At 50.7% G+C, this 141460-nt stretch overlaps 2 protein-coding genes across 2 annotated transcripts; one reads left to right on the forward strand and one right to left on the reverse strand.

Annotated features, from left to right (window-relative positions):
- Positions 1–602: 602 nt before the first annotated feature.
- GTF3C1 (general transcription factor IIIC subunit 1) lies at positions 603–79607 on the forward strand. The gene is made up of 37 exons (XM_068967027.1): positions 603–823; positions 5144–5353; positions 7982–8158; positions 8888–9031; positions 13625–13721; positions 19513–19636; positions 34235–34387; positions 35971–36086; positions 37331–37646; positions 38192–38406; positions 41346–41482; positions 42474–42627; positions 45278–45381; positions 46434–46618; positions 48431–48661; positions 48905–49050; positions 50488–50585; positions 51066–51162; positions 51268–51445; positions 54768–54909; positions 55300–55435; positions 56162–56243; positions 56373–56561; positions 58291–58445; positions 60168–60310; positions 61888–61969; positions 64437–64549; positions 66360–66422; positions 68094–68187; positions 70573–70745; positions 71566–71853; positions 72474–72733; positions 74072–74352; positions 75110–75587; positions 76328–76358; positions 77750–77942; positions 78897–79607. Exons 1-37 carry the CDS (start codon positions 603–605, stop codon positions 79101–79103), a joined length of 6213 nt encoding a protein of 2070 aa, XP_068823128.1. The 3' UTR covers positions 79104–79607.
- Positions 79608–87524: 7917 nt separating this feature from the next.
- Positions 87525–101680, reverse strand: IL21R (interleukin 21 receptor). Its single transcript, XM_068969502.1, has 8 exons — positions 101632–101680; positions 98307–98409; positions 94996–95195; positions 92658–92821; positions 91431–91608; positions 90894–90987; positions 90407–90491; positions 87525–88244 (listed from the first exon to the last, which is right to left on the reverse strand). The coding sequence occupies exons 1-8, from the start codon at positions 101678–101680 to the stop codon at positions 87525–87527; spliced, it is 1593 nt and encodes a 530-aa protein (XP_068825603.1).
- Positions 101681–141460: the final 39780 nt, after the last annotated feature.

The raw sequence follows: 141460 nt of genomic DNA on the forward strand, positions 1-141460 counted from the left end.
TACAAGGCCCACCCCCTCAGACCTCTATTTGTCTTTGTTTTTTTTCCCCCACCCTAAACCCCTTCTCTGATGCCCCGGCCAGTATCGGGTCCCAACACAACCACAGGCAGCACAGTGACAAAATCACTGACCACTCCCCCCAGCCTCCTCTTCCCATCCCGGACCACTTAGGTTCCCTTTCCCTTCGACGGCGACTCCCTTGGGTCAGGCAGTGATGGTCCAGGGGTCTGTGGCCTAGGATTCTGCCCGGAGGGCCCTCAGGAGGAATGGGAGAGTAACTGCCCGACCTCCCGGAGGGGCCCACGGACACTCACCGTCCATCTCTAGAGGCGGCGGTTCCGGGAGCTCGAACCGGAAGCGGCCTCTACACTGTTTGCAGTTCCCCTGGTTACTGCGGGGTTCCGGACCAATAGCGGAGGAGCTCCACGGAATGAACCCGCCCCCAAAGGGAGTGACGTTAAGATCTCGGTCTGGAACTCCTCCTCCGGTTCCCGGGTCCGCCCCGCCTCCCTGGCTGCCAGTCGTTGTGCGCAGGCGCCCTGGACCGGGGCCCTTGGCGGCGTGGTACGCAGGCGCCCCGGGTGCAGCTAACTGAAGTAGCAATGGACGCGCTGGAGTCGTTGTTGGACGAGGTGGCCCTGGAGGGGCTTGATGGCCTGTGCCTTCCCGCGCTTTGGAGCCGTCTGGAGACGCGAGTGCCGCCCTTCCCGCTTCCTTTGGAGCCCTACACGCAGGAGTTTCTGTGGCGGGCCCTTGCCACGAACCCGGGCATCAGCTTCTACGAGGAGCCTCGGGAACGACCAGACCTCCAGCTCCAAGACCGGTCAGCGGCCTGGCCCTGCGGGCGGGAGAGGGCAGAGCTCGGGGTCTGGTGGAGCTGGGAGGCGGCCAGGTTCTTACGAGAGGGAAGAGAAAGGAGTGGAGCGGAAGGAAGACCCCGAGCCTGATGGGGGGGGGGGGGGCCGCAGAGTAAGGCTGATTGGGGGGGGGGTCTTCGGCCTGGCAGGGCCCAGGCGTCTGATGGAGTTGGGGGATCGCCTTGTGATGTTCCATTATGTTCGTGTGTGTTTGGGGTGATGGTGAGCAGAACTGGAAGGATATGCTTTGGGAGGATATGCTTTGGGTTTTAAAGAGTAATTTCTTTAAAGTGGAGCTTAGGATTGAAGCAGTAAGGCTGTTCAGATCAAGACCAGAGACCAGTTGAAATCAGCAGACCTTTATGGAGCATTCATGCAGTGCTGGATTAGAGAGCAAGTTTAGCAAGCAACAATAGTGATAGCTAACATTTATTTATTGCTGCTTATGCCTTGGTGCTGTGGGCTTCCCAGGTGGTGCAGTGGTGAAGAATCCCCTTGCCAAGCAGGCAGCGCAGGTTTGATCCCTGGGTCAGGAAGATCCTCTGGAGTAGGAAATGGCAACCTTCTCCAGTCTTCTTGCCTGGAAAATTCCATGGACAGAAGAGCTTGGCGGCCTACAGTCCATGGGGTCACAAAAGAGTCAGACACGACTGAGCGACTGAACACAAACACCTAACTTGGTACTAGGCAGTATCTTGTTCCTGTTGTTTCAGGATATTGAACCCATTTTATTCTCGCATTGACCCTATGAGGAAGGTGCTCTTTGCTTCCCCATTTTTTGTGTGTTTGTTTGTTTTTGTTTTTAATTTTTTTGGCTCCAGTGTGTGGCTTGCGGGATCTTAGTTCCCCATCCAGCACTGAGTCCTAACCACTGGACTGCTAGGGAATTCCCAGCTATCTTCCCCATTTTGCAGCGGAGGAAACCGTGATGGAGAGAAATTAAGTCAACCATCCAAAGTTATGGACATTGTAAGTGACTGGGTGTTGATTCGTTTCCCAAAGCTGTGGGTTTTGTTTTTTTTTTTTCTTTTTGTTTTGAGGGTCAGGTTTCTAGAGGGAATACTGTGTAAAACAAGACTTAAAGGTTGGATTTAGGTAGCCAGTTGGCAGAATTTTCTAAAGGAAGAGAAGTAAGTTTGGTTTAAGTGTAGAACTGGAAGTAGTGAAAGAAGAATAATAGTTGACATTTATGTATATGGTTATTGTAAGCAGGGACTGTTCTAAGATTCTTCAATATACTAAGTTATTTAATTTTAAAACAAAGTTGGATATTCTTATCCCCATCTCCCTCAAGAGAAAGAAGACTGAGACACAGAGAGAGTCATCTACTAGCAGGGGCAGAACCCAGAAGCTGAATCCAGGAAGTCTTGGTTCAGAATCCAGCCTGCCCTTACCAATTGGACTGGACTAATCCATTTAACTGGGCTTCCCTGGTGGCTCAGACGGTAAAGAGTCTGCCTACATTGCAGGAGACCCGGGTTTGATCCCTGGGTCGGGAAGATCCCCTGGAGAAGGAAATGGCAACCCACTCCAGTACTCTTGCCTGGAAAATCCCATGAACGGAGGAGCCTGGTAGGCTATAGTCCATGGGGTTGCAGAGTCGGACACGACTGAATGACTTCACTTCAATCCATTTGAAACCTGCACCACCAAAGGGAGGGTCGGACTAGGGGCAAAGAGTGAAGTTGAGAGATCTGTAGTAATCCACTCACGAACCAGCAGTCAAGGTTTGGCTTTCCATGGTGGGTGTGAGAATGAAGAGAAAAAGCTGATGGAATCAGACATGAAGCAGAAGAATCTGGAGGATTTGGTGACTGGTTGGGTGTGGGGTATAAAGAAAAGTAGGTCTGGAGGATGATGCCATCCGGTTCCTGACTTTTGGGCATCTGAGTGTGTTACTTGTTGTTCAGTTGCTCAGTCATGTCTGACTCCTTGTGACCCCACGGACTGCAGTACACCAGGCTTCCCTGTTCTTCACTATCTCCCGCAGTTTGCTCAAACTCACTTCCATTGAGTCAGTGATGCCATCCAACCATCTCATCCTCTGTCGTCCCCTTCCCCTCCTGCCTTCAATCTTTCCCAGCATCAGGGTCTTTTCCATTGAGTCAGCTCTTCACGTCACGTGGCCAAAGGATTGGAGTTTCAGCTTCAACATCAGTCCTTCCAATGAATATTCGGGACTGATTTCCTTTAGGATTGACTGGTTTGATCTCCTTCCTGTCCAAGGGACTCTCAAGAGTCTTCTCCAGCACCACAGTGTACGACAGGCCAATAATGGGGAGACAAGGTATTGAGGCAAGAAATAGCGACTTTTTTGGAAAACTGCGCATCCATGAACATGGCAGGCTAGCGCCCTTGAGTACCAGTCTCTTGAATGCCAGTTTCTGTTAAGGGTGGAAGAGGTGAGGCAAAAAAGTTAAAAGGCCATTGTTGTTGCTCTCCACTAAGTTGTGTCCAACTCTTTTGTGACTCCATGGACTGTAGCCCGCCAGGCCCCTCAGTCCATGGGATTTCCCAGGCAAGAGTGGGTTAGGGCATCTTTCCAACCCAGAGATTGAACCTGTGTTTCCTGCTTGGCTGTCGGATTCTTTACCTCCAAGCCACCTGGGAAGCCCCTGAAAGGCCATTAGTCTTGCAGAATATCTCTTGGTTGGGCCAGCATGGGAAGCAGTTGTTTAGTTGCTAAGTCGTGTCCGACTCTGACCCCATGGACTGTAACCTGCCAGGCCCCTGTATCCCTGGGATTTCCCAGGCAAGAATACTGGAATTTTGCAGAATATCTCTTGGCTGGGCCAGCAGAGGAAAAGGATGTGCTAATTCCTTCTTTTCTGCAGCGATTGACAGGTGGGCAGGGTCAGAATGCATCCCTGTGAGCTGAACAAAAGCAAATCAGTTTACCATTAGAGCAGATGGTGGGTGGGTGGGGGGTGGGTAGGGACAGGTTCCCCTGAGGCAGGCCATTATGTTTGCTTACAGCTATTGATAGCATGCTTTTAGTGATTATATTAACAAAAGCAACGAATGGCAAAGGTTAAATAAAAGAAACAGATTCAGGTTTTGCTCTTCCCTGTTAAAATGGATGACTGCTACTCTTTGCTGTGATGGGGACCACAGAAGTGCAGCAAGGAGGCTAAACCTGGGCGGCGGTGGAGGATCGGGGGGAGAGGGGAATATGCTAAACGTACCTTGAAACACACTGGGTTCGAGGTTCCTGTGGGTTATCAAATGGAGATTCTGGTTGGTCAACATCTAGCTTTGTGGGAGGGTCAGCAGGTCAGAGAGTGGGACTGAGCTGGGCACGCGGAGTCACTCCTGTGGCTGGTAATGGAAGCTCTTGGCCAGGACCCTCCCTGCGAGAGAGTGTAGTGTGGTTGGAAGCCTTAAGACATGGCCCTGGGGTGGATGAAGGCCCAGGAACCTTCAGAAGAAGCCTGGGAAGTTATAAGTGGAGAGCCAGAGGACAGCAGGCCAGAATGGCCTGAATTGACAAGGTGTGATTTGAGAATGGAGGGTTAATAGTGCAGAGGTTACAGACAGGGCAAGAAGGAAAAGCACTGACAAACGTAGATGGGGTTTGACAGGTGCAGGATGTGAGCAGGATTCCGAAGGAAAGCTTGACAAACGTAGCTGACTGGATAAAAGCACAGCTCAGGATGTCTCCATGGTGTTGATGAGAGGCCACTGGGAGAAAACGGTACCAAGGAGGGGCTTCGTTGGAGGTGGGAAGTGGCCATCATAACTTTGGTTTTGATCTCATCAACCATGACAGTTGAAAACAGGATTAGTGTTTGGGGGCAAGAAACAGGGCTGAGGATTTGATGGTGAGAATTGTTAACATGCCAAGTGATAATTGAAAACCATAAAAATGGGTGAAAGTAGAAGAGGGGTAGTTAGAGAGATGGAAAGGTGACATCTCCGAGTAGGGAAGCCTTGAGTCATTAAGTCCAAACTTGATGGTTTGGAAACCAGGCACAGGATTTGCAGGGGAAATGAAAAGCCAGGAAGGTGGTGGGGCCAGGAAGGTGGTTCCGATTTCAGCATTCATCCTTGGGGGTGAACGTGGAGGCTCCTGGGAAGATCTGTGTTATCTGGGATGGAGACTCAGAGACAGTGCTTGTCAAGACGTCCTGCGTTAGGAAGGCAGGGAGACCAGGGGCTCTTACTCCCTCTCCCCAACCTCGGCCAGAGGTTGTCAGAAGAACACACCCAGCACATGTTACTTCTGAGGCTGAGATGTTTGTGCACTCCTCCCCTACCCGCCTCCCCCCCCCGCCCCCCCGCCTTAGGTATGAAGAAATTGATTTGGAAACGGGCATCGTGGAGTCCAGGAGGGACCCAGTCCCTCTGGAGGATGTCTACCCCATTCACATGATCTTAGAGAATAAAGATGGCATCCAGGGCTCATGCCGGTACTTCAAGGAGAGGAAGAACATTACCAACGACATCAGGACCAAGATGTTACAGCCCCGCTGCACGATGGTGGAAGCCTTTGGCAGGTAACTCGTTTGCACTGTGGGAGACTGGTGGGCCTCTTCCCTTTAAGTTGGGATGTGTGGTCAGTGCGCCAGGACGGGGTGCAGCCCCGGTGTTCTCAGAGTGTGTCCACCCTGCCCTAACTAAGCCGGCCCTCTGCCTTCATCACTCCACTTCTTTTGGGGCTAATCTTGCTCGGGCTGGGGTGGGGGTGGGGTGGGGAAAGCTGCCTTTCTCTTCACATTGTGTCCAGGTTGCGTCCTTTGTTGCCTAGTGAGCAGTCCTTTTGTGAGTCTTCAGTCAGGGTCCCAGTTTCCCAAGCCCCTCGCCCCATCCCCACCTCCCTCCCGACTTGACAAACAGGGAGAAGCTTCCAGCGTGAACTCACTTTGCTGCCACGTTCCTCCTCAGCTTGCAGACCTGCCCCCCCATTTCCCTCCTCCCTCACCTCGGAGGAGACGGAAACTGGGTCCTGTCTCAGCCGGTGATGTCTCTCCCTCTCTTTCTCCCCAGAACCTCGTGCTCTTTCCCGCCTCTGTCAGCTGGCTCATCTTTCTCCTGTATTTTCAGCTTTTCCCTATCGACACTGCTTTCTCCCCAGCCTGACACTGTGGATCGTTGGTCTTAAAACAAGACCCTCTCCCCACCTCGGATCCCCTGTGACTATATGACTCTTGCTGGAGCCAAGCTTCTGAGAAACAGCCGCACTCGCTCTCTGTCCCTCTGGATCCCCCTCCCCTCCTGGAGCTTTGCAGCACCTGCTTCCTGCCCCTGCCCCACCGGGCTTCCTGCCTCCTCAGGAACCCCCCTCTTTGAGAGCTCTCCCTGGTGACGGCCCACAGGCTCTCTTCACACTCGTAGGCCTGAATTGGGGGCTCCTTGTACGTGTCATTTCATAACCCCAGTCTCAGTTATCACATCCCCTTATAAGTAATTCTTTTCTTGTCTTTCTCTTCAATAGACTGTGAGCTCCACAAAGGCAGATACCATTTTTTATTTATCTTGGCATTGCTGGTTCCTTGCATGGCATTTAATCAGTGTTGGATAATTAGATGACCACAGTCAGCAAATCAGGCCTCGGGCACGAGTCCTAGAGTCAGCTACTGGGAAAGGTTGGAGTTCCCACAGGAAGGGGGTAAACCACCCTGAATACATTTTTAAAGGCGCAAGTCAGCGTCCCTGTTTTCAAGCTTTTCTCAGCTGAGCTCTTCCAGTTTAACTTAATGAACCTGTTTCGAGGACACAGGTCGTAAGTTTGTGACGTGCAGACCCAGAAGGGAGACTGTCTTGTCCATCATGTGTATGCGCTGCCTAACACTCTTTAGAGATGGACCGTACGGAAGACTAACTGGGTCACAAGCAGTGCGACGGAAGCTGCGGTTAAATGAAAACATCGGCGACCTCAGCTTTTTACTTTCTGCCCGCTCTCTAGGAGCAGCAGAATCATCTGTTTTTTGGTGGTGGGAGGGAAGCAGGAGGAGGACCTGTCAGGCTGAGCGATGTGAGTGAAGACAGGCCTTAGGATCAGGCATCTGTGAACCACAGGCTGGGAGGAGTAGATGCTGCCTGTAGATGGCAGGGCTTGGGAGCCCGTGGGCTCTCATATACACCCTTAGTGACTTACTCTCCTGGGAGAGGGAGCTCCTCCAGCTGGTGTGTCTCGATGCCAAGGAGTGAGTAAGGATGGCTTCTCTGCCAGTACACCCTCGTGGGATCTCTGCAGCAGGGCTAGGACCCGAGACAGTCTGCCCAAGACGGCCATTTATTAATAAGTCAGCAGGCAAGGCCCCAGGGCGGAGTCTCTTTGTCTTCAGCGTCGGGGACTGTTTAGCTTCAGCAGAGAAGTCTATATCCCAAGCCAGGGCTTCTCGAAGCGCCTTGCTGGGACAGGGCCTTGACCTCTTTTGCAGACATTATTTTTCACACGCCTGGATAGTAGGAAGAGCTAATGGTTTGTCCCAGGTCTGCTCTCAAGAATGGCAGGTCCACGCATCACACACGGCACTGTTTTTGACTCTGAAGTTTTGTTTTCTCAGTCCAGTTCAGGAGGCGTGTTCGTTCACTTAATAGATGGTTACAGAGGCCCTTTTGTAACCATTGAAGACTCTGAGGATGTCCTGGGGACCCAGATGACAACCTGCCCCATTCCCACTTAGGGCGCTTATGGCAGGAACGTGTGCCCCCAAAATGTGGCCATTTCTAAGAGTGCCAGGTGTGTGATGAGTCCAGAAATGGTCAGAGGCAGGGATGGCCTTTTGGCTAGCATTTTTATGGAGAATTGAGGTGTTGGTATCTGAGCAGTGACCTAAAGGATGAGAATTAGTAGCCTAAGGATGAGGTGGGAAGAGGACCAATGGGGCCATTGTGGGTGCAGAGGCAGGCAGTGAGGGTGTGTAGAAGGTTCCAGGCTCTGGTGGGGAGTAGTCTGGGTTTGGGTCCCAGGGCAGGACTGGGAGGGGTCCGAGCAAGGAAATGGTGAGACTGGCTCTGTTCCTGCTGAAATCCTCTTGTGGTTCTAAGGGTGGAAACCTCCTTAACTGGGGATTGTGAACCTCTGAGGAGAAGCAGGAAACCATGGTTCACTAAGGTTCTGCTTAAAAAAATTAAAGTGATTTTTTTTTTTTTTTCCCTTGGTGGCTTCTGGTTTGCAGGTGGGGGAAGAAACTGATCATTGTTGCCTCCCAGGACATGCGGTACCGGGCCTTGATCGGCTTTGAGGGCGACCCCGACCTGAAGCTCCCGGACTTCTCCTACTGCATCTTGGAGCGGTTAGGCCGGTCCCGGTGGCAGGGGGAGCTCCAGCGAGACCTCCACAGCAGTGCTTTCAAGTGAGAGGATGCTTTGCTTTTCTGCTGTAAATGTTGGGGCTCCCTGACTATCAGGCCCTGCCACCTGGGCAGTCCCAGCATCTGTGGTGGTTGAAGGCATGGTACTTTCTCATTGAAGAGACCCTGGGGAAAAAAAAAAAAGGAAAAGGGGGGACTTCGATGGTGGTCCAGTGGTTAAGACCCTGTCCTTCCATTGCAAGGGCCACCGGTTCAATCCCTGGTCAGGGGACTCAGATTCAGCATGCTGCATGGCACGGCCAAAAATAGGGGAAAAAAAGAGACCCTACGGTGACCATAGAATTTACTGTTCAAACGAGATATTTTGAGAGTGAAAGGTGGAGCTGACCAGAAGGAATGCGAGGCAGTGGGCATAAACTGAGCCCACGGGGCAGACCAGAATGCGTGGTCACCCTAATTATGGGCTGCTACATGGTTAGATACCCGTGTCTTGTCCAATCAGCTGCTTGCTAACCCAGCCATGCCTTCCCACTCTGTTCCTCGGTCCTCTACACACATACACCTCCACCCTGTCTCCCCATCCACCTCTCCGGGGGTCTGGAGCGTGCCTTAGGTTGGGTCACTTTCCATGACCTTTGTCATATAGCAGCGGCTCTCTTAGGCTGACTGGACTGGGGGAGAGGGTGGGGATGTGTCTCTGGTATTCACGTCCTCTGCACTGTGGGGTGAAAGCAACCAGCAAAGCAAAATGACTGCTCTCTTCCTCTCCAGGGTTGATGCTGGGAAGCTTCACTATCACAGGAAAATTTTGAACAAAAACGGGCTGATTACGATGCAGTCCCATGTGATCCGATTGCCCACCGGGGCCCAGCAGCACTCAATCCTCCTCCTCCTGAACCGGTTTCACATGGACAGGTACAGTGTAGACTCCAGAGCGCTTCCTTACCTCTGTATTTCAGCCTGGTGTCTTGTGCCTTTAAAAATCCTAGAGGCGGGACTTCCCTGGTGGTCCAGTGGTAAAGAATCTGGCTTCCCCTGCAGGGGGTGCGGGTTCAATGCCTGGTCTGGAAGTTCTGTGCCTTGAAGTGCAGCCAGTGAAGAAAAGAAAAAAAAACCCAAAATCCTAGAGGCGAAATCAAATATGACTAGCTTTTAGGAAAAAGACATTTTCCATCTGTTTCTGATTATGCAAATAAGCCATGCTTATTTAGGAAATCTGGAAATTATATAGAAAAGAAGGGGGAAGAAATACCTCTCGCCCCACAGCCCAGCAGTAGGGACTGTTTCGGTGAAATTTAGGGGGAGGGTAGAAAGAAAAGTCGATAAGTCAAATTTGATTTGTTATGGCGACAGAATTCTGTGGGTAGAAGAGAGAACAAGGGGCTTAAGTCAAGATCTGTATTTAAATCTTTGCTCCTGACTTGGGCGCAGTCACTTGACCTCACTGAACCACTGTTTCCCTCTTCTGTAGAGAGGCCCTGGCACAGCTTGGTGCTCGTTCCTAAGCAGTGAATATCTGTGCCTCCGTGTATGCTTTCATTCCCAGAAAGGCAGCACAAATGAACAAGTCTCCCGATCCCATACATTTGCCCTTGCTGCTGCTAGACCTGTGTGGGTCGTTAAAGCCAAGTTCGCCTTCCCCAGAGGCATGACGATATCTTTCTCTCCGCCCCTCTCCCAGCACAACCCTCTCCCCCCAGACCCCTCACTTTCTCCCTGTTCCCCACAGCTGAGGAGCCCTGGGCTCCTTTAATAGCTTCCTGTGGTGGCCATTAGCTTGGGAGCATTTATTATGACCTCCACTTCACATCAGAAATGCCAAGGAAGGGAAGGTCCTTCACACCAGTGAAGTGAGAGCAGAATCAGAGATGTGTCCTAATAAATACACAGAGCACTGTATTTCAGTGAAGGAGACCCAGGTTCACATTTTGTGCCTAAATTTTAGAAAAGCTGAACTTGTTTGTGAAATCATCCCTATCCTCTCTTACCATCTGATTTATAAGAAAATGTGTGAATAGATGCTTCCTAAAACTTTACAGTCTTGTTGACTCAAAAAATACAACCTCAAAGTTGAGGATTATATTTTATTCGGTGGGAATTTTTAGGACTTTAAGCCCCAAAGGCAGCATCTCAAGCAACCCTGAGAGAACTGCTCTGAGGAGACGAGGTGGGGAGAACCAGGTAATATAGAAGTTTTGCAACAAAGGGCGTGAAAAATGGGAGTTATTTCCTGCCCTGTCAGTAAGCAAGGATGTCACAGTCATCAGCAGTTACACCCATCCTGCATGAGCCGTGGAGCCCTGAGGAAACTCAGGATGTGAGAACACAGGATTCAGGCCCAGATAGCTGAGGAGCTCATCAAAAGAATGATTTCAGTAAGCCCTGGAAGAAAAGCGTTTAATTCCTTAACTTGGCATATCTGGTTTTCCCTGGCTGAGAACTAAGACCTCAAATGCCAGCATGCCCCTACCCCCCTGAAAAGGAACAACCCACAAACAAATTTAAAAGACATGATTAGATCAACAAACTTAAACTTTAATACCAAACAGCGGCTTAATATTGAATATTTCCCAGTTCCCGTGAACCTGAAAGTCATTTTGGCCAGTTTCTTTTCTTTAATTTGTAAGCTCTTGCTTTTAAATTGAATAGAGCTCTTTATTTATTCAGTTTTTTTTTAAAAATTGAAGTGTAGTTGGTTGACAGTGTTGGGCCAGTCTCTGCTGTATAGCCAAGATACTCAGTTTTGCATATATAGACATTTTTTTTTAATATTCTCTTCCATTATGGTGTATCACAGGGTATTGAGTATAGTTCCCTGTGCTATGTGTTAGGAGCTTGTTGTTTATCTACCCTGTGTATAACAGTTTACATCTGCTTATCCCAAACTCTCAGTCCCTTTTTTCCTCCCCCCCCCCCCCTTCGGTAACCACAAGTCTGTGCTCTCTGTCTGTGAGTGTGTTTTCTGTTTTGTAGATAGGTTTGTTTGTGCCATATTTTAGATTCCATGTGTAAGTGACGTCATATGGTGTGTAAATTCAGTGTTGATAATACTTTCCCGAGGTAGAGATACCTCCTATATAATGTGTGCACAGACATATGGTATAAACAGGACAAAACTGGAGATCTCATGGCTTCACTTAAAAAAAAGCTCCTTGGTGAGTCAGGTATCGCAGCGTAAACTTATGTGTGGCGCGCAGTCACTCACTCAGATCCGACTCTCTGTGATCCCATGGACTGTGGCCCGCCAGGTTCCTCTGTCGGTGGAATTTTCCAGGCAAGAATACTAGAGCTGGTTGCCTGTTCCTACTCTAGGGGATCTTGCCGACCCAGGGGACAATGTAAACTTACTAGTTTACAAAGAACAGTTGGAATACATTAAAGTTGCTTGCTCAGATGACTAAGGCTTTACTATTTGTAAAATTTGGCTGAGGGAGCATTCCCTGTGGTTTGAATTTTAAAACTGCCACTTTCTTTTTAATTTTCTTGGATTTAAAACTGCCACTTTCTTTTTTTTTTTCTTGGTTTCAGGTCTTGCCTGATTGACCTAATTAATTAGGCTCAATCTCAGATCCTTATGACCTATACTTAATATTTTTGGTTTGTAGAGATTTGCAAGAGAAAGACAGTTAACTTTTCATCCCCCCAAAAGCAGGTCTGTCACCTAAATGATTCTGAAAGATTGATTTGTCTGACTTTATGTTATCAGTGAGACAATAAGTAAACTAAAGTTTATGAGTTCTGTGTTCTAAAACTTAGAATTTATCCTGCCTCCAAAAGTTTGTATAAGGCATTCAGCAAAGATGTTCTGAGTTTACAAGTTAAACCCAGAGCAAAATCACCATTTTAATTTTTATTAGCCCTTGAATGTTAGTTCCCATTTTTTACTTATTTGTATGGCTCAGGTAACCCTATTGGTTTCCTTAAACGGTTCAGTTAATATTTCCTGAGAGGTACATTTATTGATATACACCTGATCTTATAATACAACACGGGGAACACACTCCCCAATGAAACACGTCTGCCCCACAACATAATTAAGCAAAAGAGATGTAACCGTCTTAAATAAAGCCCAGTTAAATATACCAATTTTATACACTTTGATCTCAATTCTGTCTACTTTGATACCTTTTGACTTTGGTCTTCATTAGGACCTAATCAATAAGCTTGGTTCTTACAGGAGAAGTTTCAGAAGTTTTTCTTTCCTTCTTTTATTTCCTGTCCATTTTATCAGTTTATATAAAGGGATCCCCAGAGTAGGGTTGAGCCAAGGAACTTAGGCCCTTTGGCCCAAATAGTTGCTGGTTGGCTATCTCTGTAAGTTTTTTTGTTCCCTTTATATGTAAAAGGGAAGGTTGCTCGGTCGTGTCCAACTCTTTGCGACCCCATGGGCTGTATAGTCCGTGGAATTTTCCAGGCCAGAATACTAGAGTGGGTAGCTGTTCCTTTCTCCAGGGGATCTTCCCAACCCAGTGATCGAACCCAGATCTCCCACATTGCAGGCGGATTCTTTACCAGCTAAGCCACAAGAGAAGCCCTCCCTTTATATAATTTATATTTATTTGTTGTTGTTTAGTCACGAAGTTGTGTCCGACTCTTGCAACCCTGTGGACTGTAGCCCACCAGGCTCCTCTGTCCATGGGATTTCCCAGGCAAGAATACTGGAGTGGGTTCCCATTTCCTTCTGCAGGGGATCTTCCCAACCCAGGGATCGAACCTGCATCTCCTGCACTGGCAGGCAGATTCTTTACCACTGAGCCACCAGGGAAGCCCAAATTTATATTTATACTTATAGAGTTTTGTACATATTTAAACTGTACATAAGCGGTACATAAACTGTAAATGGTAAATAGAATGACTTATTTAACTTTTAATGTTGAGGACCAGTGGGGACATCCTTTTTTGTTGTTGCATTTAACCTTAGGAAGTGTAATATCAAAACCCTGTGTTTAAATCACATAAATATCCATTTTATTTATCCCATTTTTAATAACCATCTAAAGATTTCTTTATTCATTTGACATAAGCCCTGTTTTAAAAAATTTCTACCTTCTTGGGAAAAGTATCTTTCCTTATAAGTTTATTTCCTGTTAACCATGATTATTCTAATCTTTTTCTTAGCATCTGTAAGACCCATTGAGGGATAGCACAGACCACAAATAAAACTTCCCAAACCAGTTTTTCTCTGTTTTAAATTAAAGAAATTCTTCAGTATGATCAAAAGATGTAAGCATTTTAAACAATCATTTCCTGAAAGTTTTAGCCACAGAGTGCAGTCTGTACGCTGCTGCTAGTTAGGTGACCTTGGCCGTGTGACTGCACCACTCAGACCTCCCCCCGCCCCTGCCGCCCCCAGTCTTCCCGCTGTAAAGGACAGGAGTTGTTCTCTTGAGACTGAAGACCAAAGTTCTGTAGTTTGATATGTTGTCATGTAAACCTTGACATCTTTTAAAAAATAGGCAGTCATCACTAATAGGTCTAAAAAAATGAAATGTTTTGTGTTTCTCACAGGAGGAGCAAATACGACATCCTCATGGAGAAGCTTTCAACTCTACTGAGCGCACGGAATAACCGGACTGAGACCCTGGGAAAGCTGAGGGAGGAACTGGTGAGCTGCTGGCTGCCCTCGTGCGGGGCTGAATGCATCCGTGCCCCTGTGGGCATCTTTGTCAAATGAAGGCTCCATGCATTGCAGTCAAGAGTTCTATTACGGAGTTGACCACCCCCAGCCCCTCGTGAAACGAGCAGGGTTTTCCTTTGGTTTATACAGAGTGAAAAAGGGCTCAGTCTTTCATTTAAACCCCTCCCGCTCTTGGGTGGCCTTGGTTTTCCCCTGGGGTTTGTGCCAAGTCCAGCTATAAAAGTTCCTGTGGAGCGGTGAATCTGGGCATTAAGATTTACTTTCATAATCAGTTCATTTCATAATCAGGCTTGTAACTTTCTTCCCACTGGCATTGTAACCGTGTAACTCAGATTGGGACCTGAAGCTCAGCTTCTTGATATCTCCTTGTAGAAGGAATTCGGTGAGAGACGAAGTGAGAGGTAAGAAGTGGATTTGCTTAGAGAGGAGCACACTGCGCAGATCGAGTGTGGGCCGTCCCCAAAGGCAGAGCAGCCCAGAAATGTGGTGCAGTTGGTTTTTATGGGCTGGGTAGTTTCATAGGCTAATGAAGGGGAGGATTATTCCAACTGTTTCAGGGGAAGGGATGGGGATTTCCAGGAACTGGGTCACCACCCACTTTTTGGCCTTTGCTGTTAGCCTCAGAACTGTCATAGCGCCTGTGGGTGTGTCATTGAGCTTGCTGATGTGTGATGATGGGCACGTACTGAGGCTCAAGGTCTAGTGGAAGTCCACTCGTCCACCATCCTGGACTTAGTTTGGTTCTAATCAGTTTGTGTCATGTCCCTGGGCTGTGTCATTCTTTTAAAGTTTGTGCCCTGCCCCCTTCCCTCCTGTTTCAGGTTTTGTTTTTTTTAAAGATTTGTTTGTTTGTGTGTTTCCTCTGTTTCTTGGCTAAGCTGGATCTCAGTTTCAGCTTGAGGGACCTTTAGTTGTGGCTTGCAAATTCTTAGCTGCACCACATTGAATCTAGTTCCTGACCTGGGCCCCCTGCATCGGGAGCTCAATCTTAGTGGCTGGACCACCAGGGAAATCCCCTGTTTCCAGTTTTATACTGAAATAGCGGAGTAACTGTACTGAGAAGAGGTGAGACAACACAAGGAAAAGAGCAGTTACGGGCGGACCTGCTTCATCTCTGGACCCAGGAACCGAGGCAGTGATGAAGAGAGAGTGAGGGGAGAAAGCACCGGGGTTGGGGGGCTACTGCTTCCTGTCTGAAGTGAGGCTCTTTGGTAGAAGTTAGGAAAGAGCCGACACTGGAAATGGGAAGAAAATAAGATTGTCCTGCAGGTTAAACGGTAGGACCTAAAGTCAAGGTTTGCAGGGTCATAGTAATTGGAGAGGGAAATGGCAACCCACTCCAGTGCTCTTGCCTGGAGAATCCCAGGGACAGGGGAGCCTGGTGGGCTGCTGTCTATGGGGTCGCACAGAGTCGGACACGACTGAAGCGACTTAGCAGCAGCAGTAATTAGTCCCCAGAAGAGCCTGCAGTCGAATGACAGCCTCCAGGAAGATCCTAGCTCCTCACCTGTGCTTCCCTGGGGAGGCCCTGCTCTCTGATCTCACTGTGCAGAGAGAAGGGAGACCTGCCTCTTCTACGGCTCAATTCATCACATGCCCAAGTCGGTTTGAAACAGAAGGTATGTGGCTTCCCTGATGGTCTAGTGGTTAGGACACCGTGCTCTTCTGCCAAGGGCCTGGGTTCAATCCCTGCTTGGGGAACTAACATCCTATAAGCCACAGGATGAAGCCAAAAAATAAAAAAGCAGAGATTATGAATCAAGGCTCGTGGGTCAGATCTGGCCTGCACATTGTTAAGAAGAACTTTGGTGTAGCAGTAGGGTCTTTTAAGAAATGAGATTTTGCATCAAAATCTTAAGTTATCAGCTTCGCTTGAAATACCAGAGGCTCTGGCCAGCCTGGGCCTGTGGTCTCTCGTGACAGCAGCTGTATGGAGCTGGCTGTTCGCTGGCCAGTGACCCCCCTGCCGGCCTCTCCACTCCCACCCCAGGTCCATTACTTACCTCCTGTCAGTTCTCAGGCACGTAGGCAATGCCTTTTGTTTCTCTGTGAGCACTGTTGTTGAGGAGGAGGAAGTATTTCTCAGTATCTGAGTATCTGTCAAAAGTGGGGAATAAAAGGTAAACTGACAAGACCTCTTCCTGAGAGACCCTAGTCAAGAATAAGGAGACTCCTACACGTTCAGTGAAGAAATACCTGCCCACTGTATTCTTTCTATTGTCTGTCCAGCCTCTATGGACACTGGAGATTGATACCCTCTGCCCTGTGGAGTCACTCGAGGGTGGAGAGAGGGGGTGGGCCCAGTCTCAGGTCAGGACTGGGGAAGAGCTAAGTGACAGAATTTGGACATTGTTTATTCATTTATTTATTCATTCATTCAACAAATATTCTTAATTTTTTAAAATTTGTTTATTTTTGGCTCTGCTGGGTCTTCGTGCTTCCTTTTCTCCAGTTACGGCAAGCAGGGGCTCCTCTCTAGTTGCTTCTCTTGTTTCAGCCAGCAGGCTCTAGCGGGTGGGCTCCGTCATTATGGCCCAGGGGTTAGTCGCGCCACAGCACATGGGATCTTCACAGATCAGGGATCAAACCTGCATTGGCAGGCGGATTCTTTACCACTGACGGACGCACCAGGGAAACCCTCAACAAATACTTCAGTGAGTGTCCACTTGGAGTCAGAACTATATTCCGCAGCACAGTGACAAAAATTAACGGGGGTGACAGTCTCAGGCTGTCGTGGAGCTGTCTAATTGGAGAGGCTGACAACACACTCAGGCCGGACTGTTCCTTGGAAGGATGCATCTGAGCTCCGTGAAAGGAGAGCTGGGAGAAGCTTTGTAGAGTGAGTTCCAGCTGTGCTGGGCTTCGTAGATGAGATGAGCCCCGAGGAGACATGGGGAGACCGGCTGGAGCAAAGGCGTGGGGCAGTGGGAGGCGCTGGGGGTTTCCGAGGTTGGCAGTGACCCAAGGGCAGCCAGGCAGCAGGGTGCTCCTCAGGAGTAGTAAGAGAGGTGGCGGGAAAGGAAAATTGGGGCCAGATAAGGAAGGGCTCAAGTGCCAGGCTGAGGAGTTGGGTTTCAGCCTTAAGCCTGAGGAATTGCTGGTGGCAGTTTCTAAGTAGAGATGACGCAGAAGTACGGGTGCACTCAGTCGTGTCTGACTCTTTGGGATTCCATGGACAGGAGCGAAGCAGGCTCCTCTGTCCATGGGATTTTCCAAGCAAGAATACTAGAATGGGTTGCCATTTCCTACTCCAGGGAATCTTCCTGACCCAGGGATCGAACCCAGGTCTCCTGCGTTGCAGGTGGATTTTTCACCCCCTGAGCCACCAAGACGTCCAGAAGAAGAATGATTAGGAGATAAGCTGGTGGGCAGAGAGGGGAGGTTGGAGGCTGAGTGTGGAGGTGGATGTTGTGGCCTCAGGGTAGGGGGGTGACTTGGTGAGAGACTGAAGCCAGAGTGTGAGTGTTGGGGGAGGGGAACAAAGGAGAAGGAATCTGTTGTCTGGCTTGAATGACAGCCCCTCCCTAGGGTGGACCAGAGCTTGAGGGTGGGCTCCTGCTGGCAGGGACCCTGTGTGCCGACCACCCACCAAGAGGACGGCCCTGCACATGTGAACGCTCAGCCCATGTTTGTTGAATGAGTGTATGACTGAAGTAGACAGTTCAGAAAGAGGAGTGAGTTTGCTCAAGGATGAGGCATATAACAGTTGTTATTATTTTTTTTGCCTCACTGTGGGGCTTGTGGGATCTTAGTTCTCTGACCTGGGATCAAACCCTCACCCCCCTGCCTACATTGGAACAGGGAGTCTTAGCCACCGGATCACGGAAGAAGTCTCATGACAAATTTGATTGTAGGATTTATAGGGTATGGAGATCTTTGGGACTTTGACTTGGTACTAATGTCTAGTCAGTAGCTGGAAATAGGGGTCAGAGAAGGCTGAGCAGGATTTAGTAAATGATTAGCCTCCAGATGAGGTGGATGCTTTGAGTGTGGATGCTGTCTTTCGGGGGGAGTGGGAGGGAGGCTAACCTCTCTCCTTAGCTGGGCAGATTGTGCAAGTCCTCCATGGCAGCCCCCTGTAAGGGAAGGACCCCACCACCCTCCATCCTGCGGGCAGGTCATGGGAGTCCTCCTTGGCAGCTCCCCTGTAGGGTGGTCCAGGGCTCAGGGCCGTATGTAGAGGGCTGGGGTTTGATGGATGGGTGTCTGCAAGGCCTTTCCACGGCGCTGGGGGCACAGCTAGATTTACGATAGGTGTCACTGACGTGCCAGGGGGCTGGATGTGCTGTCTGCGAGTCGTCTGTATTTCTTTGATGCCCATCTGTTCTGCTGCCGAGCAGCCAGGCTCATCCGAGAGGCGATCTTGGGTATGCGGCCACAGCAGCCCTGGCCCATGCGCTCGCTCTCCCCCCGCAGAGTGTTAAAGGGAACCTGGGAGACGCCGCAGACCACTCTCAGCAGCACCTCCTTTGGTTCAGGTGATCGCCTGCCTCGCTGATCTAGAGGGGGCAAAATCAAATGGCCACTAGTGGCCTGGAGGGTGGTATGAATTATTTGAGGGAGTTCCCTGGTGGCCTGGAGGTTAGGAGTCAGGGCTTTCACTGCTGTGGCCCATGTTCCGTTCCTGGCCAGGGGAACCTGAATTCCTGGAAGCCTTACGGTGCAGCCAAAAACAACAAAAAATTTTTCTTGACGTCAGTATGGATTCAAGAAATCTTTCACTTTCCTCTTAGCTATCGTGAGAGAAAAGCAGCACAGAAAGGGTGATAAACAGGAACTGACCTTCAGCCTCACCGCGTAAGGGGTCTGATGGCTGGGGAAGGCTGGGGCGTCCGGGCCAGGCGTGCGTGTCTTGAAGGAGTAGTTGGTCCTCACCTCCCGCTGGCTACTGTTGTGATGAACCACAAGCTAGGACTTGTTGCCACATCCTGTTTTCTGAAAGAAGCCAGAATCTGTTGTGTGTTTTGTTTTTGTTTTTTTTTTTCATTTTTTTTTTAACATGACATCTCTCACTTTTCAATGTTGGCAAGTGAATTACTTTCTTCCAAAAAAGAAAAAAACGCATGTAGATGGAAACATATGGCCTGCACTGGTAGCAGCTGTTTGGTAACCCTGACAGCTTTAGAAATAGATATGGTTATTTTGGTTTTTCCACTGGACCACAAGGGAAGTCCCTAAAGGTTTTTTCTTCTTTTTAACCTAAAAGTTTTTTAATTTTTTTTTTTTTTCCTCTTCCACTGCCTGTGGGAGTTGTGTGTATGTCTGCATATATCTGTTAATAATTTAATAGTAGGGACTTCCCTGGTGGTTCAGGGGTTAAGACTCCACGCTTCCACTGCAGGGGCCAAGGATTTGATCCCAGGTCAGGGAACTAAGATCCTGCTACGTGGCATGGCCTCCCACCCCCAGAAATTAATAGTACACTTACCTGGTTAAGAAACCAAAACACTTATGAAAAAGTGTACGGTGGAAGTCGTAAAGTGCTGCCCCCAACTGCCTCATTCTCACCCCTTTCAGGATATTTTGAGGCAAATCTCTTTACCCCTTTCATCATCAAAAAGTAGCACAGTCTCTATGCTGCTCCAGACTCATTTTGTTCCCGGGACAAGGTGGCTGGGCCGTATTTCCTCATTAGTGCCCCAGTGTTTCTTCATTCAAGATCATCAGTTAACTTGGGTCCCCACTTGTTCATTTACATGACCCTCTGGTAGTTTCACATAGCTTGCTCGTATCTAACCACTGCATTTAAATGTTGCAGGGACTGTGCGAGAGGACGTTCAAGCGCCTGTACCAGTACATGCTGAACGCGGGGCTGGCCAAAGTGGTGCCCCTTCCCTTAAAAGAGATCCACCCTGAACGCGGACCTTGCAAGACCAAGAAAGGTAAAGGTGGTCTGAGCTGTTCACTGGGCTGCTCAGCCGGCTTTCACTTCTCGCCTCTAAGCACCAGCCTGTCTTCTTACCACATTCTGCCCTGCAGTGGGATGACATCACGTTATTTATTCAACGCTTTCATTCCTCAGTGCCTGTCTTAGGACCTTCTATATATAAAGCACTCAGGAAATGTTTGCTGAATGACACCTGTGCTCATTCTCAACAAACATGTCTATGTGGATGTCCCTCCAACATCTCCCATTCCTGGTGTCCAGAAACCAAATTCCTATTTTTCTTCTTATCTAAACCCTCTTATTCATTCTTCAGCCAGTATTTTTAAAGTACCTAATCTGTGTTGCATGGTTGCATTTTCTAGCCCTGCAAGGTAGGTGTTATTATCACAATTTTAAAGGTAAGAAAATTAAGAGATGATGAGTAACGTACATGAGGTTAAGCAGTCAGAAAGTGGCACAGGTGAGATTTGAACCTTATAAGAAAGTTAAACTAAGGACAATGGACGATGAAACTTTAAAAACCTTTAGTCCTTTGATTTTTCTCTGTTCTTGATTTTTACCCCATGCACCCTCTGGATTAACGAAAGTCATTTAAAAAGCTGAGGGTCATAACTCTCAGTCAAAGTTGACAGAAGGAATAGATGTGTTTATCTGTACTCTTCCCAGCGCCTCCCTAGCGATCACAGAAACGTAAAAGGAATAAACCCACGTACAGAGAAATTAGGACAGGACTTGACAGCAAGGAGATTGTCAGCTTTTTTTGTGCTCAGAGGCAGGTGGATAAATGATAACTGGCCAAGCAGACTAGAAAGCTGAATGCCTGTGCAGGACAGTAGCCAAGAATGGAAACCTCAAACCTGAGATAAACCAGGGCCCTCTGAAAGCCCCAGTTTGGATGAGGCTAAGTCTGTCTGAAGAGCCATTGCACCCCCCCCAGGTCCCCTCCCCTACTTGGTATAGCAGGTAGCAAGCCAGTTCCTACAAAGACAGAGGTCTGGACTTTGTGGCTTAGCAATCTTTCCTCTTTAGCACCTACAGTGAATCCTCATTCCTTGGACGTACCTCCAGAGAGGATGCACTGGGGACTTCCTGGTGGTCCAGTGGTTAAGCATCCACCTGCCAAGCCAGGTGATACATTGGGAAGATCCCACATGCTGAGGAGCAACTAAGCCCGTGCGCCACTACTATTAAGCCCCCGAACCCTAGTGCCTGCACGCCTCCACAAGAGAAGTCGCCGCAGTGAGAAGCCTGTGCACCACAACAAAGAGGAACTCCTGCTTGCCGCAACTAGAGAAAGCCCACAGGAAGCACTGAAGACCCGCTGCAGCCATAAGTAAATAAGTTTTTTAAAAGAGAGAAGATGCACTGGAGGCTTTCGAGACTCTCAGACATGAGATGCAGCCGGAGACAGGGTAGAGAGCTGATAACAGGCAATGTGTAATCCACACACTGGGAGGTAGGAGTTCTCTCTGCAATCCCCCGTGGCTCCCGGGAACACTGGCAGCTAAGCTTACACAGTCCCCGAGGCCAGCAGCTGGAGGATTCTTTTCTGTAGAAACTGACCAGTCCAAGAGAAAAAGTTTTCTAGATCCTGAAATTTAGGGGTTTCCTAGTACAGTAGCCAGCTCGTGCCTGCTCACCCTTCGTGGAAATTCACACACTGGCATTCTCTCCCCTTTCCTCCTCCCCAGCCTGCAAAGCACAGGTCTTTTAATATATTTTAATGCAGCATTTTAATGTTTCACCAAGCAGCTGAGAACTCTTAACATGAATGTAAGAGACACAAATTAACCTAGGAAATAGAAGCAAAGTGAGGAGCAGAGGAAAACAAAGGGGGAAGAGAAGATACTGCATCCAAGAAACCAAGCGAGAGGCTGTAAATAAAGGAGGGACATGCAGAAAATAGAAGAGTTCTTAGAAATGAATCTGACTACTGCAATACGGGAGACTTGGGTTCGATCCCTGGGTCAGGAAGATTCCCCTGGAGGAGGGCGTGGCAACCGACTCCAGTATTCTTGCCTGGAAAATCCCCATGAAGAAAGGAGCATGACGGGCTACAGTCAGTGGGGTTGCAAAGAGTTGGACATGACTGAGTGACTAAGCACAGCACATTGCAATGAAAGATTTAGTGGAAGGAAAGACAGTGAGAGAAAGTTGAGAAAATCTCCCCAGGAAACTCAAAAGGGATAGAAATAGGAGAGTTCAGTTGAAAATACGAAGCTGAGCCGAAAAGATCCAGCCTCCACACAGTCGGGGCTGAGTTGGGGGTGGAGGAAGGGAGTGTGTTCAGGAGAGTAGAAGGGAGGAGATGACAGCCAGGAAATGACAGACGTGGAGTTTTCCCCAGATCTGAAGGAGTCAAGTTCTAGATCAAAAGACCCAGCAGACGTCTAGCCTGGTGAACATGAAGAAACCCACACCAAGATCTGACAGACTGAGACTTCAGAAGTCTGGCCGAAGAGCCTCCAGAGAGGAGATATCCAACTTCCCCAGTAGTAACAGAAGCTGGAGACCTTGGTGCAGCATCATCAACTTTCTGAAGGGGATGGACTTTCACTTTGGACATCTTTATTCACCTTTACCATCAACAAGGTGTGAGAACATTTTCATACAAGCGGACTGGAAACAATTCCTCTCTCATCTTCCAAGTTCCCTTTTAGGAAGCTACTGGAGGATGTATGCCATCAAATGACAGACCAGACCAGGAGACAGGAAAGCATGGGGTCCAGAAAGAGTGGGGACAAGGGGAGCCCTGGGGAGATGATGAAGGGAAATCATTGTGGCAGACTCTAGGAGGGCAGGAGTCCATACAAAGCATTAGGTGCTTAGTGCCTGCGGACGTGTGTAGGGAAAGCTGTGTGCTGGCAGTGATTCTGAGTGAGGATTAGTGATCTGTACAGAGAAGACCAAGCAAATGGGATAAAAAGATGCAAACACCAGTTAAAACTAAAAGGTGTATAGTTTTAAAAACTTAGAGCATAGCAAGCAACCTAAGGAGACTGCTAACAGCTCTGGAGAATGTGTGCTGAATGGGGACAGATCAGAGCTCTGCCTGCAGGAGGGAGGTGGTGTGCCTTGTGAGTGACTGAACTGCCAGTCTGAGGGAGCTGTGTCTTCCTTTACTTCCTCTTTCAGTTACCGGAATCACTGCCCACCCTGTCTGACTTCCTTGTGTCTTAAAGTCTTGGGACGGAGATGGTAACACACAGATATGACCACACTACAGGTGTATAGAAACCAGGAGCCCCTGGAGATAGGGAAGCCCCCGTTGAGCAGACTTCATCTTTTAAGTGTCTTCAGTGCTGAGTAGATGTATGACTGGTTGAATGACTGGAATTCCTCAAGGGAAGGAGTCGGGGAGCATCAGCCTTTGGTGGACAGGAGAGCGGGAAGTCCCACTGGCTCCTGAGCAGGCAAGAAAAGGCTCCAGGAACTGAGAGGTGTGCTAGGGATTTCCACCCAGCATTTGACTTGGAAATAGGATTATCTGAATGCTGAAAATCGTGTGACCTGTGGCTCTAATAAGCTTTTTTATTTCCTGACCTATCGAAAGAAAGTCACTTTGGTAGCTCAAATGGTCAAGAATCTGCCTGCAGTGTGGGAGACCTGGGTTCAATCCCTAGGTTGGGAAGATCCCCTGGAGTGGGCATGGCAACCCACCGTAGTATTCTTACCTGGAGAACTCCATGGACAGAGGAACCTGGTGGGCTACAGACCATGGGGTCACAAAGAGTCAGACACAGCTGAGCGAGTAACACACACGTTTAAAGAAAGGCATTAAATATAAGCAGATGAATCTAGGGGAAAAATAGCTTTAAATATATATGTGAATACATACAGATATATATACATTTATTTATTTATTTTGCTGGATTTCTCCATGGTTTGAGGTCCCTGTGTTATAGGAAAGAGAATGGGGTGTGACAGGATGGTTATATCCCAGATCACATCCAAGTCCCTGGGACAGTCGCCAATATGAGTTCTTGGCTTCACTATGGGAAAGGATTCAAGAGTGAGCCATAATAAAGTGGAAAAAGGTTTATTCAGGGAGGAATCACCCCATAGACAGAGTGTGGGCCCTCTTGGAAGGCAAGAGAAGCACCAGGGTGTGGGTTGGTCAGTTTTTATAGGGGCGGGCGAGTAGTTACATAGGCTAATGAATGGGAGGAGTGTTCCTGCTATTTGGGGGATGAAGTGGGGCTTTCCAGGATTTGTGCCACAGTCCCCCTTTTGACCTTTGTGGTCATGGCTCCTCTGGGTATGTCGTTCAGCGTGCTGATATGTTACACTGAGGCAGAAGGTCTAGTGGAAGACGACCTTGCACCTAGTTGACTCTGATCATTTTATGTCATGTCTGTGGGCTATGTCATTCTCTTAGAAGTTGCACCTGCCCCCTTCATGGTCTCACCTAGAAATTCAAACTTGCCCCTTGAAACTAACAGATAGCTGAATGGACTTTGATGTAAGACAGTCTGGGTTGGAATTCTTGTCCTGTCACTTCCTACTGGAATTTCCTTTGAGTTTTGACCGCTCTCTGCCTCATTTTCCTCATCAGGATTATCTGGAATAATACTACGGCTTCTTTCCAGAGTGTTGTGGGACTTACAGGAGACAGTGTACCCAGAGCAAGGCCTTTAGGCCCCCTCTGGCAGTGTATTTTGTTGGCCTCATGGAGTTTGTTTTAACTGTAGTTGTTGGCATTTAAAAATCAGAAATTTGACCTACAAAGTCAGACTTTCCCATTCTCTCTAAAAAATAAAACCAGGCAACATTGAACTGCATTTCTTTAGTAGCAGTTAGCGAGGCAGAGAGGTGCCACCCCCTGTCGAGAGGACTCACCTTCCCCATTTAGCAAGCGCACCCTGTTTGCTGCTGTGTAACCCACAGTGGCTTCACTCTGGTATGTCATCTGCCTGAAGCTTCAAGGTGTGCTCACGTCACAAGATGAGGGACCCTCATTTCCCGAGGCCCAATGCCAGGAAGAAGGGTGAGCACGACTCACAGCGCTGACTGGGTACTAAGGATGGCAATGGTAAGGTTAAGAGGGCAAACACCTAAGCTGAGGAGATGACAGCATTTTTAGATTGTCATGCACACACTCAGTGAGCCCATTCTGACCATTCAGGAGGCTCATCTCATGCCCATATGTGATGCCGGTACCTGGGCTCTCTGTACACTGATGCTGAACAGAAATATGGGGAAACAGAGTTACGGAGGAGAAGGAAAGACTGGCTTTATTTCTTTGTCAGGCAAAGAACACAGTAGTGACTTCTCAAGAACTGTACCCCCTTCCCTGGGGAACAGGGAGGTCTTGTGTGCAAGGCTTGTGGTCGGGGGTTGGTGATATGGATCAAGGCAGTGAAGGGCTTGCATTCTGCTGATGGACTGATGGTGAGGTAAGTGGCACAATGGTAAAGAATCCGCCTGCCAATGCAGGAGACACAAGAGCTGCAGGTTCAGTCACTGGGGCAGGAAGATCCCCTGGAGAAGGAAATGGCAAACCACTCCGTTATTCCTGCCTGGAAACTTCCATGGGCAGAGGAGCCTGGCGGGTGACAGTCCATGAGGTTGCAGAGTCGGACATGGCTGAGCACACAAGTAGGAGTCTTCATCAGCACCCTTCAGGTCCAACAGGTCTGGGTCTCCATGCTTGTGGGCAGCATGCCATCCTGTTAAGCACTCCCACCTGGAGGGGGTTTGGAGACATTGTTGTGTGTATCTGTTGATGAGGAAACAGAACCTCGCCCCAAGGCTGCTCTTAACTCTGTTTCTCCCTAGTCTTTGTTCATCCCCTGCTTGGATAAATAAGCCCATTGGAACTCAAGGAATGTCTTGGAGGCTGAATGAAGGATGTTTCCTGTAATCAGAGAAATGGGGGACACAGAAAGGCTTTGTGTCCAGGAGCCCCGCAGGGCCCTGCTTGGTATCTTGTTACTTACTACCTCTCAGCCATGCGAGTTCATGGAGAGACTCCCTCCCTTCTCCGGTTGTTTTTCTGTGTGATTTTTTTCCCAGCTAAGCCATGAGCTCCTTGAGGGTGGTGGCTCCACCCCTCACATAATTTCTGTCCTTAATGCCTGTGCTGTGCTTGGTCTCTCAGTTGTGTCTTGACTCTTTGCCCGCCAGGCTCCTCTGTCCATGGGGATTCTCCAGGCAAGAATACTGGAGTAGGTTGCCATGCCCTCCTCCAGGGAATCTTCTCAACCCCGGGATCGAACCCAGGTCTCCCACGTTGCAGGCAGATTCTTTACGGTCTGGGCCACCAGAGAAGCCAGCGCCGGTGCATTGTCTGCTGGGAACAGGGTAGAAAGAGAAAGTATTAGTCCTGTAGTTCTGGCTGACTCTTTGCAACCCCATGGACCCTAACCTGCCAGACTCCTCTGTCCATAAAATTCTCCAGACAAGAATGCTGGAGTGGGTAGTCGTTTTCCTCCCCAGGGGATCTTCCCGACTTAGGGATCGAACTCAGGTCTCCTGCATTGCAGGCGGATTCTTTACCATCTGAGCCACCAGGGAAGCAGAGCAGGTACTAACTAAATGTTTAGGGAATTTAATTTCACTTAGGTGTCCCTTCAGTGACTTTCCTAATGCAAGAGATAACTGCACAGTTTTCGTCTTTTCCTGGCTTGAAGTATGTCCTCCCAGTTTGCAAAATTAACATAAAACCTTTCCTCCCAGCTGTTACGGAGTAAGCAAGACTTAAATAATAAATAAAGATGATGTATTGCTTCATGTAAATTTACAGGTGTGCCTGGTTATATATGAGTTGTTTCTAAAAGCCCATAAACAAAGAGTTCGGATTTCGGCATATTTCAAATGCATTACAGAAAGCCTCTGTGACCTGTTTTGCAAAAGCAAAAAATCCTCAGTAATGGAAACATTCACCCTGAACTGATCTGTTTTGGATTATTCTCTCCAAGTGTTTAGCAGTCATTCTGTGTTTATTAAATTGTGCTGAGAACAGAAGGGAGGAGAAATAGAAGTTAACTTTGTAATCCTTGGAAAAGGGTCACAGTCGGAAGCAGTTAACAGAAGTTGGGTTCCCTGGGGCTGAATGACTGAGGCAGGCATTTAGCAGGTTTCTAGGTTCAGTGGCAAGGTGAGTCCAACTGTGAAGAAATGTTCTAGCATCTTTACCTCCCTGTGTATGATGTGGGCTCTTCCTAAGCTGTCGCCCAACAACTCTTCAAAAATAGAAAAACAAGTTCAGCATGATTGCAGAACAAGATCAATATACAAAAATCAGCTCTATTTCTATACCCTTGTAATGAACAATCCGAAAGCAATTCTGTTTGCATTAGCATCAAAAAGAATAAGACAGGAATAATTAAACAAAACAAATGCCAAACATATACTTGACAAGTATAAAAGATGGTTGACAGAAATCTAAGATGTAAGTAAATGGGAAAATAGCCCCTATTCCTATGTCAGAAGACTTAACTTTGTTAAGATGCCCCTATTTCCCAAACTGATCTTCAGATTCCACACAATTCCTGTCCGAATCCCAGCTGACATCTTTGTAGAGACTGATGTGTGCCTGCATGCTCAGTTGCTCAGTTGTGTCCACCTCTTTGCAACCCTATGGACTGTAGCCCGCCAGGCTCCTCTGTCCCTGGGATTCTCCAGGCAAGAATACTGGAGTGGGTTGCCATGCCCTCCTCCAGGGGTTCTTTGGGACCCAGGGGTCAAACCTGCATCTCCTGCACAGGTAGGCGGGTTCTTTACCACCCTCCCCACCTGGGAAGTGTCACCTAGAAACTGGGAAGCTGATTCTAAAATTCATATGGAATTGAAGGGTACCCAGAAAGCTAAAACAATCCTGGAAAAGAAGAATCCAGTAGGAGGTCTCACACATTCTAATTTCAAAACTTACCACAGAGCAGCAGTAATCCAGACAGTATGGTACTTATTGACACAAAGATGGACCTAGAGATCTGTGGGATAGAACTGAGAGTGAGAAATAAACCCACGTGGGGAAATCCATGGCCGTCCAGTGGTTAATACTCTTGGTTCCACTGCAGGGAGCACAGGTTCGATCCCTGACGGGGCCTCTAAGATCACGCATGTCGTGCAGTACAGCCAGAAAAATGAACCCACACTTCTGTGGTCAGCTGACTTTCAGCCAGCGTGCCAAGGCCATTCAGAGGAAGAAGCCACTCACCAAAGGCCATTACTCTGATTCCTTTTAGGGGAGAATCCAGAATAGGGAATCTAGAAGTAGACAACAAGTGCCAAAGGCTGCGGTGGGGGCGCAGAGGGGTGATAGCTAAAGGACGGGATGAAAATGTTCTAGAATTGACTCGTGACGGGTGCATATACCTGCGACATACACTAAAAAAAGTTGACTTGAACCTAATTGCTGGACATAAATAGAGACACAGAGAACAGACCTTTGGACACAGCTGGGGCAGGAGAAGGTGGGACAAACTGCGAGAGTAGCATTGAAATGTATACATAACCATATGTAAGATTGGAGGAAATGGCAACCCACTCCAGTGTTCTTGCCTAGAGAATCCTGTGGACAGAGGAGCCTGGTGGGCTGCTGTCCATAGGGTCACACAGAGTCGGACACGACTGAAGCGACTTAGCATGCATGCATGCCTATGTAAAATAGATAGCTGGTGGGAAGTTGCTGTGTAACACAGGGAGCTCAACCTGGTGCTCTGTGACAACCCAGAGGGGTGGGGTGGGGTGGGAGGTGGGAGGAAGGTTCAGGAGGGAGGGCACATGTATACCAGGGACTGATTCATGTTGATGTACAGCAGAAACCAGCAGGACATTATAAAGCAATCATCCTCCAATTAAAAATAAATTTTTAAAAGCGTGCCCCCCCCCAAAAAAAAAAAACCATTGACTTGCATAGTTTGAACGGGTGTATTGTGTGGCATATGAATTATGTCTCAAGAAAGCTGTTAAAATTACAATGAAAATTAAAGCTGAATCCAGCAAACACTTGACAAGGTATAGCAAACTAAATTATGGTCATTAAAATGGCAAAAGAGGACATTTTAAAAGTTACAGTAGGATTAAAGTATACAAGCTAAGAAAAAAGAGAAATGAGCCATACCAAGAAGGATTAAAATGCAATAAAATAAATGTAAAGGTTTTAAAGAGCTTTGAAACCAGAAAACTGGAATTAAAAAGAATGGAGATCAGAAACAGAGAGGAGAGAGGATGAGATAAACAGGAAAAGAATAGAAGATTGTCAGGAAAATTTAAAGCCTAGACAATGAATTGTACTAGAGGGAAAAACAGTTTAGTTAAAAATAGTGATTTCTTTAAGTTAAAAGTGACAAGATTGATTAAAGGGCACTAGCTAAACTATGAAGAGTAATTACCATCATTAATTAAGACAAAAGAAACAGACTTTCTAATATGGCAAAAAAAAACTATTAAAGACGGGACTTAAAAGAGTAGAGAAAGGAGCAGAATCCTGTGACTTAAATTCTGGGCCTTGGGTGACTTCACCCATTTGTGGAGGCAGTTCTCCCGAGGGGTAGCCCGCGGGGGGAACCAGTCCTCTTCTCCATCTCCCCTGTGCCCCCAGGAGGGAATAGGGGCTCAAACCTGCTGGCCTCTCCACTGACCCCCATGAGCAGAAAGATGGGCCTGCCTGGGCTGTGCAGTGGAAGGAGCAGGCTGGGGGCAGGTGGGGGGGCTGGTGCAGGATCCTGGAGAATCAGACAGGGGCAGACAACAGTAGACTTGCCAAGGAGGTCATTATGGTCCTTCCAGAACTTTCTGTGGTGTAGCCCACTGATGGCTTTGAGGTTTGGGGGATGAGAATAGAAGGCTCCCCGTGCTTGGGAGAGCCCCAAGGCAAGTGCTGGGGCTTGTGAGCACGGGGGCTGGCCTGCGGGGAGCAGCCTGGCCACGGAGGGGCACAAGCGGGCTGAGAAGTGACTGGCTTCGCCGCGCGGTGAGGTTTCATTCTTGAACGGTGCCGTTTCAGAGCCCTCAGAAAAGGCCCGATGTGGCCTTCCTGCTCAGCACCGTAGTTTTTACCCAGGCCTTTCCGTCTGTCAGTCATGTTCAAAGAGCTCTGGGGACCTAAGCCATCCATCCAGAGGTTGAGGAGGTGGTCCTCGCACCAGGCACTGAGTGACGCCTGAACCTCCGGACCGAGGCCGTTTCCGCAGGTTCCCAAGCCGGGCTGAGCGCCCTGTGTGCTGTCAGGACCCCAGAGCGACCCAGAGAGACTTCGACTCTGACGACTTGCCTTAGGACGTGACAAAGGGGAGGAAAGGCCTGGGGGAGAGCCTGCACTTGGTTAGCCGTTTCGTGGTCGGTTGTGGGGTGGGGTGGGGTGAGGTGGAAGACCCATGGAGAGAATTGCCGGCCCGGAGCCAAGTGTCAGTTCTTCAGCTCTGATCCTTTTATCGCCCCATCTTGTCAGTGCTGCTCATTCTCCTCATTTCACTGATAAGAAACTGAAGCACAGATTGCCTGCCTGGGGTCATAGAGCTGGGATGTGCTGGGGCGGGGTGGGCGGGGCCACAGCAAGTGTGGCTCTTGAGCCCTTAGCCATCAGGTCCCTCTGCCCGCCTCCCCCTCCCTGAGAGGAAGTGGAAGGGGGCGAGGGAGGGGCCGAGCAGGTGAAGCCCCCAGGGCAGGAGACTGCCCTCAGGCCTTCTTCCCTCCAGGCCGCCCTCCACATCCCGGGTAACCTGGATGCCTGTGGTGTGAAAAAGTGCAAGTGTTAGGTGCTCACTCTCATCTGCCTCTTTGCTGTCCCATGGATTGTAGCCCACCAGGCTCCTCTCTGCATGGAATTCTCCAGGCAAGAATGCTGGAGAGGGTAGCCGTGCCCTCCTCCAGGGGATCTTCCCGCAGAGTGAAACGTAAATCTCTGCTTGGTTTAGCAACCTTTGGAATCTCGTCGTTCTCACCCTCATTCCCGCCTCCCCCCACCGCAGCCCCTTCCCAGACAGTCCTCTCCCACCCCCACGCCTTTGCTGGTGCCCCTCCTCCTGCCTGGAAAGCCTGCCCTGTTCTGCAAAGATCATTCTTCTGTGTCCTTTACTATCCCACCCACGTGCCCCCTCCTCTCTCTCTCCCCCTGTGTAGCCCTGGCCTGCGTCTTTTCTCGTCTGCCGACTCTGTGTGTTCTGGAAGCAGAGCCCTGAGCACTTCATAGCCAGTTCCTCTGTAGTCATCTGGCCAGATAGCGAGCCCTGAGCACTTACGCGCGTTCTCCCCCTTAGTCCTCACCCCTGGGTAGTGTAGACACGCTGTAGAATTATCCCGTCTTGTAGACGAAGAGTCTGAGGCTTGGAGAGGTTCACTGCTGGTCCGCAGCAGAGCCAGAGTACACACCCAGGCCTGCAAGAAGCCGTGACACCCTGTGCTGGGCTCCTTGGCCTCTGTGCCTCTCAGACATGCCCTCTGCAGGGGCAGGACCCCTGTCTCATCCCTCTCTCCGTGTCATGGGCCCATCACAGAATAAATGCTGTGAAATCAAATTGAAAGGCCCCAAGCAGCCTCCTAACATTTTCCACCCGAGTGACATGGTCTAACACTTGCACCCCCGAGCTGTGCTTTTCAGAGGTTGTGATGAGTATTGATAAGACAGTTGCAAGCACTACTCACTGAGCACTCTGTGAGGAAGATACTGTCCTTGTCCCCATTTCATAGCTGAGCAGCCTGAGGCCCAGGGCTCTGTGCTGGTCCAGCCTGTAAGTGCCAGAGGCAGGTTCTGACCCGACACACTGACTCCAGAGTGCATGCAGCCCTGGGTTGTGGGCTGCACCCCTTCTCTGTCCTTCTGGGTGCTGCCCCCAATTCTGTCCTTCCATCTCTGGTCAGGCTTCTCTGCTGGTCTTCCCTGGTGGCTCAGATGGTAAAGAATCTGCCTGTAATTCAGGAGACCTGAGTTCGATCCCTGGGTTGGGAAGATCCCCTGGAGAAGGGAATGGCAACCCACTCCAGTATTCTTGCCTGGAGAATTCTATGGGGTCACAGAGAGTCAGACACAAGTGAGCAACTAATACTTTCCCTCTGCAGGTACCCAGGGCACGCCCCTCTCCTCAGGATGTCCCATGAGCTTGCTGTGATTTCAGTTTCCCAGGCTATCTGAATGACTCCCTATCACTGACCAGCCCAGCTCCATTCAGGGAAGGGTGTTGGTGGGGTGACGGGGTAGCACTCTGAATTTACATAACATCCGCCCGATGTTGCTTTGTCTGTCCTGGAAGTCTGTCCTGGGCTCCTCTGTTGGCTTTTATTCCTTACCGAGTTGATCACAGTTAAGGATACCGCTCTGCTAGGGGCCAGATGAGAATGTGAGACACATAGCTACTGGTTCCAGACCACAGCCACTCTGGGTTTTCCTTTCCAAGGAACAGTGCTTTCTGATAGAAATGTGAAATTTGCACCCCACCAGGTGGCCAGGTGTGTAAGGAAGACCACTTGCTGGGTCCGAGACTGCTTAGATCCCTCAAGCCCTCTGAGCTTCAGTTTCCTTTTTTCCTTCACACGGCGACAATAACTTGCAGAAGCCAGGAGATGATTAAGTAAAATAGTTTCTGAAAGGACCTACCACAGTGCCCGGCTCAACCAGGGTGCTCAGTAAAGATTCTGTCCTTCCCTTCTTCCTTTCTGGGTCTTCAAAATGTGTAAATTAAGGCTGTTTTCCTGCTAAGTTGACGCCCATCCTGAGTCGTTGACAGGCGTGTGTACAAGTGCTGACTTTCGTACACACCACGAAAGTTTTTGTGTGTCTGAAATGCCTAGAACTTTGTGTATTTGAAAGCGTGTGCAGTGAGCTAGCTGATTCTCTTTCTCTTGCCTTTTGTTCCTGGAAAGAATGCCCTGCACCCAGGGGTCAGGGGTTATCATCAACAGGCTCATGCCTCCAGGGTGGTTGCAGGAAATCTCTGTGGCAGCTCCCATGGAATGAGAGGCCACGTTCATCCACATAGATGTGCTGACCGGTCTCACTCTGGTCCCTGCGGCTTTGCTGTTAGCTGACTTGTGCTCTAGAACAGTCTCCCTAAAAAATGGCAAGCAAGAGCTGAAGGGATTTTAATAATCAAAATCAAGATTCTCTGAGTCGTGGAAAAACTCTAGAACCTCGGGAAATGGGTTAATTTATGTAACACTCAGCACACAGTGCCTGGCCCATGGCAAGAGCTGGGCATTAGTGTTAAGTGATGGCTCCGTGCCAGCTCCATGCCAAGTTGACATCGTGCCAGCGTACAGACATTATCTCAGGTCAAGCTAACGCCAGTGTGTGAGGCAGAGAGCATGGTTACCTCATTTTACTAAGTGGGGAGCAGACAGCTACAGCAGGTCACCTGCCCAGAGTTGCAGAGCTGAGGCTGAAACCACGTGTGCCCGACCCAGGACTGTGTTCATCCCCACCCTCCCTCTGAGCATCATTTATTCCTGGCTGTCAGCAGAGGAGACAGCTGTGCTGGCGGGAGAAGGCTCTGGCGGCGGATGCCCAGGAGCCCAGTTACCGCCTTGGCGTGAGGAGCAGAAGGCTGACGGAAGCGTTGTCTTTCAGTGCCTCAGAGTCCACAAGTGTACCTGCAGCGATTGTCTTCTTCCACTTCCACTTACTTGGAGGGCTGTTCTGTGTATCTTTCCTTGGCTAATTAAGCCCTTAAGGAAGTTATAAAAGTGTGGAAGAAATAACGCTGGGCTCTTGCCTGAGAACATGTCCATCTGCCTGCCCTAGGCGCTGCATCGAGCCCCCTCTCACGTGGGCGGCTCTGGCTCCCGGTCACATGGGTATCTGAATTAGGGGCCGTGTGTGGTCAAAGGTTTACGGCCTGGGGTCCGAGGCTGAAGCGCCCAATAAGTCCCAGTTCCTCACCCCCTGAGGGTGGGGATTTGGGCCAGTCCCTTAGCTCCTCGTGTTCTCAAGTGTGAAATGGGAATGGTAGCCCATCCCCTAAGGCCATGCTGAGGACTAGCCACGGGAGGGCTTAGACCAGCCTCAGGGACTGGCAGGTGTCTGAGGAGTGGCTTGTCCTTTAGTGTCTCAGTCGTGCCCGACTCCTTGTGACCTCCTGGACTGTAGCCCGCCAGGCTCCTCTGTCCATGGGATTTCCCAGGCAAGAATACTGGAGTGGGTTCCCATTTCCTGCTGCAGGGGATCTTCCTGATCCAGGGATCAAACCCGTGTCTCCTGCATTGGCAGGGAGATTCTTTACTGCCCAGCCACCAGGGAAGCCGTGGTGATGTGGGGTATTAACTTAAAAGGGAGAAGCTGTGTTTCATCCTTGCAGTGATACCGTGCACGCCTGCCTGGTTTGTTCCGGACAGTATTCCAGAGTGGGGTGGTAGGTGGTGGTGTGGACCGATGGGAAAACAGGCCCATTTCCTCTGGTCATTGGAGCTTGTCTGAAGCAGAGCTGCTGTTTATTTAATAGGCCGTAACATGGCATCTCATTATTCCTTTCATTTGCGTTTCTTTGTTTTCTAGTTATATATATATTTTTAAAAGCAACTTTGTGGAGTCAGTTTTCAGGGCTCGTGTTCCCAGGTGTGTGGTTTTCCATGTTCGGAACTTGGTGCCACATGCGGCCTTTCCTGTGCCGAAGCTGCGCCAGTGTGTCACTGTGGAACCGCGTGTCTGTGTCCCCAGGGACCGACATCATGGTGCGCTGCCTCAGACTGCTAAAGGAGTTCAAGCGGAAGGTGGACGATGATGACGACGACGAGGACGTCATCTCCAAGGGCGTGCCTCCAGTGGACATCGTGTTCGAGCGGGACATGCTCACGCAGACCTACGAGCTCAGTAGGTCCCATTCTCACACCTGCTCTGGGTCCTGAGCTTTGGGTCAAGACGTGTTTCGGTCTCACGTCAAATGAGGGCCCTGCTGTGGAGAATGTCTTCCATCAGGGAGCAAAGTTTCCCTCGACTTTGCGGTCAGATTTGAGTCTGAACCCTTGCTCCGCCCCTTGTCTGCCGGCTGTAGACTTTAGCAAGGTCTCTGAGCCTCAGTTCCTTCATCTGTAAAATGGGGCCATTATCCCCCCCAGCACATAGGACGACTGAACGAGTAGGATTAAAACATCTGGTTTACATAGGGACCATGGAAACGATTACCTATTACCATTGTTATTCAAAGATTTGAGAGTCACCTTCCAGCTTTTAAAATTGGCCTGGGATCATTCATTGCAGGCTGGGGATTATAGTGATGAAGGTGGGGAACAACCATGTCTCCACCCCTCCCCTCCTTCCCCTGACTTTCCTAACATCTGTGTAAGGCAGCCGTGACCCAGTGCTGTAGATGCTGTGGCCGCAGGTCCCCTGTAGTGGAGCATGTCTAGAGTAGGAGGTGAGGGGCTGCAGGAGGTCTGGTTCCATCAGCAGATACGAAGCCACCGGGCAAATCAGCACAGCCTATAGGGAGGGCTTCTTTAACACCGCTCAGACACAATCTGGGGATAAAACTGTCCTAACCCTTTCATCTCTGGTTGTAGCAAGTTGCTAGTTCAACATAGGAGCACATGCTGATCACTTCTTTGCATTCTGCTGTTTCAATTTTTATGCATGGACAATAAACGTAGCAAAACTGCCTTCATTCAGATCGGCGTTGCCTAGCGGCCTCGTGTGTGACCCATCAGGAAATGAAAGGGAAATTCTTTCTGAACAGTGCAGAATTCTCCCCCCAAATCTGCCCTATAGTTGCTGTATTTTACTGGAGGGACTCCTGCCCACCCCACCCCCACCTCACAGGCACCTCCCAATCTCTGAGTGTGTTTGAAACAGCTCTTCAGAGGCAAATCCAGTAATAGCCCAGCATGTAGCAGGGCAGGGGCTGACACACCAGACAGAGCAAATAATCGCGCAGTCGTCCACTGATCATTTATTACAGGGCCAGATAGGGTTATTTTCTTCCCCAGCCCCTGCTGTCCGGCAGCTGTGGTAATACAGTAATCTGTGTCCATGGTGCCTCTGAGTCTACTGAGAAAGATAGGAAAATGAAAAAGTTCTTCATTAAAATTACTTCCATGCTTTTTTTTAAAAAGGCTCAGTTTAATCTAGCTGAGAAAGTTCATTCATGTGAAAGCACTCACTTCCCGTTGCAAGAGAAAAACAGCATCCCTGGAACTCAGTGGATCAGGCCTCGGTCACTTGACATTTACAGCTTTGACGTGGAGGAGTCAGATAGGGAGCGCTTAGAAATGAGCCATGAGTCGGAAGGTTCCGAGTCTTGGGAGCAGAGGGAGAGGGGAGGCAGGGTGTCTTACTCTGTTTGTCGGTTTCCCTGTGTTGAAATGTCCATGCCTAGGAAAGGTGGGTGGGAGCTGACCCGACCTGTGCAGAGGGGCTCCGTGGCGGAGGCTAGGGGTCAAGTGGATTGTTTCTCGCAGTCGAGCGCCGAGGCACGAAAGGCATTTCCCAGGCTGAAATCCGAGTGGCTATGAATGTGGGAAAGCTGGAAGCCAGAATGCTGTGCCGTCTCCTTCAGAGATTCAAAGTTGTCAAGGTAACAGCGTGAGTCATCCCGCGTGGTTCATTGTCTTCGGGTGCGTGTGTGTGTGTGCACCACGTGGCTCTAAAGGGCTGTCTCAGACGGTCAGGAGCCCAGGTCTCCATCAAGGGGGCACATGGCTGCCGGGGGAGGGGGGCCAAATGCAGCCCACCAGCGTGGCCCCCACTCCCTGCTGTGGATTTTGTTGGTTTTCAACTTCTGAAAACTAACCAAGTCATCAGCATTGAAAAGTCAGTGGGAGATGCTGCCGTCTGGGGAGCAGGCACCCTCCCCCGCCCCCATTCCCCTGTGGGGGGTCAGCTGAGGCTGGCGCCTCCAAGTGCCCCTTGAAATAAAGCAGGTAGCCCCAGACTTCAGTCCCCGCCCCACCCTCCTTCTTGTTTGTGTCCCTGGCCTGGGTCCTGGGGGCACTGAGTTGGCTAACTGGGTCTGGGATCCCTCTTCGGGACCAGAGCTGCTGTCTCAGCCCTTTATGCCTCACTCCCTTGCTGCCAACTTTCTGGCCATTTGCTGGATGGCAGTGTTAACAGTTGAGCTAATGACTGCAGAGTGCTTAGCCCTGTCCTCGGCGTGTGGTTGGCACATGGAAGGTGTTACCCTTTCTACCATTACGGGCAGAAAGCCCCTTTCCCCTGTTCTAGAAGACAAAAGGCAGTAGGTCAGCTTCACTCCCAATCACCACGGCAGTGGCTCAGCAGAGCCGGAGACCTCCAGGCTCTGACTCTGCATCTTGACGACAGTTAGAAAGTGTTGAATTCTGCTTACTGTTTCCCGTGGGCCTAGGGCATCCCGGGCCTGGGAGTTTATAGAAGGCCAGGTGAGGGCACTGCCCAGCGAGGGGCTCAGGGTCTCCTAGAGCAGACAGTCAGGATTGCTTCCTGTGGAGCAGGAGCTGAGGGTTGGTAGACAGGAGGGAGCATCTTGAGGAGCTGAGCTGGGGTGCAGGCAAGAGATGGAGGAGGCGCGGGGAAAGGCAGGAATGATAAGCAGACAGACACTGCAGGGCCCCCCACCCTCCCAGCCCGGGTCACCTGCGGGCCTGGGCGGCCCTGTGTTCTCTGCAGTGTCTTAAACACGTTGGGGGTGCAGGCAAGAGATGGAGGAGGCGCGGGGAAAGGCAGGAATGATAAGCAGACAGACACTGCAGGGCCCCCCACCCTCCCAGCCCGGGTCACCTGCAGGCCTGGGCGGCCCTGTGTTCTCTGCGGTGTCTTAAACACGTTGTGTCCCCCGCCCAGGGCTTCATGGAGGACGAAGGGCGGCAGCGGACCACCAAGTACATCTCCTGTGTGTTTGCGGAGGAGAGCGACCTGAGCCGGCAGTATGAGAGGGAGAAGGCGCGCAATGAGCTGCTGACCACCGTGAGCCTGGCCTCGGTGCAGGAGGAGTCCCTGCTGCCTGAGGGGGAGGACGCTTTCCTTTCCGAGCTGGACAGTGATGAGGAGGGCGGCGGCGGCAGCAGAAAGAAAAAAGGCAGGAGAGCTCCGCGGGACGCGAGGTCCTTCTCGAACGGCGGTCTCAGGACCCAGCCCCACCACTCCACCCCGAACAAGGGTAGGGGCGCTTGGGGCGGGGGCGGGAGGGTGCGTGCTCTCAGTCTGGCTCTGGGGCTGTTCAGTCCAGCGGACACCAAAGGTGGCCTGGGTGCTGTGCCAGCAGGGGCCTGTCGGTGTCACACGCGTCACTTAACCTTAGGCTCAGGAGAGCCTTGTGTGGTCTGTCTCCAGGCTGCCGCCAAGTCTCCTCCCCTTCACCCATGTTTTGTTATATTTCAACTATTAAAGGGATGGAATTTCCTAAACTTCCTCTATCCACTTCCCTCCAACAATCTGTGTAATCCCTCAGGATTTTAGTTAAATTAGGGAAGACATTTCTTAGACATTTGGATGCTGCTGCTGCTGACAGCAGAATTGCACATTGGGGGTGGGGGTTTACACTGGGAGGGGTAGCTTGCAGGCCCACCACCCTCATCTTAAACTGACCACATGGGCTTCTTTGGCCTGAGCAGCTCTGGCTTGGCAGCTGAGCAGAAGCAGCCCCTCTCACGTTCCCCCTGTTGCGGTCACGGTCATCCCCCCAACACCTGTCCTCCGCCGCAGGGGGCTGGAAGGTCATCAACCTCCACCCGTTGAAGAAGCAGTCATCCTTCTCCTCGGGAGCCGCCGAAGAGCGAGCCTCTCGGGGCGCCTTCGGTGGGGACAACCTGGACACCAGCGGCTCCTCGGAGCTCGGCATGTCCTTGGGCCCCCACTGCGTGGACAGTCACAGTGGCGACATTGCCGTGATTGAAGAGGTCAGGCTTGAAAACTCCAAGGTGAGTCCCACGGGGAGGCTGTTTCCTCCAGGAAAGAGCCGGTGGCAGGTGGGCATCAGCCTTCTCTTTTGTGTGCTTACGAATCACAACAACAAAACCAGTAATAGCAGAAGGGCCACGTGCTCAGGCCTGGGGGGTGGGCAGGGGGCAGGGCCCTGTGGGAAGGAACGCAATGCTTGTTTACCTACCGCCGTCGCGTGGCCTGCCTTGACCAGAAATCACCTGTTATGTGCGGAACTTTGGCGTTTGTCGCCACCTACTCTTTTTATTTAAATTTATTTTGGAGGGAAAATGGCTACTTTTTTTTCCCCTTTAATATTTATTTACTTGACTCCACTAGGTCTTGGTTGCGTCCTGCGGGATCTTTGGCTATGGCGCATGGGCTTCCGAGTGACCTCAGGAGTTACAGTGCTCTGGCTTAGTTGCTCCACAGCACGTGTTATCTTGATTCCCCAGCCAGGGACTGAACCTGAGTCACCTCCATGGCAAGGCAGATTCTTAACCTCTGGCCCACGGGGAAAGTCCCTGTATGGCTACTTTAAATCAATATTCCTCCTAGGGAATATTTGGCAGTGTCATAATGCAGGAGATGCAAGAGACACAGGTTCAATGCCTGGGCCAGGAAGATCCCCTGGAGAAGGAAGTGGCAACCCACTGCAGTATTCTTGTCTGGGAAATCCCGTGGACTGAGAAGCCTGATGGGCTGCAGTCTATGGGAAAGCAGAGCGTCGGAAATGACCGAGCGCGCACATAGAGACGTTGTCAGCTGTCCTGTGGGCAGAGGCCAGGGAGGCTGCGAACTGTCCTAGACTGTGCAGGACAGCCCGCAGCGGAGTTATCCGGCCCAGAGCGTCAGCAGTTCTGGGGTTGAAAAACCCCGCTTTAGGTGAAAAGCCAGTATCATTTGCCCTAAAAAGAAAGTGATCATAAAAAGGTCTGATAAAAACAAAGCTTGTTTAGTTCTTTCTGGTCAGATCCTGTTGTATCCATGGCATTAAAGAGTCAAACCAGTACTTTTTCCTGTATGTTATTAGAGGGATGGAAAGGCAGTTGACACAGGAGCAGCCCTGTCATTGAGTGATTCAGTTCCCCATTGCCATCCTCGGTCTCCTGGAAGTGCCTCGGATAACGGCCAGCGGTGCCTCAGTCGTCCAGGACAGGGCAGACTTGGGACCGGCGTGGCTCGGTGGTGTTGCTGCTGTTTGGTTCCAGCTTCACAGCAGCCCTGACAACAAAGGCCGAGTCTGGTCCTGGAGGAGGCGAGCAAAGCCCCGGGGATGGAGGGACTTGCCTGCTCAGCTGATGACAGAATGGAGATTAGAACCCGTGGGCTTGCAGCTCCCACCCTGCCCTGCTTCTCTTTCTGTCTCTGGCGTGGAAGCCTGAGTTTGGGCCCTGTCCCTACAGCAAGGAGAGGTGGGGTATAAGAGAGTGAGGGGTTTTTGTGGAATATTCTAGAACCTTCTGCTGCTGCTGCTGCTGCTAAGTCGCTTCAGTCGTGTCCGACTCTCTGCGACCCCATAGGCGGCAGAACTTTCTAGCCGTATCCTGTCATCAGATGCCGTGACTCTTTTTCAGGTCGTGCCTGGTCTCGTCTCCACCTGAAGCGCCTGGGCGCGCCGGCAGGTGGGGCCCACCAGGTTCCTGAGGGTCTTCCCTGCCTTCCTCAGCCCTGCCCCCCTCTTTGCGCCTCCTTATCGGGTCTTCGTGCCCCTAGCAACACGCTCCCTCCAGGCCCTGCAGGTCCTCGCTCAGCTCTGCGTTTTCCTCTTAGAAGTCTGTCCCCAGAGTCCTCGTCCTTCTTTTCTCTACTTGCTGAGCAGAGGGGCAGGAACCACACTGTCTGGAGGTCTCTTGGTAAAGCGTGTGTTCACTTTGCTCCCCGGCAGCCCCCATGGAAAGCAGGCAGGTTTCTTTAACATTCCTCCAGAATGTTTGCTCTGAAGTAGAGGAGAGAACCAGCCTTTCTCCCACTCTTGGGCCCCTTCTTGGATCTGTGACTGACTCTCCCTTCAGGCCCCACCTGCTTGAGGAAATCAGTGAGCCCCTCGTGGAGCATCCGTGGCAGCGGGGAGGTGATGGGACCCCTGCCCAAGCGTGTTCTCTTCGCGTTCTCCTTTCTCTGGAAGCGCTGCTCCAAGTAAGAAGCGCATCCAGCAGAATAGGCCCTGAGTTGTGCCAAGGGATCTTCCAGGAATGTGTTGGGGTTGGGATTTCCCTTCGCTGCAGGGTGCAGATTTGGGCTTTAGGGTAAGTGATCTGAAAGCAGATGGAACAAGGTCAGGATCTGAGCTCCTGAAAGGAGGCAGGAAAAGAGGTGTGGGCGTGGTGGCAGGGTGGGGAGGGCACCCGTCTGCCCCCCTCTCTGCCTCGTTCTCTCCTGCTCATCATGATTCACTCCGAGGCTGCCTCTCTGTCTACTTTATGTCCCTGGAGAGGCTGCCCGTGGCTTCCTCCACGTGGACGCAGAAGCGCATCCATGCCCTTGGACCCTGTCTGGTTGTTTCACCTCAGGAAGCCCTGGATTCCTCTTCCGTAAAATGGAACCTTAATAATAAGGCTTGAATGAAGAAAGCCCCACAGAGTGACCGTAGGGAGTCCGTGTTCAGTCTGTCCATTTCCTTCCTTCCACTGTGGAAGAAGCAAGTCAGAACTGAGTGAAGGCGGTCCCCTTCTCCAGGAAGGGCTGGAGTAGACGTGTCTGGTGTCTGTTCTGAGGCCAGCTGACCTTCATAAACCTCTGGCATGTCTGTGCTGTTTCAAAGCACTGAGATAGTGGGGTAGTGGGATCCCGTGACAGCTGTGATCCTCTTGACTTCTTTTCTTGAAACGTGGTGTAGAATTCCATAAAGTGGGAAAGCATACCAGCAGGCGTGGTGTCTGGCCCCCAAGCCTTGCTGAGTCCGTTGTTTTTAATTCTCTTTCGGTCTCTGTTCTAGGAGAGTGGTGGTTCCCAGAAGACAGGGAAGCATGGCCCAGGCCAAGACAAGCCCCACGAGACCTACCGACTGCTGAAGCGCAGGAATCTGATCATAGAGGCCGTCACCAACCTCCGCTTAATCGAGAGCTTGTTCACGTAAGGAGTAGTCTATCTGTCTGTCTTACATTAAAACTAACGCCCGTGGGAGTCATCACCATCCGCAGAAAGGACCCGGAGGCATTTGCATCTCTCTTCTGTATCGATTCTCAGAGGAGCCCTTTGTGGTAGAAAGGATTTAGAATCTGCTTGTGTGATTTGAGAAGTTAGACACTGAAGAATATCTACCCATACCCTTGACAGGGAAAGCACAGTGGGGCAGGAAACAGAGGCCACGGGAAGAGCGTTTGCCCTGCTGCTTCCTTCGCCATTTGTGCTCAGGACAGGGTGAGAGGAAACGTAGGCAGGTAATAGCATCAGCCTCCACGGAGCCTTTTGTTCAGACAAAACGTTGTTTGAAAGCAAAAGGGACACGTGGAGCTTCCATTCCCAGGTTCAGTGGAGGCTCTGCTCTCTGGTTTGGTCCTTCTAACCCACTGTTACCACCACGTCCTGCGTAGCATACTTGGGCTTCTGGGCAGTCAAGATCAAAGCCTCTTGATTGGAAGGAGCCTTACCCTTGAGGCAAGGACGGGAGTCCCTTCACTAGGGGAAGGGGGGACGGCCTGCAGCTACTGCTGGCTGTGTCTCCTCTCCTGGGCACAGAGGCATGGAGCTGGCTGTTCCTGAAGCCCCGTCTGGCCCTGCTGTTCTGTGGCTGGTGATCTAGAAACACTGCCTTAGTGGCTCTGTAAGCGCTAGAGAGATGGAGAAGAAGCAAAAGAGCTCCGGAGCTGAGGGTGTCGATGGTGAGACACTGGGCCGTTCCTTAGCTGCTGTGAATGGTGGCCTGTCCTTAGCTAACCCGTTTATCTCAGCGAGAGATCATCTTTGCCATCGTAAGAAGTCATCCTGGCAGCAGCAAAACACCCTGTAAATTCTCCCCAGCTTTAGGCTGGATCCCATCAGGCAGGCGTCAGTTGCTGGGGTTGAGACTGGCCTTCCATGTTGAAACTGTGACTATTAAACGGCTGCTTTTGTGGTGTCTCAGAATTCAAAAGATGATCATGGATCAAGAGAAGCAAGAAGGTGTGTCCACCAAATGCTGTAAGAAATCCATCATCCGCCTGGTGCAGAACCTTTCCGAGGAAGGTCTGCTGAGGCTGTATCGGACGACGGTCATTCAGGACGGCATCAAGAAGAAGGTATCGCGTGGCCACTGTGCACGCTGGGCGTTTTCTTACCAGCTTCTCACATTCTTGTTCTCACAGCCTGGGTTGTTCCTTTGTTGCTGATGACTTGGAATTTCCCATCATGCCTCCTCACTGGGGCAGCAGGGATTTACCCCAACTTCCCGTGGAAGCTAGGGACAGAAAAGAGGAATAATTTGCCTGCCGCAGCCTGTGTAAGCCCAAGGCAGGAGCCCAGCCCCACAGCCGGCCTCAAAGGGGAGGAGAAAGGGAGGCATATCCAAGTTCAGCTGAGTACAATGGGAGAAATGAGGCAACACTTCGAAGGTGGAAAATTCAGGCTGAGCAGCAAGCACATTATCCACAGAAACGTGCAAAAAACACATCCCAGAGGAAACGGTGGCAGCGAGTCAGTGAGCATGCCCCGCCGGGGCGTCCACTGAGGACAATAGATCTCTTCTGTCCCAATCTATCTATTTCTGTAAGATTTAACGTTTGGAGCCCTGCCCATAGCAGCTGTAGCTCAGTGGCTTTGCACATATTCGAAGGCATAAATTTTTCAGGGTCAGAGTCATTCGAGACACCCGGCTAGGCGTGGAGACCAGAGGGAGGGACGGGCATTTGCAATTCCCTCACCTTTTTTCTGATGACGTCTTAAATCTCTTGCCTTAAGAAAGCTCCGCTTTGATGTGTTTTTTTTTCTGACTAAGCTGGCAAGGTCATTTAGGGTCTCTTTTACTTATCTTGGAGAAGATTATTTACTTATTATTGGAGAAGGAAATGGCAACCCACTCCAGTATTCTTGCCTGGAGAATCCCATGGATGGAGGAGCTTGGTTGGCTACAGTCCATGGGTCACAAAGAGTCGAACACGACTGAGCGACTTCACTTTCACTTTACTTATCTTATTTTTTGAGACCTTCGAAATTTGAGCAACAGAGCAATCCCAAAAAGTAGCTTTGGAAACTCCGTCTCTACCATTCCGGGTTGGCAGCTCTCATCAGTCTTTGTACCTGCTCTGAGCCCTCTTGACCTTGCCCCGTGCCCATCCCCAGCCAGCCTGCCTCTCGTCCCCCTGAGCATGGCCGGAAGTCCTGGGCTGTGACCTCTCTCACTAGGGGACAGTCGCCCAGCCAGTCAGCAGCACCAGCTCTAGTTTCTATTGATCTTCCTGGAGCAGGTGTTTTGAATGTGCAGCCTTCCAAGGCAGTCGCTGGAGGCAGGAATATCTACCCTGTCTAGGAGTTGAGAGAGTCTGTGTTTATAGAGATATATAGGTATCCACCATGTCCCATGTGCCTATTTGGTGCCATGTCCACCAGGTGTTACCCAAGGGAATGGGCAAGGAGCTGGGGATGGGGAGTGCGTGTCCCAGGTAAAGGCTGATGACCTGTGCCTAATACTGGGGGCCTCATGCCGCAGGGTACCTCTGTATTAGACTGTTTGCCGGCTGGAAAGGGCCCCCAGATTTTACATCTGCCTCTGGAATAAGCTTGAGTTTCTCGCTAGCGCTTTGGCACCCAGGCCATGGGCTGCTGGCAGGCGGCCCTCCTCTCTGCTGGAGCCTCGCTGGCTGGGGTCGCTGTGCCTGGCGCCCGCCTTTTGCCATTGCTCCTGCATCTGCTCGGTCCATCGGGGACCTTTGGGAGGTTGGCTGGGCCATTTGGCTGTGAAGAGTGGGGAACCAGGAGTGCTGTGTGTTGACCCCAGGCTTTCAGATTCTCTTGAGGTGTTGCTGAACTTTTTTTAATCTCACCTGAACCTCACAAAACCACAAAAAAGAGCTGGCAGGGAAGTGCAGGGGTCCCCTTTTCCAAGTGAGGAACAGAAAAGATGGAGCCCAGTGTGGCTTTTTGGAGTCCCTGCCCAGATGTGGCCACTGGTTCCCTATGACCCACCCTCTTTCAGGCCATTTTGGGCAGGAAGCCTGCTGGCCACAGTTCCCTGTTTAGCAGACCTTTCCTTGCCATCTTCTGTCAGAGGAAGCCGCCCCTCCCGGGTCCAGGTCACCATGCCTGCCACCTCCTGTACGGCTGTCACACCCGCACTGTGCTGCTCAGCCCCACCAAGTCATGTTCTTCCATCAGCCTAGTTGGGGCTCGAGAAATGATCACCACTTTCCTGTTGAACCTCAGTACCTTGGAAACACGAGACCAACACAGGCAGCCCTAAATCCTCTGCCAGTGTGTGCAGAGGCATAGCTGGCAGGAGCCCCCCGATGGCACCCAGCGAGGGGAGACTGATGGAAGCCGCTTTCCTCTTCCAGATGGAAGCCCTTAGGACTCCCGGGCACCTGTGGGAGACGCTCCGCTCGCAGGAGCGGGGCATCAGGAGCCGCCCCCCAGGTAGCAGCAGGGACCAGTGGGCCGTGACAGCCCAGCTGGGGGACCGCAGGGCAGACTGCTGTTTCCAGGCCGGAATTCCTCAGCCATCAGAGCAGCATGCTAGCAACGGCAGAGCTTTGTGGCTGGGTGCTTGAGGGATTTGGGTGCCGGAAACTGTAATGGTAAACTGATGAGCATCTCAGTTGGTTCCATCAGTGCCACTTGGAAATGTTAATGGCAGCAGGTATGACTAGGGATCCAGCAGGGAGCCGAGGTGTGGGGCTGAGTCTACCCCGGCTCCTCCCTTCTCCTTCAGGAGCACCCCCGCACCCCTCTCTGCAGGTTGACCTTGTGGTGCACCCGTCCATGGACCAGAACGACCCTCTTGTGAGAAGTGCCATCGAGCAGGTTCGCTTCCGGATGTCCAATTCAAGCACAGCCAACAGGCAGGTGGCTGCTCCCGCGGGAATTCACAGTGAGGCTGCCCCAGTCGGCGTTCCAACAAAAGCCCTTCATTCATGCTTGTGTGCGATCAGTGAATTCACTGGTCTGGAGTTTATGATTTATGATCCCTTGGTCTCAAAAAGGATCCATTTCGAGATTCTTTTTTCATTATCGTTTATTTATTTTTGTCTGTGCTGGGTCTTCGTTGTGACACGTAGGCTTTCTCTAGTTGCAGCAGGCAGGGGCTCCTCTCTACTTGCTGTGTGTGGACTTCTTGTTGCGGAGGCTTCCCGTGTTGCAGAGCACCAGCTCTGGGGCTTTGTTGCCCTGAGGTGTGTGCGATCTTAGTTCTCAGACCGGGGATCAGACCTGTGTCCTCTGCACTGACAGACAGATTCTTAACCTCTAAACCACCAGGGAAGTCCCTGGATTATTTAAGACAAAAAAAAAAATCTTAACATCCTTCATTCTGTTTTAATAGAGTGTGGACAGAGTGCTTCATATCATAGGCCCTGTAGCATGTGAAGCTTGCCTAGTTCCATCCTAGCTCAGAAGGATTCCACTTGCTTCCCTGAGGTCTTCTGTCTTTCTGTTCGTAAGCCACCTAACGAACTGAGAGAAAGCTTGGTGGGAGAACGTTTTCGGTTGAGTTTAAAGTAGAGGTGGGGCCTGGGCAGGCACAGGGCTGGATGTGACTCGCAGACGCTGGGTTGTGTGGCCAGCCGTGCCCCAGCCATGGGTGCTGTGAATCAGTTGCTGGTTAATTTCGCATCCCATTCCTGTTTTCTGGCGTGGATGAAAGTCTCAGAGGGCCCAGCACAGTAGGCCGCCTTGCTCACAAGGTAGCAGCTGCCCCGGAGGTGGGGATATACTCTCCAGGTCACCCCCGCATGTCCAGTGCCCTGACACAATTTGTCCGTTTACGATTGTCTGTCCGGCCCCTGTGGGTGGTTGATTTGACTCTGCAGGGCCAAATTCTTGAGGACAGACCCTGTCGTTTCTCAGCCCTCGGTTTTCTCACGCACTGTCGTCGCATCTTACCTGTGACCTTCAGGATGAAAGCACCCCAGCCTCCAGTGCCTCAGGAGGAAGCCGAAGAGGAAAGCCAAGGAGAAGAGGGCCCGAGTGGATCAGGAGACGCTCAGCCAAGTGCCTCCTCGAAACCAGAAGGTGGACGGGTGAAAAAGACCCATGAGAAAATGGGCGTGACCCAGCTGAAAAACTACCACCCTGTCGTAGGTAAAAGGCCACTCCCGGTCAGGGTCCAGTTGTGTTTCATCTGATGGGGCTTTCCTAGTGGCTCAGACAGTGAATGAGGTGCAGTGCAGGAGACGTTAGGTTCAATTCCTGGGTCAGGAAGAACCCCCAGGGAAGCGAATGGCTGCCCGCTCCAGTGTTCTTGCCTAGAGAATCCCATGGACAAAGGAGCCTGCCAGGCTACCGCGCAGGGGTCATAAGAGAGTTGGACACGACTTAGTGAGTAACACACACACACACACACACACACACACACACACACACACAGCTCCTTCTGCTGAGTATCCTTGGGCTGGATCATTCAGTAAACCATTGAAAGTCTCTGCCTCTCCCGACCCCACAGCCTCTGGGAGTTACAGCCACTGATGAGTATGAGCGTTTATCCAGTTTTCCAGGATGCAGGTCTCCGACAGGGCTGCCTCCCGTCAGCAAGGATGAGAGGGTTGGATGTTGTCACCAACTCAGTGGACAGGAGTCTGAGCAAACTCCGAGAAATGGTGAAGGGCAGGGAAGCCTGGTGGGCTCCAGTCCATGGGGTCGCAAAGAGTGGGACACGACCGAGCGACTGAACAACAGCAACTCCCCTCACCCCTGTACCAAGCAGCTCTGACGTCAGCTTGTGCTGGGCCGCGCACACAGCCAGGCCTTCGTAGTCAGAGCTTCAGTTGTGGTTGCTGGTCACAGCGTGCACGTTGGTGGAGGAGGGCAGCGGCGTCAGGGCACAGACCTCAGGCGGAGACGTCCTGGCGGGGCCCCCAGTGGCTGGGGATGCCGAGCAAGAGGGACCCCACTTGCTGAGCTCTCCAGACATGTGGGCTCAGCCTTTCCTCTCGAGGCTTCACAGTTAGAAAGTGCAGGTGGGGGAGGGGAACTCACACGAGGATGTGCACCTGAGCAGCGCACACGCCTGGGGGGCCGAGAGGCAGCCAAGGGCTCCTCACAGGCTCCAGGCCTGGTGCCGGAGGAGGGGCCCTTGGGCCCCTTGTCCTCCCCGCCACATCGTCCTTGCTCTCACCTGTCTCTTCTCTCTGGGGCAAGTCAGGGAGCACTTGGTGTCAAAGAAATAAGCTCTTTAGAAGAACCTGATTTTGGAGTGTTTGCAGTCCCCGTGAGCCTTGAGCCTGTCCTGGAGGCCCCCCTTCCCCGCTCCCCGCGGTTCACCTCCTCGCTCCCCTCCTTCTTTTCTCTGCCCTGTCCCTTGGGTCTCCTGGCCCTTCCCCAGTATGCTGTGTGTGGGTGTGCGCTCAGTCGTGTCCGACTCTGAGAACCCATGGACTGTAGCTCGCCAGGCTTCTCTGTCCATGGGATTTCCCAGACAAGAATACTGGAGTGGGTTGCCATTTCCTCCTCCAGGGGATTTGACCCAGGGATCGAACCTGAGTCTCTTGAGCCTCCAGCGTTGGCGAGTGGGTTCTTTACCAGCAGAGCCACCAGGAAAGAAAGCTAGGCACATTGCATTCAGTCTGGGGTGTGTGTGCCCAGGTGTCTGCATGGCTCACTCCACCAACTCCAGGCCGCCCCCTGAGGTCTCACCCCGGGACCGTCCAGGCCTCTACGGAAGTATCGCCCTCCTCTCCCTTCCTTGCTTTATTTTCTGCATCAGCTGTTTCCATCCAGCGTGCTGTCTTAGGTAGTTTGCTGTCGTCTGTCGGCTAGAAAGTAAGTCCCATGAGGATGGAAGCATTCGCTGTCTCCCTGGCCCTTGGGATCCAGGGGCCCTCGGTCGTTTTGAATGAAGTGAACCGAAGGGAACCTGGGGTTTTCACGCACCACCCTCCTTCTTTCTCACCCCAGTTCCTGGACTGGGGCGCTCTCTAGGGTTTCTGCCCAAAATGCCTCGCCTGCGGGTGATCCACATGTTTCTGTGGTACCTGATCTACGGGCACCCTACCACGGTGGAGGAGCTGAGCTTCTCGGAAAGGAAGGCAGGAGTCCCGTCCTCCTCCAGGAGCGACCTGGAGGCCTCCTTCGATGCCGCACCCAAGGACACCTGGGAGGGCGAAGTGGAACTTGCCACAGAGACCGGTGAGATGCCCTGGGCTGGGATGTCACAGCAGGGTCCAGCGGGGAGTCATGGCAGCGCCTCATCCTTACGATCTGAACTGCCCCGGTCACTATACAGACATCACCCAGCCTTCCTGAGCCTCTGGGCCTCCTGCCCGATGGGGAGGGTTTTGCCCAAGTTTGTGGTGAGAGGGATCCAGGACCAGGGAGGAGAGAGCAGCACCGTGACCGGGAGTCTGGGGAGTGACCCCTGTCTTCTCCTAGTGTTCGTGGACGAAGCCTCGTGGAAGCGCTACGTCCCCCCCATCCCGGTCCACAAGGACTTCGGCTTCGGCTGGGCCCTGGTCAGCGACCTGCTTCTGTGCCTGCCCCTGTCCATCTTCACCCAGGTCGTGCAAGTCAGCTACAAGGTACGGCGACCCCCAGGCCGCTGCAGGGGCCGGTGCCGCAGCTCCATCCACACCTGGGATCTGCGCTCAGCTGTAGCTGGCTGGGTGACGGGTGGCTGGCCAGATAGACAGACAGATGGATTAAATAGGCAGGCAGGCAGAGTAGATTGTGGGGGTTGGATGGACGGTGGGTCAAGGGAAATATTTCAAAGACTAGTTCCTTCTAGATCAGTCAATAGACAGACAGTTGTGGTAGAGCAATAAAATGTTTTTACAAATTCGGTAAATACAGAAAAAAGGAAAGAACGGAAGTTACCATAGAAATGCCATAACTGTATCAGTCAGAGACATCGCCGCTCGTGTTATCTGTGTGTTTTCACCTAGTCTTTTTTTCCTATGCCACGTTTTTATGTACGTGAATGTGTGTATATATTTGAGAGCTTCCTTTTTAAAAAAAATAGTGAATTGAAATCATACTGTGTTTATTCTTTTATCATCTGTTCTTACCACTGAACAACATATTGTGTTTTCCACACCATTGTTTTAACTTGATATTAAGTAAATTCATAGTATTCCTTTTTAAAAAAAATAATTTATTTTAATTGAAGGCTAATTACTTTACAGTATTGTTACTGGTTTTTGCCATACATTTGCATGAATCAGCCACGGGTGTACATGTGTCCCCTGTCCCAAACCCCCCTCCCACCTCCCTCCATAGTATTCCTTTTAGGCACATACCCCGATTTATTTAACCAGTACTGTATTTTGGGGTATTTAAGTTCCAGTTTCTTGGTTTTGTAAATGACACGATGATGAATGCCTTTTAGTAGCTGTATTTGTGGGTAGCTCCTAAAATTTTTTCTCTAAGGGTAAGGATACAAGCAGAATCAATGGCTTTAAAGGCAATAAGCATCCTTTATCTTTTTTTTTTTTTTTAATTATTTATTTGGCTGCTCGGGGTCTTAGTTGTGACATGTGGGATCTAGTTCCCTGACCAGGAATCGAACCTGGGCCCCTGCTTTGGGAGCACTGAGTCTGAGCCTGGGCCCCTGCGTTGGGAGCACTGAGTCTTAGCCACTGGGCCCCTGCGTTGGGAGCACTGAGTCTTAGCTACTGGGCCACCAGGGAAGTCCCATCTTTCTTCCTTTTAAATATAAATAATACATTCCCCTGTGCTCCCCCAGGATTGTTTTAGCACTTTGTATGCCTACCAGCAGTGAGTGAGGCCACATGTTCGGTCCCCAGCAGTGTGGCAGAAGGGTGGGAGGGGCGGGGTGTCAGGGCTGAGAGAGCGATGTGGGAGGTGGGGGGATGCGGAGGAGGGTCCATGTCCCCACGGGGCAGATGACCCAGCTCAGCGAGACCTCAGCCCAGAACATAGCGTGGAGTGTTCTTTCACGACTCTTGGAACTCGCCCTGGCCTCAAGGGTGAGCTGAGCCCTGAAAATCCCCTCTTAGGTGGACCACCTCGAGGAGTTTCTGAGCGACCCCCTGAAGAAGCACACGCTGATCCGCTTTCTTCCCAGGTCCATCCGGCAGCAGCTTCTGTACAAGAGGTGAGGTCCTTGCAGTCACTCGGGGCAGCTGAGGGTCCCGACAGGCCCCTCCAAATTAGGCTTCTGAGTAACGGTTGACCCAGAAAAGGAAAGGTTTCTGCTTTTTCCAGGTTGTAGAGACCCCAGGTTATTAATTTTGCCACTCTGTCCTTCTACGTAAAGCACAGTGGCAATTGCAGTGTGGGCTGGGACATTTTAGCCCTTGATTGCAAGGTTCTTTTAAAAGTAAAATCTGCTGATAAAGACTGTAGGTGATGAAGTGGGTTTTCCTTTTGTTATTTTTGATCTTAAGCCCCCCGTATAGAAGCAGTGCCCCACTGCCCTGGGTGGTGATGGGCCGGGGGTCCTGGGTCTCAGCTCAGTGCAGGCCCGAAGCCTGCCTTCAAGGTCCCACAGGTAGAAGAGGGGAGAAGTAGCGACCCTCACTCCCATCCGACCCCCTGATAATGACTGAACGCCTGCCACCCCCTCTACCTGCAGACGTTTCATTTTCTCTGTGGTGGAGAACCTTCAGAGGCTCTGCTTCATGGGGCTGCTCCAGTTCGGCCCTACGGAGAAGTTTCAGGATAAAGATCAGGTAAACGGCCTTCACCCCCAGTGGAAGGTGGCTGGTCCTGAGCATTTCCGACACTAACCCGACTCAGAGGTGGCCCCCCCTCGCCATCTGCTGTCTCCCTTGTAGGTCTTTGTCTACTTGAAGAAGAACGTGGGCATCGTGGACACCACCACCTGTGACCCCCATTACAACGTGGCCCGCAGCAGCCGGCCCTTCGAGAGGCGTTCTTACGTCCTGAACTCAATGCAGGATGTGGAGAACTACTGGTTCGATCTGCAGTGCGTCTGCCTCAACACCCCGCTAGGTACCAGCCGTCTTTACGGGACTCCCTGGGTACCCTCCTTTCTGTGGAGTTAGAGCTGGAAAGAAACCGCCTGCTGGTTTTCAGACTGTCCCCCAGAGGCCTGGAGTGTCCAGGAAGCTCCCTTAGAGAGGAATGTGGTGGACCTTACCTGGGAGGGGCCCCAGCCCCCCCCCACCCCCCCCCCGCCATTGAGCCGACGCAGCTCCACCTCTGTCTTCATTCACTGGGCTCGTTGAGCAGGTGTTTACTGACCACCGTGTGTGTGCTTTCCCGTACACCCATCACACAGCAGCGGGACTTGTGGTCTCTTGGGGAAGACACACAGCACAGAGATCCAGAGTGCGTTAAGTGCTGGGGAGGAAACGCACCGGGTGTCGGATCGAGGGTATTTTCGTAGGCTGGTGAGGAAGCAGCCTTTCTGAGCAGGAGAGTTTGAGCTGAGTTCTAAAGGATGAGGCCGAGCCAGCATGACCAGAGCTGAGAAGCAGAATCGGCCAGTATATGTGGAGGGAGAGTGGCCACTGGGATGGAGAAGCAGAGACTCGGGGGCCTTGCAGGAGAACTTGCAAACTTCCAAACTTGCAGGAGACTTTGGCTTTATTCTCGGAGCAGCGAGAATCCATTGGTGGTTGTAAGTCAAGATCTCATGTCTTTCAAAGCTGCCCTGGCCGCTGTGTGGACCATAGGCTGAGAGGCACCAGAGCAGGGGCAGGGAGGCCCAGCTGGGGACTGTGACTTGGGTCCTCTGGTGACAGTGAAGGACAGAGGACAGGTGGGAAGGTCTGGAGGAGGAACTGACCAGACTGCCCATTGCTTGCGTGACTTGGGCTTTGTGTTAGGCGTTGACTTGCATCGTCTTCTCTGTCTGGCACATCCTGACCTATGTTCACCTTGCAGATAGCCACCCCCTACTTCAAGCATTCTCTCTCCGAGAAAGCTTTCCCAGCATCTTTGCTGTCATCTGATGTCATTCTGGGAATCCCTTGAGCACAGGAGATTTGGCATTCATCCCCAGCGTGTTTCAAAGTGCCTAATACACAGGCAACATCCTGAACATGTTTATAAGAATGAATGGAGGGTTTGTAGAAGGTGATAGAACCGCCAGTCTGGTGCTCTTTCCTCTAAGCCAGTTTTCCTCGGGTCCTGTCTTGCCACTTCTCCCAAGGAGAAGAAGGATGCTGCATTCCGTTCGCACCTGGGAGAGGACTTCTGTCTTCCTCCTGTCACAGCGCCTGAAGATCAAGGTCACACTTTGATTTTTGCAAAGCAGGAGCCACACGTGTACTGTGTTGATGTGTGCTCAGTCGTGTCAGACTCTTTGCAACCCCACAAACTGTAGCCCGCCAGGCTCCTCTGTCCACAGGATTTGACAGGCAAGAACACTGGAGTGGGTTGCCATTTCCTTCTCCAGGAGATCTTCCTGACTAAGGGATTGAACCTGCACTTCCTGCATTGGCAGGTGGATTCTTTTCTGCTGAGCCACCAGGAAAGCTTGTGATTTGCGTAGAACTGTTTAATGCTAAGAGGCTAACGAGCACTTGTATAGATCATTTAATGGGTCCAGACAAATGTTAGAAACAGTGTGTTTTGTAGACTCCTCTGGCAGCAGCAATGAGCTAGGCTTTTAGCATTGCAGATTTTAAAGTGCCCTAATTCCCCTGCATTTTATACTAGATAAAAATTTGCGAACCAGTATGTTATTTGCACCGGAGTCTTTCAGGCTTGACAGCGGGTGAATTTCCATCCCTTTTTGTGTTCTTGAGTTGAAATTTGGAGGCTTATTGAGTTTGATAATCAGACATTGACTGTCCCTTCAATCAACAAACATCTACGGGGGTCGGGGGGGTTCTGCCCCACAGACTGAGGGGAAGCATCAAATAATAAGATGTGGGCATCCTACAGGGTGGGGCTCGCAGAGCGTGAGTGCACCGGCAGCTCTGGGGAAGCGCGTTGAAATGCGGGTTATTGGGCGCCGTCCGGGGACTTGGGCTCAGCAGTCCTGGGGGTGGCCTAAGTCTGCGTCTCCAACAGGCAGCTTGGTGGTGCCAGGCAAGACATTACCTGAGGTCCTCTTAGGTTCTCAGTCCATTCAGATGCATGACCCTGGGTGAGCTCTTTGGAGCCTCCTGAGCCTCAGTTTCTTCATTTCTAATCTGGGAACGCCACCGCCACCGCCTTGTGGAGCTGAGGGGAGGCTTGAACCGGACGCTTCACATGAAGCTCTGGCTGAGAGATGCCTGGCATGTGGCGTGGGCTCTGCCTGTTGCCCCTTGCCACCAGCCAGGCTGAAGTCTCCAGCTGACCATGTTGCAGGAGGCTCTGTGATAGTCTGCAGATTATCATAACCTTCCCTGGCCTCACTCAGGCAATTCTTTTAATTAATTAATTGGTTATTTATGGCTGCGCTGGATCTTCATTGCTATGCCTGGGCTTTCTCTAGTTGCGGAGAGCGGACTTCTCATTGCAGTGGCTTCTTTTATTGCGGAGCACGGGCTGTAGAGCGCAGGCTCAGCAGTTGTGACACGCCGGCTTCATTGTCCTGTGGCACGTGGGATCTTCCTGGACCGGGGATCAAACCTAGGTCCCCTGCATTGGCAGGCGGATTCTGAACCACTAGACCACGAGGGAAGCCCCTCAAGCAAAGGTTTTAGTCATGTTTCACATTTCTTTGCAAGAAGTGCAGTTTGCTTAACTTCTCTCAGCAAATGCGTCTCTGCAGAGGGCACTCAGGAATTATGGTGAAGAGACAGCGAGTGTACCTCGGAGCTGTGTGGCCATGTTTGTTGTTGTTTAGCCGCTCAGTTGTATCCCACACTTTGCAACCCCAGGGGCTGTAGCCCGCCAGGCTCCTCTGTCCGTGGGATTCTTCAGGCAAGGATACTTTACTGGGGTGGGTTACCATTTCCTCCTCCAGGGTATCTTCCCAACCCAGGGATCAAACTTGTGTTTCCTGCATTGGCAGGCAGATTCTTTACCACTGAGCCCCTGGGTAAGCCCAGGCCTGTGGCATGTGGCTCTTGGGGCCTCCACCAGGAAGAAAGAAGGCCTGGGGTTTCTCTGCTTGCCTGCTCACCTTCCCGCCTTTATAGAATCCAGGCTGTGTGCAGTCTCTTTTCTCAGTTTCACCCACCAGCCTTAACTCTTTCTTCTGCTCCCCCGCGACATGATGACGTAAGACGTTTTGTGCAAAGAGGTCCACCGGTTTCAGCCCCTCTCCCCTGGTGAAGATCCTAGTCCCAGAAAGGGAATTCACTCCTCTTGCCACCTAGCGGCAGACCTTGGCAGAAAGGTGTCATCAGCGGGGCTCGTGTCTCTCTCCTAGGCGTGGTGCGCTGCCCACGCGCCCGGAAGAGCAGCGGCCCAGACCAGGGCAGCGATGAGGAGGGCAGAATGCAGAAGGAGCAGGAGAACGCCATGGACAAGTACACGCTGGAGCGCAAGTGTGCCATGATGGAGTATACCACGTGCGTCCCACCCGTCCCCGAGTGCAGAGCCGCGGGGGGCTCGCCCTGCAGGCTGTGGGCCCCCCCACCCCAGTCAGGCTCCCTGTCGGGCCTGGAGGCCTGAGTCCCTGCTGTGGGGCTGTGAGTGGGTGGCCGTGGCTCACTCTGGCCCCAGCCATGAGGCAGCTGCCCCCCCCCCCCACATTGTCAAAAACTAAAAAGAACCAGTTGCTGAAGTTCAAAAACTGGGATTTTTACATAAAAATCTGGATTTTTGACAAGTTCTTTACTGCTACCTGTCAGGTGTCTTTGTGGGAAGCTAGCAGTTGCCGTACATGCCCGTACCCACTCCACAGGCTCTCTTCCCAGTTCCCAAGGAGGCTCGGTGTCTGTTTATTTCCCGACTCCCAGGGGCAGCCGCGAGGTCGTGGATGAAGGCATCATCCCCGGAGACGGCCTGGGAGCCGCGGGGCTCGACTCCAGCTTCTACGCACACTTGAAGCGCAATTGGATCTGGACCAGCTACATCATGGACAAGGCCAAAAAGGTGGGCGTCCGTCCTAGGACCATCACACCCCCTCCCCGGCCATCGCTACTCACCTGCCTCTGCCTTCCCTGGCTCACAGATTTTGTTTTTACGATTTCCTTCCTCTGGTACCGTTTTCGGCGGCCCTGGGTCTTGGTTGCTGTGTGCGGGCTTCCTCCAGTTGTGGGAGAGGGGGCTGATCTCCGTTGCAGCGCTCAGGCTTCTCGTTACGGTGGCTCCTGTCCGTTGTGGGGCACAGGCTCCAGGCCACTCGGGCCTCTGTAGTTGGGGCGCACAGGCTTAGCTGACCCGCGGCATGTGGGGTCTTAACAGACCGTCGAACCCATGTCCGCTGCATTGGCCGGTGGACTGTTAGCCACTAAACCACCAGGAAAGTCCCAGCTCACAGTTTTTGAATTGGCCAAACCAAAATTGACCAGAGACACAAGTAATTGCATCCGTAAGTACTGAAGGTACAGTGGGACTTTGTAAATATCTGCCTGACTTTCTTTTTTCTTTCCCCCCATGGATGCTAATTTATTCTTCGATGAGTACAAGTATTCCTTTTAAAAAGAAAGAAAGGGAAGTCTAAGAGGTCACACAAGATGGGGGGGGGGTGTTCCATGGGAAGGTGGCGGTCCCTGCGCCGCCTCTTCATCAGGGACTCAACACTCCCCACTGGCTGCACTGGGTTCCTGGGGGCCCAGTGAAGCTCACACTTCATCCAGTGCCACCCTTGTCTTTCAGGAGACCACCACATCGGAGAACGGGCTCACGATGAGGCTGCAGACGTTTCTGTCTAAGCGCCCGATGCCTCTTGGGGCTGGAGGTACGTGGGCCAGGACCTCGGCAGAAACGGACGCGGGGCCGGCTTGGGCCGGTGGGACCCCTGCGCCGCGCCTTGTTCCAGCCTTTACGGGGGCCTTCTGCAATGCCAGGCTCCTTTGCTTGTTTCCAGGCAACGGCAGGTTGACAGTCTGGGGAGATGCTCGAGCCGGATCAGGGCTCTGTGCCGACAGAGACGAGCACGTCGAGGTGGAGCGAGAGCCCACGCTGGAGCGGAACCAGAAAGTGAAGGGTGGGAAAAGCCAGAAGCGCAAACGGCTGAAGAAGGACCCAGGGAAGAAGATCAAGAGGAAGAAGAAAGGTTTGGTGATGATCATTTGTGTTTGTGAGGCTCGCCTTTGCCCGGCATGAGTGCTGCCCTCAGACTCCGGTTCACCCTCTCCGCTTGCAGCGCTAACTGTGTGTGGTTGTGTTTTGTTTTCCAAGCCCAGCCTGTTGGCCGAGAGGGCCTTGAACTTTCTACACATCTCCCCCTGCTTTCTCCATCACGGTAGTATATAGAGCCATTTCAGTTAGTGATTGCCTCTGTTCACATTTTTAATTTCATCTCAACTGGGAAAAAAAACCTTGGCAAAAGTCCTTAGCCAAGTCCTCATCACAGCCGGTTCAAATCCTGTTATTCTCTTGGTTCATCTTTTAACATCGGCATTTGTGCTCAGGGCAAAGTTTGAAGTTGTGTTTGTAAATCAGAGGGAGCTTGGGAGTTGCTTAAGCCTGAGGGATCTCTCTGGATCTCGTGAACCCCTTGTGCACAGTGCCTGTTCGATTCCCATTTTGAATTCTTAATTCGGGCATCACTTATAGTGAAGGAGGGCAGCGAGGAGACCAGTGTCCAGGTTTTCAGCCACTTTATGTCATTTCAGTGGACTGTGCATTTTAACAACGATCTGATAGCTTTAGCTGTTTCAGCTGAGAGCAGAATGCTTTAACACGAACCCATTTTTAGTGATTTACTCGGCTGGTGCTCATAACAAATAGCCTCGCATCAGCTGAAATGGCCCCCTCCGTTCAGCCTGTCCAGATATGTGTAAGATCAAATTGGCTTGAAAAGACCTGAATTCACTGCAAAGCAAAATCCGATGGTGGTGTTGCTTTGAATGCAAATGATCTTGCCCACTTTCCTCCTGCTCTCATTTGAAATATGCTCACTAAGCAAACAGTCTTTTAGAATTGGCGGTAGCATATGGCATCTGCCTTTGGAACTCCTGCCAGTGTTTCCCAGCAGGGAGGGGAGCGGAGGGTGGAGCCTGGGGAAACCCAGTGGTTTTAGAGCTCAGGGTTCCCATCCTAACTGCTGCTTCCTAGGATTTTTGACTTCAGGCAAGGTGCTGGGTCTCTGTGCATGTCAGATTCCTCACCTGCCAAATGGGGATAATAGTTGTATCCTTCTCCTACCGTGGTTGTCAAGTATTATTTTAATTGTAAGTGAATATATGTAAAAAGCTTAAGCCAGTGTTTGGCACCCAGTAAATATTCCATAATGTTTGTGGTTGATATTACTTAGATAACCGCTCCTTTGCACCAGGCGCTGCGCTGGGTGTGTTTTAGTGGTCTGGGTCAGTCCTGAAGTTATTTAGCCCTGGACAGTGGGCCTTGTTATCCCCCTGCTGCACCAGCGTGTACACAGCATCTCTCAGGTCGCAGAGCAGGGAATGGTGGGGTCCCACTTACCTGGAGAGCACACCCCGAGCAGATTCCTTCAGAGGGCTTCTGAAGGAGGCGAGGCACCTTTAGAGGGCTCATTGCTTCCGAGGGAAAGATTGGAGATGGGGAGATAACCGGCTGCATCAGGCTGCCCAGCCTGTCACCATGAAATCTGACCAAAGAGAAATGATGAAAGGGGTTAAAAAAAAAAATCTGTCCCATTGGGTTGAGTCTTTTGTGGCTAATTGACGTGACTTCCCACTTGATGAGATCCTGATAACTGACACCTTGATCCAGGCCCATCCACTGGGTAGGGACCCTTCCGCTCTCTGGAGTAACAGCTCTCAAACAGTTGTTCAAAGCCCCCTCTGCTATCCCCACCTTAGAAGAGCTCCCGGAAGACAAGAACAAAAGGCGTTACCATGACGAGGCGGACCAGAGCGCCCTGCAGAGGATGACACGGCTACGGGTCACCTGGTCGCTGCAGGAGGACGGGCTGCTCATGCTCTGTCGGATCGCCAGCAACGTCCTCAACACCAAGGTGCGCCCCCCCATCCCACTCGCCTCTCCACCCCACCCCAGCTTCCAGCCCGCTGACTGTGAGTCCCCCTCGTCTGGGAGGCTCTTGCTCTTCTGACCCACACAGGGAGGAGCGTGGCCCTGGGACCACTCATCCCATCTACTCCACTCGGCCCGTGGGAGAAGCGTCTCCCAGAATCTTCCCAGTGAACCCCACGCTCACCTTTGCACCTCTCTTTTCAGCCTTCAGCTCACACATCTGTGTCTTTGCCTGGCTGCACACCACACAGCTCGGGCTTCCCTGGTGGCTCAGATGATACACAACCCGCCTGCCAGTGCAGGAGACGCGGGTTTGATCTCTGGGTTGGGAAGATCCCCTGGAGAAGGAAACGGCAACCCACTCCAGTATTCTCGGCTAGGAGATCCCATGGTCGGAGTAGCCTGGCGGGCTACAGTCCATGAGGTCGCAGAGTCAGACGTGACTTAGTAAACAGCAACAGCAAACAATGGCACACAGCTGAGAGCTGCGCTCGCTGTCTCTTCTCGGGATTCTGTCCCTTCCCTGCTCCCCGCCTCCCATCCTCAGCTGCCTGGAATAGTCCTGTTTATCTTTCATTTACTGCTTATCATCTCTGGAAAGGCACCATTGATCCTGCGGAAAGGAAGTGTTTACTGCGGTCTCACTCTGCCCCTTTCATGTCACGCTGCTCCTCTGGCTTCTGGCCCCTCTTGGCCCACTGGAGTGGCTGCTTCTAGAGGCAGAGGCTTCTTACTCATTTGTGTAGCTATGGCCCCAGGTTCATGCCTGGGTTCATGCCCCACCTTCCAGCCACACCAAGGCCAGTGTCCCATCAGGCTGGTCCATAGAAGCCCCCAGGAGTGTGGGCTCCACCAGCCTCCCGTCCGGGACCCCTGCAGGTAGTAACACCACCAGGCGGAGCGGGTGAGGCAGCTTCACAGCAGAGTCAGTATTTCCTGTCTTTCTGCGTACCGGCCAAAGAAACCCACCCAGAGGCCGTGTGTCCTGGTTGCTCTCTGCCTTTAATTTAAGCTCAATAAACCCCTTTGCTTGATCATTTTCCCAGGTTTTCTTACCCCTTTATGCATTCCTAAATTCCATCACGGCCCATTCTGCTGGGAGGAACCTGATGGCGTGTTGCTGTCCCTCATGCCTGGCCCTTGTCTCATCACGGTGATGATGGGAGAGGCCTGCACGGGCCCTCCTCTCACTCACTTCAGCTCACACCAGACTCCCCAGCCCCCTCATGCTCAGGCACTAAGAAAAAACCTTGTCATCACACCCTTTCTTCGCCTGGGCTCTGCCTTCCTGCGTGTGTTCCAAGAGGGGTCCTGAGCCCGGGACTCGACGTGTTCTGTTTCCATCAATGTGACTGCAGGTGCCACACACACCATTTCTGAGCACAGCCCTCCACAACCATGTCACAGACCTCCTGACTTTCCCTAACATTGCTTTCCAGTCAGTGCTGCCCAGCACCCTCCAGGCACCTCCGTTAGTCGCCAAGAGACGCTTCCCACTGGATGTTGAGGGTTTGTCTGACTCCTCTCTTCCCAGCCCCCACTCAGGGCCAGGCCCGTGGTCAGTACCCAGTAACTGTGGCCGAGTTTTGTGTGTCCGCTGAGGGAAGAGGCTGCACGGGCCGACTCCCCTCCCTCACACTAGTAGTGACCCATGCCATGGGCTCCAGGGCCACTGACCTCCCGTCTCGGCTTGTGTCTGATCCAGGTGAAGGGCCCGTTCGTCCCCTGGCAGGTCGTGCGGGACATCCTGCACTCGACCTTGGAAGAGTCTCTGGATAAAACCTCCCTGTCGGTCGGACGAAGAGCTCGCTACATAATCAAAAACCCACAAGCCTATCTGAACTACAAGTAAGCCGCTTTTGAACTTCCGGAACTCCCCGTCCAGGGTGTCCCCAGGCTTCTCGCTTGTTCTTTCCTCTGTTTTCATCCCATCTGCTTAGGAGTCGGCTGTAGAATCCAGGTGGATAGAGTCTGAGTCTTCCAGGAGCACATCAGATGTGTTTTGGAGGCTGTTAGTGAGGTGGTCCTTGATCCGGGGGGCCAGGTGTGATTCCGGGCACCCGCATGCATCAGGTGTTGTTTAGACTTCAGGATGCCTTGTGAAGCTAGAGCTGTTCTCCAGAGTTGCGGCCAGCAGGACGGTGGGGCCAGGAGGGGACCCGAGCAGGGTTGGGAGAAACCGCTTCTACCAGCTGATGCCCATGCTGTGGGTCAGTGAGAGAGCTTGGCTCCAGGTTGATCCCAAACCCTGGGCTGCGTGCAGTCAGCCGGCTTGGAGGGAAGGCACCCAGCCCTGATCATGGAGGAGATTCAGCTCTTCTGGGCTTCTGGGTCTCAGCACTGCTGACACATGGAGCCGGATCATTTGTGTGGGGCATCCTATGCTCTGTGGGATGTTTAACAGCATCCGTGTCTAGGCACCAGTAGCAACCCCCCTTCCCCAGCTGTGACAATGAAAAGCCTGACGAGAACTACAGGGTTAGGCACACCAGGGGGCCTTCCTGTGTGAAGCCACTTGCCCAGCACGTGGAATGCTCTTAAAATGTTCTGTCAGAAAGGGCTAGGATCCCCTGGTCCAAAGTCCTCTTTTTTTTTTTTTTCACAAAGTAGAAACAGGCCCATAGAGAGGATGGGCAGCTTGCTGGGTAACGGAGAGCTGCAGTGAGTGAGGTCTGGGGCTTGGGCTTTCTGCCCCTGCCTGGCGTTCTTCCTCTTGTCCTGCAGCAGCCAGGGCGGGGGGATGAGAGGGCTTGCAGGGCTTGGAGGCCTGAGTCTCCATCCTCACTGCAGTTCAGAGCCGTGGGGCCTGGGACGAGACACTTATCTCCTCAGAGGCTGTTTCCCCACCTGTGAGCAGGGCCATAGTAATAGTAACCACACCTGTTCCACCTGACCCTTGGCCTCTGTGTGACCTCGGGGGCAGGGGATCCCTGCAGCTCGCCAAGCCATGAAATGGAATGATAGCCTCTACCTTGCAAGCTCCTTATGAGGGTCAGAAGTGCCCAGCTCCCTGGTTGTCTTTCCCTCTGTTTCCTGGTGGGCAGATCAGGCTGTCCTGTCACCATGGAGATACGAAGATGGGTGTGGTGGACAAAAGGTGATGGAGGAACCCAAAGCTCTTAATACCAACCCCTGGGGCCTGTTCTTAAGTTTATGATACACTTCTACGTAGATCTTTCCCAGAGTCCTGGCCAAACCCCTGTGAGGGGCAGGAGGGTGGGAGCTTGGAGAAGCTGAGGTGTGAAGTGTAAGCAGTAACAGGCTGACCCGAAATCCTTCATTTTTGAAAGCTGTGTGATCACCCAGCAGGCACACAAGCTGGCCACACTCCATGATTAGCTGACACCAGCAGCGTTAGGAATCTTGGTTCTGTACGTGGGCATGGTTGCAGTGCCCAGACTTCCCTGTGGTCCTTTTGCCTGCAGGGTCTGCCTCGCCGAGGTGTACCAGGATAAGGCGCTTGTCGGGGAGTTCTTGAGTCGGAAAGGTGACTACGGAAACCCAAAGGTGGGTGCCATGCGGCAGCTGGAGCAGCCTGCCCTAAGGCAGGGGTTTCTAGGTTTCCAGACCCAGAGGTCTGGTCCTCTGGGTCCCATGGTGCCTCTGCTGGCCTTGCAGACCTGGGCTTTTCCCGTGCTCATCTGGGAAATTGACTTGTCAGGTTTTTGGCTGTGAACCTGTCTTGATCTGGCTCCAGCATCAGTTTTTTAAAGACGATTAGAATTTGGCTTGCCTCTTGGCAACGCTGCTGTGCCTTGGGTCTATTTTGTTAAGAAAGTAGGGCAGCTCTTCAGAAATTACAAACAGCTACACTTCCGGAACAGAGAAGGCAATGGCAACCCACTCCAGTACTCTTGCCTGGAAAATCCCATGGACGGAGGAGCCTGGTGGGCTGCAGTCCATGGGGTCGCTAAGAATCGGACACGACTGAGCGACTTCACTTTCACTTTCACCTTCATGCACTGGAGAAGGAAATGGCAACCCACTCCAGGGTTCTTGCCTGGAGAATCCCAGGGCCGGGGGAACCTGGTGGGCTGCTGTCTGTGGGGTCAGACAGAGTAGGACACGACTGAAGTGACTTAGCAGCAGCAGCAACAGACTTCCAGAAAGCTCATAGATAGGTGATGAGTTTTCTTTCTGAGTTTTCTGTGGGTAGGGCTGGGCAGGGACTGACCAGGAAGGAAGCTGTGTTTTCAGACCCAGACTCCCCTGCCACGTGACTCACAGTCTGCTTACCCCCAATTCGTTGAGCCGGCACTGGACTCTGCTGTGTGTGTGTCCAGCCTTGGCGCCAGCCGAGGCCAGTGAGTCAGGCAGAGAATTAAGTGGACACCGCAGAACAGAGCAGCCACCCCACCTGAGAGCACGGGCTGCTGAGGTCACAGGGGGAGAGTTAGGAGTGCTTCTGATGCAACCTAGACAGCATATTAGAAAGCAGAGACATTACTTTGTCAACAAAGGTCCATCTAGTCAAGGCTATGGTTTTTCCAGTGGTCATGTATGGATGTGAGAGTTGGACTGTGAAGAAAGCTGAGCACAGAAGAATTGATGCTTTTGAACTGTGGTGTTGGAGAAGACTCTTGAGAGTCCCTTGGACTGCAAGGAGATCCAACCAGTCCATTGTAAAGGAGATCAGTCCTGGGTGTTCATTGGAAGGACTGATGTTGAAGCTGAAACTCCAGTACTTTGGCCACCTGATGCAAAGAGCTGACTCATTTGCAAAGACCCTGATGCTGGGAAAGATTGAGGGTGGGAGGAGAAGGGGATGACAGAGGACGGGATGGTTGCGTGGCATCTCTGACTCAATGGACATGAGTCTGGGTAAACTCCGGGAGTCGGTGATGGACACGGAGGCCTGGTGTGCCGTGGTTCATGGGGTCGGCAAAGGGTTGGACACGACTGAGCGGCTGAACTGAACTGAATTGCCTGATGCAGGTGACCAAAGAAAAGCTAACACTGGGCTAAGCAGCCCGGAAGCAGGCTCTCCACATGGGTGCAGCAGAGCAGAAACGTCTTCAGGGTCCCAGGTTCATTCTGTCGCTCACTCCCCATCCCCGGGGGTCAGCTTTCCGTCTTTACGCTGGTCACCTCATGGCTGCCAGGTAGCTGTTGAAGCTGACATCTCACAACAGAGTCCCAAGGCAGGACGAAGTGGGGAGAGGGCCCTTGTGTCAAGGGAGGAGGGGACAGCCGTCTCCAGAAGATCCGTCCTGACTCACCCCTGAGGCTGGGCAGGATGCCTGCCCACTCCACATAGGGGCTGGCTCCACCACCCAGGAAGAATGGGATGAAGGAAGTAGGTGACCCGTCTGTTGTCACCTGGGGCCTTTTGGGTGTGTCACCCCTGAGCCCAGACCATAGAGACCAGGGACCAGCCGAGGAAAGGCAGAGAAGGTGGAGGGGCGAGGTGCCCTGTGGGAGGGCCGCATCGGGAAAGAGCCTGACCCTGCCCTGGAGCCCTGGGCGCCGGCTGGCAGGGTGACAGGCTGGGTTTGCCGGCCTCACCATGGAGGAGGAGTCGGAGGCCTGAGCCTGGGGTGGCGAGGCGGTGAGGGAGCACGCTGTGATCCGGGTCTGGTCTTGGATGGACGTGGGGTGGGTACAGAGGAGGAGGGGCTGGCTTGGGGCTCATGGCTGAATGTGGGAGTGGAGGCCGACGTGCCAGGTGAGTCGCAGAGGAGGGAGGGAGGTGATGAGGGGACACAGGCCTGCTGATGGAGGGATGTGTTTGCGGCTTGGGGGCAAGCGCTGGCGGTACAGGTGTAAGGCTCGCCACCTCCAGAGTGGTGAGCACCTGGCACCTTCCCGGTGGTCTCGGGGGCTGGGGAGAGGGCACAGGAGACAGCGTTTCTGTCTGGGTTTCTGGGGGTGCGCTGCCCCAGGTGTCTGCTCCAGGATTTTCCTCAGTGTGTCTTAGTGAAGCCTCCCTGCAAGGAGAAAGAGGGCTTAAGGTCTCACTCTCTCACGGCGACAGGTTTGTGCCAGCGAGTTTAAAGAATTTGTGGCGAAGCTTAGAGAGAAGTTCAGCTCAGCCCTAAAGAATCCAAACCTTGAAATCCCAGACACGCTCAAGGAGCTGTTTGCCAGGTAAGGCTCCTCCAGGAAGGTTCTGTGTGGCCTTGGGCAGGAGGGTGCGTCACAGTGACAGGTGTGTCCCCCACCAGCCGTTCACCTGGCCCAGCAGCGAACCCTGTGCTCCTCTGACTCTGCACCTCTCGTCTCCTCTCTGGGGGACTTGAAACTGGGGAGACACCGCCATCTCCTGCACCCCACGGGGCGCTCCCTTCCGTTCCAGTGCGGCCCCACTCTGGCTTACTCAGATATTGGAGTGCTTTTGTCAAGATTGAAACCTTGAAATGTACGAAGCTTCCCAAGGTCACGGTGCTAGTACGTCCCAGGCCAGGATTTGAACTTAGGTGGGTCTGACCCCAGAGCCCCTGCTCTTTCCAGCTCTACCCCTGGGCACCTGGAGAGGAACCCGCTTGAGCTTCCCAGAACCTGTGCAGTTTTAAAATCGTGAGTGCTGTTGAACCAGGCCTGTTTCTGCTGCCTCATCCGGACATGAATCCCTTCTCACCATTCTCATCAGCATAGTCCCTGTGGCCACTGTATTTCCAAATTTCTTCCTCTAGAGACGACGTCCATCTGTCAGGTCCCACTGTGAGCCATGTGGTACCTCTGCAGCCAGCCCTCTGTGTTTCGGTTGGGGGTCTCATCCTTTCATTCACCCAGCAGGTAGTTCGTGTCATGCCCGCCATGTGCTAAGGCCAAGGAGCGCTCTGTAGTCACTTACAGATTTTGCTTTTGCTGCAAACTCTTATCCAGAACTCCTAAGTGGTGTGGCTTCTCTTCACTCATGAAGGTGTTTCAGGCAGCCTGTTTACCTACTTGTAATTTCTGTCCTCGCATGTTTTTAATAAACACATGGGCCAACTTTTAGTTATTAAGGAAGACAAAGATTTGTAAAGGTGAGTTCATGACCCATCTAGAGGAAAGAAAAAAAGTTCCAGCTGTAACAGCTGACCACTAGATTTGATCTTGAGCATTCTGGAAAGCAAAGTAAAAGAGAAAAATGGTCCCAAATATTTTCTCGTTTGACTAAAACCAGTTCACATTCTTCTGAAAAGGTGTTTTGTCTTATTGCTAAATTTTAGGAAGAATTTACTATTGCAAGGATGAATTTTGACTTTAGTGTTATAGAAACCAAAGACGTGGCTTACAAATAAATGACCAAGGGTTTTTTGGTAGAGTTCTATGGTTTATTTTTATATTTATTTGCTTGGTCCAAACACAGTGAGACAGTATTACATGGACCTTGGGGGGACTTCACTGGCAGCCCCGTAGTTGAGGCTCCACGCTTCCAACACAGGGCGCGCAGGTTCCATCCCCAGTTGGGGAATTAAGATGCCACATGCCACATGGTGTGGCCCCCAAAATTTTTTTTAATTTAAAAATTGCATGGAGCTCAGAAAAACAGATGGGGAGATAACGTGTAACACGATCACCTAATACAGCACCTCCCCTGTGAGGTTATTTATTCCCAGGCTCCTTTCTCTGCTTGTTGGTCATCGTGATGAGCCCACAGCTGTCTTCCTCCTCTGGTAACAGTTAACAGTCACTGCCTGCAAGTTAACATATCTCCTTATTGCCTCTAGATGGTCAGTGATCGAGCATTCCTCATTTCCCTGACCCTCGTTCTTACAACACGCTCATTCATTGGGCAGAACGCAGTGTTTTCTCATTTTAATTTACACGTATGAGTTTGAATTTTAGGGAGTTTACCAATTATTGTTTTCCAGTGTTTAGGCGATCGGTAGCCATCTCACTCGAGCATCGCCTTGGCTCAGGAAGGTCGGCTGGGTTCCCTTGACAAGCGCTTCTTCTGTTTCCTACGCAGGTACCGAGTTTTGGTGATTGGAGACAGAAAAGATCAGACCATGAAAGAGGATGAACTTAAGAGGCAAGTACTGGCAGGCCCGAAGCTCTCCAGGGGCTCAGTGCTAAGGAGGCTGCCTGCCAGGGCAGGAGACTCCGGTTTGATCCCTGGGCCGGGAAGATCCCCTGGAGAAGGGCACGGCAACCCACTCCAGTACTCTTGCCTGGAGAATCCCATGGACAGAGGAGCCTGGTGGCCACAGTCCACAGGGTCACAGAGTGGCCGTGACTGAGGGACTAAAGACCAGCAGCAACCGACAGGCCCGGCGCCCTTTGCCTGCAGCCTCCCTGGGTTGCCTGCAGCCTGGCTCGGGGATCGGCTAGGGCCCAATCTAGTCTGGCGCCTCTTTCTGGAAATCCAGTGTTATTGGAACACAGCCTCGCCCGTTCCATGTGTGGTCGGCGCTGCTTTCAGGTGGAACGTCAGAGCTGAGGGGCTGCAGCGGAAACCATGGGGCCCATGGAGACTAAATTATGTGGCCCTTCATGGGAAAAGCAGGCCGACCCCTCACCTCGCCTGTCACCAGCCCTGCCTGAGGACGGGTTGGAGAAGGGGTATGAACTCCTAGCCCATGAACTTCCCAAGGAAAGGTCAGGTTAGAAAACTCAGACTTTTCTTTCCATCTTGGATAATCAATATTTGATTTTTAGCTCTGTATTGAGTGAAAAGCCTATTCTCATTGGAGAAACAGTTGTTTAAAATTGGATGAAAAATATACATGGCTGAATCCCTTTGCTGTTTACCTATCACAGCATTGCTAATTGACTATGTCGTTCTTGTTCAGTCGGTAAATCGTGTCCAACTCTTACCAGCCCCACGGACTGCAGCATGCCAGGCTTCTCTGTGCTTCACCATCTCCCCGAGTTTGCTCAAACTCATGTCCATTGAGTTGATGATGCCATCCAACCATCTCATCCTATACTCCAATAAAAAGTAAAAAGTTTAAAAAATAATATAAACAAACTTGGGTTAAAAAAAAAAAAAGAAGCAGTAACCACCCATGTTTGTTGTTATGAAAACCTGTTCCTAGGTTGTCACCCCTTACCCACTAGAATAAAACTTTTTCCCTTCGAAAATGGACCAGTCAGTAAGGGGTAAAAACCACCGTTCATTCCTTTTATTTGGGTTTATGACTAGTGGGAACATTTGTATCACTGTCAGGAGATTGGAAAGATTTTTTGAGGTGGAATCTACCAGCAGGATGAGCGGTGGCTCGTGGCCCGGGGACTCACATGGCCCTGTCCGCTCCCCCTTGTCTCGCGTGGCCTGTGGGCTCACGTGGCCCCCCATTTCACGTGGCCCTGTTGCACCCACCCCCCATCTCATGTGGCCCTGTCGCCCTCCTGCCCCCCATCTCATGTGGCCCTGTTGCCCCCGCCCCCATCTCACGTGGCCCTGTTGCCCCCCATCTCACGTGGCCCTATTGCCCCCCTTCATCTCATGTGGCCCTGTTTCCCCTGCCCCCCATCTCACGTGGCCCTGTCGCCCCCCCGCCCCCATCTCACGTGGCCCTGTTGCCCCTGCCCCCCATCTCTCGTGGCCGTCACTCCCCACCCCCATCTCACGTGGCCCTGTTGCTCCCGCCCCCAATCTCACATGGCCCTGTCGCCCCCCGCCCCCCATCTCACATGGCCCTGTCGCCCCCCGCCCCCCATCTCACGTGGCCTTGTCGCCCACCCCGCCCGTCTCTTGCAGCGTGGACGACATCCACTTCCTGGTGCTCCAGAACCTGATCCAGAGCACGCTGGCCCTCTCGGACAGACAGATGGAGATCTGCCAGTCATTCCAGGTGGGTGTTGGGGATACAGCTTGGCAGCAGCGTCCCAGGACTTGGGGCCCTTCCCAGGCTGGGGGCCCATGGGGTTTCTCCTCCTTCTCTTCTTACCTGTGAGGTCTCAGGGCCCTGATTGCCCCCCGAGGCTCCAGCCAAAGCGTCATTCATCTTTGTTTGTTTGTTTGGTTTTGCCACATGGCTAGCGGGATTTAGTAGTTCCCTGACCAAGGACTGAACCTGGGCCACTGCAGTGAAAGGGCTGAGTCCTCATCACTGGGCTGCCAGGGAAGACCACCCCCCCCACCCCGCCCATTCACTGAAGTATGGGCACAGGATCTGGTGACCTCCAAAATCCCTCCCAGGGCTGAGGTTTTGAATCTAACGTTGAAGGCAGCCGATTAGGCAGAAGGAGAAATGAGCCGTGGCAGAAGAGCTGAGAAGCTAACTGGGCTGCATAGCGTATCTTTTCAGTTATAGTGGACAAGCGCCAGCGTATTCTGATTATTATAAAATGTCACCCGGTGGGAAAGCTGCCTTTCTGCGGGCATTGAGTCTTATACATCTCCTGAAAGCATACTAGAAGTGGGATGCTGCTTGGATCGTAGCTGAATGAGGATGAAGGAGAAGGCAGGTCTCCTTAACCCTGCGCTGAGCCTGGGAAAGGGGTGGGATTAGTACTTTATAGGTGTGAAAACTTGGCTCAGAGAAGTTAAAAAGCCTATGACCAAGATCCCAGGGCTCGTTCATCAGACCTGAGTCTGTGTGGCTCCGAGGCCCCAGCGGAGAGGAGTCTGCTCCCCGAGCCCGTGCTTGCTTCTCCCTTTTTCTGGCTGTGCTGGGTCGTCATTGCTACGTGGCTTTTCTCTAGTTGCAGTGAGCATGCTGCTCACTGCAGCGGCCTCTCGTTGCGGAGCACAGGCTCCAGGATGCCTGGGCTTCAGTAGTTGGCTGCGCGTGGGCCCAGTCCTTGTGGCTCCCGGGCCCTGGAGCACAGGCTCAACAGTGGGGGCTCACGGGCTTAGTTGCTCTGAAGCGTGTGAAATCTTCCCGGACCAGGGATCAAACCCGTGTCTCCTGCATTACCCCTGAGCCACCAGAGAGGCCCTTCTCTTGTTTTTAATGATAACAAAAGTGCATTCCAAGTAGAGTTTATCTACGTTTGTATTTAATCTTGCAACCTAAAACTCAGCTCCTACAGCTTACATGACCAAGTCAAGCCAGTTTGGAACCTGAAGGAAGAAGTTAGAGAACAAAGGGCTGGTGGTGTTTCTTATCCCGCTGATGTGTTTAGATGGGTGCTGTCCCAAACTTTAGGGTGTCTCAGAGTCAACTGGAGAGCTCTTATAGCACATGGACCCCAGGTCCCACCCCAGAGACCGTAGACCGGAGTGGAGGGGGCAGGATCCTGACAAGCTCTTCTGCCCGGTAGGAGTTAGAGCTGGCACAACCTCAGGGGTGGGTCCAACCACCTGTTACACGAGAAAATCCAGCCCCCAGGGTACAGCAGGAGCCTGGTCCCCGCGTCCCAGTGGGGCCTTGTCCCAGCCTCCCTTTTCCTTCCTCCAACTCTATTTCCAGGTGGCTCTTGGACTATAACCATAGTGCCAAAGGGCTGTCACTCTCCCTGACTTTCCCAGGGCATGGAAAGACATGAGAGAGGGCACCTGACCCCAAGCAGGACACAGAACCTTTCTCCGGGGACCCCCACCCGTGGCAGCAAGGAGTGGGAGGTCACAGGAATGAGGTTAGGGAATTCTTTGAGGGTCCAGTGTCAGAACTGGGTGGTCCCCTGGCAGAGGGAAGCCACCAGGGCTTTGGAGGCAGGGAAGGACATGTGGTCCGATGTAGGCATAAAAGGGCTACATTGCCTGCCGTGCAGAGCGGTCAGAGGTGGGGGCAGGGAGCCCCAGGTAGAAGCCGGAAGAGCAGGCAGTCACAGGCAGAAGCAACGTGGCATGACCCAGACAGATGGTGGCTATAGGTGGCACAGCCTGGATGCTTCTGGAACATACTCAGAGTAGATCAGCCCCAGCAGATCTGCCAATGGCTCAGGTGGGAGCTGAAGGATACCCGGTATCAGAGATGATTCTGCGTCGGCTCCCAGCGTCCATACATCCAGAGAAGTAGGCGCCCGCCTTTTCCGCCTGCCTGTCCTCTGCACTCTCTAAGGGGATGTGCTGGTGGGTCAAGGTTGACCATGGGGCTGTGGGCTTCTTCTGGGCTCTCCCTCACTGCACCCCAAGTGTCCGTTCTGGCCTCGCAGCCTCTCCCGACCCCTGCCCCCCCTCATCAGCAGCCTTCCTCCATGGATGATCAGCCATGGCGTCTGTGTATCCATTTCCCATCCCCATGCCCTGCTGGCTGGAGAACCCCACTCACGCCTGGCCTGCTGTGTTGCAGACCTTCCGCCTGTACCGGGACTACAAGGAACAGGTCCTGGTGAAGGCCTTCGTGGACTACCAGCGGAGGAGCCTAGTCAACCGGCGCCGGGTCAACCACACGCTGGGCCCCAAGAAAAACCGAGCTCTGCCCTTCGCACCCATGTCCTACCAATTGTCCCAGGCCTACCACAGGTGAGCAGGGAGGGCGGGGCCTGTCAGCGGAGGGAGCGCAGGTGAGCGGAAGTGACGGGTGTCCCTCTTCATCAGCGGGCAGGGCAGCCTGGGCCCTTTGTGGCCTCTTGTGCGAGACCCAGCCTCCAGGACCAGGTTTCTCATCAGCACCCGTCCTTCCTTGTTTGGGAATAAGGTTCATGCCGGCGGTCTCTCATAAGGGGGCATTTACCAGTTTTGCTGGTAGTTTGTTTCCTTTTTTCGCATCAAGTTGGGTGAAATGAGTGTCCAACGATTAGACCGGCTAAAAGTGCACCCTCCTGGTTGGGTGTGATCTCAGTCCCTAGTCCCACGGCTCAGAGCTGTACCAGGCCGCCTGCCCCGTGGGCTGACACACTTCCTTTGGAAGCCATCGTGTTCAGACCTGGTTTGTGGCTCGTAAGCAAGAGGGTGTTGTTGCAAGGAACGAAAGCCACCCCTCTGAACAGAGGCGAGGGCTTGTGTGCCGGCGCCGAGTGGAAACAGACTGAACACACGAGGGGTCCAGGGCTCGCCGTGTAAAGGTGATGACACAACGCATGTTCACCTTCCCCAGTTCAGCACCGAGGGGCCGAGAGCGTTGGCTCGGGTGAAGAGTCACAGCGCCTCCTTGAAGGCGCCCCGGGGAGCGGCCTCACTGAACCTGCAGTGCAGCGCCTTAGTCTGAGATGGAAAGAGGGCTTCCAGGGAGAAGCCAGCGTGCTCAGCGTGGGCGGCTGGTTGGAAGCGCCCACAGCCTGTCCACCCCCAGGCCTCCGGCACCCCAGCTCAGAAAGGCCCTGCCCTTCTCGTCCTGTCTTAGGATTTTCACGTGGCGGTTTCCGAGCACTGTCTGCACAGAATCGTTCCAGTTCTTCAGCAGACTCCTGGCTGCGGGCAAGCGGGACCAGGCCGATCACTTCTCCTTCAAAGACCAGAACTGTGGCGAGCCCGCGAGCGACCTGGTGGCGTTCTCTTTGGACGGCCCGGGAGGAAACTGCGTGACTGCCCTGATCCTTTTCTCCCTGGGCCTTGTTTCTGTGGATGTCAGGATCCCAGAACAGATCGTCGTGGTGGACAGCTCCATGGTGGAGAACGAGGTCATTAAGAGGTGAGGGCCATAGGCACCGTCACTTGCCCTCAGGCTGGGTGTCTGCCGTTTTCTTTGCTTACTCATTCTCATTTTTATTCACTCAACAAACACATTTCTCTGCCTTGTGCTTGGCATCATGTGGCCCAAGACAGCAGGGTCTCGGCAGTGGTTCCCAGGAGCTCACGGGTCTGTGAACCAGGAATTCCAGTGCAGTGCCTCCTGATGGTGCCTCTAGGCACCAGGGGAACCCCAGGAGGGGTTGGGTAGGCTGGGCCAAAGAAAAGGGCCTAGAACAGTGTGGCCAGGAGGGATGGGGAGGCAGAGAAGAGGGACCATTCCTTGAGGGCTTGAGAGCTGAAATGGGGTTTAGTGGACAAATGGGTATCTTTTGGACAGAAACCTGGAAGGGTTTCCAGGCAGAAGGACCAGCCCTTGCAAAGACACAGGTGTAGGGAGTGGGGAGGGGAGTGTGGGAAGGTGGACGAGGCGGGTAATCTGGACGCCAGTCCGTGCTGACCTGACCTCAGCCAGACGCCATGGGGCGTCCAGGGCCAGAGCATCACTCCCTGAGGGGGCAGCCGGACCAGCAGAGAAGGCCCTGCTGGGCTCCAGCACCCAAGTCCATTGTCTGCTCCCAGCCTAGGCAAGGACAGCACCTTGGAAGAGGACGAGGACGAAGAGGAAGACCTGGACGAAGGCTCGGGGGCCAAGCGCCGGAGCATCGAGGTGAAAGCCCACCAGGCCTCCCACACCAACTACCTGCTGATGAAGGGCTACTGTGTCCCCGGCATCGTCAGCAACCGCAACCTCAACCCCAACGACAACATTGTGGTGAACTCCTGCCTGGTCAAGTTCCGCCTGCGCTGCACCCCGAAGCCCACCAGGCTCGTGCTCGTGGGTGAGCGCTGCCCCCGCCCACCCCAAGGCCCAGACCCCCAGCTCGTGGCCAGGCTCCCAGGGCTGCCTGGGGAAGCCACCACTGACCCAGCCAAAGGGAAAAGCAAAGGAAAACCCCTCCTGTCCTTAGCAGCCGACCCGGGGCGAGGAGGGCAGTGGAGGGTGGGCATGCGGCCCGAGTTGCCTGCTTGTTTGCGGGGAGCCCTGGGCTGTGTGTACTGTGGTTAGCGCTCAGCAGGGTCTTTTTTACTTAAGTCTTTTGACCCCTTGCTGTGAAAGCTGAGTATTCATTACCTCTTATCTCCTTTTTTTCCAATTTTTACACATTTTTGAGTTCTTGTATTGATTGCCTCTGAAACGTTAATGACTTCCTTTCACCTCCATTTCCCGCACCCTCGGTATCAGGCAGTCTCTCCTCGCTGCACATATAATGAGAATGCTAGGGCCTCGTCCCTGCCCTTCTCACCCTTCCCTTTCCCAGCCCGTCTGACTCGCCTTCATTTTCACTAGTTGAGGAGTTTACTCTTCTGTAGCTGGGTGGTTTATTTTTGGCTGCACTGCGTCTGCATTGCTCGGTGCAGGCTTTCTCTGGTTGTGGTGCTGCGGCTCCTCGTTGTGGTGGCGTCTCTTGTTGCAGAGCACAGGCTCCAGGGTACAGGCTCAGGAGCTGAGGTGCACAGGCTTAGCTGCTCCACAGCACGTGGAATTCACCTGGACCAGGGATCGAACCCGTGTCCCCTGCATTGGCAGGCAGATTCTTATCCACTGGACCGCCATCTAGTTTCATAACCACAATCAGTATCCCACACTGTGTAGGGAGCTTGGCCTGGGCGAAAATGTGGCAACCTGAGGCTTGTGGTCTTAGCAGAGATACCTTATCCAGGAAGTACCAGAAACCAGCCCTGGCAGGTGTGAGCAAAAGTGGGGATTTATGGAGAAGTCCCAGGGTATCTCAGAGGGTCTCAGAAGCCGTGAACATGTGAGCATCAGGAAGGGTGGGCCCGAGGCAGCCAGAGTGGAGGACCGCCCCCCCTGCTCCTTCAGAGCTCCTGGGCTCTGTTCTGAGGCCCCAGCACCCCCTTTTCCCCTTCACTGTGAGTTGTGAGCAGGAGAACCAATGGCCCAAGGGATCAAGTTGGCTGCAGTCAAGGGCCCAGAGGCATGTATCAGGAACCTGACTGCCAGGGGCCCAGCCGTGTCCACCCAGAAAGCGACCCCTTGACTTTTGCAAAGCAGTGAATCCGTGTTGGCGTGCACCTGCCTCGGCATTGCTTGTGCACTGGTCTGGGGAGGGCAGGGGGCTTCTCAGGGCTGATGCTGGTCCTCTCGGTCTCCACAGACCCTTCCCTGGAGGAGCTGACGGTGGGGCCCTCCTGCCTCCCTGACACCTTCACACGGCTGATAAACAGCCCAGAGGACACCTGCAGCTTGGAGGAGTTCGTCCACCAGGTGGCGCTGTCTGGGTACCAGCCCGGAGACGTGTTTGCCGCCCTGGAGATCCAGGAGGCCATTGCAGTGGCCGGTTGCTTTGGGGTGGACCGGCTGGAGCTGAGCAAACAGTTCTTCGCCTTGGCCAGGACAGACAGTGAGCGCACCAGGACCTTCACAGACTACGTCCAGGTGAGCTGTGCTCTCAGGTAGCCTGCAGAAGCAAAAGCCGGAGTCGCAACTCCTGGGCCAGAGGCACGCTGTGGGTGGGCTTGGTTCAGGGCGTGCGGAATTTTTTTTTCAAAAGTTGAATTGGTTGTCAACATTGAAGATTGCCTAAAACCCTAGCTTCTCCTGAAAGTTAGAAGGTCCGTCCGTTCACTCTGGGCCCTGTTTCTTCAGCAGAGCTGGCTAGAGCCTCCCCCAACCCAAGCCTTGGGCCTCGTCCTCCCCCAGCCCTCTGCTGTCTCCAGACCCCCTGCCGCTGGTCCACAGTCTCACTGCCTTGTTAGTGCAAGTCCGTGTGCCCCGTGCACAGTAAGGCCAGACAGAATGAATCAACAGGGTTTGGAGCAGAGAAAAGTTAATTGCAGGGCCACACCAGAAGACAACCGCTCATGCCTTAACACCCCTGAGCTCCTTGAACGGTTTTAGCAAAGCATTTTTAAAGGGCAGGTGAGGGAGGGGCATCAGGGGGTGTGCGTTTTTGCAGAAGCACTTGGCCATCAGCGTGTTGAGTCTGGGAGGAGCTGGCTGGGCAGAAGGAGACTGGTAAGGTTGCATCAGCTTTGAGGGTGCAGCTGTGGCTCCAAGAAGTTGAGGCAGAGTCACCTGCCCTAAGGAGGTGGCCTGGCCACTGGCTCAGGACACTTAAAACACTCAGGCAGGGGAAACGAGCCCCAGTGACCCTGGGGTTCCCTGCAGACCCCTTTGTCTTCCCCTTTCCTAGGACCTCTTAGAGCACCAGCAGGTGCTGGAAGTCGGCGGGAACACCGCTCGCCTGGTGACCGTGGCCAATGCACAGCCCTGGCTCCTGCACTCAGTGCGGCTGAAAGACAGAGAGGGGGGTGCTGACCTTCAAAGGGACAACCCCCGGGCCAGGCCCCCCGAGGGGCCCTCCAACGAGGACAGCCCCGCAGAGAGGCAGGCCCCGCCCTCTCAGAGCCCCCAGAGCGCCAAGAGGCGTGGCAGCTGGGCCGGCGCTGATGCGAACAGCCAGGGCGGGGGTGCTGACCCCAAGAGCGCCCCGGAGCCCCCCGCAAAGAGGCCCGCACTCCAGGACATACGCTCGGCCCCCAGCCCAGGGCCCAGAGCTGAAGAGGAGCTGGGGACTCTGGCGCCTGCCCTGCTCGCGGCTCCTGAGGACGGAGGTGCATCCGAAGCCGGGCCGGGGGACCAAGAGGGTGTCGGGGTGCCCAGCTTCCCAGGCCAGGAGCAGCTGAGCTGTCAGGCCCAGGTTTCGGAGGCCCCTGAAGACCCCAGAGGTACCAAAGCCTGTCCCCACCCCGCCTTCCCCCACCCTCCCCTTCTCTATCGGGGCCTGAAGGGCCCACACCACCTCCCTCAAGACCAGGAGCCTGCTATTGCCACAGAGGGGGCTTTCTGTCAGCTTTCCTTGGCCCCGACTTTGAGCAGGAGGCTCTTGCCTGCTGACACTGGTCTTCCCTCTAGAGGGCAGGGGCCTCATGCTCCTTAGCCGACCTGTGAATTAATTACAAGGACGAGGCTCTCTCATGGTTCTGGAAAGGGGCATTTCCTGAGGTGTCCTTACCAGGAAGCTGGAAGGGGAAGGATCTCGCCTCCCAGGGGACTTGGCAGGTGCCTCCCACCCCTTTCCTCTCCTCTGCTGGAATTCTCCCAGGGGTTTACACACCCAGCCATGTGGTTAGGGCTTCTGGAGAAGGGTAGACACTCGCTCGCTCCCCTGGGGCGGGGGTATCCCCAAGCCCTGGGCACAGCCCCCAGACTGGCACCTTGCCATCTGTCCATCTGATACTGTCCTGGGGGTGCAGCCCCCACACCCCGCCGCCCCGAGGAGGGAGGTGCTGTCTCTGTGCTCATGGCCTTACCGTGTGGGATGAACAGTCGGGGGAGAGACGGGTGGGCCCCACCTCTGCAGTCTCCCACGCCTCTCCCCTCTTGTCAGGTCTGGCAGACGCTTCCGTAGCTGGCAACCTCTCCCAGGTGGCATGGGAAAGGTGAGTGTGGTTCAGGCTCCAGTGGCCTGGGCTGGGAGGGGGCGGTGAGAGCCTCGGAGGGTGGCACCCAAGGTCCGGGGTAGATTATTACCTGGAGGTCTTTCACAAAGGTTTGTCAAGCACAGCACTTCTTGGCCAGGGGTCTCAGACACCTGAGGGACCGTGGGTCCCCCTCACCAGAGACCAGGCAGGCGCCCCTTGCCCGAGCTGGATGAGCCCAGCAGTGCTGATGGCTGTAGCACCCCGTCCGCTGGGAACAGTGGGTGTCACGGAAGTCCGAGGGGTGCCTCCCTCAGCGTGTGCATCACCCTCGGCCTGAAGGGCCGTGTTCTCCCGGCTCAGATTGGGCAGGCCCAGTCACATAGTCAGAGCCAGGTGTCCAGCCAGCCTGGGGTCCCACACTGGGACTCTGTGTGGCAGACCTGTCGCTGCTTTCGTTTTTAGTAAAAACCTTCTAAACCAGTCAGACTTCCCCGGTTGCTCAGACGGTAAAAAATCTGCCTGCAATGCAGGAGACGTGGGTTCAGTCCCTGGGTCGGGAAGATCCCCTGGAGAAGGGCAACCCACTCCAGTATTTTTGCCTGGAGAATCCCATGGACAGAGGAGCCTGGCAGGCTACAGTCTATGAGGTCGCAAAGAATTGGACATGACTGAGCAACTAACACTTCTAAACCAGTCACTGCTTTAGTTTTTAGTAGAAACCTTGTGAGGAAAGTGCCCGGAACCCCCGAATACAGCACAGAAGCAGAGCTTCTGCATACACACCTGTGAGCTTGGTCAAAAGGGGATGCAGCCATTTGTTATTGTTGTTAATGAAAGTAAGCTTTATGATAAGTAATAAACACAGAGATGCAGACAGTCCCATTTTCTTCCAGATGTTTGGGGTCAACTTATAGCAAATGCAGAACTGAAGCCTGCTTTCAGTCTTAGGGAAAGCTCAGGGGTTAGGTTTGGTTTGGGAGTGACTCTTTTCTTCTGCATTTATAACTTGCGCGTTTTAGAATTGACTTCAGAGCACCAATGGTCGTGCAAATGCTTAAGCAGAAAAGTTACATTAAGCAGAATTTACACTGTATAGTAAACGAGGGGACCAGCTACTAGGTTAAAGAGTCCCCTCAAGTCTTCCCTACAAAAGAAAAAAAAAGACTTGCAGGTTCTATCAGGTCCCAGAGGAAGCTGGTAAATCTAAAAGTCCTGGCTTTTCCCTGCCCCACCAGTGTGGGGTGATGAGGGGGCTGGGGCCCGTCCCTCCAGGCGGCAGGAGAGCTGGAGGCAGAAGAACAGGAGGGAAGTGGTCCCCAGCCCCTGCCGAGGTGGGGCCATGTAGAATCAGCTGTCTCCCCTCCCCCACTAAGCCTGATGCCCGTGTCCCCTGCTCCCACCCGCCGCAGGGACTGTGAGAGCGTGCGCTTCATTGGGCGCCCGTGGCGCATTGTGGACGGCCGCCTGAACGCGCCGGTGGTCAAGGGCATGATGGAGGCGGTGCTGTACCACATTATGACCAGGCCTGGCGTGCCCGAGAGCTGCCTGCTGCAGCACTACCAGGGCGTCCTGCAGCCGCTGGCCGTGCTCGAGCTGCTCCAGGTGAGCCTCTCGGTGGGGAGGGCACGCGCTGGGTCCCGGCCCCACCGCACCTTTCCCCTTCCGCAGTCTCAGAGGGCGGGGACCGTGGGCACGTGGGCTGAGCTCTGGGATCGGCCACTGCTTACCGGCTCAGCCCACGAGGGTGCACTGGCCTCCTCGCAGGGAGCCAGCTCCTCAGAAAAGTCTTGGGCCCCTGGTATCCCCCCCGCCACCCCTAAAGCTTACTCCTGCCCCCCTGCCCAGAGAGGTCAGCCCCACTGCCCTCCGAGGTCACTGTGCCGGCCGAGCCCCACACCGATTTCCTTCCTCCTGCATCTGCTCTTCAGCACTGCCAGCACCCAGCCCCAGTTCTCAGCACTCAGCCTCCCACAGCCCCCACCCCTGCCCTGGGTTCCCACCCCAGCTGTCCCTCCCAGGTCCTCCTTCAGCCCCGAGCTGCTGCCTAGGCTTACACAGAAACATCCACGGGGTCTTATCTCTGACCCTTTCTCAAGACCAGGGCAAGGGCTTGCATGCCCACGGGGACCGGCAGGTAGGTGAGTGACCAACCCTCATGGGTGGCCGGGAGAGCTGGTGAGGTGCCCACAGTCTCCTAAGGGCAGCTCGGCTTGATGGCCGCCCTGGGCTCCGGCCGTGTGTGCACAGGAGTTCCAACTCCTCGACAGAAGCAGGAGCAGGAAGTTCAGTGTGCGTTTCGCCGCACTTCACAGCAGATCTGGGCCAAACAACCCCATCTGGAAGCCAGTCTGCAGCCCCTGCTCAACACGGGGCCGCTGTATAAATGCTGGCCACGCCCTTCTCGCGCGCGTGCTGGGCTCTTGCTTAAACCTACCTGGTCAATCCCTGCTCGTCTCTCAAGGTCACCCTCCTGTGTCTGTTCTGGGAGGCTGCTCTGGGTACAGAGGACATGGTCTTTAAATGCCCCTGGAAACCGGTCTGTTTGTGCCATTGCAGGGGCTGGAGACCCTGGGCTGCATTAAAAAGTGTGTGCTGAGAAAGCCCGCGGCCGCCTCGCTCTTCTCGAAGCCGCCGGTGGGAGAGGCGCTGCTGAGCCCGGACGAGAGCCCCGTGGTGTTCTACGAGCCCACGCTGGACTGCACCATCCGCCTCGGCCGCGTCTTCCCCAACGAGGTCAACTGGAACAAGTGGGTCCACCTCTGAGGCCTGTGTGGTCCTGGCGAGCCTCCCGAGAGTTCTTTCCTGGGGGGCCTCTGCCCACGTGTGGGGGTGGCCTGGCAAGGTCGGGACCCAAGGATTCCTGCGTCCCACCCATGGGAACACTGTGTGCCCAGCCCGGCCCTGGCTGTGGTTTCTGGCCTGGAGCTCTGGGCGGAGGACCAACTGGCCGCCTGCTCCCAGCCTGTCCACGGCTGGCCTTCAGGACTCTGCTTTGTCACCCCCGGAGCTGGGTGGGGGAGCTCAGAGATGCCGCTCCTCGCCTGCTCTCCTCCTGTTTCCAGTCTCTCTGGATCCTGGGTTGTGGTGAGGGCCCCCGGTGGGCTGGTCCTCCAAGGGCTTCTGAGACGATCCTGCCCTTCAGGAGCAGAGCCGCCTGCCCAGGTCCTGAGCCTTCTCTGTGGACATCTGCCCGCTGTCCAGTGAGGGGTCAGAAGCTGTGGGCCTCAGGGGTCTGCCCCATCCACACAGACTCACGTTCCAGCTTCCGGCCACCCCATCATGGAGGACTCTCCATGCTCCCCAGAAAACCCCCCTTGGTCTGAGGGACAGGGCCTCGTGGGGACATGTCATAGAGCCCGGGCTGGGTGACCCCCTGCCAAGGCTGCCACCGAGACTTGTTCCTTTGGAGGCAGGACCCCTGACTGCTGAGCCTGCAAGCCACCTGCAGGCCTCCTGCCACCTGGAAGCGGGGAGTCCCTACAGGTTTGGAGTTTGTCTTTTTTTTTTTTTTCAGCCTCTTTCCTTATTAAAAAAAAAAAAACCGTGGCATGTATTTATATGTTTTTTTTAATTAAAGCGAAGTAAAACGCATTTCGTTTTGTATTTCCTAAAGAATCTTTGATCCCCCAGGGACCTGTTGTTTTCCACCATGGAACAGCCAGGAATAGACGTTGTCGGTAAAACCCGAGGAAGAGGTGGGTGCTGGGGGTGAGCTTGGCTCGGCCCGTCCGGGCACTGCCTCACCGCACACCACTGCCTCGAAACCCTTCCTCCTACTCAGCCAGGCCCCGGCCTCTCTCTTAACAGGCATCCGGCTGCACTCAGGCCAGGCCTGTGGCTGAGCGCACGGCCTGCGATGCCGGCAGGCTGCTGAGGTCGAAGCCTGGAGCGTGGAGTCGGCCCACGGCTGGTCTCTTTCACTCAGTGTTTCTTTGTTGTTTTTTAGTTAGTTACCAACATTTCTTTAAAATTGGAGGTTTCACATTTTTTAAAAAATCCAGATCTTTGTCTTCTCTGGAAAGATCTAGAAATACTGCATGTGACAGTCCCAAGTATGGGACATGCGCCCCCCCCCAGTCATGGCTGGCCCACCCCCAGGCCAGGTCTCAGGCCCATCAGAGCTCCTCTCACTTTAACTTGCAGCTCATGGCCTGGCCCACCTGGCAGCCTTGGGTTTCCAGCTTCTCTCTGCCAGGGACCTGGTCCCCAGGCCAGACTCCAGGGTGACGGGGCAGAGGACAGGAGGCATGGGGTCTGGAGTCTTGAGAGTGAACCACCGCCCCCAGCACTGCCAAGACCTGGCCAAGTTTTGGCATCATTTTTTTTATTCCTTCTTTATTCGTTTTTACTCTAAAGTGAAAAAATAGCATTTGGGGTGATCTGGGGTAATCAAGTAGAATAATGGATATGATTTGCTTTGTAAACAGAAAATACAGATGCTGATTATGTGGGAATGCATTTCGTGGCGGGAGGAAGGTAGGGTTGATGTCCCGTCGCAGAGCCTTGCTTTTCTCACCTGAGAAATGGGGATAGACTGTCCGCCTCACAGGAGGGCCCGATGAGCTGAAGAACACCAGGGACAAGCACGTAGTAGGACTCAGTCAAGTCTGTTTCCTTCCGTGTGTCCCCAGATTGAGGGACAGTCTGGGCACGTGTCTAGGAGATGGACACCGGGGCGAGGAGTCAGCTCTCCAGTGGGGAGAGGGGGTTTCTGTGACCCTCATTCCCACATCTAGGCGTCCTGTGCAAGGATGACTTCCTTCCCTCCCTCCCCTGACCCATCCCATCAGTCTGTCCGTGTGTCCATCCACCCCCTCAGCTAGCCCCCATCCAAGGTAGCTCTCTGCCTTGCTAAGCTCTGCACCCAGGGTTTGCAAAACCAGAAGTGTAGACCAGAAGCTATGAGATCAGATGGCTTCAGGGCCAGGCAGGTAATAGAAAGTGGCCTGGTTAATACTAGGCAGGGTAGGAACTATGGAAAATTAAAATCTGCATGCCCAGGGTGAGAAGGAATTCATGTTTAGAAAAAAAAGATTTTAAACACTGACTACCTAGTAAAACACTCCGCCTGCAATGTGGGAGACTTGGGTTTGATCCCTGGGTTGGAAAGATCCTCTGGAGAAGGGAACAGCTACCCACTCCAGTATTCTGGGCTGGAGAATTCCATGGACTACAGTTCATGGGGTCGAAAAGAGTTGGACATGACTGAGCGACTTTCACTTACCTAGTAAAACACGGGATGCAAGCAGGGGAACACCAAGCCCAGAGGGGTCATGTCCTGTTCACCCTGAGTAACAGCACACCCCAGACCCCCGAAGGTCTGTCCTCTGGGTTCCTTGTCCCTCCACACTCTTCATTCTTACTCCTTTTTACTTACATAAGGTGTTAGTCGTTCAGTCGTGTCCAACTCTGCAACCCCATGGATGGTAGCCCACCAGGTTCCTCTGTCCATGGAGTTCCCCAGGCAAGCACACTGGGGTGGTGTGCCATTCCCTTCATCAGGGGATCTTCCTGACACAGCGATCAAACCCAGGTCTCCTACATTGCAGGTGGGTTCTTTACCATCTGAGCCACCGGGGAAGCCCACACCCTTCATGTTTATGCCTTTTTGCTTATATAAGCCACAGCTAATCCATTCTCTTTAAACACCTAAACCTGCAGGCTGCTTTCTTCTCCAGGCCTTTTTCTCTGCATTTACATACCTTTTATGCTCCCCACCCCTGAGAAATCACAGACCTGTGATGGCATTTTGCGTACTGACACAGCTCCAGCTGTGGCTCACCCTGGAGTGCCTTTGCACGTCGGTGTCTGCACATAGAGAGCCGTGAGTTAGGAGCTAAGTCTAGACGGGAGTCCTGGCACTGAGGTCCTGATGTTACTCCCTCTTCATTGAAATTGCTTCCTGGTTTTCCCCACTGAGCATCTTCTCCTCTGCCTTCCCAGGCCCTGCCTCCCTTCCTGCTGGAGCCCAATCAGATCTCGCTCAGTGTCTGGCAGCTGCCAGCCTCCCACATCCCCTTCCTCCCGTTCCAGCCTCACTTTGCCCATGGCCACCCAGAACCCTGGGCTGAGTGTCCTCTGGCTTCACCTGACTCCCCACCCTTCCCCTGGGTCCTTGACCCACTTATGCCAGGGAATTTCCCACATGTGCATATGTGTGTGTGTGAAGTTTACATGTCTTTTTTATATGCGTGTGTGTGAAGTGTATGTGTATTTTTTATGTGCGTGTGTGTGAAGTATATATTTTTATATGCATGTATGTGTGAAGTGTATGTGTATTTTTATGTGCGTGTATGTGTGAAGTGTATGTGTTTTGTATGCATGTGTGTATGTGTGAAGTGTATGTATTTTTTATATGCCTGTGTGTGTGCTGTGAAGTGTATGTATTTTTATGTGTGCACACATATGTGTATTTTTTATATGCATGTGTGTGTGTGCGTGTGCACACGTGATCTCCCTGCTGAGTGTGGTCTCACCACCTACCCCGCCTGGTGCCCAATGCAGGCCTACCCACCCAAGGAGTAGAATTCATCCCTTGTTGAGTGTTAAAAAGAACCTACTAAAAAAGAAAAATAAGAATTTTTAAAACAAATTTTAAATTTAAAAAATTATAAGAAAAAAATGGAAAAGAACGTACTGTAAATAAATAATAAAAAAGAACCTACCACGGTTACCAAAGGGGAGAGGGAGAAGGGGAGGGACAAATTGTAAGGTTAGGATTAACAGATACAAGCTACTGTACATAAAACACACACACACACAGTGTCACTCAGGTGTGTCCGACTCTTGCGACCCTGTGGGCTGTAGCCTGCCAGGCTCCTCTGTCCATGGGATTCTCCAGGCAAGAATACTGGAGTGGGTTGCCATTTCCTTCTCCAGGGGATCTTCCCAACCCAGGGATTGAACCCAGGTCACCTGCATTGCTGGCAGATGCTTTATCCTCTCAGCCACCAGGGAAGCCCTATACATAAAACAGGGAACCAAGAATTACCTTGTAGCACAGGGAATTATACCCAGTGTCTTGTAATAAGCTGTATGAAATATAATCTGCAAAAAAGAGAGAAAAGTCATTTTGCTGTACATCTGAAACTAACAGTATGTGACCAAAAGAACCTACCGGTTCACCTTGTGAACGTTCCCACCGCACCGAGTTGCTGGGACAATTGTGTAGCCAGCTGACAGTGCCAGGCAGATGCGAGTGCAGCCCCTGGACCTCAGCGCAGGGAGCACACCGCCTTCAGCTGGCTCCTCAGCCAAGTTCCAGTGCTCACCAGCAGGTGGCAGCAGCCACCCAACATCTCCGTTTGCTGAGGGCTGGTCTGGTCTCCAGATGTCTGTATTAATAGCTTGTTGTTTGGGCTTCCCAGGTGGCCCAGAATCCGCCTGCCAATGTAGGAGACCCAAGAGATACAGGTTCAGTCCCTGGATCAAGAAGATCCCCTCGAGAAGGAAATGGCAACCCGCTCTGGTATTCTTGCCTGGAAAATGCCATGGACAGAACTGAACGTACATGCACGCACATGCAGCTCATTGTCCAGCCAAGTTTAAGGTTGAGGTCAACCAAAGTATATGGGAGTGGGGGTCAGGGTGGGGCTAATTTGTCCACAAAAATGGTAAAGTAACACCATTTTCTAAACACTTCCAATGTGCCGGACACCACTCTCCATACTTCACACGTATTGATTCCTGGTCCTGATCAATATACCCATTCCATGTATGAAAAAACAGACATAAGGAAGTGAAATGATTTCTGCGGGTTGAAAGCTAGTAATTGGATCTCCTAGTTTCCCAACTCAGGCTGTCCAGGCTCAAAGCCCTCTCCACTTAGGCCCCTTTCCAGAGATGGGGTTTGCCTTGGGTGGGTGGCCAGCATGATGCTGAGAGACACCCCCCCTCAAATTGCAGAATCTAAAATTTATTTTCTGGAGCCATCAGTTTTTAAAAAGAGGATGCTCACGTCTTTTGCCCCCAGAGATGTACCGCAAAAGCCCAACGGGAGTGTAGTTTCAGGCATGGCTGGATCCAAGAGCTTAAGAGGTGTTATCAGGAATATGAGTCCGCTTCCCAGCCCTGCTTTCCAGTGTGTTGGCCTCGTCTCAGATGAGCTCAGATGTTCTCTAGGGGTCGGGGGGGCCGGGTCACGTAGCCATTCCCAGAGCTGGGGTCAGCCCCCCAGTGGTGCTGACACAAGCTCGGGCACCCATGGCTGTTTCTTCCCTCCTGACCCAGGTGCCCTCCAGCAGAGCAAGATGAGGAAAGTTTGGACTTGAGGTCAGGAGCCCAGAGTTCAAGCTCTGACTCTGACCTTTAATTCAGGGTGTGACTGCAGACAAGTCACCGGTCCCTTCTGCACCTTCACTTCATTTGTTGAATGGATATCCCGCCCCTGGGAGCCTGCAGATGGGAAAGGGCTGGGCCAGGAGCAGTGGGTGGCACCCTCCTGCCTCCAAAGACAGGGTTGTTAGTAACTGTGTGGCCTGGATGCTGGGTGACGGGGACCTCCGAGCCCCCCTCCACCCCGTGTTTAGGGCTCAGCCACACCTCCAGGCCTTTGCTCAAGCTCTTCCCTCTGCCTGAGTAGCTGGTGTCCCTTACAGCTCCTATTCATTTTCCAGAGCCCAACAAATGCCACCTCCTCCCTGAAGACCCCCAGGGCCTTCCTACTGCCTGCTCTGATCTCCCATCCAAGTGCTGGGGTTGCCTCCTACCAGCCAGGAGTGTCGATTATAAACATCTCTTCCAATCCCGTGTTTGAAGCCGTCAAGTTGGTAGCTTGAAATTGACCGTGGTGAAATGTTTACACCGTGGAAATAAGCAAATGCTGCAAATCAGGCTTTACTGAGGAGGGCTCCCTATGTGCCTGATCGGGAGTAAAGCAGCGAACACTAGAGGTGAAGTTGCTGCCTTCCTGGAGCTTGTGTTTGGCATTTCATCCTTGTCTCTAGCAACTGTTTATCTCCATCCATCCATCCAACTGTTCTTCCTTCCAGCCTTGACCATCCTTCTATGCTTCCGTCCACCCACTAATGCACCCACTCGTCCATCGGTCATCCACCCACTCCCCTCCTGGTACTCCAGCCCCCCAGGTGGGCCAGCTCCTGTCTCCCTTCTGCACTGACTTTTGTGAGCTGGGTCCCCTTCAAAGACCCAGTGTCGGTGAGGAGTCCTGTCTGGCCCAGGCCAGAGACCCTTGCCCCTCCCCCACCCTGGCCTGCCATCGGCAGGGGTCGCAGGTGTCCCCTCCCCCTACACCTGGGCCCAGAGCTCTGGGTGCTGGAGAGCTGAGCTGCCTCCCCGGAGAGCCGGGGGCTCATGAGCACCTGGAGCCCGTGGTCTCCCTGAAGGTGTGAAAACCACAGCACACCTTGGCCCAAGCGTCTCCGGGGTGACGGTGGGGGGGTGGGGAGGGCTGCTCACACCTGCAGGAGCTGTGGTTTCACACCTGTGCTCCCATCTGCACCTCACACATCCTGATCCCAGTCCCACTGTTAAGACCATCAGTGTTCTAGAATTTTCAGAACCAAGGCATCTGGTGTTCTCTCAGCGACTTAGAAGTCAGAGGAGCCATCGGCAGGACTGACAGGCCTCATCCAAAAGCAGAGACAGCCCAGAGCTTCAGGTGATGCCCTGCAGCCTGACTTTTGGGAAGGACCACAGGCCAGGCAGGGCCAGGCCGGGGCAGAGAGTCCCTCAGGGCTCTGAGAGCTGGTGGCTGAAACAGACTCCGCTATTTTAACCCTGTTCAGTGGCCTCGAAAAGCCTGCCTTTAAAGGTGAGCACCCTTAGGAGAAAAATGATCTCTTTCCCTTTCCTTTTGATTTTTATTTCTATCGGGCTCTAGAGAAGGGGATGGGAATACTTCTGCACGTTATGCCCCACTACAGAGATGTCCATTCTGATTTTCCTGGGATCTTTTTTAAAGTAAGAATTGTTTGCAATATGCAGCACCAACTTCCAGCTCCTGTGAAAAGCTGACGTTCAGTAAGTTGCCTTCAAAATGTCGCAAAGAAGTATTTTCTTAGCATCTTAATTTCACATTTCAGCAGGCTCTCTGACAAACTGTCAAGAACTTGACTCCCTCTAATTCCCCAGGATGAACAGATAAGATGCCAGGGACCAGGACCACCATGTCCTTACTGCCTAGCCCAGTGTCCCTCCCCCACCGTGAGTGCCCAGAGGAGGGGCCTCTCCCAGCATCCCAGCACCTGTGTGCACTCAATAAATATCTCTTGGGCGCATAATGGGAACAACAAACGCGCAGCAGGCGCCCAAAAACAAAATCTTGGTTGCTGAGGGGCTGATTCTAAGAAACAAAGCTGGTTTTCAGCCCAGAATCCCACAGGTGCCCCTCTGCCGGGCGGGACAGCCCGCAGGTACCTGCGTCGTGTCTGGTTTCTCAGCCCCACCCAACATCCAGCACAGACCATGGTCCTGGCCACAGAAGGAAGGAAGCTTATTGAGGAGGAAGCTTATGTTTATTGAGGCTCTGGGCTGCACACCGTATGTGGGCGACCTCTCTGATTTCTCCACAGGGTAGGTCAGGCCACCCACATGGTCCAGACAGGAAACTCCAGCCCAGAGAGGGGAAGCGACTCGCCGAAGATGGCGCAGCCAGGAGGTGTCAGAGTCAGGATTCAGAGCTACATTCATCACCCACCCTCCCCAGTCTTCCCACCTCCAGGGTCATGATGGGCTTACTTGGTCCCCTTTCCCGCCCCCTGCGAGATGATGAGGAAGAGTGTGGACCTTGTGCAGCTCCCAGAGGCAGGACCTGGGGTGGGGGGTGGTGGGTGCTGGGCTTGTGGCCTGTCCCAGGCAGGGAGGGCCCTGGTCCCAGCGCATGACTGGCCTCTTGGCACATGTCCTGGGGGCCACCCTCACGTGCCTGGGAAGGAGGGAGGCTGTCCTCGCGTTCACAGAGGCACGTGCCGCTCACATTCATGCATACGGGGAACTCACATCGGCACAGCCACACACATGGCATCACCACGGGGGTGCTCCATGTCCACCCAGGCACATGGGCCACACACACACGTGCACACAGCCACGCCAGTGGCCCCTGAACCCCAGATGTACAGTGTGAGCACCAGGCTCAGGCGTCCCGTCGGGGAGACCAGAGCTGCAGGCCCCTTCACTCCATAGCCCCCGGGGACCCTGTCCGCGGCTTGTGGCTCAGGAGCATCACTAGCTGGCCTGGGATCCCGGTGGCGTAGGTGAAGGGGCCGTGACCACCCACTGTCGGAGGTAGCTCCTGGGGGGTTCCTCGTCCCTGGGGCTGCTGAAGTCACTCTCCACGGGGCTGCCACAATCAGAGTCCGCAAAGCCGCTGTCAAACGTGTTCATGTCCAGGCCAACCGGAGGCGAGCCTGCCTCACTGTCCGATGGCCCGGGTGTCCAATCTGCCTCATCCTCACGGGACAGCCTTAGCCGGTCAAGGAGGCTGCCCGGCCTCATGGGGCCACCAGCTGAGACGCAGCCACAAGACAGGATTGTGGCCCCCGTGCTCAGGAGCGAGTCCTCTGTGGGGCCAGGCTCCAGGCTGGTGTCCAGGTTCAGGGCAGGGTAGCCATCATCCCCACAGGTGCAGGGCCAGTCACACAGCCCCTCTGCATCCACCACGGTCACCGTGTCGATGGACACCAGGCCGTATAGCCGGTCCTTCTCCTGGCTGTAAACCGAGCTGCCCAAGCTGCCTGCAGTGGAGGGCACTGGGCCCCAGGAGCCCGGCTCAGGCACCCCGTCAGCTTCCACCAATTCTGTGGGCTCCGGCAGCTCCGTGGGCACCAGCCCCTTGGCTGCACCCTGCGGTGGGCACGGGCTGCACATCTCCAGGGCCAAGTGCACCCCGGGGCTCCAGGGTCTCAGCTCCAGGCTGGAGGCAGTGAAGGGTGTGCCCACCCATTTCTGCAAGAGAGGCAAGGAGGGAGAGTCATGGATGGGAGCAGGGACAAGGTGCTCGGTCACTGAATCGTGTCCAACTCTGCTACCACACGGACCGTAGCCCACCAGGCTCCTCTGTCCATGGGATTCTCCAGGCAAGAATACTGGAGTGCGTTGCCGTTTCCTCCTCCAGGGGTCTTTCCGACCCAGGGATTGAAACTGCAACTCTTGCATCCTCCGCATTGGCAGGTAGATTCTTTACCACTAGGGCCATCTGGGAGGCCCACGGACAGGGGTAAGGGGGTGAGCTGTTTACGCATAAACAGACACAGAGACAAGACAGACAGTAAGAGAGACAGAAAGGAAGACTTCAGAATATAGAGAGATGGGGGTGGGGGAGATTAGTACTCGGCTGTGGCCCTGTCCACAGATGGTCCCCCCCACTGTCCCTGCATCCCTGGGCCTCAGTTTCCCCACCTATAGCAAGGAGCCATGGCTCTCGGCAGCCTGCAGGCACAGATGATCCGCTGCTCGGCGGCCTGGGGTCTGTGTGGGTGTGGGGTCAAGACTCCCGAGTAGTGGGGACCAAAGGGCAGGGCCCCCACCAGGCCTCCTGTTTTATCTTCCTTGGAGAGATTTCTCGAAACCTTGCTTCTCCTGTTTATGTCCTTACTAGGGTGGACATGTGGCCAGGCAAAAGCTCCTAGCTTCTCGGGTCACAGCTGTGTCCCCCAGAGGCTCACACAGTGCCTGGCAGACAGTAGGTGCCCCAAAAATGTATATTAAGTAAATGAATGAGCGGAATGAATCAAGGACCAGCCACTCGTAAAGGATAAGGTGGTGGCGGTGGTTCAGTTGCTCAGTTGTGCCCGACTCTTTGCAACCCCACAGACTGTAGCCCACCAGGCTCCTCTGTCCATGGGATTTCCCAGGCCAGAATCCTGGAGTGGGTTGCCATTTCCTACTCCAGGGGATCTCCCTGACCCAGAGATCAAAACTGCATCTCCTGATAAGGGCTGCAGGGCAAAGATGAACTGCGGGGCAGCCATCCTTAAGCTTTAAGGGTCTCCCTGCCCTTGCCTGCCAGGGGTTCCCTTCATGACACGGGGTCTCCAACCAATCAGCAGAGAACATCCCTGAGAACCAAAATCTCCCAGTTTTGAGCTTCTTGGTCAGAAAGCTCATCTCAGAACCCTGCTGAGGCCCATCCCCCCTGATCTGAAGTCACTTCTCAGCTGTGTGGCCTTGAGCCAGTTACTTGCCCTCTCTGCTTCAGCCTCCTCATCTGCAGAACGGGCCCACTAACAGTCCCCACTCCACAGAGTGCTTGTGGGGATTAAGCGATACACTGAATAACATCTGTGGAGCTCCTAGCAGAGCACCCAGTGCACCAGCGAGGGCTATATGGGTCTTGGTAAACAAACACAGAATAGACGTAAGAGTTGAGCTTCAGGGAAAGTGCAGAGGAAAGAGGAAAGGTTGGTTGGACGTGATGGAACCTAGGCCTCGCCCCTGCCTGTCTCTGAGCCGCAGCCTCTGGTCTCCTCGTGTCTCCCCTGGAACAATGGAACACCCAGCCACCCATTCACAGGGGCTGTTATGCGGGTGAAAGGGCGGAGGCGAGACGGCGCTCCATGATGGCCAGGCAGCCGGCAGGTCGCACCTCCTGACTTTCAGGCTCGGCTGGAGCAGTTTGTCCGCCCCGCCCGCCATCACCACATCCTCTCTGTGGTGGCTGCCGCCTCCGGGGGGTGGGTGGCGGTAAACGGGCACAGAGAACCCATGGGTGCTGGCAGAGGGGGTGGGGGCCCCATGTATTTTGCAGGTGGGGCCATTTCCTTCCCAGAAGCTGCTCCCTCCCCACCTCCAGAGCAAGGGTTTCTACGAAAGGACTGGGAGGCCAGTCTGAGGCTCAAGGGACCACCTAGCTCACACTCTGCCCCAGTCTGATTCCTTGGCCTGAGAAACGCTGCAGGATCTGGTTTAACACTCATGCCAACCCTGCTCCACGGGAACCCCTTCCTGCACTTTGTGGATGGAGAAAACGAAGTCTGGCTCTGGGCTGGGCGGGGATCTGGGTGCCCCTGACCTGCAGGGTGGGGCTGGGGGTCCAGGTGTGAGGGGAGATGCAAGCTCCCAGAAGGCGAGAGGCTCCAAGGAGCTCATCACAGGGTGGGTGTGCTCACCTTGAAGTCTCCGCTGTGGCCCACGTACAGGGGCTGGAAGAAGGGCTTTGGGCTGGACACCTGCAGCCACACCTTTTCCCACGGCCTGGGAAGGCAGAGACGAGGTGAGTCCCCCTGCACCCCCCAGAGGGCAGCAGGGCCTCCTGCTCAGCTGCACCCCAAATGTGTCCTGTGGGAGACTCAGCGTCTCCAAGATACAATTCGGGCCCCTCCCTTCTGCCCCTCTGCCCTAGGCCTCAATTTTCACATCTGTAAAATGGGGCAGTGAGTCTCCTACGGTGCACAGTGTTAAAGGCCTGGACTGCCTACTCTGTGCTGAGCCAATGCTGCCCCGCTCTGAGCCCTGACTCCTCCTCCACCCTCAATTCCACAGGGCTGCGGGGAGCAGTTGGGGAGTGGAGGCCCTGGGCACTCCAGCTCCTGGAGGTGCCCCCTATATCCTGGCCCATGCTGAATCCCTCCCTGCCTCCCTGTGCCCTGGCCTCACCTCCAAGGGACCTTCAGGCCCAAGAAGACAAAGATGAGGCAGACCAGGATGAGCAGGATGGGAACCAGGTGAAGATACAGGTCTCCCTTTCTCTCTGGGAAGGAAGCAAACACTGGATGACATTGACTGGCCTTTACAGGAGGCCACGCGGGTGTGGGTGGGGCACTGGGTCCAGGCTGGAGGGGAAGAGGGTGGGAAGGCTGCTGCTGCCTCATAGTGGGATGGACCTGAGTTCAACCCCTACCCCAGGCAAGTGATTCTAATCTCTTGGAGCCTCCCTTCTCTTATCTGCAAAATGGGCATAATAATTCCCACTTCACAGATGTATTAGAGGGATCAAATGCCCTGCCGGGAGACGTGCCTAGCACCCAATGCAGGGCTTGACAAGCAGGGGCCCTAGGAATGCTATGGAGTGGCAACGAGTGGGCGCAGGACTCAATGGGTACCCTCCAGCTAGGCTCGGGGTGGTTGCCCTAGAACTTGATCTGGTACAAGGAGTGATGTCTATCCATCCACCCATCCCTGTATCACATCTACCTTCCGGCTGGGTGTGAAAGACGACTGGCTCACTCCATTCGCTCCAGGTGCCCTGGAAGTTGGAGCCGGGCTGGGGCCCTGCCCGCACCTGCAGCTCGTAGTTTGAGCCGCTGTGGAACTCCAAGGGGAGGAGAAGGACGCTTCTGGAATCCTCTGAGATCAGCTTTCTCCCTGGACTCTGTTGGCACAGGGAAAGGATGCACCAAGCCATGAACCCCTAGTCCAGCCCTCCCACCCCCCGGCAGAACCATCCTTCACCAGCCCCCACGAAAGGGGCGGAGTCTGTCCCACAAAGTCTCCGCCCTCTCCACAAGAATCAAGCCTCAGTCTGAGCTCTGGACACTCCAGCCTGAGCAGCACAGAGCCCTGGCCTCCCTAAGATATAGTGCTCTGTTCTGTTCTCTCTGATCCAAGCTCATCCACTCACAGTCCTGGCAGGGCACCCTTCCTGGCTGGGCGTGGAAATGTCCCAGGAGCAGCAGTGGCCATTCCTGGGAATATTTAACTGACAGCATTCCAGACCTTGGACACTTCTGTAGTTCTTCAACAGCGGGTATTTTCCATAGTGGGCATTTCTAGGCATCTGTAACTACAGGCATCTTAGCAACTGATGTCTCTGGAAGTCTTCCATTGGGGACAGTCTGAACAATGGCATTTATGAAAGTCTTCAACTGGGACCATTCTAAAGGATGGATAGTTCTAGAACTCTTCAGCTGTGACTGTTCTAAACATCAGGCCATTCTGGAACTCTTCAACACTCTAAACAAAGAACGCCTTCAGAAGCCTTCACATTTGAAACAACGGTCCCTCTGGACTTCCTTGGTTATCGATGCTTCTGGAAGTCTCCAACAGTGGCCATTCTAAGTGTAATGGGACAGTTCCAGGCTGCCCCGTTTCTGAAACTTCTCCTACTGTGACAGACCTAGACTTGAGATAGAACCAGGGATGGTGCTGATCCCTTCCTGTCTGGCACACTGATAGAAGAGGACACAGGGACAGGGAGGAAGGGATTTTAAAGGGCCTCCTACCCCGGGGAAAAATGAGACGAGGGCCGCATGGAGTGAGAGGGTACCAGGGAGCGCCTCCATCCCTGGCGAGTCCTTGGTTTCCACTCTGGACTGTGAATTACAGGCTCACCTGTGGCTGCCCCTCCTCCTGCCTGGATGCTCTGCACATCCTGTCCCTCCCGCCCCCGACCCCTCCAGCCCAGTCCTCTGAGGGCCTCACCCGAGCCCAGGGTTCTCCAACCTTCCTGTACCGCAGCTCATACTGAAGTTTGTCCTTCAGGGCGTAGACAAGGTCCCTGGGACTGGAACTGGAACTGGAACTCCAGGAGATGTTATAATATCCGGAGAAGTTCACGGTCACGTTGAAAGGGGGAGATGGCTTGACTTACAGGAAAAAGCCAGAAAGAGAAAAATGGGATGAGATTTTGCAGCAGCTGAGAAGGATGTGGTGATGGGAATAAATTCCCTTATGCCTGATCCATTCTTGATGAGATGAAGACTAGTGACCCTGAATGACTTGGGGTGAAGCACCCCGTCTCTGGGCCTTAGTTTACTCATCTGAGAAATGGGAGATTTAGATGAGATTGGGTTGCAAACTCAACCCAATTGGGCAGGGGACAGAGATGGATGACACAGATTCAGAGACCAAGCCCTCCCAGTCTCAAGGGGGATGCTACCCCTCAAGGGGGCAAGAATGCAGACTGGCGGCGGCCAGGGGAAAAAAACCAACGAGACCCAGATGCTCTCCATGTCTGTTCTAAATGATGGCATCATGTTCTTTTAACTCTAGCTTCCTTGAGAAGTCAAGAGACTGTAATTAGCATCATGCTAATGAATTAGCACAAATTATGCTAATGATGGAAGTTACCACCTCTGAGTGCCTGCTGGGCTGCTCTGCAGAAGTAATTTGATGCCCGAAGGGGCCCTGGGGATGTGATGTGAATGCTGTCATCTCCTGGACATTTTCTGGAAAGTGCAGAAGCAGAGATCTGAGTCGCCACACCACGCCCTCTAGGGCTCTGTGATCCTGCTTGTCACCTGCCCCTGTCTCGGGGAATCTTAGCTCCTTGGGACAGAGGATTTGTTCTCCAGTCAATGCCATGTCCACAGTTCCTAGGACAGAGCTGGTGCACAGTAGGCCCTCAAGAGATGCTTGTGAAACCAACGTGCATCCCCGCCAGGGATTTCAGACAGCAACTCTGAAGCTGCGGACGACTGTGATGGGGGAAGGCACGTGCTCAGGAGGTGGGGGGGTGGGTGGGGGGAGTTTCATTGTCTCCTGGGACTGGAAATGCTTCTAGGCCCTCTCCTGTTTTCCCCAGGCCAATGGAGGCCTGGATTTCCACTTTCTGGTATGTCCTGGGCTGGGTGGTGTGGACCAGAGTTGGGGATCAGGGATGGGGTGGGGTCAAGGACAGGGGTCCAGGGCCCAGGAGAAGAAACCGGCCTGGAGGTGGGGGAGAACACCGCCCCCTGCCAAATCTGGGTACAGGCCTGGCTTCAGACCCTGGCAGGGAGGGGAAGGCAGGGCCAGAGGGAAAAGTGACTTGGAGCCCCACTGTGAGGTGGAGGGCAGTGGAGCAGTCCCTCTGCTCTGCAGGGGCAGGGGCAGGCTTGCTGTCTGCCTGGCTCTCTCAGAGGGGCAAGAGGGCACCCCTGCTCTGTGAACTAGCCACGCTTGGATCTGCGTGGCTGAGAGAGCGTGCGGGCACGTGTGCCTGTGTAGGAGCGAGCATGTGGGCAGGTGTCCAGGCTGGATAGGCTGAGGGTGGGTGGGACTCCCATGCATGTGTTCGAGGGTGTATTTATGAATGTGTGTATGTGAGAGAGACTCTGGGTGTGTCTGTGTGTGTGTGAAGCTTCATTCACACCTTGTGTGGTGTGATACCCACAGTGAAATGATCCAAACCTGGACCCCCAGAGTGTGAATGACAGACACCTTCTCACCCCCCGCCCCACCCTTGGGGATCCAGGGCCTGAAACTCCCAAACCTTGGAGGCTGGGCCTTCCCAAGCAAGACAGGACTCTCTCAGCAGTCTGTGTTTGCATGCCTCTGGGCATGGGACTCTCACCCCCTCTCCCTGGAAATCCCACTTTGGACACACCTGGACCCAACCTGGTTCTGGACCCAGAGAGACAACTGCTTCCACCAATTCGGCCCCTTCTGCCTGTGGACTCCCACCTACCCCCAGCCTGGAGGGAGATGCTGGGCCTCACGGAGCCAATGAATGGGAGAAAACTCAGCGAGGATTTTCTCTTGGAACCCAATGTCCCCCATCATGGGAACAGAATCCCTAAGAGTCAGGGTTCAACTCTATAAATAGGGAAGCAGTCCAAGGTCACAGACAGGCAGGGGCTGAACCAGAACTGAAGGCCAAGGTCCTGGGTCCCAGTCCAACTCGTTTCCGTAACCCTGCTGCCTCTCTTTGGTTAAGACTCAAACCTACTGATCAACCCATCACACTATGGCAAAAAGAACTCTAAGGAGAGGGTGGGCCTGGGGGGCCAGCTCAGCGACCGTGCATTCTGCTAAACTCTGGGGTCGGAGGGATACTCACTGCTCGCAGCCACCATAAAGCTGCCACACTCCTGGGAGTAGTTGCCGGATGGGTCTGTCATGCTTACATTGAAGAAGTCGTCAGCCACGAGGGAGAACACTTTCATGTGGCACGTGTACTCCGCATGGGTGGCATTGTGGGTGGACTGGAGGAGGCTGCAGGAGGTGACTTCATCCTCCAGTTCTTCAAATGTGTCTTGCCTTCAAAGACAGAGCAGCCAGTTATGGCTGGAAGTCAGCAGGGCTCAGGGCTCAGGGTCAGGGCCCAAGCCCAGAATCTTGGGAGGGATTTGAGGTGGGGCTGGGGGGTTACTTGGCCCAAATGCCCCTTTCCCAAGGAAGATATTCCTTCCCTGAAGCAGCCCTGATGGACTGTGTCCAGGCTTGACTTGCATGCCTCCAGGGGACCAGGAACTCACCACCTCACTTAAGAGCATGCCTGCATACGTGATCAGGCGCTTCAGTCGTGTCCGACTCTGCGACCCGTGGACTGTAGCCCACCAGGCTCCTCTGTCCATGGGATTTTCCAGGCCAGAATACTGGAGTGGGTTGCCATGCCCTCTTCCAGGGAATCTTCCTGACCCAGGAATCAAACCCATGTCTCCTGCATTGGCAGGTAGATTCTTTACCACTGAACCACTGGGGAAGCCCCATTTGAGAGCAGTAGCTTTTAACTTTGTAAATTTGGGTCATCCTTTCCTGGACGGAACCTAAATACATCCTTGTCAGTTCCATCAACTGTATCACTGTCCTAGAGGAAGGAAGCTAAGCATTTCAAGTCTCCCTTTTGCCCTCTTTCTGTCCAATATCCGACGCGTACCTAATAAGTGCTTGTACTCAGGGCCAAGATAAGAGCCAAATGAACATTACCCCCTGCTTTGGGTGGCCTTCCAGGAAGGCTGTTGGTATAAAGTTAGGGGAAAATGCTCGGGCTTTTTAACTGCCAGTGAGCAGAAACAGTGGGTTTTGAAGTATCTATAGGAGTTCACCAGATATTTATTCTCCTACCTACCTCTTCAGGCTATGAACATGACCACCCTCCAGGGCTAATATGGAGGCATGGACTCAGTTCTCTGCCAAGTATTTGCTGGAATAGAAACTTCTGCTGAAAAAAAGGGGGTCTCTAAGACTCTTAGACTGCATCCAGGGGGACCTTTAAAAATTCCCTGTCATCTCCATGCCTAAAATCCTCAGGTGGCTTCTCACCACCCACACAAATAAAAACTGGCCCCTGCCTACCTCTCCCCTCCTTCCCCGGTGGTTCTCCCTTCCCCTGGCTCACTCTGCTCCAGCCACACTGACCTCCTCCCTATTCCTCAAACTCACCAGCCTGTCCCCACCTCAGGACCTTTGCACGTGCGTTACCCTCTGCCTGGAATGTCCTCTCCCCAGCTCCCTGACTGCCTCCTTCTCACCCAGAAAGGCCTGGCCGGACCACCCTGGCTAAAGCCGCTCTCCCCCCATGTTGCTGACTCTCTACTCCAGGGTCAAGACTCCTGGACTTTAAAGCACGCAGTCTCAGAACGTATCCTGTTGGCTGTCTACGTGTTTATTGTCTGTCTTCCCTGCAGTGTGTCAGCTACAGGACAGCTGAGACTTTGTCAGTCTTGGGCTCTACTGAGCCCCCAGTGCCTGCGAATGTCTGGCAAGAGCTTAATAAATATGTTCTGAAGAAGGAAGTGAATGAACGAATGAATTGGTGATGACAGAATGAAAACCACCTGTTTTCTATCCTGAGCAGTATCTTGACAAAGACTCTCCTTGACCAGGCTCAGCTCAGGCTCCTTGGAACTCTCTCCTCAACTAGGTGCTGACTTTGGAGCATTGGCTAATTTCAGCAAGAATCCTGCTAACTCAGCTTAGCCAGCACCGTCCATCCTTCATAACTGGTCAATTTCCTCATCCTCAGCCATTACTCAGGTGATGTCTGATCATATTGGGCTGCCATCAGTTCAGGTCAGTTTATCTGGAATTCCCCCCGACCCCTGATGCTTCCTCTTAAGTGTTTTCCCATTCACTGCCCTTCTCCTTGGCTACAAATTCCCAGTTTTCCTTGTTGAATTCTGTTTGAGCCCAATCTCTCTTCCCCACACCAAAACCCCCGGCCCCTACACCTATCATGATGGTCTTGAATAAAATCTGCCTTGGGACTTCCTCGGTGGTCCAGTGGTTAAGAATCTTCCTTCCAGGGCAGGGGGCGTGAGTTTGATCCCTGCTCCAGGAACTAAGTGGCCATGAGGCAACTGAGCCCGTGCACTGCAACTAGACAGAAGCCCATGTATCACAACGAAGAACCAGCACAGCATTTTTTTAAATTTTTTAAATTTAAATTTAATGAAATTTAATTTAAAATTTAATTAATTTTTTAAATTTAAAAATAAATAAAATAAAAGCATGAGCTCCTCATTCTGTTTTAAAACATAAAGTGAAAAAAAATACACCTTACCATTCTTTAACAAGTGCAATGAACAATGCTTTCTTTAGCATTGTGCACTGACAGGGACCCGCGGATCTTGGAGTCAGACTGCCTGTGTTTGAATCTCAGCTCCACCATTCACTGGCTGTGTGACCTTGGGCAAACTGCATAACCTCGCTGAACCCTAGTGTTCTCATTTGTAAAATGGGAGTAATAATTGTGAGAATCAGAAGTGATGATTCATGTGAAGCATAGCTGGATGTGGGGCATGTATTTAGTGTTCAAGACAGTCATGGGAGACTGGTCATCCTGAAGTCTCAAAACCACAGTCAGGCCTGTGTGAGCAAGAGAGTATGGTCTCTGTAGCCCTGCTTACTGGACAAGTCTCAGGAGCCCTGTGTGAACATCTGTAAGATGGGCAGACTGATTCCCAGACCACAGTCAGTGATTCTCAGCTCCTGGTCCCAGACCATGGTTCTCAGCCCACAGTGAAACCAAGTGCTGTTGGTGAAAGGGCTGAGTGAACCCTTATGCAGTGGTAGATATTTTTTAGATTGCTTAACTACCTGCTAGGAGGGCTTCCCTGGTGGTTCAGTGGTAAAGAATCTGCCTGCCAATGCAGGAGATGTGAGTTCGATCCCTGGGTTGGGAAGATCCCCTGGAGAAGGAAATGGCAACCCACTCCAGTATTCTTGCCTGGGAAATCCAGAGGAGACTGGTGGGCTACAGTCCATGGGGTCGCAAAAAAGTCAGACACAAATACTATACACCAACAAAACCTGCCAGGCACCCAGTCAGTCCAATTCAATCTGAGGTCTCTGTGGTCCTGCCTCATCCCAGCCCTCCAGGGCTACCCTGAATATCATCCCCAGAGCTAGCGAGGCCCGGCCACTTACCAGGTGAGGCTGAGCGAGTCCGGGTGCCCGGCCCATGTCTCCAGGATGCAGGTGATAGTCTCGATGTAATCGGTGTAGCAGACGAGGTTGGAGCAGCCCCAGGCTGGAGAGTCAAAGGGAGACAGAGGCCTTGGTGAGGGGGTAGAGTGGGGGCTGCAGGGCTCGCCACCTCCTAACCCCCTTGAGGGCTGGATGATGAGGGGAAGCAGGGGTCCCTGGGCCATGATGAATATGATGATTCAAGGGCAACTGAGATGAAGGACTTGGGCAACGGGGGTTCTTGCCACCTGACAGTTCTGTTTTTGAGCCCCCCAAAATTTTGAGGCTAGCTGTGAGGATGAGATTCCTAAACTAAGCAGGTCCCCACCATGAGCTCTCCCAATAAGCCCCGTGTCCAGACACCAGCTCATCATCCCTCCTGGCCAGCCTTCCTCTCAAGGTGGCGCATCCTGAATGCCCCAGATGCCAGATGAATCTGCACATCCCACAAGAGGGATTCACACAGCCAATGAGAGACAAGGAGGAGCCTTCTATTCCCCTGCAGTTGGTCTCAGACAGGACAAAGACCTCGGTGACCCGGAAGTGCTCTGAGGGAGCAAGAAGGCCTCAGAAAGCTGAGAAGCCCTTGAATATATTTGCCAAAATGTATGTATCCTATTACCCAAAGCACCACCACCACCACCAGAGTGGCACAGGTCTGGCCCTCTCAGGCAATTCTGTTGGAAGATTTCATACTCGCCCACCTCCAATGTCAATTGCTTCACTTTGGGTCTAAAAATATAGGTCCAACCACAGTTTAAATTTTGGTAAATGTTTGACAAAATCCACTTAAGTTTTAGTTCGGTCTTGTTTTGTAAGTTCAAGCGCCAACACTGCTCTTCCCCACCCCCACATCCCTACTATTTACCAGAAATCCGTTCCCCTTTTAAGTGGATTCATTCTTTGTGGCCTTTTCCTATTTTTCCTTGACTAATGAAGATTCAGAGGGTGGGAGTACATCCCTCCCAGGGCTCCGTCTAGCTCAGAAGCTGGATGCGGAGCCAAGAGCATTGTTGCTGGAAACAGCTTTTATTTCTAATCCCACCACTATTTTACAGTCTTCCCTGGTGGCTCAGCTGGTAAAGAATCTGCCTGCAATGTGGGAGACCTGGGTTCGATCCCTGGGTTGGGAAGATCCCCTGGAGAAAGGAAAGGCTACCCACTTCCAGTATTCTGGCCTGGAGAATTCCATGGACTGTATAGTCCGTGGCCTGGCTAAGAGTCAGACACAACTGAGCGACTTTCACTCTTCTTTCCACCATTTTACAGATGAGGATACTGAGGCTCTGAGACTGGGCTATGCCTCGTCTCTCTCTTTGGTCTGGGCTAATGAAACCCAGGAAAGGCAGAAGCTAATCTCCGCTAGGTCTTTACACCTGCACACATGGCAGACATTGCTAATCGATCACGGCACTCCCTCCAGCGGTGTGTGGCCTCAGAATCCTCGGCACAGTTGAGAAGGCTTCCGGCAGCATTAGCAAGGGATCTGAGATGTGGAAACCAATCCTATTCTAGGAGGAGGCGTCCTTTGGGGAGGAACACAGGGCCCATTGGTGGGCACAGAAGGGTGAGTTCAGATAATTTGTGGAGAAAAGAGGACAGATTTGGGCAGGACCCAAACCCATGTGGCCGTGTCCTCTCTGGGTTCGTATCCTGGTTATTCTCTCTCAGGGCTCCAGAGCTTGGAGAGGGGCTGCCATTCCTCGGTAAGCTCAAGGCCGCCAAGGGACAGCTACTGTTGTTCAGCCACTAAATCATGTCCAACTTTTTTGCGATCCCATGGACTGTATAGCCGCCAGGTTCCTCTGTCCATGGCATTTCCCAGGCAACAATACTGGAGTGGGTTGCCATTTCCTCCTCCAGAGGATCTTCCCGAGCCAGGGATCAAACCTGAGTCTCCTGCATTGGCAGGTGGGTTCTTTACCACTGACCCGCCTGGGAAGCCCTTACCAAGGGGCAAGGTTTGTCTCAAACTTGGAATGAAACATTGAGGAGGGGACAGCAGTCCCAGAAACTAGCATGGAGGTGGCATCAGGGACCAGAAGGAGTAAAAACCCAATCACCTGGTCAGCACCCTGAGCCCTGGGCAGAGAGCCCCAGGGCCACCCTCCCTCCACCGCCACCCCCACCCCATCCCCACCCACACGGTTATCACAGCATGTGGGAGGCAGTGGGAACCACGGAAAGTGGACACATGACTCACGACAGCTCCGAGTCCCTGTTATTAATCTGGGGACACTGGCTTCTCGAGGGTGTCTGTGTGTGTGGAGGTATTTAGATGCTATCATGCTGGGGCAGCCCACGCCGCCTGCACGAGGCACTTCCCCAGTAAAAGCAGTTAAGACCATGGGAATCGGGCAGATTTGGGAACCGATCCCAGCTCCGCAACTGCGTGCCTGTGTGGCCATGAGCCTGCCCCCCACGCTCTCTGAGCCTTAGCTTCCTCAGGGCTGCAAGAACTTCACAGGCTGCTTGGCGGCGCCCGGGACACAGCAGGGGCTTGGAGTTTATGCCCGCGGGGTGGGGAGAGGCAGCGGGTGACCTAAAGGCCCTTTAGAGCCAGGACGGGCTGCTGACCACTCAGAAAGGAAAAACAAAGGAGCCTGACATCTGTTTCCTGACGGAGCTATTTGAAGCTCTGGGTCTTTCGGTAAAAACCGGAGAGAAATGCCCATGAGTCAGCAGAGTCGCGGCAGAGGGCCCCGCCCCCCGAACCCTACCCCCGCCAGCCTGCCCCCTCCAGCCTCTATTTGAGCCTGTGTGCTGTGTCTCGCCTCCTCCGGGCAGGCTTCCTGGCTCTCTCAGCCCCGACTCCGCTCCCAAGTGTAACTCCTGGCCTCTCCCAGCTCAGGGCTTAACATCTCTGGGGAATATCAGTGCCAGCAGTGGACCCAGGGATTGTTGAAAACCATCTCCTAGGAGATGAGGAGAAACCAGGATAGACCACAGGCAGGACTTCCTCCCTCCAAGAATTGGGAGCTGGCCAACGCAGAGAGCCATGGAGATGAAGGATGAAGTCTCTCATCTTCCCCACGAACCAGCCTCCCCAGCCAGTGAGACCTGGAGACCCAGGACGGTGGGCTGGACCACGTGGGACTCGCGTGAACCACTTCTAGATGGTGGAGCTCGCTGGTTGGATGGGTTCTGGTTGATGCAGAGAGGGCTACTGCACCCGTGTCAGCTGTAAGTGGACAGATGCTACAGGCTCCGACCCTCTAGCCCCGCTCTGCAGCCACAAGGCTAGCGCGGCCGCTCCCCACCTGCAGACCTCGGGGCAGCTACTTACTTCCCTGGAGCATTAGCAGGAGCAAAGTCGCAGCCCAGGCACACGGCATGCTGCCTCCCGGAGCCTGGAAGAGACACACAGCGAGAGGGTGAGCCTAGGGTCCAGAGACCAAGGGGCCCTAAACTGCCCCACTCTGGTCCGCATCCCTCCTTTGGAAGACTTGCCTCTCAGTTCCTTGGATTTGTTTCGGGGGGAAAAAAAAGTGTTTGAGGAGCGCGTGGCTGCTCCCAGGGGTTTCTGTCCCTTAGAGGTGGCCAATTTGCACCCCCGGGGTCCCTCCCCACATCTCCCCCGCCTTCTTCCTGGGCACTCAGCACAGTCACAAGTGAGAGGGGGATAGAAATGGGGAGGAGCTCGCTATTCAGAGATTCCGATAAACCTGTTGCTGTAGCATGATGTGTGTGTGTTTATCCATCTAGATAAGAAAAGGGAAAGTGGCTTGGAAAGTTGTATTTGATAAGCAGAGATATTTCCTTCCCATGAAATCCCCATGTTGCTGTTAGCCCAATTAATTGGCTTCTTGTTGCTGTTGTTCAGTTGTGTCTAACTCTTTGCGACCCCATGGACTGCAGCATGCCATGTTTCCCTGAATTGGCTTCTCATTGAATAACAAATCCAAGATTAGACCACAAAGGAGATCACTACCCAATACTAAGATAAGCCTAGCCCGGTAACTCAACCACAGAGCCTGCCTGGGGGAGCCCACCAGGAAGCACCAGGGAACCCAGCCTGAGCACATGAAGGTGCCTGGACTCACCCTGATCACTCACCCTGATCTGTGTGAGACCGAGAAGGGACCTCTTTGGAGACCCGAGTCAGCCTGTCCAGGAAAAGCAGACTTTGGTACCCTGGGCAGAGGAACAACTCACCAGACTGGCACTTTGCCAGCTCCACCCTCAGTTCTGTGCCTGCATGGGACGGTACCAGTCAGAGACCAGTGGGTCCAGGAACCCCACCCAGACTGACCCCAGAGACAAGAGTGTAGCTGGAATTGAAGCCCAGAGGACTGACCCACGCAGGGACCAGGTCACATGTGTGGCTTCTTCCGGATGCCATCCCTGAGCCTGGGTTCCCCAGATCCTACTCTGGCCCCCAGGAGAGCGTCCTCTGAACTCCCTAACAAGTCACCAGTCAGCAGTGGTGCAGGGCACAGAGAGGCTCAGCTGTGGGACTCTGGGCTGGACACTTCCCCTCTCTGAGCCTTATAAGTAAAGATGGTAAACCCTGCTTCCAGGACGCCTGCAAGAATTCAAAGACTCCATTTATAGAATTGCTGGGCCCCTGGCAGAGCCCCTGACACATAAACACTCAAGAAATAGCGATGGATACAGGCTTTTAGAGCACCAGAAATGGACGGACTCCCTGAGTGACCCAGCCAGGAAGTTCTTAAATGTCTCATTTTCAAAAAGTTGGCCATATTTGTAGATCATGTATACTACTGTTTATTTTCTATAAATGAACTTAAGCAATAATGTTCATAGCTGTGCATTTTTTCCACAATACACTTTTTTGGGGGCCTCCTTACCTGGCTTGCGGGATCTTATTTCCCTGACCAGGGATTGAACCAGGGCTCATAGCAGGGAAAGCATCAAGTCCTAACCACCGGACCGCCGGGGAATTCCCTCCCCAACACACTTTAAAATGAATAATATCACTGTTAAAATAAAATAATGTTGGCACAGATAGTATTTAAATCTGCTTTAAGGAGCTCTGCTCATGCCTGGCTCCACGCCCTGGAGGAGGTCTGATCATCACACTTTAGGGGTCTGGCTTCCCATTAGAGAAGATGGAGTGTGTGTCTGCCCCTCACTGGTGACCCCACATCTCTGACTCCAGCCTCGGCACAGGGCCTGGCCTGGCTCTGTCCACATCGCTCCCAGCGGCTCCATCTGGGGCCACAGGAAAAAGCACAAGATCCTTTGCCAGTTTCAAGGTCCCTCATTCCTCAGCTTTGCACCAATGACAAACAAGCCCCTGGGGAAGGAGAGGATGTTTCTGCTGCTTCTGTCTTCCAGGCATCTCTTCCCCTTTTATGAACAGCCCCTCAAACTGAAGCTGACTTGAACCAGGGTGTGCACCTAATCCAGCTCTGACCAATAAAGCACTCCACCCAGCTGGTCAAGTGAAGGGATCAGACACAGAAACCAACCCAGGCTAGGCCAATGAGAGCGATCTTGGAATTTCTTCTAGAACTCTATTAAGAGGTAATCTTTTGGCTGCCTTCTAAAAGCTGGTAGCTATCTTTGTCATCTCTTGGCGGTAGTGGTTTAGTTGCTAAGTCATGTCCGACTCTTGTGACCCCATGGGCTATAGCCTGCCAGGCTCCTCTGTCCATGGAATTCTCCAGGCAAGAATACTGGAGTGGCTTGCTATTTCCTTCTCCATTATCATCTCTTAGAGAAATGTCAGTCCTGAGAAATACAGATCCAGAGTCCCCATGGCAGCACTTGAGGGCCTGGATCCAACTGTACCTGATGTCCACTGCTGGATTTAACATACGCCAAAACCCCCCACCAATTTGGTAGAATCCTTTTTCTGTGGCTTGCTATCTAAGATACCTGAAATAGTAGAACAGAACAAAGAGCCCCAGATTTGTGGCCAGAGCATCTTGGAGCAAATAATAGCTTTTCTCTGCCTTTTCTAACTCTGACCTCAGTTATCATCTCTAAACTAGGGACAGGAATGCACATGGCACCTGGAAGTTAAGAAAAGTCAGTGGGAAAGCAGATGCCGCAGTGCTCTGTGAACCATAAAGTGCTGTCCAGGGGGTTGGATTCTTGCTCTTGCTGGCCAGTTGCTCTGAATTACTCACCAGTCCCCAGCATCCCAGGCCCCCTCATGCCTCCCTGCCTTTGCATGAGACAAGTTCCTGTGCTGAGTCTGCTTCTTAGACATCTTCCCTCTCCCTCCACTCACTCAGTCTTCATGGCCCACCTGCTCCATCCCGGTGTCCATGAAGCTATGCTGGAATGTTCTAGAACTCCTGCCACTTACTGCCTTCAAGGTTCTTACCAGTGCTGTGATCTGCTTGCTGTTTCTCTTTATCTGCTCTCATAGTTTTTGCTCCAATAAACATCTCAAAATGGAAAATCAGACCATCAATAGGTACATGCATGTGTGCTCATTCGCTTCAGTTGTGTCCAACTCTTTGTGATCCTATGGACTATAGCCTGCCAGGCTCCTCTGTCCATGGGATTCTCCAGGCAAGAATACTAGAGTGGGTTGTCGTGCCCTCCTCCAGGGGATCTTCCCAACCCAGGGATTGAACCCATGTCTTCTGCATTGCAAGCGGATTCTTTACCACTGAGCCACCAGGGAAGCCCTCTTTCAACAGGTGACTAGTATGAAATGGAGAGGCAGTATGCACCACAGTGGTGAAAACACAGACTTGGGGCCAGCCTGCCTCAGTTTAAATCTCAGCACTGCTGACTATATACTGTGTGACCTTGGGGAGTTTACTTAACCTTTCTGGGCCTCTGAGTCCTCATTTGTAAAATAGAGATATTAATAACCTACTTCATAGAGTTCTTGGGAGAATTGTCAGTGTTTTTAAAGCATTTGGAACAGTGCCTGGCATGTTAGTAGGCACTGTAGACATGTTTCTTAAACTAACCAACTCACCATGAAACAAAATGCAATGAAATGTAAAACCTGAATACAAGGAAAACAAAAGACAGAAACTGAGTTTTAGCAAGACACTATTCCTTGCTTAAGACTCTGATGAGTTGGAGATCTAGTTTGCCTTTGTTTAAAAAGGGAGATTAAAGAGTATCAGAGACAGGTGTGGAAGACATACTAGCATCAAACTGAGATTCTCCCCCTCCACAACCACCTCATCAACATCAGAGGAGCCAAAGAAATTTGAAAAGGGTCTCACTCTCTCACTAGGGGGTCCAGGGATATTTAAAACCATCTAAAACAAGCCACTCAAGTTCTGGGAAACATCAGCCTTGAATGATGAAGTCTTCAAGTCATCTCCTCTGGTTTCCACAGCACTGAGTACAAAGGCTTCCCAGACCCATGGCCCTTCCTGCCCTGAATCCATCCCTATATGGGGCTTCCTGCTCAGTGGACTCCTGAGGGCAACAGCTGCTTACTCCCCAGGTGCACCCAGACCAGCAGGTGTGCTTCCTGAGTGAAGGACAGAGGGTGCCTTGCAGCCTCCTACAAGGAGTGAAGAGCACCAGGCTGAGATCTGCCAGGTGCCAGCTGTGTGACGCTGGGCAAGTTCCTGGCCTCTCTGATTCTGTTTTCTTTGTTGCGGGCACTAAATGCATAAGTACATATGAAGCCCTCCAGCACAGTCCTGGATGGGATAGAGCCCTAAAGAAGTGCTTATCCACAAGGCTCCAGTGCCTAGAAATGATTTCTGAGGTTGTGGTCATTCAGACTAAAAGTTGGCCAAATTTCAAGAGAGTCTGGGGATGTGGGGCAGACTCGGGGGAGGAAGTCAGATGGAAGCAGGTGCTATGGAGAATTCAAAGTGCTTAACTTCACAGTCAACAGGGAAATGCAAATGAAAACCACAATAACATGCCATTTAAATTTTATCAGATTAGTAAAAACTGAAAGTCTGACAATATCACGTGCTGCTGAGGACGTGGCGTAATGGGAACTCTCATTTATGGCTAGTGGAAATGTAAATTAATACAACTGGTCTGGAAAACAGTTTGGCATGGTCTGACAAACTGGAACAAGTATTTGCCCTAAGAGCCAGCAATTTCACTGTGAAGTATACTACTGATAAAACACTGGCACATGTGTACAAGAAGCCGAGGGAGATATGTTTGTAACAACATTGACTTGAATATTGAAAAACTGGAAACAAGCTAAATCTCCGTCAGCAAAAGAATGGAAAGATAAACCACGGTGTCCTCACCCGACGTGACAATGAATCATAGCTTCACACAACAAAGCAAATGACTCTTACAGAAAAACAAAAACAAAAAACCAAGCAACCAAAAAAAAAAAAAAAAAAAGCAAACGACCCTTTCTGAAGAAATAGAAAAGTAAGTTAGAAACGAACACAGGCATAATAACACTATCTACGTCACACTTTCGAGACACTTCAGTCATGACTGACTCTTTTTTGACTCCACGGACTGTAGCCCACCAGGCTCCTCTGTCCATGGGATTCTCCAGGCAAGAATACTGGAGTGGGTTGCCATGCCCTCCTCCAGGGCATCTTCCCAACCCAGGGGTCAAACCCCAGGCTCCTGCGGCTCCTGCGTTGCAGGTGGGTTCTTTACTGCTAAGCCATTGGGAAAGCCCATGTCTTTACACAACACCATGTAAAGAAGCTCTACATATTGTCTTGGTGAATATCCATGTGTCCTGAATATATAGAAAAAACTCAAGGGGATGAGAAACATCAAACTCTGAAGAGTGTAAACTAGGAGGGGATGTGATCAGGTGGGGCTCTTCAGCCGTCTCAGTAGTTTGGTAAAACTGAGTGAATGGTGTTGATTATATTTTCCTTTATACTTTTGTGTACGTCCAAACTATTTCATAACATTTTAAATGTAAGTGAATTATAAAATAAAATGTGAAAGGACACTTTCACTTCTGGCTATGATGAAGGAGTTGGTAACTGATTAACCTTCTTACTAAGAACAACTGCTAAGCAGGAAGGGAAAAAAAAAAAAAACTATTAGAAAGCATGAGAAAGCAACCAAGTGAGATAGTACTTGAGAAGCCAGGGTGCCAGAGAGAAGGAAAATTCTCTGCAAGCAATGTCCCCTTCAATAATTTGCCAAATCATTGCATTCCAAGAAACCTAGCAGAAAGCATCTGGTAAGAGGCTAAAAAAACTAAGAAGAGATTTTGTCAGTGTCACAGTGCTAAGGAGAGAATCAAAGTTTAAGAAAAATGGGCCCCAATAAATACCCAGTTATTCAGGGGGAAAAAAAAGATGCCTTGGGAATCAGAAAAAAAATCAGAAATAGTTCAGCCTTCACTGCATCAAGATGATCTGCCTATAAGCTATATGTCAACTAGAAAAAAAAAAAAAAAAAAACCTATCCAGAAAAACTTAGCTTCATCTAAAGCCTCCATACTTTTCATACACAATGTCCAGCATTGAATTAAATTGACAAGACAAACCAGAGAACAGTACCAAATGACCAAAAGCCAAGAGAAAGAAACAAAACCAGAAGCAGACACATAAGTGATTATTAGACAGAATTTAGAATAACTGTGATTGGTCTTCCCAGATGACTCAGTGGTAGAGAATCTGCCTGCCAATGTAGGAGACCCGGGTTTGATCCCTGGGTAGGGAAGATCCCTTGGAGAAGGGAATGGTGCCCACTCCAGTACTCATGCCTGGGAAATCCCAAGGACAAAGGAGGCTGGCAGGCAATAGTCCATGGGGTCGAAAAAGAGCTGGACATTACTTAGCAACTAGACAACAACAACAATGATCAATGTGTTCAATAATTCCACCAGAAATACGAAATGTATTTAACAGCAGGAACTCGAGAGCTGAAAGACACAATAATTGAGATGTACAAGAACGTAACAGATGGATTTTGGAGAAGGCGATGGCAGCCCACTGTATTACTCTTGCCCAGAAAATCCCATGGACGGAGGAGCCCAATAGGCTGCAGTACATGGGGTCGCAAAAACTGAGCAACTTCACTTTTACTTTTCACTTTCATGCATTGGAGAAGGAAATGGCAACCCACTACAATGTTCTTGCCTGGAGAATCCCAGGGATGGCAGAGCCTGGTGGGCTGCCATCTATGGGGTCGCACAGAGTCAGGCGTGACTGAAGTGACTTAGCAGAAGGATTAACAGATGGATTTAACAACAGATTAAAAAATCAGAAGAGGGGATTGGTGAACTGAAGGATTGGTAGAAGATAATCAGATTGAAGCATGCAGAGAAAAAATGTTTAAAAATACAGTAAAGATCAAAAGAGACATATGAGGCATTGTGAAAAGATCTAACATAAATGTATTTGGCGTCAAGAAAAAGAGGAGAGAGAATGATTCAGAAGCAATGATAGAGAAACTGGTTAAGAGTTTTTCAAAGCTAACAAGAAACTTTAAGCTACAGATTCAAGGAGTTCTATAACCACCCCTCCCGTAAACAAATACAAAGAAAACCACATCTAGGCACATCATAGAAAAATGATTTAAAAAATTTAAGACAAAGATGTACTTAAAATCCAACTTAGAATGTTATATCCAGCAAAAAAATACCCTTCAGAAAAAGAAGGCAAGCTCAATATGATAAAGGAATCTACTAAAATTCCATAGCTATAACATCATACTTAATAATGAAAAACTGAAAGCTTTCCCTCTAAGATCTGAAACAAGACAAGGATGTCTACTCTCATGCTGCTAAGTCACTTCAGTCGTGTCCGACTCTGTGCGACCCCATAGATGGCAGCCCACCAGGCTCCCCGGTCCCTGGGATTCTCCAGGCAAGAACACTGGAGTGGGTTGCCATTTCCTTCTCCAATGCAGGAAAGTGAAAAGTGAAAGGGAAGTCGCTCAGTCATGTCCGACTCCCAGCGACCCCATGGACTGCAGCCCACCAGGCTCCTCCGTCCATGGGAGTTTCCAGGCAAGAGTACTGGAGTGGGGTGCCATTGCCTCTCATGACTTTTGTTAAACAAGGATGTCCAGGGCTTCCCTGGTAGCTCAGTGGTAAAGAATCTGCCTGCCCGTATAGGAGACACGGGTTTGAGCCCTGATCTGGGAAGATCCCACGTGCTGTGGAGCAATTAAGCCCATGCACCACACCTACTGAGTCTGTGTTCTAGAGCCCAGGAGCCACAGCTACTGAGCCCACGTGCCACGACTACCGAAGCCCTCACGCCCTAGAGCCCATGCTCTGCTGCAAGAGAAGCAGCCCGCCCTCTGCACCTAGAGAACTGTGCGCACTCGCTGCACCTAGAGAACTGTGCACACTCGCTGCACCTAGAGAACTGTGCGCACTCGCTGCACCTAGAGAACTGTGCGCACTCGCTGCACCTAGAGAACTGTGCACACTCGCTGCACCTAGAGAGAGGCCCATGCAGCAACAAGGCCCCAGCAGCCAAAAATAAATAGATACATTCAGAGAACACAAAACGGAGATACCCACTCTCACTGTGCTGAATGCTTCGGTTCTAGCCAAGGCAATTAGGCAAGAAAAAGAAACAAAAGACAGCCATATTTGAAAGAAAGAAGTAAAGCATTTCTGTTTGCAGATGGTATGGTCTTGTACATGCAGCATCTTAAAGAATCCACACCAAGGAAATCAAATGAAACAACGTAAACAACCAAAAAAAAAAACAGTTCCCGGTAAATATTCTAGGACTATAGAGCGGTCTTTAAAATATATGGTGTTCATCCAACCGGATAGCCACATGAAATAGAATAAAGTTGGACTGCTATCTCACACCATATATGAAAATCAACTCAAAATGGATCAAAGACCTAGTATGAAGCGGTAGAATTAAATCTTAAGATAAAATATAGGAGTAAATCAGAATCTTGAATTCATCGAGAGTTTCTTAGACATGCCACCGAAAGCACAAGCAACTAAAGGCAAATATATTGAAGGATTTCAAATTTTAAAACTGTTGTGCTTCAAAATACACTATCAAGAAAGTGAGAAGATAGAGGCTTCCCTGGCGGTCCAGTGGTTAAGAATCTGCCTTGCAATGCAGAGGATGCGAGTTCAATCACTGTTCAGGGAACCAAGATCCCGCATGCTAAGGGGCAGCTAAGCCGGCACACCACAACTCGAGAGTCCGTGCGCCCCAGCGGAAGACCCACGTGACACGCGAAGATCCCGCGTCCGGCAACTAAGATCCGACACGGCTAAATAAATAAATAGTGAAAAGACAATATGCGAAAGCGAAAGTGAAGTCCCTCAGTGGTGTCCGACTCTTTGCAACCCCATGGACTGTAGCACGCCAGGCTCCACCATCCATGGGATTTCCTAGGCAAGAATACTGGAGTGGGTTGCCATTTCCTTCTCCAGGGGGATCTTCCCCATCCAGGGATGGAACCCAGGTCTCCCACATTGCAGGCAGACTTTTTACCCTCTGAGCCACCAGGGAATCCCTAGTAAGTGAAAGTTAGTCAGACGTGTTCGACTCTTTGCAACCCCATGGACTATACAGTCCATGGAATTCTTCAGGCCATGAATACTGGAGTGGGTAGCTGTTCCCTTCTCCAGGGGATCTTCCCAACCCAGGGATCGAACCCAGGTCTTCCGCACTGCAGGAGGATTCTTTACCAGCTGAGCCACTAGGCAGTATGGGAAAAATACTTGCAAACTATATATTTGTTAGTGTTCATAATATATAAGGAACTCTGAAGGTCTAAAAGCCAACCCAATTTTAAACTGTGTGAAAGATTTGAATAGATGTTTCTCCAAGGAGCTATACTAATGACTATTAAACACATGAAAAGATGCTCATCATCATTAGTCATTTGGGAAATGCAAATAAGGACCACAGTGCGGTACCACTTCACACCCACTAGATGGCTATTTTTAAAAATGGAAAATAAAAAACGTGGGTGAAGATGTAAGGGTGGAACGCTCACACACTGCTAATGGGAATGTACAATGGTGCAGCCACTATGCAAAACCGTTTTGACAGTTTCTCCAATAGTTAACATAAGGTCACCACATGACCAAGCAGTTTGACTCCTAGGCATATAGGGAAAAGAACTTAAAACATATATTCACAAGAAAGCCCTTCTACACAGGTGTTCATAGCAGCATTATTTATAATAGCGCTAAACTGAAAGCAACTCTAATGTTCATCAGCTGATGAATGGACAAACAAAATGTAGACTGCACAGACAATGGAATATTATTCCGCCATAAAAATGAATCAAGTACTGATATATGTTAAAGCATGGGTGAACCTTTAGAATCTAAAGTAGAGAATTCAGACACAAGAAGCCACATATCGTGTGATTCTGTTTATATGAAATGTCCAGAGTAGGCAAATCCATAGATAGGTAGTATATTCGTGGTTGTCAGGGGCTGGAACTTTGGAGGGAGGGGGACAGGGAGTGACTGTTAATGGGCATAGCACTTTTCTGGAGAAATAAAAATGTTCTGCAGTTAGATAGTGGTGGTGATCATTTTGGCTTTATAAATATACTAAAAACTACTTAATTGTGTGCTTCCAAAGAGTGCATTTTATGGTATGTGAATCAGACCTTAATTACAAATATTTTTAGATAAAGGCAAAATAAAGCTTTACTTTTCATAAAAAAAAAAAAAGCTGAGAGAATTTGTCACCTGTAGACTAGCATCAAATGACATACTAAAGCGAATTTTGGGGGCAAAATAAAAATAATCTCAGAGGGGGAGTAATTTACTGTAGGAAGAAATGAAGAGTAATAGAACATTAAAAATATAAATGAATATTAATTAATGAAAATAATAATGTTAATGTCTTATGAAGTTTAAACTATATGCAGAATGAGAACACTGGGTTGGCCAAAAGGATCATTCAGATGTTATGGAAAAACTCAAACAACCTTTTTGGCCAACTCAATACATTACCATGATTACTAAATATAAGAAGAAGTGAACGAAGATAAAGGTCACTGTATTTAAAAAAAAAAAAAAAAGAGTCACTGTATTGTCTGGAAAGTGATAAATGTACCAATATAAGGTGTCCATGGAATTCTCCAGGCAAGAATACTGGAGTGGGTTGCCATTTCCTTCTTCAGGGGATCTTCCTGATCCAGGGATCAAACCCAGGTCTCCTGCATTGCAGGTAGATTCTTGACCATCTCAGCCACCAGGAAACCCCTTAGTATAAGGTCGACTTCAAAAAATTCTAGTCTGATGCTATAATCTCTAAGAAAAACACTGAAAGAGTTACAAAAGAAAGTGTAACAAACTAATAAGAAACACAGAACAATAATTTTAAACCTTTATTCATTCAGAAAATGGGACAAAGAAGAAGAAAAAGGAACAAAGAGTAGATAAGACAAAAGAAAAACACGTAGTAAGAAGGTGCACTTAATCCTAAACACATCAGCATTTTTAATAGAATGTGAATGAAGTCACCACAAATTAAAGACCTAACCTTGAAATCAATACTTTAGATTAAAGTAGAAATTATAGTTTAATCTCTCTCACAAATATAGAGACAAAAACTGAAAACAAAATATTAAATCATATCTGATATTAATATATACAAATGTATTATACACCATTATTACATGAGGTTTATTTCAAGAATACAAAGGCTGTTTGACATTTGAAAATCAGTAATCTGTTTTACCACATTAACAGAATAAAGAAATTCTACATGACAATTTAATAACTTTAATGTGACATTTAATAATTTGAAATACTTATTCATGATTTTAGAAACACTCTCAGGAAACCAGGAATAGAAAGAATTCTCTTGATCTGATGAAGAGCACACATACACACACACACACACACACACACACACACACACACACACAGAATATACACAGCTAACATCCCAAAAGGTCAAATACTGAACACGTTATCCTCCAGGGCAGGGAAAAGACAAGGATGTCTTATACTGAAGGTCCTGTTCAATGCAATAAGGCCAGAACAATAAATAAATTTATAAATATTAGAAAATTATAAGAATTGGAATGGGAAAAGACTGTCTTAAAAGTTCAGACTGTCTTTACGAAGTTCAGATACTTAGTAAATAAACTACTAGATAATAACTGCTAAGCAAGGGCAATGAATTTGAGACCAATATAAAAAAATATATTTTACTTCTAAAGATCAACAAAGTTGACAAACCTTTGGCTAGACTAAGAAAAAGGGAAGATTCAAATTACTAAAATCAGAAAAGAACGATGAGACATTACAACAGATACCGCAGAAGCAAAATGGATGATAAGATACAACTATGAATAACCCTATACCAACAAACTTGATAATGTAGAAGAAATGGATAATTCCTAGAAACATACAACCTACCAAGACTGACTTACAAAGAAATAAAAAGTCTGAACAGACCTCTATGTTGGTGGCAAAAGCAACAAAAGCAGAAAGAGAGAAGTGGGACTACATCATAACAAAAAGCTTCTGCATTCCAAAGAAAACCATCAACAAAATGAAAAGGCAACTTGCTGAGTGGGAGAAAATATTGGAAAATTATATATCTGATAAGAGAATAATATGCAAAATAAAGACCTCATACAATCTGACTTTAAAACGAGCAGAAGATCTGAATAGACATTTTCAAGAAGAACATACAGATGGATAATAGGTACATGAAAAATGTCCAACACCATTCATTACCAGGGAAATGCAAATCAAAATCACAATGCGATTGCAGATTTCATGTGACACCTGCTAAAAACTGGCTATTATCAAAAAGACTCTAACAAATGTTGCTGAGGATATGAAGAAAAGGGAACACTTGTGCACTGCTGGTGGGAATGTATTAGGTGCAGCCACTATGGAAAACAGTTGCAGGTTCCTAAAAAAATTAAAAACAGAACTACCCCATGATCTAGCAATCCCACTTCTGGTTATATGCTGAAAAGAAATGAAATCACTGTCTCAAAAAGATACACTTCACCCTTCTGTTCATTACAGTTTTATTGACAATAAACAAGACTGGAAACAACTCATGTCCTTCAACTGGTGAATGGATGAAGAAGATGTGATGTGCACATACAGTGGAATATTATTCAACCATGAAAAATAGGAGAAAGGTAAATATAGTATGATCTCTCATATGTAGAATCCAAAAATAATAATAATAAGTTTATAGATACAGAGAGAACTGGTTGATGTTTGCCAGAAGAAAGATGTGGGGGTGGGAAGAATTGGTGAATAGAGCTGAAAGGTAAAAAGAAAAAATATATGGTGCATTATTGAGCAAAAGCCACAATGAAAAAGAAGCAAAAAAAATGTTTAATGTTATGTACTTGCAATGCATAAGTCCAAAGCATCTTATTCACTGTGGTTAAATTTCATGAACTACATAAATTAGAATTTATGAACTACATAAATTAAATTTATGTAGACTACTACATAAATTATATTGTTACACCAACATTGAGTATTGCATTTTATTCTAGCTTTACTGATGTCTTTTTGTTCAAAACATATGTCAAAAATACTAAACACATGCTTTCAGCAATTTACTCAGTCAAAAGACTGAGTAAAGCTGAAACTCCAGTACTTTGGCCACCTCATGCAAAGAGTTGACTCATTGGAAAAGTCTCTGATGCTGGGAGGGATTGGGGGCAGGAGGAGAAGGGGACGACAGAGAATGAGATGGCTGGATGGCATCACCAACTTGATGGATGTGAGTCCGAGTGAACTCCGGGAGTTGGTGATGGACAGGGAGGCCTGGCGTGCTGCCATTCATGGGGTCGCAAAGAGTTGGACACGATTGAGCGACTGAACTGAACTGAATGGAATGCTGCAGAAACTAAAATATACTGACACTTGAACACAATTCATTTTCTCTAATGACACAGCTTTTAAAAATACTTATCTTTAGGGACTTCCCTGATGGTTCAGTGGCTAAGACTCCAAGCTCCCCATGGGGGCCTAGCTTTGATCCCTGGTCAGGGAACTAGATCCCACATGCTGCAACCAAAGAGTTCACCTGCTGTAACTAAAGATCCTGCCTGCTCCAACTAAGACCCAGTGCAGCCAAATAAATACATATTTTATTAGAAAATACTTAACTTTATATCACCACCACTGAAACTAAAGAGAATTTAAAATTATGAAATAAACTATCAATTATATAGAGGATATAAATTTTAAATAGCAATGTATGATTCTGATAAATTTATCTTTAAAAAATTGAATGTGGACTTCCCTGGCAGTCCAGTGATGAAGACTTTGGGATTCCACTGCAAGGGACACAGGTTCAGTCTTTGACTGGGGAACTAAGATCTCTCATGCACAGTGTGGCCCAAAAGATGTTACATTAAGTAATTTTGTAGAAATTAACTGATACATGATTTAGTATCAACATTCAAAGGCTAATTTTGACCTCTATTTTGAGTCAACTGTTTCATCTTAAGTTATAAGTCACACTGCAAAATTTATGTACTATTTTCTTTTTACTAAAAAACTGTTAAGTATGGAGAAATAGTGAATGTGGTAAACAAATCATGCTTCTTGTGTCCTACTATCTTTACTAGGACAGATTACTTTTCAAAAGGAAAATAAGTACTTCTACAATTGCCTTATGCATAAGTCTAGAATCTATAAAAATATGCACCAGGAAATAATAGATTAGCATACTGAGGTGTCAGATAAATTGCCACATGTTGAAGAAGATATCTGGTTTGATGAAGAAAGCTACCTTCATTAAATTGGAATCTTTTTATTGTTCTTTAAAAAAGGGACAATAATAAGTCACACTATAATTCCATTTTTTTCTCTCATGGAAATATCTTTTGAATTTAGAAAAGTTTTCACTTATAAAAGACACAAACAAAAAGAGAAATTGAAAAAAAGAAAGAGAATAGAAAAGAAGTGAAATAGGAGATTGTCTCTACATCTGTAGTTTCTTTCATATAGTTATATTACACATTTTATATATTATATATAAATGTATAATATATAAAATTATGTCTATAATTCTATATAACATATAGAGAGAACTCCTACAAAGCAACTGTAAATAAATAACTCAGGACTCATTTTTTTTTTAATGGACCAAAAGCTTAAGCAGACACTTCATAGAAGAGGATATCCAAACAGCAAAAAGCATGTTAAAAAGTGCTTAAAATCATAGCTCATCAAAGAAATGCAAATGTATATCCCAATATGAGGGCACTACATATCAACCCAGAATGAGTAAAATGAAAACAAACAAAACGAAACAATTCCAAGTGCTAAAAAAGGATAGGAAGTAATCAAAACTCTTAATCTCTACTCAGTTTTCTCTAAAGAATGTGAATTGGTACAATCACTTTGGAAAACTTCTGCTAAACAGGAGACCCAAGAGGTCCTTTTCTAGATTATGCACCAAAGGGCAAAATATACATGCACACAAGCAGACGCATACCAGGGTGCTCACGGCGGCCTTATTTACAACCTCCCCAAACTGAAAAGAACCGAAGGTCCTGATTTCCCTCTTTCTTCTTTCGCTCACTGATAATTCAGGAATGGGACTCCTTCAGATCCTCAAGCCGGTCATAATTTCCAGCGTGACCCAGGTGGGGACTGGGTCTTGAAAGTAAAAGGTGTGAGGGAAAGTAAAACGGCCCGTTTCCCATAGGGACCCAGAGGACACGAGATGGGTGTAGAGGGACTCCCCAGCCGTGCCAGAAACAAGAGCCAACAGGTCGCCAGAAGGGGAAGTGTCAAGACTGAGGGACTTCCCAAGAAGGAACACAGAAGACGGCTTCCAGCCCATCACTGGTCTCCAAGGACTTCTGCCCACTGCCCTTCCCGTGGCCTCCTCCCCAACCTTGTGCCTCCAGCTGCGGCTCCTCCCACCCAGGCCTCAGCCTGACTCTCTGTGGCTCCCCATCACACCTTCAGAGAAAGCCCTAAATTCCTTCGCTCAGCATTCAAAACATGTCAGCATGTGTCCCCAACATTCCCTCTGCCCCTAGTCTTCATCCCGGACTCCGGGTACTCCAGGTTTCTGACACCTGGACCTCTTCACAACACCCCCGTGCATCTGGCTTCCTTCCATGCCTTTGTACCTGCTGTTTTAGCCACCAGAACTCTCTGGTCTCCGATCTCCCAGCTTCAAAAGCCAGTTCAAATGTCATCCCCTTCATAATTCTTTGCCCTCTCCAAGGCATATGAGTCACTCCTTCTTCTAGGGTTCATCCTCCCCTCAGAGAACACCACTCATGGTGTTTTTGGCAACATTCTGAGCAGTTTCTAGGCAAGAACCACGTGTTTCTTGGTGACCGCTGAATGTCAATGGCTAACCAGTGTCTGACACATAGTAGGTGCTCAAAGCACTCATTACATGAGTGACTAAATGCAAGAAAATGCTTTCTGGGCTTCCCTGGTTGTCCAATGATTAAGAATCTGCTTGCCAATGCAGGAGACATGGGTTCGATTCCTGGTCCGGGAAGATCCCACAATGCCACAGGGCGGCTGGGCCTGGGAGCCGCAACTACTGAGCCCACAGGCCACAGCTACTGAAGCCGGAAAGGCCTAGAGCCCGTAGTCCGCAGTAAGAAGAGCCACCACAACGAGAAGCCTGTGTGCCACGGTGTGAGCGTAGCCACCGCTCACTGCAACTACAGAAAAGCCCGTGCAGCCAAGAAGACCCAGTCCAGCCAAAAATATATTCAATTATAAAAGAAAGAAATTGTCATAGAGGGACAGTGGGCTGCACAGGGTCACACAGAGAGTTTTTACTTAAAGCAGAGCTCTCAGGCTGGTGGCCCTGGATCAGGAAGGAGGCTCGGCCCCTAACTCACAGTGGGATCCTTGGCTCTTTGTTCCTCTGGGCCTCAGTTTCCTCATCAGTAGGATGGGGGCACTCACTCTAGCCTAGATGAGGGAGCATGAGGCTGGTGCTGGGTACACTGGAGTGTGAGTAATGGGAATTGCTTTTTTATATATCTGGGGGAGGGAGGTGGTAGCAAAGGGCAGGTGTCTGAGGACAGGTGTGCTGAGACCCTGATCTGCAGCTTAATCAGTAGCTGCCGAACACGAGGGGAAAGGCCTTACCAGCCGGGGCCACCTCTCAGCCTGTAGACCCTTTTAGTCTGTCTGTCCCTCCCAGGTGGGCCATGAACCCATGTCCATGCAGGTTTTCCAAGCCCAACTGGCCTTTCCCTACTGGAACTTCTCTGCTGCTACTAAGTCGCTTCAGTCATGTCTGACTCTGTGTGACCCCATAGATGGCAGCCCACCAGGCTCCCCGGTCCCTGGGATTCTCCAGGCAAGAACACTGGAGTGGGTTGCCATTTCCTTCTCCAATGCATGAAAGTGAAAAGTGAAAGTGAAGTCACTCAGTCGTGTCCGACTCCCAGCGACCCCATGGACTGCAGCCTACCAGGCTCCTCCGTCCATGGGATTTTCCAGGCAAGAGTACTGGAGTGGGTTGCCATTGCCTCTAGCCTGTGCAAACTCTGCCAACCTAGGTACGTGCCCTGCTCTCAGCAGGCTCTTCCTGCCTGTGCCATCTTGATTTGCCCTCCACCGTGCTGGGTGACCGCACCCAGACTGTGCCACCTGCCTCAGCTCCTGTAGCCCCAGCCCCATTCACCCCACCACGCCTGCCAGGAGGGGCTGGTTGTAAGGCAAAGACAAAAAAAAGGATGCTTTGCTCCATGGCTGTTTGAAGTCATGAGGTGGGGGGTGGGTGTGGGGCTGGCAACCTGCCCTTTGTCCTCATCCTTGCCCAGTAAGCCCCCGCCAGCCTGCCTGGCCCTGGCCAAAGTAGACTGGGGGTTACTGATTCATACTGAAGAAAGTCTGCAGGCCCTCGTCCAAGGTTACATCATCAAGCCCTCTCGGCAGATGAGGAAATAGAGGCCCAGAGAGGCCCAGAGGCTTGCCCAGAATCACACAGCAAGAAGGGCCAGGGCCTGAGCATGGAGCCAGGCTGGTGTGTTAGCCCCACATCCACTGGGACAGCTGGAGTGGCCTGATCCTTCCTGGGGGCTGGAGGACCAGCAGGCTGGGGGCCAGGTCGGGGGGTGCTTTGGCAGGTGTCCTGGCTACCCGAGGGCCCTCAGAGGGGCCTCTGCCCACACCCCGGGGAATATTTTCAGGTTGTTTCAGAAGTTCCAAGTTTACTCAGAGCTCTCATTTGAGCAGTGGTAAAAAGTCCCTTTGGCGGGGCGCCAGGGTGAGGAGTGGAGGCGGGGGCACCTGTGAGCCATGAAGTGGGGGTGGGGCTCCTCTCTGCTCCCGCGCTTCCCCTGCCCTGGTGTCCAGTGAAGGGCAGGGAAAGAAGCAGGCGAGGAAGGGACTGTGACAAGGGGAAGACCCCTGCTCCTTGAGGGTGTTCCTTCCCATGTCTTCACAGTTTTCTTCCCTCTGCTTGTACATGACTCCCAGGGTGACCCTAGAAAACCTCTACCCCTCTCAGAGCCTCAGTTTTCCCATCTGAGAAAGGGGGGAGTAGAGTCATGATAAGAATTATCATTCATTGAGGGCTGGGTATATGCCAGAAGATATACCAAGTGTTGATAATGAGTAACAATGAGAAAATTATTACCAATGATATCTAAAGTAAAACATAATAGCTACTATTTCTCATGAGCCATTGCAAGTTTCCCCTCATAACTGCACTGGCTCTGTCTGAGCATCACTGAATCCCCAGGACCTAGGACAGTGTTTCAGAAACACATGTTGAGTAAAGTGTTAGTCGCTCAGTCGTGCCCAACTCTTTGTGACCCCATGAACTGCAGTCCACCAGGCTCCTCTGTCCATGAGATTTTCCAGGCAAGGATACTGGAGTGGGTTGCCATTTCCTTCTCCAGGGGATCTTCCCAACCCAGGGATCGAACCTGGGTCTCCTGCACTGCATACAGATTCTTTACTGACTGAGCTACAAGGGAAGCCCATGTCGAGTAAAACCCCACAGCAAACCAAGATAGGCGTTCTTATCTCTCTGTAACAGATAAGGACACTGAAGGTTCAGAAAGGTTAAGTGACTAACTCCAGGTCACAAAGGTACTAAGTAATGGAGCTGGGACTCAACCCCAGGTCTGACCATTTCCAAAGCCCCAGAGCACAACTGGCATTGTGAGTGAGCCAGATCCAAGGCCCCACAGTGGACTGCAGAGACCTCCCAGCTGTGTGGAGAAGCCAGGCCATCATTCTGGTAATCCTGTAGGCACTGGCTTCTCTCACTGGGAGGAAGGATGCTCTTCCTTTCCTTTCATTCATTTATTTATGAGGCCCCAGGACGGTCCCGACGCTGCAGAGAAGCTGGTCCCACTCAAAGCTTCCAGTGGCCTGCTTTACCTGTTCTGTCTTCTCTTAAACTGGCCCCCTCCTGCAAGCCCCCTCCCTCTCCCCATTTAGACTCCAGTCCCTACCTCCAACCCCCTTCTCTTCTTTGCTGGGCAGATGCGAGCCTGAAGCACCTGGGATGCATCCTTCATCTTGCTCACCTGTCTCTCCTGGCCCCGGGTCTCAGCCACCTTCTAACATAAGGGCTTTTAGTTTCCTCCTCCATGAGGCTGTAAGGTTCTAGACTTCCTGCCAGGTGTGGGGCAAGCAGGACCAGGATTTCTGCTGAACCCACCAGGGGAACAGGTGACTGAGGCTCCCCCTCTGGGGTCTGCCTAGCCCCCTTGATTCAATGCCCCACTCTCAGAATGTGCCCCAGGCTATGGCTCTTGCTTTTTTGCTATCCTGTCTAGCGGGTTGTCACTTTGGGGTTCCAAACCGACCTCTGCACCTTTCAGTCACAGCTATCTGGGGCAAGCTTCCCCCCACTGAGCGTCAGTCTCCTCATCTGTGAAACGGGCTGAAAGAGGCCAGCAGCCTCACCTGGGGTCATGAGGATGATGGGAGAGCTTCACGCACCTGTCACATGCTGAGAGCCGGCCTGGGAGGACCACAACCCAGGGGGCTGAAGGAGGCAAGACTGCAGGTTCCTGAGTGTGTCGCTGCACCTTCCCTGACTCTTGGAAACTGGCCTTTCTCTTCCACGGACTCTAGGCTTCTTATGATGCAAATTCTCTCCCCTGGAAGACCCCCAGCCAACAGCCTATCTATTTCATACCCTCGAATCCTCAGATCTATGACGATGGAGCTGCCATTCTGCCCATTTCACAGATGAGAAAACCAAGGCTCCATGAAGTTAGAAAAAAGCAGAGAAACTCGTGGAAGTTCACCCAGCCAGAAAGCCACATGGCTGGATGTTGAACCCTCCAGGGTTTCCCCCACTCTACCATGTGCTTCTAAAAGCCCCACGCTTCCCCCCTGGGGAAAGCATGTGTCCTCGCAGGAGGGACCCCTGACGTTTTAATGCCGCTTCCCCTGCCCTGAGTCCTCTGCGCCCTAAATTTCCCTCCAGGCGCCAAGTCCCCCTCTGCCCAGGAGCCTGTCTGCCTGTTCCTTCCTTCCTCCCTTTTTCTCAAGTCAAAATCCAACCCATCCTTCAAGGCTCAGGCTCCCCAAGCCTCCTCACCCACTCTCCTCCACACACATGGAGCCAGTTTGCCTCTCACCAGCCGCCCATCCCCTGTGTTTTCTTGAGAAGGAAGAGGAGACAGCGTGGAGGGCAGGACCAGCCTCCGAGTCACCTGCCCACCCAACCACGCAATGGTTGAGTCACCTTGGGAAAACCACTCTATTTCTCATTGCCTCGGTTTTCATCTTCAAAATGGGGACACCAACCTGTCTTAAAGGATTTAGACAAAATAAAGGAGATAAAACAGAGAACCTGGTACAAAGTCAATGTCTCCTCCCTTCCCCACACTGGCCTGATCACAGTCATGCCCACTTCTGCCCAGCTCAGCTGCCCAGAACCACGGTGACTATCACATCGTGTTCAGTCTGGAAACAGCATGCCCTCCCCAGCCCCTGCCTTTTGGAGGCTTGTTTCCACCAGCTCAGGGGGTCATCTCAGCCATGCCTCTGCCTCTCTGTCCTGCGGCCTCCTGCGATCTACAGAAAGGCACTCCAGTCACCCTGAGCTGGGAGGAACAAGAGACTCCAGCTTAACTTTGCTGGTCTCACCGTCCCCAGGTGTGATGAGGGCACAGGACTCCTGTGCGTCCTCCCGGGCAGAGGAGGTCCCCTCCCCGCCTGCCCCCAGAGCGGGTGGCTGGAGACCAGTTACCTGCTGTTCTACTTCTTTCTCAGAAATCCATTCTCTCTGGGCTCCGGGCAGTCCGGTGGGCTCCCAGGGGTGGCAGCTGGGCTTGGTATTGGGGGGATGTGGAGGGGAATGGGGGTCTGGGAGAACAGGCAGGGGCCTGGGGTGGGGAGCTGCAACCTGCCCCGAGCCACCGATCAGGCAGGGCCGGACCTGTCACCCCCGCGGATGGCAGGCGGGCTCCGGGCAGGCGGGCCAGGCAGAGGCAAAGGCGACCATCAGTTACATCCCAAAGAGGTTACACAGGGACAGAAGGCGGAGGCTGCGGGACAGGGGCCGATCCGCTGCACCGGCGGTGAACAGAGAGCAGACGACGCGGACAGACAGAAGTCAAGCGAAACAGACGGCTGGCCAGCCGGGCAGACAGGCAGGGAGGCGCAGGCAGACAAGACAGCTGCGCGGCTGTCAGTCACACTCAGGAAGAAGCAGGCAGACCATCAGACCCCGAGCCCGTCAGTCACTGGGCAGAGACGCCGGCGGGTCCGCCAGAGGCGGCGTCTGCCGTCGGAGCCCCCGCCGCGTGCGCAGGGTGGGGAGGAAGGGGAGGATGTGGCGAGCCGCTCCCGCAGGCCCCGCCCACGGGCGGCCGGCTCCTCCCCCGGGGAGGGAGAAAGAGGTGGGAGGGGCCGGGCCCCCGGGGGCAAGGTCCACTGCTCCCCAAAGGTCGCCTGTTAGCGAGACACTTAGGGCCACCGGGGTGACGTCGCCGCCTCTGGACGGTGACATCACCCCCGCAGGCCTCACGGTCTTGACCTTTAAGGCAGGCGGGAAGGTGGTGAGCCGCCGCTTCTCACAGATGTAAAAACTGAGGCTCCCAGGGTGCGGAGGTGGCAAGGCGAGATCCGGCAGGTCCCCGGGGGTCTCAGCTCAGCGAGAAGCGTGAGAGCCCAGAGACCTGCCCAAGGTCCCGGGGAGAAGCGGTGTTTGCCCACTGGCCGGCTTCACTCATGCACACTGCCTGCCTGGCCCAGAAAGGGTATGAGTTTGGGACCGTCCCTCCTAAATTCTCTGCCCCTGTTTCCTTTGAATCCAGCTTCCTGCTGCAGGGAGCAGGATGCTACCTGCGTGCCATTGCGAAGACAAGCCGTTGGGCAGGTCACCACGGCTCTGAATGCCTCACTTTGCCCATCTGTCCAATGGGGAGACCTTGACTTTAGTACATGGGAACTCAAAAAGGAAATAGTGAAAAGAAATTCTCCAGAGCGTTTTCATCTTGCCAACAAGCCAGGAGCCCTCCAGAGGGTCAGATGTCTCTAGGGACAAAATTCAACAAGTTCACACCCAGCAGCCTCAAAAGAGAGCTGACGCTACCACAGCTAATACTGTCAGTATCCTGCTTTTTTTTGGGCACTAGGTCATCTCATTTATTTCACAAACCCTGTGAGGCAAATAAGATTATTCCTGTTTTACAGCGGGAGGGGGGCTGTATCACACTAGCAAAGAAGTGTCCTAGACGGGATGTGAACCTGGGCGGATGGGATTCCTAAGTCTGCACCAAGTTGTGGAAACAGGACCCAAACATTTCATCCTTGAATTACCAGGGTGGATGGGGGCTGCTTTGTGCTATTTTGATGACACAGGTGGGCTCAAACACACATGCCATCTCCCCCCAAGCTGACTCATTTTTGGGAAACAGTTTGCAGCTAAGCCACATGCTCACTCCAGAGAAAAAGAGAAAGCATCTTGTTATTTATTCTTTTTGTTTTTTTTCTTTTTCTAACTGTTTTTGAGGAAGTTAGTACAAATTCCCCTGTGGCTGATTTGAAGGATGTTGGCCCTACAGAGATTCTCTTCCTCACGACCGAAATATCTCTTATTCTCTGGAGCATATATTTTGTGAGGAAGCCAACTTTTCTTTTTCTCTTGATCGTCAGGGTGAGTTTTCTGATACCGTAGATGTAAGATCAAGAGGAGTAATAATAAAAAAAATTTTTTAAAGCAGAAAAAACAGCTAATATTTGCTGAAAGCTGATTCTATGCCAGGGTTATAAGGACTTTAAAGATGTATCATCTCAGACTTCCTTGGTGGCCTAGTGGTTAAGAATCTGCCTTGCAATGCAGGGGACACAGGTTCCATCCCTGGTTCCGGAAGATCCCACATGCAGTGGAGCAACTAAGTCCCTGTGCCACAACTACTGGGCACACGCACAACTATTGGGCACAAGCCCGTGCTCCACAAGCGAAGCCACAGAAATGAGAAGCTTACACACCTAGAGAGTAGCCCTCTCTCGCCACGACTACAGAAAGCCTGTGGGCAGCAAGGAAGGCCCAGTGCAAACAAAAATAATGAATACGTTAATTTAAAAAAAAATGTATCATCTCACTTAAATCTCAGAAGAAGGTAGTTACTATTACCATCACTGACATCACCCTACTTTTACACCCTAAGGAAACCAAGGCTCCGAGAGGTTACGTGACTTGTCCAAGATCACACAGCTGGTGCTGGCAGAGTTGGGATTGGAACTCAGTCTTTCAGGCTCCTGAGTTTACATTCCTGGACACTCGCCAAGTTGTTTTTGGATGCTTGTTAACCCAAGGTTGGTCGAGCCCTCCTACCCTCCCGTCCAACTGCCTGCCTTCCTCTCTCCCCGTCTCTCCACCCACACACTCACTCACTACCCACGCATCCATTCTTCTAGGCACACACCCAAGCAGCCATCCATTCTCTCCCTGCAGCCTTCTCTCCACCAACACTGAACATGCCCTTGGCTGTGGATGTAACATATTCTCCAGAAACATACACGAGTGATGGCCCTCCTGGAGCCTGGTATTCTGGTGGGAGAGACAGACAAAAAGAAGTAATGGAGGGACTTTCCTGGTGGTGGGGTAGTTAAGAATCCTCCTTGCAGGGGGTGCATGTTCCATTCCTGGTCTGGGAACTAAGATCCCACATGCCACGGGGCCACTAGGCCCACGCTTTGCAACAACTGCACAGCGAAGAGCCCTCATGCAATAATAAAAGGAGATCCTGAGTGTGAAAGAAGGTCCAGGGTGTGGCAACTAAGACCCAGCACAGCCAAATAGATAGATTAATTAATTTAGAAAAAGAAGTAACGGATAAGCCAAGTGCAAACTGTTGCTGTTGTTCAGTCGCTGAGTCATGGGGACTCTTTGTGATCCCGTGGACTTCAGCATGCCAGGCTTCCCTTTCCTTCACCATCTCCTGCAGTTTGCTCAAATTCACATTTATTGAGTCAGTGGTGCCATCCAAACATCTTGTCCTATGTCATCCCCTTCTCTTCCTGCCCTCAGTCTCTCCCAGCATTGGGGTCTTTTCCTTTGAGTCAGGTCTTTACATCAGGTGGCCAAAGTATTGGAGCTTCAGCTTCAGCATCAGTCCTTCCAATGAATATTCAGGACTGATTTCCTTTAGGACTGACTGGCTTGATCTCCTCGCAGTCCAAGGGACTCTCAGGAGTCTTCTCCAGCACCACAGTTCAAAAGCACCAATTCTTTGGTACTCAGCCTTCTTTATGGTCCAACTCTCACATCCGTACACGACTACTGGAAAAACCATAGCTTTGACTCTACGGACTTTGTTGGCAAAGTGATGTCTCTGCTTTTTAATACACTTTCTAGATTTGTCATAGCTTTTCTTCCAAGGAATAAGCAGATAAGAAGTCTAGAGAGTGATACAGAAGGGGCACTGTGGATGGTAAGAAATACCCTAGCCGTAGGGGAAGCATTTTAGGCAGAAGGACCTGCAGGGGCAAAGGTACTGAGAAGGAAGGACTGTGGCTCACTCCAGGAATTTGGGATCAGTGTGGGGAACAGAGTGAGCAAACAAAGGAATGCTAGGATAGGCAGATTCGTGGGAGTTCTACTGGCTGCACACCAGCTGGGGTGAAGAAGGTAGATTTGCTTCCAAGGGCAATCAGATGTCATCTGAGGATTCCTCATAAGAGTGGCTTAATCTGATTTACATTTTCAAAAGAGGGCTCCAGCCTTGATTTAGGGAGTGGGTGAGATGTAGCAGGGGTGACCTAATCCCTGGTATTTAAAAAGTAGATGCTTGAGAGAGTACTTGAGAAGCTGTGGCCATCACCTTTCAGTCAAATGCATATGCGTGGGACCCTTCAAGTTCTACTGTCAGTAACCAATGCAGATACAAGAATGGGGCAGTAGATGATAAGAACTATCTATATTGTTGTGGGGATTATTAAAGAACTGAGAGAGCAATTTAATACAATTAATAGTTCAAATGCCTTCTTGGTCTTCAAATTGTGACTGCCTGCATAAAATGCCAACTTCCGCTATCATTATTCTGCTAATCAACAATCTTCTTTCAATATGAACAATATTTTCCTTATTTCAGTATAATCTTTTTTTTCCCCAAAGAAAATGTTTCTGTTATTATTTTTCTTTTTAAGTAGATGCTTTTAGGGACTTTCCTGGCAGTCCAGTTAAGCAAGGTTAAGACTCCATACTTCCATTTCAGAGGGTGTGGGTTTGATCCCTGGTCAGGGAAGTAAGATCCCACATACCGTGAAGCATGGCCAGAAACTTTTAATAATAATAATAAATAATAATAATAATATATTTTTAAAATTTAAAAGTAGATGTTTTTGGAGGTGGAAAGTTAACAGCTGCGTGTCTTTTGAGGTGGACCTGAGTCCCCTCAGAAATAGATCTAAGTTGAGGGAAGGGTCCCTTAAGGGGCCTCTTTGGGTCTGTGCCTGTCTGTGAGTGTGGCCTCAGAGGTCTCAGAAGAGGATGAAGTAAGATCTCTCGACACCCCCGAGTATTTAAAGCTGGTCAATGGGGAGGAAGTGGTTAATTTGCATTTCAGCCAAGGGGCCCACTGGGAAAAAAATAATTGAGACAACCCCTCCTTCAACCCATTTCCTCTTTTTTATTTTTATTTCAGCAGTTTCATTGAAGTACAATTTACATAGCATCAAATTCAGCCATTAGAAGTGTACAGTTCACTGAGTTTTAGTAAGTTTGCTGAGTTTTGGAACCATCTAATCTTTTGCACATTTCCAAAAAGGCCCCTTGCTCCTGTTTGCAGTCTCATCCCTACTGTCAGCCCCAGTAGTCTCTTCTCTGTCTCTACTGATCTTCCCTTTTCTTTTCTGATTCACATTGAATCATGCATGTGGTCTTTCATGTCTGGTTTCTTCTATTTTGCATAATGTGTGTGAGTTTCATCTGCCTGGTAGCATGTACTTCATTTTTATCACCAAATCATATTGTACCACACTGGTATGCCACTTTTGGTTTACCCATTCATTAGCTGTTGGAAGTTGAACTGTGAAAGAATTATTCATATCTTTATTATGAATAATATACCACTCTGAACATTTCCATGCAAATCTATGGGCAGACATGCATTTCAAATCTTTTGGGTCTATACCCAGGAGTGGATGACTGGGCCATATGTTCATTCTATGTTTAACTTACTGAAGAGCTGACAAACCGTTTTCCACAGCAGCTGCACCATTTGACATAACCCCCAGCAATGAGCTTGCCAATTGCTCCACATCCCTGCCAACACTTATTATTTTCCTTTCTTTTTACAGCCATCTTAGTGGGTATAAAGTGGTATCTCATTGTGGTTTTGCTTTGCATTTCCCTGACGGTTAATGATGCTGAACACCTTTTCATGTGCTTGGTAGTCATTCATAGATCTTTTTTTTTTTTTTTTGGAGAAATGTCTATTCAAGTCCTTTGCCTAATTCTATTTTTGTTCATTTATTTTTAAAAGATGTATTTATTTATTTTACTTTTGACCATGGAGGGTCTTCGATACTGCACGCCGGCTTTCTCTAGTTACTGTGAGCAGGGGCTACTGTTCGTCGTGCACCGGCTTCTCACTGCGGCACTGGCGTCTCTCCTTGTGTAGCACAGGCACTCTAGGCGCACGCGCTTCAGCAGTTGCTGCTTGCAGACTCCGTAGTTGTGGCTCATGGGCTCTAGAGTGCTGGCTTAGTAGTTATGGCGCACAGGCTTAGTTGCTCCCAGGCATGTGGGATCTTCCCAGACCAGGATGGAACTGCCGTCCCTTGCATCGCAAGGCAGATTCTTAACCATGCACCATCAGGAAAGTCCTTCCTTTGCCTGCTTTTAAATTGGGCTGGGCTATAGACTGTCCCGTCGACCAAAACAATCATATGTGGAAATCCTAACCCCCAAATGTAAGGGTATTAGAAGGTGGGGCCTCTGAGAGATGATTGGGTCACAAGGGCAGAGCCTTCATGAATGGGAAAAGTGCCTTTATAAATGAGACTCTAGAAAGATAGGTGGCTCCTTCTATCATGTGAGGACATGACATGGAAGCCGGCTTTATCTGGCATGTACGGGCACCTACGGGCATCTACTGGCACCTTGGTGTTTGGACTTCCCAGTCTCTAGAACTGTGAGAAGTAACTTCTGTTGATTATAAGCCACCCGGTCTACTGGGTTTTGTTACAGTAGCCCAAACAGCCTAAGACAGATTGTCATGTTTTAAAATTTGGCCGTGTCGGGTCTTAGCTTTGGCACACGTGATCTCCATTGCAGCGCCCGGGCTCTTCCTCGTGGTGCGCAGGCTTCTCTAGGTGTGGGTCAAGGACTCAGTAGTTGCAGCACATGGGTTTAACTGCTCCTGGGCATGTGGTATCTTAGTTCGCCAATCAGGGATCGAACCTTCGTCCTCTGCATTGCAAGGTGGATTCTTAACCACTGGACCACTAAGGAAGTCCCTCATTTTGTTATTGAGTTATAAGGGTCCATTATATTTTCTGGATACCAGAATATATATACCAGACCCATTATAAGTATACCTGGTACATATATAAGGGTCTTTATGTATACCAGACCCTTATCAGATGTATGATATGCAAATATTTTCTTTTATTCTGTGATCATCTTTTCATCTATAGTGTCCTTTGAGGCAGGGAGGTTTTAATGTCTATGAAGCACAGTTTATCTCTTTTTCCTTTTGTTGCCCATTCTTTTGGTGTCATGTCTAAGAATCCATCACCAGATCCAAGGACATGAAGATTTACTTCCTCTAACGGTTTTATTTGTTATTAATTTCTGTATATGATGTGAGATAAGAGTCCAACTTCCTTTTTTGTATGTAGATATCCAGTTGCCCCACCCACTGATTCTTAAGAGACTATTCTTTCACCCGTTGAATTGTCCTGGCATTCTTGTCCTTACACGCATGCATTTATTTCTAGACTCTTGATTCAATTCCATTGATTTCCATCTCTATCCTTATGCCAGTATCACACTGTTTTTATTTTTTTAACTAGTTTTTGTTGGAGTATAGTTGCTTTACAATGCTGTGTTAGTTTCTGCTGTGCAGCAAAGTGAATCAGCTGTACACATGTGATTACTGCAGCTTCAGAGTAAGTTTTGAAATTGGGAATTTGAGCCCTCCAGCTGTGTTGTTCTTGTTTGCTTGGTTTTTGTTTCATTTTTTAAATTTTTATTAGAACGTAGTTGATTTACAATGCTGTGTTAGTTTCAGGTGTATAGCAAAATGAATCAGTTACATATACATATATCCACTTTCTTTGGATTCTTTTCCCAGATAGGTCATTACAGAGTACTGAGCAGAGTTCCCTGTGTTTTACAGTAGGTCCTTATTTTATATATAGTAGTATGGACATGTCAATCCCAATCTCCCAAGTTATCACTTCCTCCTCTTTCCCCCTCTACCCACCCCCACCGGCTGCCAGTAACCATAAGTTTGTGTTTTGGCTCTTCTGGGTCCTCTGCAATTTCCTATGAATTTTAGGATCAGCTTCTCCATTTCTGAAAGAACAAAAGGCTATTTGGATTTTCATAGGGATTGCATTATCGGTTGTTTTGAAGAATAGTGTCATCTTAACAATGTTAATTCTTGCATTACATGAGCATGGGATGGTTTTTCATTTACTTAGACTTTTACTTTCTTTCAGCAGTGTTTTGTAGTTTCCAGTGTGTAGATCTTTCATCTATTTGGTTAAATCTATTCCTAAGTATATTATTACTTCTGATACTGTTATATATGAAATTGTCTTCTTTCTTGAATTTCCTTTTTGCATTGTTCACTGGTGGTATTTAGAAACAGCTAACTTCTGCATGTTAATCTTGTACCCTGCCATTTTGCTTAATTTGTTCATTAGCTCTAACAATTTCTTTGTGGATTCTTAAGGGTTTTCTAGATATAGTATTATATCATCTGCAAATAGAGGTATTTCACCTTTTCCTTTCCAGTTTCTCCTATTTCTTTTTCTTGTTTAATTGCTCTGGCAAAAACTTTTAGTACAGTGTTGAGTATCAGTGGTGACAGCAGGCATCCTTGTTTTTGATCTTAGGGGAAAAAGCTTTTGATCTGTCATATATCTTGTGTTAACTGTGGGTTTTTCACATATGGCCTGTATGACGTTGAGGGATTTCCATTCTATTCCTAGCTTGCTAAGTGTTTTTTTCATGAAAGGGCGTTGAATTTTATCAAATGTGTTTTTTTTTTTTTTTTTTTGCATCAGTTGAGATGATCATACGGGTATTTCCTCATCTTATTATTGTGGGGTACTACATTGATTAATTTTCTTATGTTGAACCACTCTTGAATTCCTGGAAAAACCCTACTTGGTCATGGTGTCTAATCCTCTTAACATGTGATAGGATTCGTTTTGCTGGTATTTCGTTGAGGATTTTGTATTGATATTCCTAACGGGTATTGGCACATAATGCAGGTTTTTTTTTTCTTCTGCTATCTGCATCTGGCTTTGGTATCATGGAATGACTTATGAAGTGTTCCCTCCTCTTCTGTTCTGTGGAAGAGTTTGAAAAGGATAGATATTAATTCTTCCTTAAATGTTTCGTAAAATTTATCAGTGAAGCATTTCTGACTCTGGAATTTTCTTTGTTAGGAGGCTTTTGATGACTAATTCAATGCTTTCTTATACATCTGTTTAGCTTTCCTATTTCATTTTGAGACAGTTTTGGCAATTTATGTCTTTTAAGGAATCTTTCCGTTCCTAAATGGATAATTAGGTTATCCAATTTTTGACATACAATTGTTTATTCTCTTATAATCTTTACTTCTGTAAGGTTGGTAGTAACAAGCTCACTTCCATTTCGAATTTTAGTTGGTTGCATTGTCTTTTTTGCTTAATCCAGCTAAAGTGTTATCAACTGCGCTGATCTTTTCAAATGAACAGTTTCTTGGTTTTGTTGATCTTCTCCATTGTTTTTCTATGCTTTGTTTCATTTGTCTCCACTTTAATCGCCATCATTTCCTTCCTCTGTCAGTTCTGAGGTTTAATTTGCTCTTATTTTTCTAGTTCCTTGAGGTCTAGTAGCGGCAGTGTTAGTGGTTCAGTCGTGGCCGACTCTTTGTGCTCCCATGGACTGTAGCCCACCAGGCTCCTCTGTCCATGGGGATTCTCCAGGCAAGAATACTGGAGTGAGTGGCCACTCTCTTCTCCAGAGGATCTTCCCGACCCAGGGATCGAACCCAGGTTTCCTGCATTGCAGGCAGATTCTTCACCGTCTGAGTTACAGGGAAGTCCTTCCTTCAAGTGTATAGTTAGGTTACTCATTTGTAGCAATAAGTGGTGGAGGCCATTCAAATATTCTTTCTGCCCCTTTCTCTCCCCTCCTTCTGGGACTCTTATAATGCATATATTGACATGGGGTCTCACAGGTCGGTTAGGCTCTGTTCATTTTTCTTCACTTTTTTTTCTTTATACACCTCAAACTGGATAATTTCAATTTGCCTAGCTTCAAGTCACTGGCTCTTTGTTTTGACTGCTTCAGACCTGATGCTGAATCCCTCTGGCAAATTTCTCATGTCAATATTTACTTTTCAGCTCCAGAATTTTTATTTGGTTCCTTTAAGTAACATCTATCTTTTAATTAATATTCTGTATTAGTTCATACATCATTTGGGTTTCAGTTCTTCATCCATGGTTTCTTTTAGCATTTTGAGCATATTTAAGACACCAGACTTAAAATCTTTGTCTAGTAAGTCCAATGTCTGGACTTCTTCAGGGACGGTTTCTGTCAAATTCTTTTCTCGTTGTTTGTTCCTTGTGAATGGGCCGTGATTTCCTATGCCGTTTTGTTACTGTTGAAAACTGGATGCTGGATATTATAAGGCGATAACTCTGGCAATCAGATTCTCCTCTGCCCCAGCAGGATTAGCTTTTGTTGTTTGTTTCGGCTACATCCATCCATTTATTTCGGCTACATCCATCCATTTGTTTAATGACTCTTCCCATCTCTTTTTGCAAACACTGTATTTTTGCCGTTGTAGGTTCACTGCAGTCTCTGTTCCATTATCTTGGCAGCCAGCCAACGACCCGATAGAGACTTCCTTAAACGCCTGGTGCCCGAATGAATAAGGTTCAACAGAACAAAAAGTATTTTCTCGGTCTGAGACCAGCTCTGAGCTTAGCCAGGCTGATTACAACTACATTTTAGCTTTCATCTTAGCTTTTTGCCTGTTTGTGAAGAGTCCAGAGGTCAGCCCGAGGTGCAAACCTAGGGCCCTATTGTTGTAGTTGTTGTTTTTATGTGTGTGCATGCATCCAGCCCTCGGCATCTGCATTGCACTCCAGATCCTGTGGTGCAGATGGGAGCCTTTCAAAGCCTTTGTATTTTCCTCTTCAGCCTCCTCTTCCCAGTCTTTTTGGTCTGTCTGCTGCTTGTTCCTTCCATCCCTCCTTGCCCCAGTTGGGCAGTATATGTCTTTAAATTATTTCAACAGACATTGCCTAGGAAGCAGCTCCAGTCTTGAAAGAGTTTCAGGGGGGGTGCAAAACAAAGGCAAATGCCTAAGCCAATCCCTCAAGACGCTACCAGACAGATCAAAAGGTACAACCACAATTCTTTGAGAACAAAGGCTCTGTTACCCTTTCTTCCTCCAGCAAAACACACCAAAAATGCAGGCCACTGTTCCTGCACCTACCTCAGAGCTGGGGAGAAGGAAACTTAAGCAGGTAAGCAAAAATGCCGCAACACGCTCTGAGCAAAGATTAAGAGTCTCTTTTGGGGGTAAGCAGTCCCCTGGTTGCTTTACAGTTTTGATTAGATTCCAAGAAAAAAAGTCTATTTTGACAGTTTCTGCCAGCTTCTTATGTGCTTCAGTGGGAAAGACTGATCCTTGAAATTCTGTACATTTTAAAGCTTATTAAAGTGCCGTTTCACCATTTTTTTTTCTTTTGTAGATTGCAATTTTGGTGCCATATCTAAGCACACTGTACCTAACCCAAGGTAACAAAATTTTTCTTTATGTTTTCTTCTAACTGTTTCATTATTTTAATTCTTATGTTTAGCACTATGGTCCATTGTGAGTTAATCCTTGTGTACAGTGTGAGAGACCAATCTAAATTTATCCTTTTGCATGTGAATATTCCATTGTCCCAGCATAATAAGTTAAAGAAAAAACATCTTTTCTCCATGGAATTACCTCGGCACCTATTTTGAAAATTAATTAGCTATAAATGTATGGGTTTATTTCAGGACTCTATTCTGTTCCATTGCTTTATGGTCTATCTGTGTGCCAGTATCACACTCCTGATTACAGTAACTTTGTAGCAAGTTTTGAAATTTGGAAGTGAAAGTCATCCAACTTTATCGGGCTTATTCAGAATTGTTTTGTCTATTCTGGCTTGGTTGGATTTCCACGTAAGTTTTAGGATTAGCTTGTTAACTTCTGCAAAAATATCTCCTAGGATTTTGACAAGGATTGTATTGAATCTATAGATCAATTAGGAGAAATGTACCATCTTAAAAATATCGTCTTCTGCTCCATACCCATGAACTAGCTCTCTGTGTATATAGATCTTCCAAATTTTCTTTCAGGCACCTCTTTCCTCATCCATTTGCTTTTGATCCCCAACATCAGCAACACTGCAGGGCTCCTTTGATGGGCCAGATGCTCTGCTGAGAACCCTAGCCAAGGAAGGCCAGGAGGCGTTTCACTGAAAACTCATCAGAGACAAAAGTAACATCTAGAGGGTCTTGGCAGGAGAGCTGCGTTTTACACATATGTGTCTGACACTTGGAGCCCTCTTTTCACTGTTACCCTCATAGAGCGGATTTATTTAAAGAACAATGGCTGAATATAAAGGAAAAACAAATAAACAGCTAAACTATAACAACTACAGTATCAAATAAATTACAGTAACAAATAAACAGTTACTTTAACTGTCCTCAGTTAAAGTAACACTGAAGGGGTAGGATTATCCTGCTTTAAAGACTCATCATGGTTTATTTCAGGCACTGGACCAATAAGGCTCTCATTCAAGCATGTGATAATGATGTCATAGAATTTTGTATATCTCTTCCTCAAATTAGTCTCCCTGGGTGGGCTGATCCGATTCTCCCAGCCATCAATCATATTATAGCTGTTTGAGGCAGGAGGGGTGCCTGGGGTTTCCCTAGCCACAATTTCCAAGACAAGGATTCAAGCACATGTGATGGATTTGGGGAGTGATCCCAGGAAACACTTGCATGGGAGTGGGGAAGTGAGGCAGGGCGGGAAGCCACTAGAGAGCTCTAAGGAACACATTACTACTATGGCAACTTAGAACTCTTTTTTTTTAATTGGAAAATAGTTGCTTTGGGGATCCCTGGTGGCTCAACGGTAAAGAATCCACCTGCAATGCAGGAGATGTAAGAGATGTGAGTTTGATCCCTGGGTCAGAAAGATCCCCTGGAGAAGGGAATGACAACCCACTCCAGCATTCTTTCCTGGAGAATCTCATGGACAGAGGAGCCTGGCGGGCTACAGTTCATGGGGTTGCAAAGAGTCAGACACGATTGAAGGGACTTAGCACACATGCATGGTTGCTTAACAATATTGTGTTAGTTTCTGCTGCACAGCGGGGTGAATCAGCTATACAGATACGTATATCCCCACCCTCTTGGAACCTCCCTCCCACCCACCCCCAATTCCACCCCTCTAGGTCCCCCAGCATGGTCACTATGGAGCACCGAGCTGAACTCCTTGAGCTATACAGCGGCTTCCCGCTAGCTATATCTATTTAATACACAGCAGTGTGTAGACGCCAATCCCACTCTCTCAGTTCATCCCACCTCCCCTCCCCCTGCCCTATGCCCACACGGCCATTCTCTACACCTTTGTCTCTATTCCCTCCCTGCTTATAGGTTCATCTGCCTCTAGGTTCAGTTTTCTAGATTCCACATATATGCGTTCATATATGATATTTTTTCTTTTCTTCCTGACTTCATTCTGTCTGACAGTCTCTAGGTACATCCACATCTCTGCAAATGACCCAATTTCGTTCCTTTTTATGGCAACTGGAACTTAATCCAGTTAATTTCTCCAAACCATAGCAGATTAAGGAACAAGGAAGTCGGGGTGTTTCTTGGCTAGGACCCCATGTGTCGTTAGGAGGGGGCTGCTTCCAAGAGCACTTCAGCTGCCCAATGGTGTGTACCTGCCCCAAAAATAAGCCTTCAGGCTGCTGGCTGCAAGTATAGGCAATGAGAACGTCTCAGTGCCTGGAGCTGAGGGGATGGGGGCGAAGCTCCGACATCTGCTACAAAGCGAATGGCAGCAACCGCTGCCTCCCAGCTTCCACCCTGTACTTCTTCCTCCCGTCAGAACCGCAACGTAATTCTGGTCAGCAACATGCCCAGCTAACAGACCACTTCCCAATCTTGCTTGCAGCTAATGATGAGAAGTTTCAAATGGGGCTTCTGAGAGCACCCTTTGGCCCTTCTCCTCTTCCAGTTCCTTCTTTCTCCTGCCTGAAGTATAGATGTGATGGCTGGAGCTCTGGCAGCCATTTGGAACCAAAGGGAAAGGTCAAGAAAATCACAGAGAACTTGATGTTGATATCACATGTTATGAAGCAACATCAGCAGCTACTTGCCTTCAGGCTTCACATTACACAGGTGAATAGGCTTTTAAGTAATTCAGCCCAGTGGTTGTTCTCATACCATCTGAACTAGCATAAAGAAAATGGGTCTTACTGTATACCCAGATTGGTAGAACAAGTTATGCCAGGTACATATAAAAATACTGACAAAGTCTAAATGAATGAGAATGAGAGGTTTGTATTAATAATTGATGAAACATTGATATCATGGAATACTCCACAGATATTAAAATGGGATAATTTCTTTGTATGTAAAAGAGACAATATAGAAATAGATTCCTATATCATTTAAAATCAAAAGGTATAATAGATCAAGTGAGAAAAATCAAGCTTCATGAGTATAAGTACCACGTGCAATTTCAGAGTCATACGTTTGTAGGGAGGTGCCTCATACTTTTAAAATCCTTTACATTTATAAAAACAAAACAAGACTGGAACACTTCTGTTTGGGGTTTTGGCTGCTGCACAAGAACTCTAAGCACCCTGATGCGGCCATGCTGTGGGGAAGCCCAGCTGCACGGAGAAATCATGTGTAGGTTTTCTGGTCAGCTGCCCTGTTTTTGAGTCACTCTGACCCAGGTGACCATACTTTGGCCACCTCATGCGAAGAGCTGACTCACTGGAAAAGATTCTGATGCTGGGAAAGATCGAGGGCAGGAGGAGAAGGGGTAACAGAGGACGAGATGGTGGGATGGTATCAGTGTCTCAATGAACATGAGTTTGAGCAAACTGCAGGAGATAGTGAAGGACAGGGAGGCCTGGCGTGCTGCAGTCCATGGGATTGCAAAGAGTCGGATATGACTGAGCAACTGAACAATAACAATGACCCAGTTGCCATGCCTGCAGGTGACCCAGCCATCAGATATTCCAGCCCTCAGCTGTTAAGTCACCCAAAACTTTCAAATCTTTCCAGCTCTGGGAGTCCCCTGGTAGTCTAGTGGTTAGGATTCAATGCTTTCACTGTCATAGCCTGGGTTCAATCCCTGGTCAGGGACCTGAGATCCCTCAAGTCACACAGTGTGGTCAAAAAAAAAAAAAAATCTCCCCAGTTCAAGTTCCAGACACTATGGAGAAGAACCAATCTATCCCTGCTGTGTACTGTCCATTTGGATTCTGACTCAAAGAATCCATGATCAGGACAAACTGTTTCAAGTCACTAAAGAATGATGATAATAAACAAAGGGAGGGAATGTAATCTTCCATTCTACCCCCTTCCTTTCTCCTGCTCCCTGGAATGTGGGCACTGTGGTGGCCATCTCGGGCAAGGCAGACTAGGGTAATATCCTAAAAGTGGCACAGAAGCAGGACAGAAGGAGCCTGGGTGCCTGAATGCCTTGTGGAGTACCACTCAACCCTGGACACCTCGGTTGGTCTACACTGTGACATGTGAGGGAAAAAAAACACACACACAAAACTCTTATTTAAGCCACCATAAACTTAAGTTCCTGTTACATGCAACTGAACCTGTATTTGAACTAAGACAGATACAGATTTGCATGTGGAGGCAGATATAGACATAGAGATGGGGCTTCCCAGGTGGCACAGTGATGAGGAATCCACCTGCCAAAGCAGGAGAAGCAAGAGGTGCAGGTTCGATCCCTGGGTTGGGAAGATCCTCTGGAGTTGGAAATGGCAACCTACTCCAGTGTTCTTGCTTGGAGAATTCCATGGACAGAGGAGCTTGGCAGACTTACAGTCCTCGGGATCTCAAAGAGCTGGACACGACTGAGCACACACAAGATATAGGTGCAGAAACAGTCCTGACTGATGGATAGATCCCCTTCTGGGACTTGTTATGGAAAAAAGGTTAAAACTCACACAGGCAACCAGCAATCTCTGTCAAGTGCTAGAAACTAAACTAAACTAAACAAATTGTATTACGCAGGGCCTGTTACCAACAGTATTACCCCAGTCGCAGTAGGAGGAAACCAAACCAAGCAAGTTTAGTAAACCTGGGAATGCATTGTAGCAGGTCAAAGCTCGGAAACGAATTCCCTCCCACCGCAGTGGGGATCTCTCTGCAGCATCTGTAGACTGCAAACTCCCAGTTCACGAGTTCTGCAGTCAGAGTGGAAAGGAAGAGTTCCCATGGACTCCAGCCAGAAAATTCGCAGGGAATTATCTGCATTGGCTTGGACTAAATCACAAACCAATCTATGTGTCAGTCTGGGGTCAAGGAAGGCTCAGCTTAAGTCACCTGGCAATCCCTATGCTGGTTACCGTGGCCAGAGCGAAGGAGGCTCTGATGGGGTAATTGCCAACCCATCTCTGTGGTTATCATCAAAAGAAGGAGGGTTGGGTATAGAGTTATGCTGTGCAGGCAGTAGTCGTCACATATACCAATATTATTGCTAAGGACTGAATTGCTCACACCTCCCCAGCCCATTTATAGCTTGAAGTTCAAATTTCCCATCTGATACTATCTGGAGATAGAGCCGTTGGGAGGTAATTAAAGTTAAATGAGGTCATAAAGGGTGAAGCCCAAATCTTATAAGACTGTGGCTTTATAAGAAGAAGAGACACCAGAGTTCTTGCCCCACCCTCTCTCTCTCTACCACGCCCCCACGCCCTTGTGAAGACTCAGCAAGAAGGTGGCTGTCTGCAAGCCAGGGAAAGAGCCCTCACTCAAACCCAACCATACCAGCTTCCTGGCTCAGGCTTGATCTCAGACTTCCAGCCTCCAGAACAGTGAGAAAGTAAATTTCTGTCCTTTAAGCCTGACCCACCCCGCCACCCCCATCTATGGTATTTTGCTATGGCAGCCTGAACAGACTAAGACATATTTCTCTGTATCAGTCAAGATTCTCTACAGAGAAACAGAACCTTAACACAATTATTAATAACAAGATTGTTTACATTTTTAAGGAATTCACCATCTAACAGGCATTGTACTAAGCTATCACTTTTAATTTCCCCCATTTCTAGACTCAAGAAAATGAAGGTGCAGGAGATTAAGCAACTTGCCCAGGATCATGGGGTTGGTAAGTGGTCAAGTCAGGGTTTGAACCCGAGCAATCTAACTCCAAGTGTTAATAGGACTATATCTAGTTGATAGGAATTTTTAATTTAAAATTTTTTCTGTATTGAATTTTTTTTTTGGTGGGGGGGGCCATGCTGCATGGCACGCAGGATCTAAGCTCCCTGACCAGGGACTGAACCTCTGCTCCCTGAAGTAGAATCAGGGGGCCTAACCACTAGACTTCCAGGGAATTCCCTATGTTGGTTTTTACTTTTATTTATTTATTTTAAATTTTCATTCGTTTATTTTTGGCCACATTGGGTCTTCATTTCTTTGTGTGATCTTCCTCTAGTTTCACTGAGTGGGCCCTGCTCTCTAGTTGCAGTGCCAGGGCTTCTCACTGTGGTGACTTCTTGCGGCTCTAGGTGAGAGGGCTTCAGTAGGTGTGGCATACGGCCTTAGTTGCCCTGTGGCATGTGAGATCCTCCCAGAGCAGGGACTGAACCCATGCCCACTGAATTGCCAGTGGATTCCCCACTGGACCACCAGGGAAGTCCATTTTAAAACATGTATTTGGCTGGGCTGGGTCTTAGCTGCAGCACACGAGATCTGCAATCTTTCTTGTGGAGTGTGGGATCTATAGTTGAGGCATGCAAGATTTAGTTCCCTGGCCAGGGATCGAGCCCAGGCCCCCTGAGTTGGGAGCATAGAGTCTCAGCCACTGAACTACCAGGAAAGTCCCCTGTGTCGATTTTTATTAATTTGTATTCATTTATTTACTTTTGACAGTCTGGGTCTTTACTGCTGCATGTGCTTTTCTCTAGTTGCAGCAAGCAGGGCCACTCTCTTGTTGCAGTGAGGGCCCTAGGGGGAGCGGGCTTCAGTAGTTACAGCTCCCAGACTCTGCAGCACAGGCTGTGGCACGCAGGCTTAGTTGCTCCAAGGCATGTGGGACCTTTCCAGATCAGGGATCAAACCCATGTCTCCTGCATTGGCAGGCAGATTCTTTACCCCTGAGCCACCAGGGAAGCCCTCCTGTATTGATTTTTAAAGTGATACATCGCTTCTGGAATCTGAGGAAAACAATAAAGCTATCTTCATATTTGAAATTAAAAAAGGAAGGTCACCAAGTATCTGCATGCTGGGGAGAAGGCACAGCAAGAGGGAAGGCATTAAAAATATAAAGAGATGTGAGCAGTGGTCCTTCCAAAGATGCTGATCAAGAATGATGGTGATACTTGCTGGCAGTCCAGGGATTAAGACTCAGCGCTTCCATAGCAAGGAGCACAGGTTGGATCCCTGATCAGAGAATTAAAATCCCACATGCTCAGAGCGGGCAAAAAAATAAATAAATAAAAGGATGAGTGCAATGTCATTTCCTTCGGGTCAACTAGTCAATTTCACAGGCGTGAGGGTTAGAACCACTGAAGCAACATGTGCTCGGGGGGTTTTTCCCAACGCCAAGAGTGTGTCACATGACCTAGAGGGGTGAGGTGGAGGGTGGGAGGGAGGCTCATGAGGGGAAGGGGTATGTGTATACTGATTCACGTTGTTGTACAGCAGAAACCAACGACATGGCAAAGCAATTATCCTCCATTTAAAAGTCAAAATTAAAAAACTCCCTGGTAGTGCAGTGGTTAAGAATCTTCCTTGCAATGCAGGGAACACAGGTTCTATCCCTCGTTGGAGACCTAGGATCCCACATGCCGAAGAGCAGATAAGCCAACACACCACCATTACTGAGCCCGTGGGCCACAACAAAAGACCCCGCATGCCACACCTAGGACCTGACCCAGCTAAACGTATATATACATATACATATAAAAGAACGATTCACAGCCAAGAGAAACTTGAGGCTCCCTGTGGCTGTGTTAATAGAGGTATGGTGCCCAGAGCAAGGGAGGTGAGTCTCACTGCAGAGGCCATACCTGCAGTCTATGTCCAGTTCATTTTAAGAACACTGGTGAACTGGAGTATATTCAAAGAGGCAACCAAGATGTTGAGGGGGCAGGAGTGTGAAGAGGGTCTGAAAACCACGGGAAAGCAGAGGTATTTAGCTTGACAAAGGGAAGATTCAGGGTGGAAGATGTGAGAGCTGACCTTTAGTTCCAGACCACGGCAGTCACAGTTGCCTAATTAAAGTAGATGGTGAGCTTCCGGTCGTTGGTGGTATGCAAACCAAGGCTTGGCCACCTGTTGATGTGGGCGCATAGTCGGATTGATTGAATGTGTGGTTGGACCACAAGGCCATGGAGGCTCCTTTCATGTTGAGTGTCTGTGGGGCTC

The sequence above is a fragment of the Capricornis sumatraensis genome, chromosome 3 (assembly GCF_032405125.1).
Source record: "Capricornis sumatraensis isolate serow.1 chromosome 3, serow.2, whole genome shotgun sequence".
Taxonomy (NCBI): domain Eukaryota; kingdom Metazoa; phylum Chordata; class Mammalia; order Artiodactyla; family Bovidae; genus Capricornis; species Capricornis sumatraensis.

Excerpts from the sequence above, each read along its gene's own strand:
- IL21R (XM_068969502.1), bottom strand. The coding sequence starts at position 101,680 with ATGCCGTGTGCCTGGGCTGCGACTTTGCTCCTGCTAATGCTCCAGGGA. Across the intron at positions 98,410-101,631 it reads CCTGCTAATGCTCCAGGGAA|CCTGGGGCTGCTCCAACCTC; the intron begins GTAAGTAGCTGC and ends TTGACTCTCCAG. Across the intron at positions 95,196-98,306 it reads GACTCGCTCAGCCTCACCTG|GCAAGACACATTTGAAGAAC; the intron begins GTAAGTGGCCGG and ends CTGTCTTTGAAG.
- GTF3C1 (XM_068967027.1), top strand. The coding sequence starts at position 603 with ATGGACGCGCTGGAGTCGTTGTTGGACGAGGTGGCCCTGGAGGGGCTT. Across the intron at positions 19,637-34,234 it reads ACCTTGCAAGACCAAGAAAG|GGACCGACATCATGGTGCGC; the intron begins GTAAAGGTGGTC and ends CTGTGTCCCCAG. Across the intron at positions 36,087-37,330 it reads AGAGATTCAAAGTTGTCAAG|GGCTTCATGGAGGACGAAGG; the intron begins GTAACAGCGTGA and ends TCCCCCGCCCAG.